General features: G+C 33.5%; 3 protein-coding genes, 1 non-coding gene and 1 pseudogene across 8 annotated transcripts; 2 read left to right on the top strand and 3 right to left on the bottom strand.

The window, feature by feature from the left end:
* Positions 1 to 30315: 30315 nt before the first annotated feature.
* On the bottom strand, positions 30316 to 30422 carry LOC128283060 (small nucleolar RNA R71). Its single transcript, XR_008273402.1, has one exon. It is a non-coding gene; the product is annotated as a small nucleolar RNA R71 (small nucleolar RNA).
* Positions 30423 to 47491: 17069 nt separating this feature from the next.
* Positions 47492 to 67749, top strand: LOC108466994 (uncharacterized; annotated as a pseudogene).
* Positions 67750 to 74545: 6796 nt separating this feature from the next.
* On the top strand, positions 74546 to 77674 carry LOC108454236 (inactive beta-amylase 9). Its single transcript, XM_017752628.2, has 3 exons — positions 74546 to 75095; positions 75906 to 76385; positions 76480 to 77674. The coding sequence occupies exons 1-3, from the start codon at positions 74850 to 74852 to the stop codon at positions 77362 to 77364; spliced, it is 1611 nt and encodes a 536-aa protein (XP_017608117.1). The 5' UTR covers positions 74546 to 74849; the 3' UTR covers positions 77365 to 77674.
* Positions 77675 to 79395: 1721 nt separating this feature from the next.
* Positions 79396 to 82121, bottom strand: LOC108455899 (tubby-like F-box protein 3). Of its 4 annotated transcripts, none has more exons than XM_017754484.2 (5): positions 81587 to 82121; positions 80746 to 80833; positions 80434 to 80563; positions 80162 to 80332; positions 79396 to 79929 (listed from the first exon to the last, which is right to left on the bottom strand). In XM_017754484.2, exons 1-5 carry the CDS (start codon positions 81872 to 81874, stop codon positions 79479 to 79481), a joined length of 1128 nt encoding a protein of 375 aa, XP_017609973.1. In that variant the 5' UTR covers positions 81875 to 82121; the 3' UTR covers positions 79396 to 79478. The 4 variants fall into 4 exon arrangements, with proteins under 4 accessions (XP_017609973.1, XP_017609964.1, XP_052875971.1 ...); XM_017754475.2 differs by having other exon boundaries at positions 80434 to 80566; positions 81587 to 82119; XM_053020011.1 differs by lacking the exon at positions 81587 to 82121 and adding an exon at positions 80929 to 81069.
* A 2084-nt stretch (positions 82122 to 84205) lies between these two features.
* LOC108455915 (vesicle-associated protein 1-2-like) lies at positions 84206 to 90839 on the bottom strand. Of its 2 annotated transcripts, none has more exons than XM_017754503.2 (9): positions 90696 to 90839; positions 90427 to 90480; positions 90269 to 90339; positions 90061 to 90142; positions 89296 to 89411; positions 89045 to 89224; positions 85189 to 85407; positions 84844 to 84921; positions 84206 to 84524 (listed from the first exon to the last, which is right to left on the bottom strand). In XM_017754503.2, the coding sequence occupies exons 2-9, from the start codon at positions 90473 to 90475 to the stop codon at positions 84408 to 84410; spliced, it is 912 nt and encodes a 303-aa protein (XP_017609992.1). In that variant the 5' UTR covers positions 90476 to 90480; positions 90696 to 90839; the 3' UTR covers positions 84206 to 84407. The 2 variants fall into 2 exon arrangements, with proteins under 2 accessions (XP_017609992.1, XP_017609984.1); XM_017754495.2 differs by having other exon boundaries at positions 90578 to 90712.
* Between the last annotated feature and the right edge of the window lie 28130 nt (positions 90840 to 118969).

Genomic DNA, 118969 nt, shown 5'->3' with positions numbered 1-118969 from the left:
TTTGTCATTAGGAGTTTGGTCGATCAGATCCTTGATGTAGCGAAAAAAATCCATAAAAAGTTCTTCAAGAATTTACTATGGCATTTCCTTTAGGGATAAGGGTTCTTTAGTCGTATGAGTTAAGTGACTTATAGGAATGAACCGTTACTAGATGATAATTGGTACTAGCTAGAGGGTTTTATTGATTCATAGGTTGGTGAGCAAGAGTAGATTTGTTGGGACTCACCATCAAGATGTTTAGAAATCTAAGTGTTACATGTTTGATCCACACTCACCACACCAAATTGTTTGAGGTAACTTGGATGGAGGAAAGGGAAGATGAAGAAGAGAAATGGGATAGAGATATAACTAATTTCCATATATGAATTAAGTTACCAAAACATTTCAAATTGCTAAAAATCATCAAAACATCTTATACTATAATGAGTATACCAAAACACTTTTATATACTTAAGTTTGTATCAAAAGACTTATATACATGCTACAAACCCAAGGTTCATAATAATCAAACATCTACCGAATTGTGTCGAGATAGTGTAAGCTTTGAATGTTGATCCGGCTTGACACGTTCCGTAAAAGATCTATAAGGGAAAAGGAAAACAAACATGATAAGCACATTGAATGCTTAGTAAGTTCATAAGTACTTAAATACATCATCGTACAATTAAACATAATAAACTAATTAGCTTGACAAAGTTTGCCTAACATGACAAATCACAATGACAATGTGAGTTTAACATATAATCAACCATAATTTCATTTAAACATATACCAATTCAATTCATTTCAAAATCGATATCTCAATATCAGGTTCTTATTTAATTCTACATTTATTCATTCAAACATCAATATCATATTACTTTATTTCAAAATTTCTTTTCATTAGCTACTTAGCCCAATGAACTCTAGTAAACGGATCCCGTTATACAGGTATCTCCAATACAATAATTTCTTGTCCGAGTTGAATACATATTCATGTCAGGTTGCCAATCTAGGCTAAACCTTTGAAACAACATCAGGTTACCAGTTCAGGTTAAACCTGTGTCACATGTATCTTCGGGTCTGCAACAAAATGTTGTATGTCGATAATCATTAGTGAACAATCCGTACAAGTGTGTACAAAACTTTTACTAAGTTCATCCGAGTATTTTCAGCCCATATATATATCATTTTCTTACAATTTAGTCCAAATCCCACATTTTGTACCAAATCATAAACAATCTAAATGTCAACCAAACATACGCATATTCATAATCCAAATACATACCAATGTAATACAATCATACCATATGAACTTATCTAGTCAAAACAAAAAACAACCAAATCTTCATGGACTAATAAACAAATTTATCTTCTTCTTGATTTTTTCGATTTGATCTAATTCTCGATCTATACAATAATTTGGTTCAATATATCAATACCAAACATTTTATAACATCATATTATATGCATAAATCAGTTCATTTTATTTTTTGAATATCCCTAAAGTTTTTCATTTTATTCAATTTAGTCCCTAAAATTGAAATTGCTATAACTTTCAATTTTGAGCTTCGATTTCAAAACTGATCTCAATCATATCCTTCTGTGACCCTCTATTATCTATTATTATAAAAATTTCGCATCAATTTAACAATTTATATGTAATGCCCTAAACTTCTATTTAAATTGTTCAAGTATGTCTAATAATTTTATTTGTTGTGGTGGTTGAGTACCTTGTATGTCTACTTAAGGTCTAATGTTCAAATCCATGTGATTGCAAGATGGAAATATTTTTTCTATTACTCTTTTTGTGCTATCCTTAGTAGCAGAGTATTGATAGAATTTGGACTCCTGGTAGTTGGTTGTGATATTAATGATCAGATAGGTTGTTAAAATATTAATTTATTATTTTTTTATTTTAAAAAATATATTAGATAATTCCTTAAACTTTTCCCCTTTTTCATCCAATATTTCCACTCATTTGTTTACACTTCTTACTTTCCCACTACCCTCCAAACTTTTCCTTATTGCTATCACTACTCCATTGTTTTTATTCTTTTCTTTGCCTTCTCAATTGGCTTTTAGAATTGGTTTTGTTCTTGTTGCATTTTTTAAACTTATTTTTCCATTTTGTTTGTTCCTTAGTTTCATGGGCAATTTCTTGTTTGTTGCTTAAAGGCCATTCAGACTCTGATCTTTTAGGGTGACGTTAGCAAGTTTTGTTCTTTCATTGGTTGTGGCTATTTCGAGATCTTGATTTAGTTTGTTAGTTATTGGTTATGGTATTTTATGATTAAAGATCATTTTTTTAAAGGCTTTGGGGATTGATTTGGATTATTCTTGTGGTGAAGTTTTATTAATTGTGATATCTTTTAACAACTTAGGTTGCTGTTAATTGGGAGGTGAGCGCTCGTACATTGAATTTTGGGACTATTTTTAGTTAAGAAAGAACTATGTTTAAGGATGATTTTGAGATTTAAATTGAGTTTGTAATCGATGTGTTTTGGTTCCAAATGTAGGATTCAGAGTGTGCAATTGTGTGTTTTGTCGGAACTCTCTCTAGGTGTGTGAACTAACTCGAAAAACTTGATTAAATCGTGAAGAAATAAAAAAACATGGGTTGTTTTGGAAACTACCCAGTGTCACACGGTCGAGTGGCAAGCTATGTGACAGATCGTGTGCACCACATGGCTGTATGGTTGACTGTGTGCCAAGTCGTGTGTGACTACACAACCTGAGTAGGTAGGTCATGTAGGCCCTTTTTGGCCAATTTGAAGGCCCGATTAGAGGTCAATTAATGGACTCAAAAATTTGGTCTGTGGGCATTTTGTAGGCCGCATAAGATTCATTATGTTTCACATGGGTAAGCTTAAAAAGTATGCTAAGTAAGTTTTGTTTTGTATAAGTTATGTGATATGTTATGTTCTAATATATATATATGTTAGGTATGCATGCCATATAACTTATGAGATATGTAAGTTATCATGATTATGCATATGCATTGGGGTGAAATTTGATATGATGGAGGAAGTGTATTCTAGCAGTTCTACTGCAATTTTGGCGGTTAAATCATAATTTCTGTCTGGCAGCTCAGTTGCATATTTATGAGTGGCATATCGCCACCTTTTGGTGTGATTGGATAGATGGACTCAAGTAGTCCTAATTGGTGTGATTGGTTGGATGAAGATGGTGTGTAGCAGATGAGGGTAGGATTTGTTTTGATATGCTATAAATCCTGAAATATGAAAAAAATATGTTTTGAAATTTTGACTTGCTAGTTGTATTTGTGTATGTTATGAGTAAGAAAATTCTACATGTGGTCCAAGTCACACATGCAACAGCTCGTTTTCAGGGATGTCAGAAGCAGTGGTTTTGGGACCACAATTTTGATGAGTAAATTATTATTTTATTATTTATTTAGTTTCTACAAAATTAAATTAAGGTCATATTAAAATTTTGTTGTGAAATTTTGAAGTTTACAAATTTAATTAAGTGAAAAGGACTAAATAGTAAAAAATGTAAAAGTTGAGTTCTATTAGTTAAATGGGTAAAATGGATATGGAAATGAAAGTAAATGAACTTGAATGGTAAATATACCATTTAAGGTGACAGTGGATGTGCATGGACATGGTTTAAATGAAGTTATGATAGATTTTAAAGGTTAAAATAGTAAATTAGTAAATAAAACTAAAATAAACAAAGAAAAAGGGTATCATCTTCCCATTCTTCTTCTTGCTTGGCCGAATACACCATTGAAGGGTGAAGAGATCTTTGTTTTGAACTCTTCCTTAAATGGTAAGATTTTGAGCCCTGTTTTTAATGATTTTTATGTTTTTAAGTCAGTTTTAACTTAATCTAGCTAGTTCGAGGGTTAATGTGCAAAACCGTTAAAGGTTGAGGGACTTTCATGAATAATTTTGAATGATTTTTGGTGTTAATTTTTAGATTATGAATCCCTGTTGAAAAATAAACAACTTTTGTTAAGCAATTTTTGATGAATTTTAGAGCTAGGAATTAAATTGTTAAAGGTGTAAAATTATAGGTTTTATTGTGAAATAGTGGTAAATATAAGTTGTTTCAAGGTCCCTTGCAACATGGGTTAGATTGGATTTAAATTAAAATGGTTAGATTTTAAGTTATAAGCTTAATGACTAGATTGTGAAAAGTTAAAAGGTTAGAAGCAAATTGATAATTTTGCATAAATATGAAATATTGATCAAATCGAACACTAAAAGTATTTAATTGATTGAAATTTTCTATTTAGATCAAGATAAACCACATGCAGGCTTAGATCAAGGAAAAGCAAAGGCTTCGGATTAGCTCGATTAAACTACAACGCCCCTAATTATCGAGGTAAGTTCGTATGAGCTATAATCGTTTTATTTATATCTAAATTGAATTGTTGATTATGTTGTTTTAATGTAAATGAATCCAAAATATAAATGTATCAACGCTATGATGAAGTGACGGATATCGAGTCCTAGTTGAATCTTAAGAATTCTTAGGATACGAATGACATGTCATTAGGGATCTCATGTTTTGGGTGCTGTTTTGAATGTCTTACCGATGGTTAAGGTCCTGCATTTGTTGCGAATTCTCCACAGCTCGTGTGAGCAGCATTGTGTAGCTTACATTCCACCCATAACTCGTGTGAGCAGGCCTATTTCACAGCTTGTGTGAGCATTGATGCAAAGGAAATGTTACGGTTATATGTAAAGGCACACTTCATGTGAGCTTTCCTGAGTATCTGATGTAATTCTAGATGGTTCAATGAGTAAGAAAAGGAAAAGGAAATGGTAAGTGTGCATATGGAATGAATCATAATCTTATGGTAATGTTGATGAATGAAATGTTATGTTTATATATGGCAAACTTTATATATTATGGTTGATCTCATATGTATCATGAACAAGTACACTAACTTATGAGTTTGATGATGTTGTTTCATAAGCTTTTGGCATTGGTAATGGATTATAATTGTTCTATGAATTGTATTATTGAAATGGTAAGTTACACTTTAAGTTTATACGAGCTTACTAAGCACTCGTTGCTTATGTAGTTGTTTTTTTTTTGCTTTATATATCATCGGAAGCTTGATTTGGTTGAAAGCTCGTCGGAGATCTATCACACTATCCAACAATCAATTCGGTAGCTTTTGAGCATTTTAGCCATGGTTTATAATGACATGTACAGGGTTATTTGTAATGGTATTTTGGTGAACGTGTTAATGGTGCTTTGGCATGTATAAGCTTTTGAAAGTTATGTTAGTTTGGTATACTTTGATACCTTACCAAGTCATGTTATTTTGGTTACTTTAATGTACTTGATCATAAGGTTATTTTGGTATGTTGATGTAGTCTTGAAAATAGCCTATTGTGACATGTTTTAGTACCTATTTAGATTAGGTTTGTATGCATAAAATGTGGCAATATTGACATGTTTAGGTAAGTGTTGTTTGGATGCAATTGTGATGCCTTTGAATGGCATATTGGTTAGGTGACTTAGGTTGTTTGAATTGGCATGATTTTGTGTGTTTGATTGATGCTTTAGTCCCTTGAATGGGTGCTTAAATGGTTTGTATAGTTATGCATGAATTAGGTATGAAATGGTTTATTTTTAGGTGAATTTTAGGTTCACACGGGTTCAGACATGGGATGTCACACGGTCGTGTGTCATTTGAGAGTTTCTTAAGGTCCCATGTCAGTGAGTTACACGACCTAGCATATGTGCATGTAAACCTACTCAGTGAGTCACATGGGTAAGGACACTGGCTGGGACACGGCCGTGTGTCCCTTGTTCGAAAGTTACACGGCCTGGCCACACAGCCGTGTGACCCCTGTTTTTCAATTTTTATAACTTTTTCTTAACCTTTCTGTTTTGTTTCAAATTAGTCCCGAATTGCTTCTAAGCTATTTCTAGGGCCTCAAAGGCTCGATTTAAGGATAGAATGTATGTGAATGAATGGTTTATGATATTTAAATTATTGAATGCTATGATGTTTAAATATTTTTGATTGTACGATAATGCTCCGTAACCCTAATCTGGCGACGGAGACAGGTTAGGGGTGTTACAACACAATGGGCTCTAGCTCGCTCTTTTTTTTTTTGTTCCATTTTAGGTGACCCTCAAGCTTAATGATGTGAGCATGGTCACATCATGTGACTCGACAAGAAGGACTCGGGATTGGCCTAAGCTCAAAGAGCCTAAAAGCAAGAAGAAATCGTTCAAAACCTATGCCACGTTTCCATGTGGGCTTTTTTAGGCCAAACCGTCTATATCATTTTATTTATAATTCTACAACTTTTATTAATTTTTATTTAATATGAGACATTAATATGTGTCTTAAGTGTTTTAATGCAACTAGCTTTTAGTTCACTTAATTGTTAGTTTTAATTATGTGTTAAATGCATCTTGAGAACTAATTATTAAATATGTCTTGTTTTATTATATGTTTAATATGTGTGAAGTGTGTCATTAATTAAGTATTATTTCAGTTTAATAAGTTTGCATTTAATTAAGTCATGCATTAAAGTATCTCATTTGTTCATTTAGTTTAAGCATAAGTGTAACACCCCTAACCCGTAACCGTCACCGGTATAGGTTAAGAGGCATTACTAAACCCATAACACAAACCAGAATAATTGAATATCAAATATTGTCTCATTGCATTAAATCTCATTCATTCACATTCATTAAGATCGTAAAAGCGAGTATACAATACTTAAAAATGCGTCCGGGACCAAATCGACAACATATGAAAGTTTTAGAACTTATAAAAATTTTCAACTTTTAAAAGGTCACACGCCGTGTGAACAGGCCGTGTGCCTCACATGGTCTAGACACGCCCGTATGTCAAAGCCGTGGCAAAATATAGGGTATGCCCTGTTTCATATTATCATCACATACCATGAACCATTATCAACCATGAGTTCAAGTGCAAATTAGCCAAGTCACATGGCCCAGCATATACATCACAAAACATACTTCTCACACTACTAGCCTATACATGCCATACTTCATAAATATGCATTTTCAAAAGTACTAAAATGGGGCTCGATAATGTGGTGATGATACTGTGTAACACCCCAAAATAGGGCCTAGCTAAAATAGTGGTTTTGGGACCACAAATTTTACATCAAATATTTATTTTATGATTATTATAGGGTTTAGAGTATGAGAATATGCATGTGTTAAAATTTCATGAAGAAATTCTTTGAGTAAGGAGTCCAATTGGAAATTAGGGACTAAATTGAATAAATTGCAAAACTTGGATTCTAGAAGAAACTTATATGAAATTGATTTAGATTATAAATTAGAAGGCCTTGGAGAGAAATTTTCCCAATTTCTAAGTTTTTGGACAAAAATAGGCTTACATGGATGAAATTTTAAAGAAATGGCTTAAGGGTATTTTGGTCATTTGGCATTTTAATGAAATAAAATGGGAATAATGAACCAAAAATCAGCCATCTTCTCCCTTGTACTAGCCAAAATTCTCAATCCCTCCATAGTTAGGGTTTTCAAGCTTTTCAAGCTTATTAGTAAGTACTCCCAAGCCCCGTTTTTAATGTTCTTTGCATTTTTGAGATCCCGATAGCTTGCTCTCTCCATTTCTACCCATATTTCATGATAAGATTTATGTTTAAAAATTTACCCATGCATGAGTTACTTGTTTTTTGATGGTTTATGGAGGAATATGAAAGTTGCATGTGTGTTAAACATCTTTTCCTAGGTGATTTTCATGAAAAACTCCTAAAGGGACCTTTTTGCAAAAGTTGTTAAATGTGTGGTAGAACTATGAAAATAATGGAAAATGTGGGCTTCCATAAGAGGGAAAAAAGTGTTCGGCTAGGCTTGGGTAAGATAGAAATTTCATGTGTTTCATTATACGAACTTAGGGACTAAATCGTAAAAATGTGAAAGGTTAGAGGCACAACAGTCATTTAGACCGGGGGTGGAATTTAGACTTGAAAAGTATAATGTAGAGTATTAATGATTTAATTCTATTGTTATATACCCCAAGAAACAAATTCTGGAGGTTGATCGAGGAAAACGAAAGGTTTCGGAATAACCAAAACATGACACTGAAACGAATACCAGGTAAGTTTGGATAACTTAAAGTAAACTCCTAATATGCCTAATTATATGATTTGTGTATGAATGATGTTTTCATTTATTGATGACATAAAAATTTCATAAAATGCATTTTTGATAATGATATGTTGAAAAATGTCTCGGTTGAAGTTTAAAAAAGGAATTCGATGGATAAACCATGATTTACAAGCGAATTGAGATCTTGCATGTGTTGTAAAAAGGATTTAGCCCGGACGGGTAATCCATTGATCTCAACTATAAAAAGGATCCAGCTCGAATGGGTGTTCCTTTGGATGATCGAGCCTCCCGAAGAATACATATGCATTATGGATTTATCCCGGATGGGTAATCTAATTAGGGTCTGAATTTAGCCTAGACTAGTAATTTAGATCCGAGCTCAATAAAGGTGTTTGTTGTCATAAGGGGATTTAGCTTGGACTGGCAATCCCGACATCACCTTATGAGTTTTGTAAATGGGGGATTTAGCCTAGACTGGTAATCCCGCCATAAAATGTGAGGTTCACGGGAGTGCACACTTGAAATGATTATCCTCATGAATTGACGGTTAATGGATATTCCATCGAGATTTCTTAGAAACTCAACGGGGTTAACATGAGAATGATGTATATCAATGAAACGATGGATGATGAGTTCATCTAGGATAAACTACATGGTGCTTTGTTATGTGACTAACTCATTGATTGAGTGCATGTATAGGAAACCATTTCATACTTGTTGGTTTCATTATCTATTATGGATGTATGCTAATTACTTAGTAAGTTTACTTTCCGGTTATTCGAGCTTACTAAGCATGTAAATGCTTACCCTTCTCATTTCCCCTATTTTACAGAGCTCGTGGACTTGTAAGGATTGGAAGACAGTTGGAGAGTCAGCACACTATCAACTAGACCTGCTTTGGTATAAAGACATTTCTATTTTGTTCAATGGCATGTGTAGGACTCTTGAGTATTTTGTTATATGTGTCAATTGATTTGCCAAATAAAAGCATGTAGAGATATATCTATATATATTTTTTTGTATATGGCTATAGGAATTGGCTTATTTTGAATTAGGCTATGACCTACAAAATTTCCATGCATGTTTATATTCATATATGATGGTTTGTTTCCAATTGGCAATGAGTCATAAGAACGAGCCAATCTTTAATGTGTTAAAGTGACATGGAAACCCATAAATACAAGATGGGAAATAACCTGGCCTATGTGAAACCAATGATATGAGGTTTCTATGCAATAAGTTTTGCCACGAACATTTATAAGAATAAAATCATGTTTTACTGTGCATTTGATAATCATTAAGTATAAGTGTTGAAAATGGTGACCAAAGGCTTGGAAAATAGCCTATTAAGGTCCACACGGTTGGGCACACGGGCATCTGTCTAGGCCGTGTGTGACACATGAACCACTCCCATATGTGTGTGGTATGGCCGTGCATCCCCTGCACTTAAAAGTTTAAGTCAGTGTTGTACACGGGCAGGCCACACGGGCGTGTCTTGGCCGTGTGCCCCTAATTGTATGATAAGGTTAAAGTCAATGTTTCACACGGACTGAGGGCATGGGCGTGTCCCAAGCCACACGGGCGTGTGTGATCACACGGTCCCACCCACACGGACGTGTGACACTTCAAGGTAAAGGAAATTTTTCCAAGGTACCCAAAGTTTATCGAATATCCTCGGTTTTGTCCCGAACTGCCCCTAGGTATGTTTTAGGCCTCGAAGGCTTGTTTAAGGGATGAGGCGTACATGTTTGAAAAGTTTTAAATTTGAGTGAAACTCGATGACCTGATTTAATATGTTTGTGAATGTGAAACCCCGGTAATGCCTTGAGCCCTATCCCGGCGTTGGATAAGGGTGAAGGGTGTTACATTTAGTGGTATCAGAGCTACGATTTAGTCAGTTCTAGGACTACCATAGAGGGTATTGAGGTTTGCTATACATGTCATTTCTGGAGTATTGATAGTGTGACATCTCCTAACTGTTTAAATTGTTTTGAATATAGTAAATGTCTTCCAATCAAGCACAAGATGAGTCCGAGGGAGCTGAGAGCCATGCTCCAGCTTCTGTACAACGAGCTGTGTCTAGTAGTAGTAGAAGGCTTATGCCGAAAGGCCGGGAAGAGGCCCGAGCTGCCTTCTTTGATATGATGGATGAATGGTTTGGGGATTACTTAAGGAATCGCCCCAACATACCACGACCTCCCCTGCCCCCTAACCAACCTGATGAGGAGTTGCCACGAGGTATGACACCGGTAAGAATTGGTAAGGCACCTGTGGATAAGCTTAGAAAGTATGGGGTTGAGGAATTTAGAGCTAAAATCGAGGACGATCCTGAAAGAGCCGAGTTCTTGCTCGAGAATACTATGCAAGTTCTAGATGAATTGTCGTGCACACCCGAAGAGTGTTTAAAGTGTGACGTGTCCCTCCTGAAAGATACTGCATACCACTGGTGCAAGACTGTATCCTCAATAGTGCCAAAGGAAAATATCACTTGGGATTTCTTCCAAGCAGAGTTTAGGAAGAAATACGTTAGCCAAAGGTTTTTAGACTCGAAGCGAAAGGAGTTCCTAGAACTCAAGCAAGGGAATAAAACTGTAGCAGAATACGAAAGAGAGTTCGTAAGGTTAAATCAGTATGAAACTGAATGGTCCAAACTGAGTCAGAAATGTGTAAACGCTTCGAGGAAGGTTTGAATGAGGAAATCAAATTGTTGATTGGGATCCTTGAAATATAGGAGTTTGCCATATTGGCTGATCGGGCCAAGAAGGCCGAGGAGCTTAATAATGAAAGAAAGCAAGCTAAGAGAGAAGCTCGAGTTGCACGCAAGAGGTCCAGCGGTAAAACTCTCTCGTTTCCCACAAAGAAATCAATGAGCCAAAATGAACGCTCCACTTTATCGGTAGGATATTCGAGTAGAGCAAGAGGCTCTAAACAATGAAGCTAGAAGTCTTCCTCCCCGATGGTGACTAGTGTGGGGAGTATAGATAATCAAAAGCTGAAGTGTAAAAGTTGCAACAAATTTCACTTTGGAGAGTGCCGAATGAAGAGTGGTGCATGTTTCAGATGTGGTTCTCTTGACCACTTTCTCAGAGATTGCCCAGAACGAGTCGAAAAAGAAGTGGAAGTAGCCCTGAAGTCGAGTACTCACATTTCATGGGGTAGACCTCCAAGATATCCTGGAAGTGCTAGTGGTAGTCGAGTTACGGCTAAAAATGCTGTAAAACCAGAGGCTCGAGCCCCAGCAAGAACGTATGTGATATGCGCTCGAGAGGAAGCCTCTTCTCTTGACGTTATCACGGGTACTTTTTCTCTTTTCAATATATGTGTTATTGCATTAATTAACCTGGGGTCGACGCATTCATATATTTGCATGAGATTGGTATCTAGTATGAATATACCCATTGAACCTATAGAATTTATTTTTAGAGTGTCGAACCCACTAGGAAAATCAGTCATGGTTGATAAAGTCTGTAAGAATTGTCCTTTGACGATTCAGGGTCATTATTTTCCGGCTAACCTTATGTTGTTACCATTTGATGAATTTGATGTAATACTTGGTATGGATTGGTTAGTCCTGCATGATGTAACTGTAAATTGTGGTAGCAAGTATATTAAATTGAAATGCCCAGATGGTGAGATTTTATGGGTTGATTCAAGAGAATTGGGTACGTTGTCGGTTGTAATCACGGCAATGGTTGCTCAGAGATATATGAGAAAAGGGTATAAAGCCTACCTTGCATTTGTATTGAACACTAAGGATACAAAGTTAAAGATTGAGTCTGTGCTGATAGTATGTGAGTACCTAGATGTATTCCCAGAAGAATTACTCGGATTACCTTCTGAAAGGGAGATAGAGTTTGCTATTGAATTGGTGCCAGGAACAACTCCCATTTCAATTGCTCTGTACAGAATGGCACCAATCGAGCTGAAAGAGTTAAAACCCAGTTGTAAGAGTTGATGGATAATGGTTTTGTAAGGCCAAGTTTTTCACCTTGGGGTGCCCTCGTACTGTTTGTAAAGAAGAAAGATGGCTCGATGAGGTTATGTATAGATTACCGCCAACTGAACAAGGTAACTATCAAAAATAAGTATCCTTTGCCAAGGAGCAATCATTTGTTCGACCAGTTGAGAGGAGCCACCGTGTTCTCTACGATAGACTTGAGGTCTGGCTATTATCAACTACGAGTTAAAGAATCGGATGTACCTAAAACATCTTTTGGAATGACGTACGGTCATTGTGAATTTCTCGTCATGCCATTTGGGTTAATGAATGCACCGGACATATTTAGAGACATAATGAATAGGATCTTTCGGCCATACTTGGATAAGTTTGTCGTTGTGTTCATTGACGATATCTTGATTCATTCTAAAGATGGGACAGAACATGCGAAGCACCTGAGAACTGTGCTGCAGACCTTGAGGGAAAAGAACTTTATGCTAAATTTAGCAAGAGTGAATTTTGGCTCCAAGAATTCAAATTTTTGGGTCATATTATCTCTAGTGAAGGCATCTGAGTTGATCCAAGTAAAATCTCTACTATCGTCGAGTGGAAACCACCTAAAAATATAACCGAGATTAGAAGCTTTTTGGGCTTAGCCAGTTACTATCGAGGTTTGTGAAAGGATTCTCCATGATACCGACTCCGATGACGTGATTGCTACAGAAAGACGTTAAATTTGAATGGACGAAAAAGTGTCAGCAAAGTTTTGAGAAGTGCAAGACACTGCTGATTGAAGCTATTGTTTTGGTATTGCTTGAGTCGGGAAAAGAGTTTGTGGTCTACAGTGATGCATCCTTAAATGGATTGGGTTGTGTATTTATGCAAGATGGCAAAGTAATAGCCTATGCTTCACGGCAGTTGAAACCGCACGAGAAGAACTATCCGACGCACGACCTAGAACTTGCCGCCATCGTTTTTGCTTTAAAAATTTAGAGGCATTATTTATATGGTGAGACTTGCCGTATATTCACAGACCACAAGAGTTTGAAGTACTTAATGACTTAAAAAGAATTAAATTTGAGACAACGGAGATGGTTAGAATTAGTTAAGGATTACGATCTAATCATTGACTATCACTCGGGAAAGGCGAATGTGGTCGCAACGCGTTAAGTAGAAAATCCTTGTTTACATTGAGGGCCATGGATGCTCGATTGGCATTGTTTAATGATGGTTCAGTCTTGGAAGAGCTAGGGGCTAGGCCGACATTTCTTCAAGAAATCTATAATGCTCAAACTAATGATGAAGACTTGCAAGCTAAAAGAACTCAATGTGAGTCAGGCATTGAATCAGATTTTCAGATTGGTTCTGATGGATGTTTGATGTTCAGATATAGGGTTTGAGTACCTAAAGACAATGAACTTATACAAAAAATCTTGTAAGAAGCACATAATAGTCGTTTGTCAATTCACCAGGGAAGTACCAAGATGTACAGTAATTTGAAGAAAATGTACTGATGGAACGGTATGAAAAGAGATATTTCTGAATTTGTATCAAAATGCCTGGTATGTCAACAAATTAAAGCTGAACATCAAGTACCTTTAGGTTTGTTGTAGCCTGTGATGGTCCCTAAATGGAAGTGGGATAGAGTTACTATCGATTTCGTGACAGGATTACCATTAACTCCGAAAAAGAAAGATGCCATATGGGTTGTAGTGGACAAGTTGACAAAGTCGGCTCATTTTATTCCTGTAAGGACATATTACCCTCTTGATAAGTTGGCCGACTTACACATCTCTAAGATCGTGAGATTACATGGGGTACCACTGTCGATTATTTCAAACAGAGATCTGAGGTTCACTTCAAGATTCTGGAAGAAATTACAAGAAGCCTTGGGTACGAAGTTGAGCTTTAGTACAACTTTTCACCCGCAGACTGATGGTCAGTCTAAGTGAATGATTCAGATCCTTGAGGATATGTTGCGATGTTGCATCCTCGAATTTCAGGGCAGCTGGGAAAAATTCTTGTCGTTGGTAGAATTTGCCTATAACAACAGTTTTCAAACAAGTTTAAAGATGGCACCTTATGAAGCCTTATATGGAAGGAAGTGCCGAACTCCATTGTACTGGACAGAACTCAAGGAAAGTCAAATTCATAGAGTTGATCTCATTAAGGAAACTGAGGAGAAAGTTAAAGTGATACGAGATTGTTTAAAAGCGGCATCAGATAGGCAAAATCGTATGCTGACCTGAAAAGAATGGAAATTGAGTTCCAAGTTGGAGATAAAGTATTCTTGAAAGTATCTCCATGGAACAAAGTGTTGAGATTTGGTCGGAAAGGCAAGCTGAGTCCGTGGTTTATCGGACCGTACGAAATTACCGAAAGAGTTGGACCATTAGCCTATCGTTTGGCATTGCCACTCGAATTGGAAAAGATTCACAATGTGTTTCATGTAACTATGTTAAGGTGATATCGATCAGACCCCTCTCATGTGATTTCGCCGGCAGAGATTGAAATTCGACCAGACATGACCTATGGAGAGGAACCGATTAAGATTTTGGCCCGTGAGATTAAACAGCTGAGGAATAAAGATGTGGCTTAAGTAAAAGTTTTATGGCATCGACATGGTGTAGAAGAGGCTACATGGGAGCCGGAAGAAATCATAAGAAGCCAATATCCGAACCTGTTTACTGGTAAGACTTTCGAGGACGAAAGTCCCTAAAGGGGGAGAAATGTAACATCCCAAAATAGAGCCTGTCAAAATAGTGGTTTTGGGACCACAAATCCGACATCGACTATTTATTTTATTATTAGTATGAGGTTTAGAGTTTGAGAATATGCATGTGTTAAAATTTCATGAAGAAATTCTTTGAGTAAGGTGTCCAATTGGAAATTAGGGACTATATTGAATAAATTGCAAAACTTGGATTCTAGAAGTAATTTGTATGAAATTGCTTTAGATTATAAATTAGAAGGCCTTGGAGAGAAATTTTCCCAATTTCTAAGTTATTGGACAAAAATGGGCTTGCATGGATGAAATTTTAAAGAAAGGGCTTAAGGGCATTTTGGTTGTTTGGCATTTTAATGAAATAAAATGGAAAAAATGAACCAAAATTCAGCCATCTTCTCCCTTGTACCAGCTGAAATTCTCAAGCCCTCCATATCTAAGGTTTTCAAGCTTTTCAAGCTCATTTGTAAGTACTCCCAAGCCCTGTTTTTAATGTTCTTTGCATTTTTTAGATCTCGGTAGCTTGCTATCTCCATTTCTACCCATATTTCATGCTAGGGTTTATGTTTAAAAATTTACCCATGCATGAGTTACTTTTATTTTGATGGTTTATGGAGGAATATATAAGTTGCATGTGTGTTAAACACCTTTTCCTATGTGATTTTCATGAAAAACCCCTGAAGGGACCTTTTTGCAAAAGTTGTTAAATGTGTGGTAGAAATGTGAAAATAATGGAAAATGTGGGCTGCCATAAGAGGGAAAAAAGTGTTCGGCTAGGCTTGGGTAAGATAGAAATTTCATGTGTTTCATTATACAAGCCTAGGGACTAAATCGTAAAAATGAGAAAGGTTAGGGCCATAACGGTCATTTAGATCGGAGGTGGAATTTAGACTTGAGAAGTATAATTTAGAGTATTATTGATTTAATTCCGTTGTTATAGACCTTGAGGAACAAATTCTAGAGGTCGATCGAGGAAAACGAAAGGTTTCGGAATAACCGAAACACGACACCGAAACAAATACCAGGTAAGTTCTGATAACTTAAAGTAAACTCCTAATATGCCTAATTATATGATTTGTGAATGAATGATGTTTGCATTTATTGATGACATAAAAATTTATGAAATGCATCTTTGATAATGATATGTTGAAAAATGTCTCGGTTGAGGTTTAAAAAGGGATTTCGATGGATAAACCATGATTTACAAGCGAATTGAGATCTTGCATGTGTTGTAGAAAGGATTTAGCCCGGACGGGTAATCCATTGATCTCAACTATAAAAAGGATCCAGCTCGGATGGGTGTTCCTTTGGATGATCGAGCCTCCCGAAGAATACATGTGCATTATGGATTTATCCCAGATGGGTAATCTAATTAGGGTCTGAATTTAGCCTAGACTAGTAATTTAGATCCGAGCTCAATAAAGGTGTTTGTTGTCATAAGGGGATTTAGCTTGGACTGGCAATCCCGACATCACCTTATGAGTTTTGTAAATAGGGGATTTAGCCTGGACTGGTAATCCCGCCATAAAATGTGAGGTTCACGGGAGTGCACACTTGAAATGATTATCCTTATGAATTGACGGTTAATGGATATTCCATCGAGATTTCTTAAAAACTCAACTAGGTTAGCATGAGAAGGATGTATATCAATGAAACGATGGATGATGAGTTCATCTAGGATAAATTACGTGGTGCTTTGTTATGTGACTAACTCATTGATAGATTGCATGTGATAGGGAACCACTTCATACTTGTTGGTTTCATTATCTATTATGGATGTATGCTAATTACTTGGTAAGTTTACTTTCCGGTTATTCGAGCTTACAAAGCATGTAAATGCTTACCCTTCCCGTTTCCCCTATTTTACAGAGCTCGAGGACTTGTAAAGATTAGAAGACAGTTGGAGAGTCATCACACTATCAACTAGACCAGCTTTGGTATAAAGACATTTCTATTTTGTTCAATGGCATGTATAGGACTCTTGAGTATTTTGTTATATATGTCAATTTATTTGCCAAATAAAGGCATGTAGAGATGTATCTATCTTTTTTTCTTTTTTCTTTTTTTGTATATGGCCATAGGAATTGGCTTATTTTGAAGTAGGCTATGACTTACAAAATTTCCATGCATGTTTATATTCATACATAATGGTTTGTTTCCAATTGGCAATGAGTCACAAGAATGAGCCAATCTTTAATGTGTTAAAGTGACATGGAAACCCATAAATACAAGATGGAAAATAACCTGGCCTGTGTGAAACCAATGATATGAGGTTTCTATGCAATAAGTTTTGCCAAGAATATTTATAAGAATATAATCATGTTTTGTTTTGCATTTGATAATCATTAAGTATAAGTGTTGAAAAGGGTGACCAAAGGCTTGGAAAATAGCCTATTAGGGTCCACAGGTTACGCACACGGGCGTGTGTCTAGGTCGTGTGTGACACACGGACCACTCCCATATGTGTGTGGTATGGTCGTACGTCCCCTACACCTAAAAGTTTAAGTCACTGTTGTACACGGGCAGGCTACATGGGTGTGTGTCTTGGCTGTGTGCCCCTAATTGTATGATAAGGATAAAGTCAGTGTTGCATACGGGCTGAGGGCATGGGCGTTCCCAAGCCACACGGGAGTGTGTGATCACACGGCCCTACCCACACGGGAGTGTGACACTTCAAGGTAAAGGAAATTTTTCCAAGGTACCCAAAGTTTATCTAATGTCCCCGGTTTTGTCCCGAACTGCCCCTAGGTATGTTTTAGGCCTTGAAGGCCTGTTTAAGGGACGAGGCGTACATGTTTGAAAAGTTTTAAATTTGAGTGAAACTCGATGACATGATTTAATATGTGTGTGAATGTGAAACCCCGGTAACGCCTTGAAACCTATCCCGGCGTTAGATAAGGGTAAGGGGTGTTACATCCTGGACGATCCTCGAGCTTGCAGTAGCTTCGATATCTATAAAACAATGTAAACACACACAAAGTAAGCTTTCAAAAGCTTAGTAAGCTCGTACCAAAACATCAACAATATAAAATATGAAACATCAATACATAAGTAATTATAATTTCTCAATTCATCCATCAAGTCCATGCTAACAGCAACTATATGTTTATACAAATTCAATAAACTTTTACACATTTTACCACCTACCACATAGGTATTATACTTACCGGAACATTTTCATGTTCATTTGTTTACAATCTCACCTCTTGTTCTAATACTTTAAGACTTTCTGATGATCACCAATGATTTAATTATCCGCACACTTAGTGCGTAAAGATTAGCCGAAGCTAGAACGATTCCGCACATTTAGTGCCATCTCAACTAACCGAAGCTAAGTCGGTATCGCACACTTAGTGCCTTAAGTAGCCAAAGCTAATTTAAATCGCACACTTAGTGCCAAATAATTTCGATTCATCATCATATTCATCCATTTCAATAATATACAATCCATGTATAATAAAGGCATCAAAACCCACTTAACATCATATTTTAAGTGCGAACTTACCTTGTACTCGAAATTTGTTGACTTGGACTGTTTATTCTACAATCTTCGATTTCCCTCGGTCTAAGTCAGAATTCCTCTTTTCTTGATCTATATGTATTCAAAATTAACCCTTTTATTCACCAAATCATTCAAAACAATGCATTTACACACAATTAGGGTACTTGCAAAATAGCCCTCACATTTTCACGTTTCGACACTTTAGTCTTTAATTCACAAAATCACAAAATAAACAAAATTTCCTTGTACACAAGCTTAGCCAAATTTTCATGACTCTCATACAAGTCCATACATTTCATTTATTTCACATTTTAGTCCCTCAAAATAATATTTTTACAATTTAGCTCAAATTATTCAATTTCATCAAAAATTCAAAGACAACCCATTTAAACCTAACATCAAGCTTCCGTAATTCATCAACTAACATCACAAAACTCATATTTCATCAATGGCACATTTCAAAATCATCACCAAAATTAGAAATTGAAGCATGGGTTCGATAGTATACGAAGCAACGATTACAAAAAAGTAGAAATTATCAAAAAACCAAACAAAACTCATGCCTTAATCAAGCTTCAACCTAGCCGAACCCTAAAACTCTTTTTCTTTTCTTTTTATTTCCAATTTCGGTTGATGAACATAAAAAAATAAAATGAATTTGATTGTTTTTCTTTTAATTAATATGACTTTAATACCAATTTCCTATTTTTTTCCTTTTATAAACAATTATAAAACCATTTAATGGATGGTTATTTTAGTCCATTAACATTCTCAATGGAAAAATAACAACATAAGGACCCTTTCTTTACAAAGCCAACTCAAATAGGCATTTTAACATCTAGCACGTAGCTTTTACATTTTACGCAATTAGGTCCTTTTTGCAAATTAAGCACACAAACAGTTAAATTTTCACACGAGATTTTCACACATGTCAATTCACTCATAATAGGCACAGAAAATAATATTAAAATATTTTTTTGACTCGGATATGTGGTCTCGAAACCACTATTTTGACTAGGGTCAAAACTGGACTGTTATAATAAGTTAGTGTCATAAATGTGTGGAATATGTTATTTATTTTGGCTGTTACCTTTTATGCATAATTTATAGTATGTTAATTTTCATTATAAATAGGGTGTTTTATGTTGAATAAGAATAAGAAAAGTTGCCAATGATTAATGTTTATTTACTTATGATGCAGGTGAATGTTCATTTCATTTCAGCTTATTAGCATGATTCAATTGTCTTAATGCATGTTTAAGGTGTCTTAGGGATGATTTAAGGCTGATAAGAAGATATAGAGACGTTCATACACAAATGTTGTTCATTTTTGGCACGAAAGAGTGTGCATTTAGTCACTTAAATTACTGGTACATGAAGAGGACGTTTTTTATGGATATTGAAGCACTTAAAGCTCATTATGGTGACTGTTCAAATGGACCAAGAGTGACTCTTCAAGTCTGATCGGTTTCATGCACTCAAAGCTAGTTACAGTGCCAATTAAAGAGATGAATAAACAAGTATTAAGGCATTTGGTTAAGGGGAAAATGAAGGGACATCAAACAACACATTTAATGGACCATTAAGCCTTCATCAAGTGAAGAGGCATGACTTTTCAGCTATGCATGACTCAAGTGAAAATACATGACTCTTTGGCTACCCATCAAGAGTTATAACTGAATTTTAATGTTTTGTTAATAGTTGGTAGGAATGTCAAATTTGAATAGTCATATTAATGCCTATAAATAGCTTGTAAAAGGAGAATGTTAAGGTTAGACTATGATGAATGAATATACATTTTCTGAGAATTTTCTCTTGAGTTTTTTATAACATAAAAATTGAACTTATCAAAGCTTGTTGCTTTGTGGTGTTCTTCCTTCTTTTCTATACCTTCAGTTCTTGTTTCTTTTTAAAAAACGGGTCAAGTTCCATTAAAATTTCTTCTTATTTTCAATTATTTGTCATATAGAAAACAGGCCACGTTCCAATAACGCTGGTTTGTTTCTCATACAAATCGTTGATTCAAGATTCCTATCGTATTTCTTTAGTTATTAAGTACATTTTTAGAAATGGTCGGGCAATCGAGTGACTTGTAATTTTAAATCAATTACGAGCTCACATCATTTGGTGTCAGAGCCATTATCATTCACAGGTATTATTTTAATTCTATTTCCTGATTTCGAAAAAAACTTCGCCAAAAGATTTCAAAAAAAATCTGTAGCAAAAAGAGAAGTGTGAAAGAAAACAAAACAAGATTGAGATTCAAAGAAATAAAAATAAAAAAGAAAGAAAAGAAAGAGTCTGGAAACCCTTCTAGAAAAATTGTGTCAAAAATTACAATTTATTCAAAACACTCGAAAGACATTTCATTTCTCATTTTGAGTCAATTGAGTCCATTTTGTCATAGTTGTACAAGCCTTTCATAAATTTTTTTATTTTTTTGTATTTGAGTCATTCGTGTCATTTTCATCTATTTTGTTTCTATTTCCTTCCATCTATTTCCTTCCAAAGAGAAAAAAAAATGAGAAAAAAGAGGGAGAAGAATTTTTTATGAAAGAACATGAAAGAAAAGTAAAGATGATTGAGAGAAGAAAAAAAAGAGAGAAAAAGAAAAGGAAATAAAAAGAGAGTGTGTAAGAAAAGAAGTTCTGAGAAAAGAGAATGAAAAAGAAAAAGAGAATGTGAGCCTGCAAAGAAAATTGAAAAAAGAGTGCAAGAGAGAAGAAAAAGAAAGTAGAATTGAAAAAGAAGAAAGTGATCAAGCAAAAGTGAGGAATGTCCTAACTCACCCACATGCGAGTTTGACTTGTGATTTTTCTTCTTTTCAGGTCTCTAAAGATTCATTTGACAAGTTCGAACTTCAATAACTTCGCGATGAAAGACAATTCCTTTTGTGTGAAAGAGGCAAGTGGGAAACTGAAGTTTCTCCACAAGAACAAAAAGGTAAGGAATGTAAGAAAACTGTGGAATTTGATTTAAGAATACATTTTTTGAAATTTGATAATAAGTTTGTTTCTGATTTTGTTTTAAAAGAATTTCTTATGGCAAACTGTTTTCGTGCTCTAATATTTTCAAAAATGAATCATCACATACAAATTTTCATTTATTTGATTTTAATTGTTATGAGACACCTTTGATTCATTGTGAAAAGTTTTTATGGTTGATCTAACTTTTCAAGAAAAGTTCGTGAGTGATTCTTATGTGAAAATTTGTCCACCCAAATTTTATTTGGTTGATATTGGTGATATATTTTTAAAAAGAAGACATTTGCTTCATGGTGAACCGGTAGATCAAAATCGCATTTTTAAACCCAGAACTTGTTTTTCTAAGTTATTGTTGAGAGAAGTCAAGCATCATGGATTTATTTTGAGTAATTCTGTGAACAACTTTCGTTTGCTCAAAGTTTCACCTTTGTTTCCGAAAATGAAGTATATGAACTGTGATGGATTGCAAAGACAAGACCAAGTTTTTTATCCCGGAGTTTTGTATGTTCAATTTTTTAAAGGGGATTTGGGAAAATTTATTGTGTTCATAATCTGTAATGTCTTTGATCTATTTCATTTCTGTGTAGGTGACAACTTGAAGACACCTTTTTAAAGAGGGAGGGTTTGAAAAGGCTCTAATAATAAATCACCCTATAATTATACATTCGTACAATGGCGGGTGTTCAATTAACTATTCATCTTTTCAAATTATGTTTGGTTTTCAGGTCTGCAAAAGTAATTTCCTCAATTCATCTTTTGAGGAGTGTCCTTTAAGAGGTCGTGGTTGGATTAAATTTTTTTCAAGTAAATGGCTCGATTTGAGGACAAATCAATTTTAAAAGGGAGGGTATGATGTGAGCATGGTCACATCATGTGACTCAACAAGAAGGACTCGAAATTGGCCTAAGTTCAAAGGGTCTAAATGCAAGATGAAATCATTCAAAACCCATGCAACATTTGCATGTGGACTTTTTGAGGCCAAACCATCCATCTCATTTTATTTATAATTCTACAGCTTTTATTAATTTTTATTTAGTATGAGTCATTAATATGTGTCTTAAGTGTTTTTAATGTTGTTAGCTTTTAGTTCACTTAGTTGTTAGTTTTAATTATGTGTTAAATGCATCTTGAGAACAAGTTATTAAATATGTCTTGTTTTATTATATGTTTAATATGTGTGAAGTGTGTCATTAATTAAGTGCTATTTTAGTTTAATAAGTTTGCATTTAATTGAGTCATGCATTAAAGCATCTCATTTGTTCATTTAGTTTAAGCATGAGTTAGTGTCATAAGTGTGTGAAATGTGTTAGTTATTTTGGCTGTTACCTTTTATACATAAGTTATAGTATGTTAATTTTTATTATAAATAGGGTGTTTTATGTTGAATAAGAATAAGAAAAGTTTACAATGATTAATGTCTATTTACTTATAATGCAGGTGACTGTTCATTTCATTTTAGCTTATTAGCATGATTAAATTGTCTTAATGCATGTTTAATGTGTCTTAAGGATGATTTAAGGCAAATAAGAAGATCTAGGGACACTCACACACAAAGGCTGTTCGGTTTTGGCAAGAAAAAGTGTGAACTTAGTCACTTAAATTGCTAGTACATGAAGAGGACATTTTTGTGGATGTTGAAGCACTCAAAGCTTATTGTGGTGACTGTTCAAATAGACCAAGAGTGACTCTTAAAGTCTGATTGATTTCATGCACTCAAAGTTAGTTATGGTGCCAATTAAATAGATGAATACACAAACATTAAGGCATTTAGTTAAGGGAAAATAAAAGGACATCAAGCAACACATTTAAAGGACCATGAAGCATTTATCAAGTGAAGAAGCATGACTTTTCAGTTATGTATGACTCAAGTGAAAAGATATGACACTTTGGCTGCCCATCAAGAGTTATAATCAAATTTTAATGTTTTGTTAATAGCAGGTATGAATGTCGAATTTGAATAGTCATATTAGTGCCTATAAATAGCTTGTAAAAATACAATGTTAAAGTTAGACTATGATGAATGATTGTACATTTTGTGAGAATTTTCTCTTAAGTTCTTTAGAACATAAAAATTGAACTTATCAAGGCTTGTTGCTTTGTGGTATCCTTCCTTCTTTTCTATAACTTTGGTTCTTGTTTCTTTTTAAACAACTGGTCGGGTTCCATTAAAATATATTCTTGTTATCAATTATTTGTCTTATAGAAAATGGGTCACATTCCAATAACGCTGGCTCATTTCTAGTACAAGTCATTGATTCAAGATTCCTATCATATTTCTTTAGTTATAAAGTACCTATTTAGAAATGGTCGGTCAATCGAGTGACTTGTAATTTTAAATCGATTACAAGCTAACTTTATTTAAACTCGCACATTCACATTTGTTACCTCAAAAAGTTTCAATCTCGCAAGTCTCATTATTTCTACTTAAATTCCTTAGAGAATAGGAATCAAAACATGATTCTCTCCTAGATGAATCTTTTCGCTCTTTTTTGCAGTAAGGACTCCTTCGATGATATTCCTTCCACACGATTGATTCTTTTATGCAATTGTTCAAATTTAGATCGTATGATTCTATGCATTTCTTTCATCAAATCTTGAAGTTCTGAATCTGAAAGCTCTTCTTGAAACATGATTTATTGAAAAATATTGGAAAACGAAAGAATTTAAAATAGAAGATGAATACCTTACCAATACAAACCTCATGATTTTCGTTCAGAAAGAAAAATCACTCCTCTCGTGTTTGCACATAATTCAGGGTTTTACCACTCGATTGATCTCACTCACTCTTGCTTTTTTCTACTCAAAATTCCTCTGAAGCTCTTCAAGAACTCTGGAAATGAACTTCGCAAAACCCTTAACGTCTTGAACGTTGATAGGATGTGACAATGGAAGGAAATGGAAACAAAACAGATGAAAATGACATGAATGAATCAAATACGAAAAAATAAAAATTTTAAAAAAAATATTAAAGGCTTGTACAACTTTAACAAAATGGACTTAATTGACTCAAAATGAGAAATTAAATGTCTTTCGGGTGTTTCTAATAAACTTTAATTTTTTACACAATTTTTTTTACTATCATCAAATCTTACCAGAATGTATAAGAAAAGCTTAAAAACATGAATCAAATGAAGTTTTTCTAAAAGGATTTTCAAACTCTTTCTTTTCTTTTCTTTTTTTAATCTCAAACTTGTTTTTTTTTCTTTCTTTTGTTTTTTTTCTTCCGCACTTCTTCTATTTTTGCTATGGATTTTTTTTGAAATTTTTTTTGAAGTTTTTTGTTCAAAATAGAGAAATAGAATTAAAATAATACCTGTAAAGAATAGCGGCTCTGATACCAAATAATGTGAGCTCGTAATCAATTTAAAATTATAAGTCACTTGATTGCCTGATCGTTTCTAAACAGGTACTTAATAACTAAAGAAAAGTGATAGTTATCTTGAATCAATGACTTGTATGAGTAAAGAACCTGTGTTATTGGGACGTGACCTGTTTTCTATATTAGAAATAATCAAAATAAGAATAGATTTTAATGGACCCCGACTTGTTGTTTAAAAAGAAATAAGAACCGAGTGTATAGAAAAGAAAGAAGAATGCCACAAAGCAACATGCCTTGATAAGTTCAATTTTTATGTTCTAAAGAACTCAAGAGAAAATTCTCACAATATGTATTTTCATTCATCATAGTCTAACTGTAACATCCCGAAATAGGGCTTAGTCGGACCAGTGGTTTTGGAGCCACAAATCCGAGGTTAAAAAATTATTTTAATATTATTTTATGTGTTATAGCATGATTATATAAGTGCATGAGAATTTTGGTGAATTAATTTTGGCGTTTGAGTGCTTAATTACGACAAATGACTAAATCGCATAAAGGGCAAAAGTTTTGTTTTAATAGTCAAAGGTGTCAAATTGCTAGAGTACCATAATTGGGGGTGTTTAAAGTGCAAATAGACCCCTTTCACAAGCTTGGCTGGTCATAGAGACAAATAGGAGTTGAAAAGCCAAAGTTAGGTGACATTTTTTGGTAATAAATAATACAAAAAGAAAAAGTTTGTCATCCTTTCATCTTTTTTTTCTTCTTCAAGCGAAAATGGTAGCAAGGAGGGGGTTTGGGAAGCTTAAAATATCAGCCACTTATATTCTTTGCAAGCAAGTGATTTAGATGCTTATTTTTTATAATTTTGTACTTTTGGAACCCTTGTAGCTTAATCTAGCTAATGAGAGGACTATTTTGCAAAATGGTTGAAAGTATAAGGTTTTACCATGAGAATATTCATGTTTTTACTGCATTTTTATGGAAGAAAATGAATCTTAGTTGTGTAATAAACAACTTTTGTAAAAGGTGTTAGCATGAAAACACCTAAAAGTATCATTTTATAAAGTTTGTAAAATAGAGAGTAAATGTGTGTAATAATTGAAATCTTGAGTTGTTATAGTTATAAAAATGGTTCGTCTAGGCTTAAAGAGTAAGAAAATTGAATAAAAATCATTTTAAGAGCCTAGGGGCAAAAGCGTAATTTTGGCAAAGTTTAGGGGCAAAATTGTAAAATTTTCAAAATATGATTTTTGGGTTAATTTGAATAATGTGAGTCCTTAATAGGCTATATTTGAAATGGTAGATCAAGGAAACCGAGATTCAGGATTAAATCGAGAAAATACAAGGTTATGGACTAATGGTAAGATTGGCGTTTTTGCATTCGAGGTAAGTCCGTGTGATTTAATAAGCATGTTATTAATGTTATTATTTTTATACTTGAAAATCTCCTTGTTATTATTGTATTGAATTATGTGTTAGTGCTAAGGGGTATGAGAAAATATTATACCTTATGAAATAAGTGAAAGCTTAATATGTCGATTTCACTTTGTGTATTTATGAAATATTAGAAATTTATGAAATATGATATCTTGTTGAGATGAGAAAATTATAGAATGATGAAATGAAGTGAAAGTTCTTATGGTGATGAACTTTGTGAATTGTATGATCAATTCTTCGAACGAGCTTGGCTACGATGTGACCCTTGAGAAATCTCGGTTGGACATTTGGAAATACCTAGGATACGGGCATCGAGACATTGCTGTTATGTGAGCCAGTGTAAGACATGTCTGGGACATGCATCGACCATATTATGAAAGCCAGTGTAAGACCATGTCTGGGACATGGCATCGGCATTGAGACGAGTGCTAGTGTAAGACATGTCTGGGACATGCATCGACCTCAAGATGTAAGCCAGTGTAAGACATGTTTGAGACATGCATCGGCTATGAGATGTGCTAGTGTAAGACATGTTTGGGACATGCATCTACACAGGTGTGTGAGAGCCAGTGTAAGACCATATCTGGGATATGGCATTGGCATCGTTATATGTAAGATTTCCCGATTATCCTCTGGTATTCCAAGTGGTTCAAAGGATAGTTCAAAGCTTGCGATAAAAGCGAGAAGGTAAATATTTGAGCATGCTGAAAAGGTACAAGCATGTATTCGAAGCTTAAATGCTATTGCGAACATGAAGCAATGCACCTTTGGTAAGGATAAAAATAAGTAAGTTATGCCTATGAAAATGAAATTGTGGTGACCTTGTGATTATGGTTTTATGTTTATGATGTACATATATGTATTCTTACCATGATGGTTGAAATGTTATTGATGATTACGTGTGAGGCTTTGAGGCCACATTAAATTGAGACATGAAATGCATATTCCTTTACTTGGTGGCCTAATGAATATGAAAGGAGAAATGGATTAACATAAATTCTCATTTAAAAATAATCATGAAAGAGTGAAATATAGTAATAAAACAGTTTCAGACAGAAGCAGTAGTCTGACTTTGAAAATAAACAAAAATAGTAGAAAGTGAATTAGAGACAGAAAAAAAATTAAATTGAAGCTTATTGAGTGTAGTTACACATAGAAGAAATGGTGTGAGCAAAAGAATTTTATATTATGAGATATTTGAAATTGTGTGAGACATAGTCAGAACGATTTCGAAATCTCCTATTCTGATTTGAGAAAATCATTGAAAATTGTAAAAAAATATTTATGAGTTATAATTTATATTATTAGAATTCTTGATGAGTCTATTTTCAAGAGAAATAGATAGGAACATCATCCGAGTCTCGTATTATGAGATAATTAATTTTTAGTGAAGAGGGGTTAGAACTATTAGACAGCAAAAAAGGGTAACTTTAAGGAATAAACTGTACTAATTGGCTAAACCAAAAATTCTGAAAATTTTATGGTAAGAATATATGTAAGTCTAGTTTCAGGTAAAATTATCAGAACTTAATTTGGAGTTCTATAGCTCTAGATATAAATAATTTAGTGACTCTGACTCGAGAAAATAACTTGACTGGAACATGAATAAAAATGCAAATATGGTTGTATTACCATGAGAAGCAAGTTGATAAATTGCTTATTATTTTCATACGGTCTTACTAAGCTATAAATCTTACTCCCTTCCTTTCCTTTCCTTTAGTGTTTTCAGGTTAGCTTGGGGTTGGAGATTATCGGAGGCAGTATCACACTATCAAGTTGCTACCTTTGGAATAATGAAGCATATATTAGAAATTTCAAGTGAGTGGCATGTATAGGGATCTAGTTGATTGACATGTATTATTTTGCTTTGGCCAAATATGTTGGTTTATATTGAGTTATATGTATATGGTCATGAGATGTGGCTCATATTGATGTTTGGCTTGTATGCCTAGCTATTCATGTCATGTCTAATGCTTATAATGTGATTATGTTTGTTTGCCATGCATGGTTAGTGATATGACATGTGTGTTGAATGTATGCTCTATGACCAACTGAGGTGGTCATAGCCATATAATAATTACACGTTATAAACACAACGTGATAATGATTGAACATGAGTGCTTGATGAATAAGTTGGTAACCATAGTATAATAATAAAAGTGGTCATCAAAATGACAAGTCTTATGAATGTGAAATAAGGAGTCTAGACTTGGTATTGCATGAGTAGATTAATAAACCGTCATTTATACATATTTTTATCCCATGCTTAACATATTTATGGATGATTTCTCCTTATATTTGGTGAATTTGATGCTCCTAATTATTTAATTTCATGTTTTATACTTAGGTGAGCATAGGAGAGTAAAAAGAGCGAGAAACGGACCGAAAACAGAGAAAATGGACCCACCTGGGAAATCAACACGGCCTGGACTTCCTCACATGGGCGTGTCACACGACCATGTCTCTTTGGCAGGATCGAAGCATGACTTTCATGGTAGACTACACCCCCGTGCCTATTCAACAGCCTTGACCACGGGTTGGAGTAATCTCACACGGGTGTGTCACATAGGCATGTCCCTACTGAGCCCAAGTATAACCCTATTCAAAAAAGGTCAATTTTGAGGGCTCTTAGGCATTCTATAGCCTATTTAAACACCTAAAGAGGCACTTAGGAGGGGGTATGTAGAGTAGGAGGCAAGGAATTACTTAAGGGAAGCCAATTGGTCCATCTCAGAAGCCGGATTCATCATCAAGACTGAAGATTTCCCTTCAATTTCCATTCAGGGGTTTTGGGTTTTCTTTATGTTTTGTATTCATTATTCTTCTGAAATGTTTTCTTCTATAATTATGAACTAAACCCCCTAAATACCTAAAGGGAATGAAACCTAAGACGGATCTTGTTATTATTATCTGAATTGTATGATAAATATTTGACTTGTTCTTAATTATGTATTCTTAATTCTTGTTTTAATATTCTAGGATATTGATCCGAGTTAATGCTCTTATTCAAAGGAGGAATAGACCTTGTCTAAGAGTAAATTTGTCATGATTAAGCGAAGTTGATTGCACACCTAGAGATAGGGTGATAAGATTTTGCCAGATTAGGGTGAAACCTAATAAGGGGATCCATAGATCGAGTTAATGCAACACTAGGTGTTAATTAGAAAGAGATTTCAATTAATCAACCTAGGGTTAAACGTTATTAGTCTCGAGAGAGATAATAATATAACTTAGGGATTTCTACAGATCAAGTCAAATGAATAAATCGTCTGATTCATAGTTAAATAACAAGTGAAGTCTAGGTGGATTTTTCCTTGGGTATTGTCTTAATCAATCGAATTTTCCCAAAAGCTTTTCCCCAATTTCTCTCTGAACACTCTGAGTTTATTTAATTAATTTATATAAACAAATCCCTTAATTTTTAGGCTAGATAATAAAAAGAAAGTAATTACTAGTACTCTTGGTTCCTTTGGGTTCGACAATTCGGTCTTGCTAAAGCTATACTACTGTTCGATAAGTGGTACACTTGCCTTTATCGTGATAATAGCTAGTTTGAAGAATGCTTAATTATAAATTTTTAAAACCTGTCACGAATATCACGTATCAAGTTTTTGGCACCGTTGCCGGGGAACTAGGATATTAGGAACCCTCGATTTTTATTACTTTAGCCATTTTACTTTTATTGCAATTTAAATTTTTATTTTCTTTTCTAATTCTTCATTTATTTTCTTCTGACAGGTTTTTCTAGTTTATGACCAGAAGAAACCCACCAGGACAATTACTGTTTGATAGTGATATCAATCACACAGTTCGCAGAAACCGAAGAGAATTAAGGTGAAGCTTAAGATAGACAGAGGAAGAGCAAGAGGACAATATTTCAACCACAACCGAGGAGATGGCTGAAAACCAAGAAAATCCACTACCTCCTGCGATTGCTGCTAATCAGAATCCTGCTCCGCGTACTATGTATGATTATGCTAAACCTTCTTTAACAGGAGCTGAATCGAGCATAGTTAGGCCTGCTGTTGCTGTAAATAATTTTGAACTGAAACCTAACACCATTCAAATGATCCAACAGTTTGTTCAGTTTGATTGTTTGCAGGACAAGATCCCAAAGCTCACTTAACAAATTTCTTAGAGTTTTGCGACACTTTTAAAATCAATGGCGTTTCTGATGATGCTATTCGCCTTCGGTTGTTTCCCTTTTCATTAAGGAATAAGGCTAAACAATGGTTGAACTCGTCACCACAAGGGTCAATCACTACATAGGAATAAATGACCAAAAATTTTTTATTAAAATATTTTTCGCTGGCTAAAATAGCCAAATTACGTAATGATATCTCTTCTTTTATGCAGATGGATTTAGAAACACTCTACGATGCATGGGAGAGATACAAGGACCTTTTGAGCAGGTGCCCTCACCATAGGTTACCACTTTGGCTACAGGTTCATACGTTTCATAATGGTCTTAATCCTTCGACTCGACAGATGATTGACACAGTCGCTGGTGGAACCATCAATAATAAGACACCTGAAGATGCTTATGAATTTATAGAAGAGATGTCACTGAATAATTATCAGTGGAAAGTCATGAGGACAAAGCCAACGAAAATAGCTGGAGTTTTTAACATCGATTCGGTCACCATGCTCTCTAATCAGGTAGAACTTTTGAACAAAAAAATTGACGGTTTTCTTGGTTCTTCACAAGTTCACCCAGTAATGCAGTGCGAAGCAAGTGGAGGTGGATCAAGCAATTCAAAATACCCATCCTATGGCCATAACATGGAGAACGAGTAGTTAAATTACATGGCTAATAATCCTCAATCTCAAAATAATCCTTATAGTAATACTTACAATGCAGGTTGGAGGAACCACCCAAATTTCTCATGGGGTGGCCAAGGAAATCAATAACCACCACCACCTCCAGGCTTCCAACAACCACCCTACCAATAAGAGAAAAAGCCGAACCTTGAGGAGATGCTAACAAAATTCATCTCGGTGTCAGAAACTCATTTTTAGAATACCGAGACAGCACTTAAAAATCAATAAGCGTCGATCCAAGGGCTTGAAACTCAGATAGGTCAGCTCGCTAAATTGATATCTGAACGACCACAAGGTAGCCTGCCGAGTAACATTGAATCTAACCCAAGGGAGCAAATCAATGCAATTACCATTCAAGATTATGAAGGGTTAGTTGCACCTGAACCAGAACAGAGGCAAGGAACTATGGTAAGTAAAGGTAAGGGTGAGGTGGACCACAATGACCAGAAACTGGTACGGAAAGAGTACAAACCTCGTGTGTCATACCCAAACTCGACAAGGAAAGACTGCACAGAAGAACAATTCGGTAAATTTCTTAAATTATTAAAGAAGTTACATATTATCTCACCGTTTATTGAAACTCCTTCGCAAATGCCAAACGCAGTCAAATTCTTAAAGGAGCTTTTAACAAATAAGCGGAAGCTGGATGAGGCGTCACATGTGGAACTAAATGCGGTTTGCTCAGCCATACTACAGAATAAGCTGGCCAACAAATTAAAAGATCTAGGGAGTTTTACGATTCCCTGTTTAATTGGTAGCCTAGATGTTAATAATACTTTGGCTAATTTAGGGGATAGTATCAATGTGATGCCTTACAAAATGTTTAAACAACTAGGTCTTGGGAAACCCAAACAAACTAGGATGAGTATTCAATTAGCCGATAAAACAATCAGATTCCCTAGGGGGATTATTGAAGATGCACTCATTAAAATTGACAAATTTATATTCCCAGTTGATTTCGTTGTTCTAGACATAGAAGAGGATAGTAACGTTCCTTTAATTTTAGGGAGGCCCTTTTTAGCAACCACTGGAACAATAATTGATGTTGGCACAGGTGAACTCACACTTCGTGTGGGAGATGAAACAATCACCTTTCAAGCTCGTAATTCGAGCAACACATCGAAAATTGGAAGTGGTTGTTTAAATCATTCTACTAAAACTGACCATGTGGTGCAACCTACTTTGTAGAAAATAAGTTTGAAGAACCTATACGAGCCATGTTCAAGCAACAACAAAGGACTTATCTATGAAGAACATTTGATAAACCGAAACCGAGCCAGGACGAGCTCAATACATCACCAAATCAACTTAAGGTTGGAAACAAAGTACTACTAGATGCAGCAAATCCTCGCATTACCACTTCTGAACCTAATGAAGAAATTCCACTTACGGTACTCAATATTTTCCCATATGGTACAGTCGAGGTAATTCACCTCAAATTTGAAACTTTTAAGGTAAACAATACTCGTCTTAAACCTTATATTGATAAAGTTGATAGCAAGAATGAGTAGTGTAAACTCCTCGAGCCACCATGATCACACACCAGAGAGGTAAGTCAAGCTTAGACTGCAAATAAGCACTTCTCGGGAGGCAACCCGAGAACTAACAATAATGATTTATTTAAATTCTAGTTTTTCACATCTAACCTACTAACTGAGTCTTGAAACACAGGGTTTTCACATCCACACAGCCAGGCACACGGGGGTGCCTTAGGCCGTGCACACACCACAGGAGGAGACACGGTCGTGCGACACGACCGTGTGAAAATAGGGCAAAATTTTTTCCCCAACACGGGATGCGATAAGTCAACACGGCCGTGTGATAAGGGCATGGGTAAAACTACTAAACCAACACGGGCGTGCGACATACCCATGTTTTTAAACCATGGGCGAACCTATCAATTTAGCACGGGCATTCGACACGTCCGTGCCTAGCTCTCATGGTCGACACTGTCAAACTAAAACGGGTGTGGGCTATCATACACGGGCATGGGAGAAGTGAAAAAAGTAAGACACGACCGTGCGACACGGCTATGTGCACCTATACGCCTAAGGAACACGGGCGTGGGGCGAATGTCAGACGCGCCTAAATTTAAAAATAGCGAAACACACGGGCAAAAATTAGGGCACACGGGTGTGCCCTACGTCTGTGTGCCCCAAAATCTATATAAACCCCTCACTATTCATCATCTCCCTCCCCAAAAATCCCTAACCCTAGCCGCTGCAACTCCACACGCCCTACCTGCCACGCCCGTGCGCCACCTATAAAGCTGTTTCCGATGACCCAAGCTTCTCCCTTTTGCATTTGTTTACTCTTTTCTCTTTATTTTCTTTATATATTTTTCCTATTTCATGTTTTGTCTGATCCATTTGACTATTTTAAGTGAACATTCATAGTAGAATAATAGAAATACTCATGCTTATTATTAAAGAATTTTGTCATTTTTCATATTACATTCATCCATCTTTCTTGTTTCCATGGGTTTTATGCTTACCCACATGCATTCATACATTAGATATTTCCGTCGTATTATTCTCATAGTCCTATCTTAGTAACTTGATATATTTGCTTTAGTTGTTTTAGTTCTGTTCTCTTCATCTAATACGCGAGTCTCATGAAATATTCCTATTTAGTTTTGTGCTTCCATGCTATTTTTTGGGCGTATTGGTTGAACTTTGACTTTTCAATGCAGGTATACAATGTTAACCTCACGTGGTAAGAAAATCACTGTACCTGCCTTGAAGAAAAGGAAAGGAGCAGCGTCATCCTCGGGTCCTACCGCGAAGATTAGGCAACTTTTCCTTGAGTTCCCCTTGGGACCCCAAGAGGAGTTATTTCAAATATTACGGGCCCGACCCCTCGGTGTGGGCCGTTGCATTGACAGGGCCACACTTGAACAAATTCAAATGGCTGATGCGGTCTGAGCCCTCCTGACGATTGAACCGTGAGGGCTCTTCTTTAAGATCATCGAGCCGACATACCTCGAGCTCACGATGGAACTATGCTCGACCTTCCATCTCCAAGTCGTCATGACAAACTTCGACGATCTTGGAATGGTCCAATTCCACCTTGGTGTCTTATTACACCAGTTGAGCGTACCCGAGTTCGAGATTGCACTAGGGCTGTACACGAAGGAGTTCATAGACGACAATGAACTCAACACCCTCCACTGCCACATTCACTACTCTCCCTCAAAGTGTTGGAAGGACCTCGTCCCTGCCTCGGCCTTCTATGATCCTAGCCGCTCTAAGGCATCGACCCTCGCCCCATCCCTACGATACCTACACACCATCTTGGCCCACACTCTGACGAGACGACGAGAGAGCACCGGCATTGTCAACACTCACGACGCCTGTTTCCTATGTAGCATGGCAAATGGGCACGTATTTGACCTTCCCTACTTCATCGTCCTCGCCATCCACCATCAGACGGAGCAACATAGGAGAGGGGTCATCTCTATCGATCCCTATGTGACTCGATTGGCACGACACTTTGGGCTCCTCAACACAGCGGCACAATCATCCTCCCTCACTCTCATCGGCCAGATGTCCCCACAAGGCATCTCAAGTATGCTAAACATGAGGATGATCAAGAAACGACATGGCACCTACCCTCCTCAGTACTGCCTCATCCAGTCCACTGAGGAGGAGGACCCAGAAGACATTACTGATGATGTCCTTCCACGTCATGAGGACCCACCATCTTAGCCACTACCCATCCATCGTCCAGTTCATGCGGTGGCTTCATACTCTGACATTTCTGAGCACCTTACTCGATTTGAGCAGCAGTGTTTTCAGCGTTTTGATCACATTGATGCTACACTTCATCAGATTTGTCAGCATCTTCACATCTCATTGCCACCACCACCTCGCGAACCATCCAGCAATGACGATGTTTAAAAACTTTTTACTTATTATTTTTATTTTCATTTGTATCTTTATTTATCTTATTTAAGTACTTTTTAATTCATTTTCCTTTATTATTATTTTAATTTTAGTTTTTATAATTTTTATTGAATAATTTATAATTTCGGCTATTTTATTATGAGTAATTATGCTTCCTTATATTTCCTAAAAAGTTCATGATTTTATCACAGTTATAAAGAGCTCCAAAGCTCATCATCGCATAGGAACTAAAAACTCCACTGGCAAAGGTTCTCCACGACTGCCATGTCTTGCTCGACTACGACCATAGCTACCACCAGATATAATATTCTTTTGGCGTAGGACTTATGGACTAATGAACCTCTACCACCACCGAAGTATCCTCCTCCACTCCTATCATTGCCTTGGCCGATTATTCTCCATAACTCCAAATCAAGGAGTTCATTCATCATTCAGGAAGTTTCACTTTTCTCCCTATCTTATGATTATTTATCTCTATCTTTGTACATTGAGGGCAATGTACATCTTAAGTGTGAGGGGTCTTTTATATCATCATTAGAAATCCCTAAATTTTGTCTTATTCTCACATGAATTACTCCCATCACTATTAGAATGAAGTCTAATTAATTTATGGTTTTTATTGATATGACTTGAATTAAAACATAGGCATTTATGTATTGATTGTTTAAACTGCAAGACGTTAGAATATCAAGCATGATAAGTTGATTTTTGAAGAATTAAAAACTGTTAGGTTGTTTCCCTAAGTTTAGGTATTATCTTGAGTTGAAATTCACAAGTTTGAACATCAAAAAGCCATAATTTTTGTGAGATCTTGAGCCTTTAGAGCATATTTTATTTCTTTCATGCTCACTTTTATTATGAATGCGTCAATATTGATTTGTTATTCTAGAACTTGCTTGATTATGCATGTCAAGACCACACCATTTGATTTGATATGTCAAGATGATAAAGGCACTTAGGTTTAACCCACTCACTCCACAAAAGCCTACCTTCATGATTAACCCTTAGTGAACCCCTTTGAGCCTAACAAACCATCAATGGATTTACCCTCAATATTAATCCATAACACATTATTGTTGAAATCCCCTAATTTGATCCCTATTTTTGTCGAGATTTGATTTGAACTAATTGCTTAGCTATGTTTTGCTCTTCTATGTATTTGACTTGTTCTTAAAATATATATATACTTCAACACATATTAGTAGTAATTCGTCATTTTTGAGCTTGAGTGTTAATTCCATATTCTGAGAAGAAGCTCACTTGTATTCAACTGATGATTGGTTATTTTTCTAGCTAGGTAATTTTTCAATTCAATCTCAATTCTAACATTTTCTTTCAGCTTGTGACCACACCCCTTAACCAAAGCCACCTTACAACCCTCTAAAAGACCTTTTTGATTGATGTATCAGCTCAATTTATAATGGTGGAGATTTGATTTTCAAGCAAGCCTATGGCAATAGCTTTTCATATTGACTAATGAATGCTTTAATTGATGTCCTTAAACACCTTGAGTGATTTGAGTGAATTTTTAGTGAGGATGTTAAACTCTGTGATATTTTGATCAAGGGTAATCACTTAGATAAGGGGAGACGCCTATGTTTTCGTGATAAAATACTCAACTGGGAATGTTTGAAACTTTGATGTACTTTTAGTTGAATTTTCAATGTATGAATACTTATGGATTATTTTGAGATATTATTGATAGGGATTACAAATTAAGAAGAATTTATTTTGATTGTGAGTTGAGGATTTTGCTTGAGGACAAGCAAATGCTTAAGTGTGGGGGTATTTGATAAACCGTAATTTATAAATATTTTTATCCCATGCTTAACACATTTATGGATGATTTCTTCTTAGATTTGGTGAATTCGATGCTCCTAATTCTTTAATATCATGTTTTATACTTAGGTGAACCTAGGAGAGTAAAAAGAGCGAGAAACGGGCTGAAAACGGAGAAAATGGACCCACATGAGAAATCAACACAGTCTGGACTTCCTCACACGGGTGTGTTACACGGCCGTGTCTCTTTGGTAGGATCGAAGCATGACTTACACGGGTAGACTACACGCCCATGCCTATTCAACAGCCTTAACCACGGGTTGGAGTAATCGCACACGGGCGTGTCCCTGCTGAGCCCAAGTATAACCCTATTCAGAAAAGGCCAATTTTGAGGGCTCTTGGGCATTCTAAAGACTATTTTAACACCTAATGAGGCACTTAGGAGGGGGGACGCAAAGTAGGAGGCAAGGAATTACTAAAGGGAAGCCGATTGGTCTATCTCAGAAGCTGGATTCATCATCAAGACTGAAGATCTCCCTTCAATTTTCATTCAGGGGTTTTGGGTTTTCTTTATGTTTTGTATTCATTATTCTTCTGAAATGTTTTCTTCCATAATTATGAACTAAACCCTCTAAATACCTAAGGGGAATGAAACCAAAGATGGATCTTGTTGTTATTATCTGAATTGTATGATAAATATTTGACTTGTTCTTAATTATGTGTTCTTAATTCTTGTTTTAATATTCCAGGATATTGATTCGAGTTAATGCTCTTATTCAGAGGAGGAATAGACCTTGTCTAAGAGTAAATTTGTCATGATTAAGCGGAGTTGATTACACGCCTAGAGATAGGGTGATAAGATTTTGCCGGATTAGGGTGAAACCTAATAAGGGGATCCATAGATCGAGTTAATGCAACACTAGGTGTTAATTAGAAAGAGATTTCAATTAATCAACCTAAGGTTAGACGTTATTAGTCTCGAGAGAGATAATAATATAATTTAGGAATTTCTACGATCAAGTCAAATGAATAAACCGTCTGGTTCAGAGTCAAATAACAAGTGAAGTCTAGGTGGATTTTTCCTTGGGTATTGTCTTAATCAATCGAATTTTCTCAAAAACTTTTCCCAATTTCTCTCTGAGCACTCTTAGTTTAGTTAATTAATTTAGATAAACAAATCCCTTAATTTTTAGGCTAGATAATAAAAAGAAAGTAATTACTGGTACTCTTGGTTCCTTTAGGTTCGACAATCCAGTCTTGCTAAAGCTATACTACTGTTCGATAGCTACACTTGCCTTCATCGTGATAATAGTTAGTTTCAAGAACGCTTAATTATAAATTTTTAAAACTTGTCGCGAATATCACGTATCATAGATGCATTACTTGTAAGAGGACATGTTAATGTTAAGGATGTGTCATAATAAAGAGTGTTTAGTCACTAAAATGATGCCATGACTTGCGATTTTGATGTGCATAAGGTTGTAAGAGATTATGGGTAACACGAAGGCTTGGAAAATAGCCTAAATATTGGTTACACGGGCTGAGACATGGTAGTGTGTCTCAACCGTGTAAGGTACACAGCCTAGAGACACGGGTGTGTGGCCCGGCCGTATGGTTCAATGTACATGTTGATGTCATAAACAGAAAGTTACACGGCCTGAGGAAACAGGCGTGTCCCTATGTCCACACAGGCGTGTGACCCTATTTCATGGGAAAATTTTCTAAATTTTCCTGAAACTTCTTAAAGTTTTCAGTTTAGTCCTGAATTGATTCCGATGAATGTTTTGGACTTCGTAGACCCAGATAAGGGACGACATGCATGTGTTTGAAAGGTTTTGAATTAAAAGAGATTTTATGGCCCGATTTTTGCATGAATGTGTATGTTTAAGTCCGGTAATGCCTCGTACCTTGTTCCGGCGTTGGACATGGGTAAGGGGTGTTACACTAACCTTAACATTATCCTTTTACAAGCTATTTATAGGCACTAAAATGACTATTCAAAACATTCATACCTGCTATTAACAAAACATTAAAATTCAGTTATAACACTTGATGGGCAGCCAAAGTGTCATGTTTTTTTCACTTGAGTCATGCATAGCTGAAAAGTCATGCCTCTTCACTTGATGAAGGCTTAATGGTCCTTTAAATGTGTTGTTTGATGTCCCTTCATTTTCCCCTTAACCAAATGCCTTAATGATTGTGTATTCATCACTTTAATTGGCACCATAACTAGCTTTGATTGCAAGAAACCGATCAAACTTGAAGAGTCACTCTTGGTCCATTTGAACAGCCACCATAATAAGCTTTAAGTGCTTCAATATCCATCAAAAACATCCTTTTCATGTATCAGTAATTTAAGTGACTAAATGTACACTCTTTCATGCCAAAACCGAACAACATTTGTGTGTAAATGCCCCTAGATCTTCTTATCAACCTTCAATCATCCCTAAGACATATTAAAGATGCATTAAGACAATTTAATCATGCTAATAAGATGAAATGAAATGAACAATCACCTACATCATAAGTAAATAGACATTAATCATTGGAAACTTTTCTTATTCTTATTCAACATAAAACACCCTATTTATAATGAAAATTAACATACTATAACTTATGCATAAAAGGAACTAGCCAATATAAATAACACATTTCACATACTTATGACACTAACTCATGCTTAAACTAAATGAACAAATGAGATGCTTTAATGCATGACTTAATTAAATGAAAACTTATTAAATTGAAATAACACTTAATTAATGACACACTTCACACATATTAAACATATAATAAAACAAGACATATTTAATAACTAGTTCTCAAGATGCATTTAACACATAATTAAAGCTAACAACTAAGTGAACTAAAAGTTAGCAGCATTAAATACACTTAAGACACATATTAATGACTCATAATAAATAAAAATTAATAAAAGCAGTAGAATTATAAATAAAATGAGATAGATGGTTTGGCCTCAAAAAGCCCACATGCAAATGTTGCATGGGTTTTGAACGATCTCATCCTACATTTAGGCCCTTCGAGCTTAGGTCAATCCCGAGTCCTTCTTGTCGAGTCACATGATGTGACTATGCTTACATCACTTAGAGTTGGTCGGCGACTCTAGAGCTTGGTTTACATATTTTTGTTTAAGTATGTTTTGGACTAATTTATGGAGTTTACAGGCTTTTGTACTGTTAAGTTTTGTTTGGGACATTAACATTGATTTTGGTATTTATTGTACAAAAATTCTACTTATAATTAGTATTTTAATCAAGACAACATAACTAACAATATATTTTAGTTTTATAAAACCAAATTGCTAAAATGTTTTCTGCTGCAAGGTTTTTTCAATTCTTTACTAGGTTTTTACTACGCAAGTAATTAAGCAAATTGGGTTTGTTTTAATAAAGTTAATATAACACGGATTTCTTCAAAGTAATCACGTGATTTTTGGAATGTCTAGTTTTTGAAGATTTAATCTAATATGTTTTCCTTTAAGTTAAAAATGAGTTTTTTTTAAAAAAAAATAAGCAACAATGTTTTCACTTGCGATGTAACCTTCATAATCCGACCATAACGTTTAGGTCGTGGTTGGGGTGTTACTTTTGGTGATACAAAGCTAGGTTTCAAAACTCGGGCTACGTATTTTGTGTCCAAAATGTTTTTAAAAATAAATTTTTGTTTTTATAAAAAATCCCATTAAAAAAATTACTTTTGGTTTTCTAAAAGTGAAATTAAGACTCCAACGCCGATTCAAGTAAGAAATCTGAACTTTAGTTATACTTTAGATATTTTTGCATGTGATACTTTATACAATTATTTTTCGCTAGAGACTATAGTGCAATAACATTTTCTCTATCTAAACACTGATACGTACTTTCGATAAAATTTTAGATTTAGGGTTTTAAAAACTTAAACTAATGCATAAAACTTTGAAATTGTAGATGAGATAAGAAGTACACGTGGATCTCGAGAATGTCATACCCATGGGCACGGTGGGCACCATTAAAGGGCTTGAGTTGAGTTATCTTCAATGAGCAGTATGCCCTAATTAAATACAAGTGAAACTGTAGGAACTTCGACTGATAAGATTTAGTCTAGGACTCAGACTACTGGGGATGACGCACTGTCCTAGGCTATGTTGAGGGTTTTGGAGAGGGTGGTTGGGACCCAAATGGGATCTGGGAGCTTAGGGTCAGTAACTGAATGACTCTAGTCCAATGGAGCTGAATTTTTCAGAGGTGTCGCTGGGGTCACCCCAACTGTGGTTGAGTATTGGTTGGTGGCCACAAAAAGAATTATGAATGATCTAGATGACACACCCGAGCAAAAACTAAAGGGTGCAGTATCATTGCTTCGTGACGAGGTTTATCAATGATGGTTAACTGTGGAGAAGAGCACTTAGCCTGAGAAGGTGACTTGGGCTTATTTTCGAACTGTCTTCTAGAATAAGTATATGAGGGTAAGCTATGTTGAGGCCCATAGATGCGAGTTTATGGGGTTGACTTTGGGTGATAGTGTTGAAAAAACGGGTTTGAAAATCGCAACGGAAAATAAATTTAGGGATAATAGTGATTTAAATTTTTTTTTCAAAACAAGATCTTGGTTGTGATATCTAAAGTAATAAACACTTAATCAAGATTATACCTTTTCCATTTGTCTAGGATGAGTGCTTCGACCGAGTAGTCTTCTCCGCTATCCTCAAGTTCATGTCTGCCGAGTGTGGGCTCACTTCGAATCACAAAAATTACCAGTGGGGTAATTTCACTATTTCTCTAAACTTTTAGTTTGAGTTGTAAATTAAAAAAATATCTCTAGAAATTTTCTAAAATTATCTCTTCAGAGAATTTTCTCTCTACAACTTTCTCTTGAATTTAAGCGTGTGTAAAATAATGACCCAAGACTCTCTTTATATAAGGAGAGTTTAGAAGGTTCGATTATTATTAAACTTAATCACTTTAATATTAAATTTAATCTAATATTTACATAAATATTAGATTAAATTTATTATTAAATCTTATTTAAATAATAGAATGTTTATCTACAAGATAAATGTTAAATTAAATTGAATATTAAGATAATCACATTAATATTAAATTAATAAAATACTATTAAGATAAATATTAAATTACATTTAATATTAAAATATTAAAATAATATTATTTTTGGAATAGTTAATCTGAAATCAAATTCCTTGGTAAAGTCCCAGTAGAAGTATAACTCTTTCACTACTTAACCACCGAAGACCAACCACTGCCAGCCACCGAGACATCGCAGTCACAACCGCCGGCACCGCCTTGCCCGATGGTGCAAGTGCGACAGCCTTACGACACCCCGAGTCGATTTGGTTACTGCCCGTTCGGTCTAGGTTAGTGACAACCCGACCTGTCCGATCTAGCCATTGGTTGAACCGTCAGTCCGATTTTACATACCGGGCCTAGTTCGACTAGTTTTTGGGTCTTAGTCTCGGTTTTGGGCTCTTGGACCCAATTCACGATCTCAGGTCCAATTTTCAAGTTCTATTACCCATTGGGCTAATTGTTTGACTTGAAAATTAATTTCCAAAAATATCATATTAATTCTCTAGTTGAACAATTCTCACGACCACCTAATTTAATTCCACATCGAATAAATTGACTCAATTAAATTATTTCGAAAGTTGTAAAATTTTCTTCTGATTCAAATGCAGTCCAATCAAGCTTTTATTGAGCTAGCGGAGGGACCAATCAGACATATACAATTACGCTTTAGTAATTGCAATTATGTCCAGAAACATCGTTCCAATATTTTGCAATTAATTAATCATGGAGGTAGTCCACAAGAAGTACCATGATTGAAAACTCCTTATTTTATACTCTTTACGAAAGTAATTCATGCAATTGCTTTGTCCAATGACCTCTTTATGTGTGTGTTACCCTCATATGATATCCTTGATTTCTTTAAGTTAAATTTGTTCACTCAATACAATCCTATTTTATCTCATTGTCACAATTGTGTCTTATTAATAATTAATATGATCATTGTCAACAAATGGTAGTGATAAATTACTCGTTCAAGAACTAGCAACCTGTAGCCACGTTCCATATTTATCTGTCCACACAATGCTAATGAGAGGATATCATTAACTCTTTAATTGAGCTATGAATTCCACTGTTGCTAGTAAAGCCATGCCATATATAAGTCATGTACCCAACATACCGACTATAGCCTCGATCATCTTTAGAGCACAAGCTTCCACTTTTATCAAAGCACATGAGTTGCATATGCATAGTCAGTGACTAACTCAGGATTTAGGTAAATCACACCACGAATGTCACAAGTGAATTAATTCACAAACGGATTCAGAATTAATTCATCTTTGGTCCAGTCCAGTTTATCATTCTACCAATGAATACATCTATGTCTCTACCCGTAAAGTCAACTACTCCGATAGCCAAGGCTAGTCATCTCCCCAATTAGAATTGTAGACGATATAATAATCCTTCTCAATATTTGAATCAAATGCTCACTTTGATTCTTTTACAGGATTACAAACTCATTTTATTATCTACTGAAGTAAGTTGTCTTTCTCGCAATGTAAATGTTCTTATAATGCCACTTATATTTAGTTTGAACTTAGACAATCAATGAGCTAATATTTCATTGTCACAATTTCGCTATGCATGCAAAATATAAAAGACTCAAATACAAAAAACATAATAGTGAAATGTGAAATTAAATTTATTCATCGTTAAAATAAATAGAAAATAGTTACATATTTACTACAAATGGGAAAATTTCTTAATAGATTGGATAGTGGCCGAGTATGAGGCTAAATTTCTAAGGCTAAGCATGTAACAGCCCGATTTTGGGCTTAGTCAGAATAGTGGTTTTGGGATCACAAATCCGAAGTCAACAAATTATTTTAATATTATTTTGGGTATTATAACATGATTATATGAGTGCATGAAAATTTTGGTGAATTAATTTTAGTGTTTGTGAGCTTAATTAAGAAAAAGGACTAAATCGCATAAAGGGAAAAGTTGTGATTTGCTAGCCAAATATGTTAAATAGCTAGAGAAAAAAATTTTGGGGTCTTTAAAGAGCAAGTAAACCCTTAAGAAAGGCTTGGCCGGCCATAGAGACAAAGAAAGTAGAAAAGTCAAAATTAGATAAAGTTGGTAACTTAATTTTGACTATAAATAAAATAAAATAAGACAAAAGGTATCATCTTTTCATCTTTCTTCGTCCCCACTGAAAATACCAGAAAAGAGGGGGTTTTGAAAGCTCAAAAATATCAGCCACTCTTCGTCCTTGCAAGTAAGTAAATTCGATGGCCTTTCTTGATAATTTTTGTACTCTTAAGACCCTTATAGCATAATCTAGCTAATGAGGGGACTATTTTGCAAAATGGTTGAATGAATAGGGTTTTTTCATGTGAATAATCATATTGTTTACTGAATTTTTATGGAAGAAAATGAGTCATGGTTGTGTAATAAACAACTTTTGTGAAAGAAGTTTGCATGAAAACACCTAAAAAGGGCTATTTTATAAAGTTATAACATAAGTTGTAAATGTGTGAAATAATTGAAATTGTGAGTTTCTATAGTTATAAAAAGAATTCAGCTAGGCTTGGTAAATGAGGAAATTTGATAAAAATTGATTTATGAGCCTAAGGGTAAAATCGTAATTTTTGTAAAGTTTAAGTGCAAAACAGTCATTTTTCCAAATTATGAATTATAGAATTTTTTAATTAATGTAATGATTAAATGAGTGAATTTCATTATTTTTGACCAAGAAAATAGAGATTTGAGCTTAAATCGAAAAGTACGAGGTTATAGACTAAAATGGAGTAATTAGTCGAAATTGCATTCAAGGTAAGTTCGTATGACGAAATAAACATGTTGTTAATGTTATAAATATGTCTTAATAAAGAGGGTTTAATCGCTAAAATGATGTCGTGATTTATGGTTTTAATTTGTATAAGGTTGTAAGGGTTTATGGGTAATATAAAGGTTTGGAAAATAGCCTAAGTGTTGACTACACAGGCCGAAACATGACCGTATGTCTCAACCGTGTAGGGAACATGGCCTTAGCACAAGGGCGTGTGGCTTGGCCATGTGGTCAAAATTATTCGCTGACGTCATAGTCAAAGAGTTACACGGCCTGAGGACACGGGCGTGTCCTTATGTCCACACTGGCGTGTGACCTTATATCATGGAAAAGTTTTCTAAGTTTTCCCAAAACTTTCTAAGGTTCTTAGTTTAGTCCCTAACTACTTTCAATGCATCTTTAGGGCTTCGTAGGTCCATGTGTGGGACATTATGCATGTGTATGAAAAGTTTTGAATTAAAAAAAATTTATATCCCGGTTTTTGCATGTTTGTGAACGATTAAGTCCGGTAATGCCATGTACCTATTCCGGCGTCGGACACGGGTAAGGGGTGTTACTATGCTCGCAGATTGGTAGAGACCAATTATGATAAAACATCTGGTTTAAGGAGGGATTGAGGTATAACACTAAAGTCTTGGTGGCTCCCCCGCGGGAATGCATCTTTGAAACTTTAGTGGATAAGGTAAAGCTTACTTGGGAGATTAAGCGCCCTGAGCGCGAGAAAAGAGAGAAGGAAAAAGTTAGAATAAGAGCAAGAGGGATTCGGGTCCTTCTAGTTCTTCTCAGCGGCCTATGAAAAGGGCTAGGTTTGAGAGACCTCAGTTATTAGAGTCAATTGTTGAAGTGGAGCCCGTTTCTTAGGTTGAGTGGGTTCCAATTTATAGGCCTTGTAGTAGATGTTATCCGAGTGAGTGTTAGAAGAGGATTGGGGCCTGCTATAGATGAGGGTCTAGCGAGCATAAGATTGACGAGTGTCCTTGTATGTTTGAGTTAGTACAGGCTCTAGTTTAGGGTAAGGTGTAGCCTTAGAGGGTAGTTCTGTAGCTCACTAGGGGTCGTGGTTAGATTAAGGGTGGAAATGGTGGTAGCCGTGGATAGAGAGCATAAGGCAGAGGTACAGTTCAAGCTGAGGCTAGATAGATAGGTTTGGTGTATACGACGAGGCACCATGAGGACAAAGGTGCAATCGATGTGATAACTGGTACGTTTGTTATGCATTCACTTCCTTATTTTGTATTAATTGATTGTGGTTCTATCAATTCGTACATATCTAGTAGTATATTGGGTAATTTGGGGATTTTGGCTGATGACATTAGTTGTGTGCTTTCTGTGATTAGTCCTTTAGGATACTCTGTTCGAGTTAGTAAAATGTTTAGAAGGTGTCCACTTGAGGATCAAGGGTTTGTATTCCCCGCTGATTTAATAGAGTTGCCTTTTCGAGAGTTCAATCTGATACTGGGTGTGGATTGGTTGGTAGAGCAACGGGCTAGATTAGACTGTGAATCTAAGATGGTATCTTTTAAGGTTGGGGATGGAGAAGAGGCTGTGATGGTTAGCGAGCATCGAGATTACCTCTTTAATTTAATTTTTGCTCTGGTAACCGAAAAGTCAGTTCGTAATGTGTCTAATGTGTATTTGGCTTATATGCATGACACTAGTGTGATGAGTTTGGCTATGGAAAGAATTCACAATGTTAAGGATTTTTTAGATATTTTTCCTGAGGAATTACTGAGATGACCTCTGGATAGGGAAGTTGAGTTCAGAATTTAGGTTATGCTAGGGACAGCTCTAGTGTCCATTGTTGCATACCGTATGGCACCAAAAGAGCTGAAGGAATTAAAGTTGCAACTTCAGGAACTTCTTAATTAGGGTTTATTCGGCCTAATGTGTCCTTGTGGAGACCACTGATTATCTTTGTCAAATGTGTGTGGATTATCGTTAGTTGAACTAATTCATGGATCTCATGAACTGGGTTTTTTAGCCATACCTATATCAGCTCGTCGTAGTGTTTATCGATGACATTTTGGCATACTCTAAGATTGAGGGTGAGCATAATAAACATCTTAGTGTAGTTCTTCAGATTCTTCATCAGAAGGAATTCTATGTCAAGTTGAGTAAATGTAAATTCTGGTTGAGTGAGGTTATGTTTCTGAGGTATGTGGTTTTTGTTGAGGGTATTCGAGTAGACCCTAGAAAGATAGAGGCTATTCTAGACTGGAAGCAACCTAGGAATGTAACAGAGCTTCGGGATACTATCGGAGATTCGTCGATGGGTTCTCATTGATAGAAACCAAGCTTTGAGAAGCTCAAATTTATTTTGACTCAAGCACCTGTTCTGATTCAGCCCGAATCTAAGAAAGAGTTTATTTTTTATAGCGATGCGTCTCATACCAGTTTGGGTTGTGTTATGATACAGAAGGGTAAGGTGGTAGTGTATGCATCTAGACAACTTAAACAGCATGAGGTTAATTATCCAACGCATTATATGTATGGTGAGAGGTGCATTATCTACACTGATCATCAAAGCCTTAAGTATCCCATCATGCAGCAAGAGTTGAATCTTAGGCAGCATCATTGAATCGAGTTGCTTAAAGAATATGATTGTACAATTAAGTATCATCCTAATAAGGTTAATGTGGTGGCCAATACTCTTGGTCATAATTCTATGTTCGAGTTAAGGACGATGTTTTCTCTCCTAAATTTGTTTAATAATGGTGGGAATCTAGTTGAGTTGCTAATTAAGTCTATTTTTTTGGATGAGATTAAGAGTAAGTAGATTCTAGATAGGTCTCTGATCAGTCGGGTTCATCAGATTGATGAGGGTAAGACTTCAGACTTCAAGTTTAATAGTGGAGGTATTTTGTGCTTTTGTGGTCGGATTTGTATGCTAATGAGGTGGATTTAAGGCAATCTATTCTTCCAAAAGCGCATAGTAGCTCTTATACTATGCATTCCAATAGTAATAAGATGTACCATGATCTTCGAGAGTTTTATTGTTGGCCTGGGTTGAAACGTGAGGTAACCGACTTTGTGTCCCATTGTTTAATGTGTCAACAAGTTAAGGTTAAGCACCAACTTCCCTCTGATTTGCTTCAACTTGTTAGGGTTCCATAATAGAAATGGAATGGGTAACTATTGACTTCATTAGTAGGTTGCCCTTAACACATACTAAGAAGGACTCTGCTTGGGTTATTGTGGATTGGTTGACTAAATCTTCTCACTTCATTCCAGTCAAGTCCGATTACTCCTTACGGAAGTTGGCAAAGCTATATGTCTCCAAGATTTTTAGGCTTAATGGGGTTCCAGTACAGATTATTTTAGATCGAGATCACCAGTTTACTTCTTGCTTCTAGAAAAAGTTACATAAGGCTGTGGGTACTCAACTGGATTTCAATACGGCATTTCACCCGCAGATTGATGGTTAGTCTGAGAGAGTGGTTTTGATTTTAGAGGATATGCTTTAGGGTTGTGTTATTTATTATCGAGGTAGTTGGGAAGAGTTTCTGCTACTAACTGAATTCTCTTATAATAATAGTTTTTAGTCTAGCATTCAAATGGCGCCTTATGGTGTTTTGTATGGTCGGAAATGTCGCACTCCGCTTTGTTGGACTGAGTTGGGTGAGAGGAAGGTTTTGGGTCCTGAGTTAGTGGTTGAGACTAAGGATAATGTTTGTTTGATTCGAGATCAACTTAAGGTCGCTTGTGATAGATAGAAGTCTTATACGGACCTTAAGGGGAAAGAGATTGAGTTAGAGGTAGGGCATCGTGTGTTCCTTAGGTTATCTCCATGGAAGAAAGTTCTCAGATTTGATCGTAAGGGTAAGTTAAGCCCTTGGTTCATTAGTCCGTATCAAATTTTGAGGGGTGTTGGACCTGTTGCCTATCAGTTAGAGCTACCTCTAGAGTTTGCTCATATCCATGACAATTTTTACATGTCCATGTTGAGGCGTTATCGATCTGATCCTTCTCATGTGGTGCCAATGGAGAAAATTAAGTTAAGGTCAGACTTGTCTTTCAAGGAAAAGCTTGTACAGATTCTGGATCGTGAAGTTAAGGTCTTGATGAGAAAGGTCATTCTATTAGTTAAGGTGTAGTAGCGGAATCATGGTTCACAGGAGGCCACTTGGGAGTCTGAGGACTCAAATCATAAGCAAATCCTCATATCTTTGAGTCAGGTAAATTTTAAGGCTGAAATTTCTTTAAGGAGTGGAGAGTTGTAACACCCCAAACTTCTTAGATTTAAATTGTTCAAGTATGTCAAGTAATTTCATTTGTTGTGGCGGTTGAATGCCTTGTATGTCTACTTAAGATCTCGTATTCGAATCCCTGTGATTGTAAGATATATTTTTGTTATTACTCCTATTGTGCCGTCCTTAGTAGCAGAGTATTGATGGAATTTGGGCTCTTGATAGTTGGTTGTGATATTAGTGATAAGATAGGTTCTTAAAATCTTATTTTTTATTTTTTATTTAAAAAAATATATTAGATAATCCCTTAAACTCCTCTTCCTTTTTCATCCAATACTTCCACTCCCTTGTTCACGTTTTTTACTTTTCCACTACCATCCAAACTTTTATTTTTTGCTATCACTGCTCCATTATTTTCATTCTTTTCTTTGCCCTCTCAATTGGTTATTAGAATTGGTTTTGTTCTTGCCGAATCTTTTAAAGTTATTTTCTTCTTTTTCCATTTTGTTTGTTCCTTAATTTCGTGGGCAATTTCTTGTTCGTTGTTTAATGGTAATTTCTTGCTGAATCTTTTAGGGTGACGTTGGTAAGTTTTGTTCTTTCACTGGTTGTAGGTATTTCAAGGTTTTTATTTAGTTATTTAGTTGTTGGTCATGGTATTTCATGATTAAAGATCGTTTGTTATTAAAAGCTTTGGGATTTATTTGGATTCTTATTGTGGTGAGGTTTTATTAATTGTGAGATCTTTTGTTTTAGGAGCGGAACCTATGGCGTTAGACGAACCTCTAGCGAATTAAGTTCTTTTAACGGCTTAGGTTGTTGTTAATAGCATGGTGAGTGCTCGTACGTTGAATTTTAGGGACTTTTTTTCGTTAAGAAAGAAGCATGTTTAAGGATAATTTTGGGATTTAAATTGAATTTGTAATCAATGTGTTTTGGTTCTACATGTAAGATTTAAAGTGTACGATTGTGTGTTTTCTCAAAATTCTTACCAAATGTGTGAACTAACCTAAAAAAATCTATTAAATCGCGGAAAAATCATAAAATAAGGGTTGTTTTCAAAACTGCCCAGCATCACAAGATCGTGTGGCAAGTCATGTGACAAATTGTGTGCACTATACGACCGTGTGGTTGACTATGTGTCAGACTGTGTGTGATTACACAACTTGAACAAGTAATCGTGTGGACCACACGAACTAGCTTATCAGGCCACGTAGGCCCTTTTTGGCCAATTTGAAGGCTCGATTAGGGGCCGATTAAAAGACTAAAAAATAGGGTCTGTGGGCATTTTGTAGCCCTAAAAAGGCGTAAGATTCGGTATGGTTCACATGGGTAAACTTAAAAAGCATGCTGAGTTTCATTTTGTATAAGTTATATGATATGTTATGCTCTAGAAAATATATATGTTAGGCATGCATACCATACAACTTTTGAGATATGTATGTATGTTATCATGATTATGCATATGCATTAGGGTAGGTTTTGATACGATGGAGAAAGTGTATTCTAACAGTTCTATTGAAATTTTGGCTGTTAAATCGCAATTTCTATCTGGCATCTTAGCTGCATAATTACAAGTGGCATATCCCCATATTTTGGTGTGATTGGTTGAACGAAAATGGTATATAGCGGATGGGGGTAGGATCTGTTTTGATATGCTATAAGTCCTGAAATATGAAAAAATAAATGTTCTGAAAATTTTGATTTGGCATTTGTATATATGTATATTATGAGTAAGAAAATTCTGTATATAGGCCAAGTCACATACCAAGCTTCTAACTCACTCGTTTGTTTTGTTCCGTTTCAGGTGACCCTCAAACTTAGGATTGGATGACGACTTTGGAGCTCAGTTTGCATATTTTGGTTTAAAAATGTTTTGGACTAATTTATGGACTTGACGGACTTTTGGACTGTTAATTTTTGTTTTGGACTTTAACATTGATTTTGGTATTAATTTTGCAAAAGTTCTATTTATAATTGGTATTCTAATCAAAACAACATAACTAACAATATACTATAGTTTTATAAGACCAAATTGCTAAAATATTTTTCGTTGCAAGGTTTTTGAAATATGTTACTAGGTTTTTACTACGCAAGTAATTAAGCAAATTGGGTTTGTTTTAATAAAATTAATATAACGCGGATTTCGTCAATGTAATCACGTGATTTTCGGAACGTCTAGTTTTTGACGATTTTAATTTGATTTGTTTTCCTTTAAGTTAAAAATGAGTTTTTTTTAAAAAAATAAGTAACAATGTTTTCACGTGTGATGTAACCTTCACAATCCGACAATAACGTTTAGGCCGGGTTTGGGGTGTTACATTATACACTTTAGTCCTCATGTCCAAAAACTAGCAATTAAACATTACAATTTAGTTCTTTTTCACATCTAATATTAAAATCTAACAATTTAACAAAAATTTCTTCAATAAATCATCAATGACAACTTTCAAAAACTTTAACAATTTTATAATTTGGTGTATGGGCTAGCTAAATCAAGCTCCACAATCTAAAAACATAAAAATTACAAGAAAAGGACTTAATTGAACTCACAAATTTGTTTTTGAAAGTTTTTGAATCTCAGACCCTAATTCTTTCTTTTACAACCGGTGGAGAAGAAGATAAATATGAAATGTTTCTTTTATTTCTTTAATTTTTAGCTTTTATACTATACTTAAACTTAATTAACTTAACCTTAAGCCAAATTAACATAAGTTAGTGGATTCCATCATCATCGACCACTGATTGACTATTTAAAATGGTCAAATAGTTCAATTGGTCCTTTAATAAATTAAAAATCTATAGCGATAAACTTTTATAATTTAGACCCTGAACCTTAATTAACTATTAATTCAACAAAATTATTGGACCAAACTTTAATATATTTTTATAATAGTCTAAAAATATTAAATATTAATATTTACAGACTTGATTTACAAAAATAGAATTCTGAAATGTCATTTTTCATGCAATTGAAAATCGAATTGTTATAATATGATAATAAGTTGGTGAGCCCTATAAGTGGCGTACAAAGTGTGATGTGATTATTACTCTTGATAGGACAACAAGCCTTGACAAGATAGATACTTACTTTATAAGAATTTTACTTAAGTGAGATAAAGGAGTAAAAGTGTATAACATATATGATTACCAAATATGTCCTTCAAGTGTTTCTTCAATCAAAATGAAAATAAAATCAATAGGTCTACAACAATACCTAAAAAGAAAAGTCTAACAATCCCTCATACTATTTGTCAAAAAAAAATCCCTAAGATCAGGTCATTACTTTTGTTTGAAAAAAAACACACCATAAGTTTTCAAAATTGTATGTCCCGTGGTCGTCAAAGTCACAAGCAAAAAACACAAAGAATGAGAGCATAGTCGTGGGTAGCAAAATGTTGAATATATATGGATTAATATATTGTCTATTGTAAAATGAAATTTTAATTTTAATAAGCAAGATTGAAATACTATTATATATTTTTCTATTATTTTTTTAAAAAATAATTATATCTTTAAAATCTTGATGATAGAATTTAAAAATTCCATCAACAGTGCATTGGATAATTTTCATGTATATACATGCATACTTTTGATTCAAATATTTATTGATGCATTATTATCTACATACTCTTTTTATTTTTTAAAATTTAGAAAAAAAAATTATTATATAATGTCTAATCTTTCTCCAGCCTTTAAATAGGAAGATAAATGCATTTTAAGACATTCGAACTCATATACTACTACACTAGAACAATTTTTATGCCAATCAAACTAATACTCACAGTAAAAAAAAATTACATATTAACAACTAAAATAAATAAATAAAATTGGAATCTCAGTTGAAAGTTGACATTAAAGTTTTAATTTGAAGATTTAAGTGTTTGTTTTTAAAATGAAAAAAAAAATCTAACAATACAAGTTTCTTTATATATAGCAGAAAATGTATAAAAAAAAAAGAAATGTTGAAGAATGCTTGGTTGTTGAATGAATGAAGAGACTATATCTTAACACAAAAGATATGGCAGGTTTGTGTCATATCAATGAAATAATTTTTTTGAGAACTTTATTTTTGTCTTCATTCAAGTTATTTGCGTTTTTGGTTACGCATAAATAATAACATAATTTATCCAAAGGGGAGAAAGATAGATGGATGAATGGTAATGAGAAAAAGTAGAAAGAAGACCAAGCAAAAACCTAGAATACGAAGAGGCAAAAGTAGGGTCCATTGATAGCTCCATTTTGGCATCAAACATGTGGTCTGATTGAACCATGAAAACCCACCACACACTAAATATTGAAACAAAACAATTGTGATGTTTTTTGTTGGCCATGTTGAAATATGTATGCAATGGACAACCAAACAACCTAAGTTCTTTGTCTTCAATATGTGAACTTTCCTATCCATTACTTTTTCTTTTTAATCAATAAACTTGGGGTTATGATTTTTTTTAATGAAGGAAAAGGGAATTAGGCAAATCAACTGAAAAATAATTTGAATTGTAGAGGTTATGATTGAATTCAATTGTAGTGTTTTTTTTTAAGTGTTCACTTTTTTTCACTGTGAGATAGTTTTTTTATATTTTCCTAGTTAAATTTTAAAAAATAATTTTATTCATCATCTAATAAATTTTTTTATTTTTTATTGCATTCAGATTAAATTATTGTTTTTAAATTTGCACCTTTAACTAGTTTAGATACCAATGCGATATAAGGGCTGATTATATGTATAACTCAAAATAATATTTAATCATTTTATAATTTTTATAATGATGTTTTAAATAGATATTAATTAATTTTTATATAAATAATATATAAACTGTTTGTTGTAAATACATTAAATGGATGCCTACAACCTTTAAACATTTATAAAAGTAATGAGTTAAAACCTCCCCATTCATTATTAAAGATGGTTAATGTTCGTGTTAATGAAGTCATTAAATAAGTTTCATTCATTTATGTTGCATTAAATGTCAATGGCTTATATATAGCTCTTTTATAAATGAAAAGAGGAGACGAGAAAATTCTCTATTTACTTTAATTGTTTTTTTTATTTAATTATTTTATAACACGTTATTAGCACAAGCTTCTATGAGTTCATAGTGAAGTTCACGTCATTTCGACTTTATATAATTTTCCCATATAACTCTCGTTAAACTATATGTGGTATACATATTTTCATAATTATTTTATTTTTTCTAGATGAAATATTTGCTTTGGGTAACATTTGCACATTTATTTTTACAACTCAAATTCAATAATAATAATTATATATACATGCTTTTTTTATTAAAAGAAATTTCAGTTAATGTTATTTGTGTTAAGTTCTTATTATGACTATTCCTCTTTATGCCAATATTTGATGAATATTATTATTTAGCAAATTTGGTATATATAATTGAATTATTTTACGATTGAGAATGCTTATTATTTTACTAATATTTTTTTTTTATTTTGGTTCAAGTGATTATAATGTTAAATGTTGTCAAACTTGAATTTGCGGCCTTAGACATCTCAGGCAAGAATTATTTGTCATGGCTGTTAGATGAAGAAATTCACCTAGATGCTAAAGGTCTAGGAAATAAAGAAGCATCTAATCAAGACAAGGCAAAAGCAATGATTTTCATCCGTCATCATCTACATGAAGGATTAAAAGTGGAATATCTCACTGTGAAAGACCCTATTGAGTTGTGAAAAAATTTGAAAGAACGATTTGACCATCAGAAAAATGTGATACTCCTTAAAGCTTGTTATGATTGGATGCACTTACGGTTGCAAGATTTTAATACTATAAGTGAATACAATTCAGAACTTTTCAAAATTAGTTCTCAACTAAAATTATATGGAGAAAGCATAACTGATGAGGACTTGTTAGAGAAAACATTTTCAATCATTCATGCTACTAATATGCTCCTGTAGCAGCAATACCATGGAAAAAGTTTTAAAAGGTATTCTGAATTGATTTCATGCCTTTTGGTGGCTGAACAAAATAATGAGCTAATGATGAAAACCATGGAATTCGTCCCACTGGTTTTGCACCATTCCTTGAAGTGACTGTAGCTGTACACAATAATTATGAAAATAGAAAATATAGAAGTCGCGGCCGTGGTCGTGGACGTAGTGAGGGACGTGGTCGAGGATGTATTAGTAATCGTTATCACGGTGGTCATAACAATGATACTTATAACCACCAGAAAAAGAATAACAGTGAAAGATAGGAAAGAAGTGATCAAAATTATCCTTCAAAGATTATTGAGGATATATGCTACCGATGTGGTATAAAGGGGCATTAGTCACGTACTTGTCGTACGTCTAAGCATTTAGTAAAACTTTATCAAGCATCCATTAAAAAGAAGGAAAAGCATATGGAGACAAATTTTATATCCCAAAATGATGAAATAAAGGCAAAAAATAAAGATATTCACTATAATACTAAAATTGACCATCCCTATGAGGTTGATAAATTTAATGACCTTAATAATATAGCTCACCTAGATGTGACAAATTTCTTTGAGAATCATTAGAAAAATAGATGTTATCTTGACATTTTGATGTTGTTTTAAGTATGTTTTATTTTCTTGCATAAAGAATAATTTATATATTTAATAAATATTTGCAATGTTTCTCATATTATATTTTGTTTTTTATGAAGAATATGAATATTCAACAAATTTTCGATGGACTTAAAATCAATTGAGACATGTGTCTTATAGATAGTGCTACAACACATACGATACTCAAAGATAAAAAAAAATATTTTTTCTCATTTGACAATGAGTATGCCTATGTTAATATAATATCGGGTAGTTCAAAACTTATTGAAGGCTCTGGAAGAGCTATTATATTATTACCTAAAGGTACAAAATTTGTCATTGATGATGCTTTATATTCCACTAAGTCTCAAAGAAATTTATTGAGTTTTAAATATATTCGTCTTAATGGATGTCATAGAGACTATGAATGAGAAAAAATTTGAATATCTATATATTGCAAATGTTGAATATGGAAAGAAATATGTTTTGGAAAGGCTACCTACTTTTTCATCAAGTTTATATTATACATATATTAGTGCAATTGAGTCACATGTTACTACAAACTAGAAGTTAGTAGAACCACTTACTTTTACTATTTGGCATGACCGATTAGGCTATTCCGAATCTATTATGATGCGAAGAATCATCGAGAATTCAATTGGACACCCATTAAATAACCAAAAGATTCTTGAATTTAAGGATTTATCTTATGTTGCTTGTTCTCAAGGAAAATTGATTATTAGACCATCACCAGCTAAAGTTGAGATTGAATCTCCCTCACTTCTTGTAACACCCTAAAATTTGGGGTTGAAATTTTTGAGATTGGTAGGTAGGGTCAATAGCTAGATTGGACGATTGGGTTTGTTGCTGTGTTTTATGTCAATATGGGTCTGCCAGTCTAATGGTTGGTTGTGTGTTAGTTTGCCTCTAGGGTTTTGGGTTCAAATCCTCTTGTGTGTTTGAGGAATTAATTTTATTTGAGTTTTTTTTATGTTATATATATATATATATATATATATGTTATTTATTTTATGGTATTTTTATCATTGAAAAAAAAAAGATTGTTTCTAAAAAATCTCTTATCACATTCTTCTCTTCTTCTTCACATTTTTTTCTTTTTCTTTTAATCTTTGTTTTTTTCTACTGCTTCATTTCAGTGGTTTGTTTTCGTCTCGATTGGAGTTCGGCTCTTTTGCTTCTACTCTATTTCTTTTACTGTGTTTTACAATTTCGTCAATAGGATTTTTCGAAATTGGTAGATTTGAGGCGTCGATCATTTTTAGGTGTTTTAATCGCGAATTCAGATGAGAGTTTCGTAAATTTTTAATTTAATCGTGAATTATTGAATCAATTTTGTGAAATTTGGTAATTTCGGGTGTTCCGGTACTTGCGTAATTGTAATGTTGTTCGCTGTTAAATTGCATAAAATTTGACTAGTTAGGGTATGTTTCTACACTATTAGAGGTTAAGGATCTTTTGACGTCGAATTCGTGTTTTGGGGGCTATTTCGAGTGGTTTCATGACTACACGGGTGTGTACCACACACGAGCAATCCAAACAACCGTGTACAATTGGGAATTTAGGGTTTTCGATGATTTTGATACCACACGGCCTGGCGACACAGACATGTGTCCCCACACGGGCGTTTCAGATCCCCACACTGTCGTGCCTCCTCTACTCTTAATTTTTAGTGCTTTTGAACAATGAGTTACGTGGGCTATTCACACGGGCGTGTGTGGCCTTCACATGAGCGTGTAGACCCTCACACGGCCTGGGCATTTTCCACACAGCCGTGTGGCCCTATTTCGCCAATTTTGTGCTGTGTCTGTTTTTGTTCTGATTATGATTATATGTGTTTCGACCCTTGGCTAGGTCTTAGTAAGGGTGGTCGGGACTTTGTTTCGGCCTAGATTTGTGCATTATTCACGATCATAGTGCTAATTAAGCGATTCGTTTGAGTGTTAATTGATGTTATGTTATTTTTATTCTAATTTTGGGCATTTAAATGTGTGCATTTCTGATTTCATATTCTGTTTCTGTAAGGTTGACTTCAAATGGTGTGCATTTTGTATTTGCATTAGTCTTTTTGGGTTGGGTTGTGAAGAGAAGGAAGACTCTTTCTGATCTGGCAGTTTAACTGCAATTTATTGGTACAACAGTTTACCGTAATGCACTGTACTGCATATACGCAAGCCTTGATGCGTATTATTATCTGAGTGGCTTAGTCCACATACATGATGTGTAGGGTTGTATGGGTCTTTCGAGGTCCTATGTAGTGTGTTTGGTTGGATGAGCTTAAATAGCTCTTTTGAGGTGTGATCGGAGGATGGAGAGGTGTTTTGGCTGGATGGTTGGGTTTTTTTTCTACTTGACTGCATTCATGCACATATGGTTAAGTGACTGGGTGTAAGTTCATTTGTCGGTATTCTGTCTAGTTAACTCAATATGTGTGACTGATTTTGCGTGTATTGAGGTGTTAGCATAATAACGTTTTGGAACACTGTGTTTGTAATGATAAGTGTTTTGGTACCATCCCATTGACGGGTTATTGGTTGAGTTTCTGTCTATGATGAGGTGTGCTTATTTGTTACGTTCTGTTGGGACGTTGATCCCGAATTTACCTTCTGTTTCTGTATATCTCTGTAAGTTTGTTTTGCTATTGAACTGCTATCTAGAATTCTCTTCTGTAAACCTGATGTTAATCGATTTGAACTCACACTGAGCTTGAGTAGCTCACCCCCTCAGTTTTTCTTTTTCAGGTGCTTTCGTATGTTGTTGCAGGATCCGGCACATCGGAGGTCTCCGACAGCCACGTTTTAGAATTAACTTTAAAAGTATTTTCATAAATTCTGCATTTATAAATAAACAGTTTGAATTGTAAATTTTATTTTGAATATTGTGTTATGAATTTTGGGTTTTACGCACATATGTATCATTTGGACTAAAATTTTTGTAATATTGAGATTTTACAAATGAGAGTTTTGCGTAACTTAAATACCATTTGTTTTCTAGCTGGTTAAACTAAAATTTTACCTACGATCACATTGGTGATCAATGTGACCTCCGAGATTCGGTCTAAACTTCTAGGCCGAGTTATGGGGCGTTACATTTCTTGAATATATTCAATGTGATATATGTTGGCTCATTCATCCACCATGTGGACCATTCAAATGTTTTATGCTATTAATAGATGCATCTAGTAGGTGGTCACATGTGTGTTTTTTATCGACTCGCAACCTAGCGTTTGCGAGACTACTTGCTCAAATAATTCTATTAAGAGCACAATTTCTAGATTATGCAATCAAAACTATTCATCTTGATAATGCTGGTGATTTATATCCCAAGCTTTTAATGATTATTGTATGTCAATTGGGATAAAAGTTGAACATCCTGCAGCTCATGTTCACACACAAAACGGTTTAGCTAAATCGTTTATTAAACACCTCCAACTAATAGCTCGGCCATTACTTATGAGAACAAAACTCCTTGTTATAGCTTGGGGATATGCTATTTTTCATTCAGCAGCACTTGTGCGCTTAAGGCCAACAAGTTATAATAAGTACTCCTCATTACAATTGGCTTTTGGTCAAGAGCCAAATATTTCCTATCTTAGAATTTTTGGATGTGCAGTATGAGTTCCAATTGCTGCACCACAATGCACAAAGATGGGTCCTCAAAAGAGGTTGGGAATATATGTTGGTTATGAATTTTCTTCTATAATTAAATATGTTGAACCATTAATTGAAGATTTATTTACTGCACAATTTATTGATTTCCATTTTGATGAAACAGCATTCCCAACATTAGGGGGAGAGAAAATACAACTAGTAAAAGAAATTACATGGAATGGATCATCATTATCTCAATTAGATCCTCGTACAAGTCAATGTGAACAAGAAGTTTAAATAATCAGACATTTGCAAAACATCGCCAATCAACTGTTATATTCATTTACTGACCTAAAGAGAATTACAAAATCTCACAGACCAGCTGAAAATGCTCCAATATGAATTGATATCCCAATAGGGCAAATTATTAATGCAAAAGAAAGTAATCCACGCCTAAAGTGTGGAAGGCCAATCGGTTCCAAAGACAAAAATCCTTGTAAAAGGAAAAGAGAAATTATTCAAGATGGTAATATTGTGGAGGCAAGTGCCCCATAAGAGGCCAAAGATATAACTAATCAAAAAACCTAGAAGAGGTTCAGGTACCTGAAAATGGTGATAACGAAGAAATCTCAATAAGTTATGTTACTTCAAGTAAAAAATAGAACCGAAAAAATATAGTTGTCGACAATAATTTTGCTTATAATGTTGCTATTGAAACAGCAAAAGAAAATGAGGATCCTGAGCCTAAATCTATTAAGGAATGTAGAAATAGAAAAAATTGGCCAAAATAAAAAGATGTAATTCAAGCAAAATTAAATTCACTTTCTAAACGTGAGGTTTTTGGACCTATAGTCCAAACACCTAAATATGTAAAGATGGTAGGATATAAATAGACATTTGTGCTAAAACGAAATGAAAAAAATAAAGTCATAACATATAAAGCACGACTTGTAGCACAAGGATTTTCGCAAATGCCCAGCATTGATTATGAAAAGACATTCTCGTGTGGTGGATGCAATCACGTTTAGATACCTTATTAGTCTAGCAGTACGTGAAAAATTTGACATGCGTCTAATGGATGTTGTTACAGCCTATTTGTATGGTACACTTAATAGTGAAATTTATATGAAAATCCAAGAAGGATTTAAAATCCCTGAAAGATATAAAGTTTTCCAGAAAAATGGCTCAATCAAATTAAAGAAAATTTTATATGGATTAAAATAATCTGGACGTATGTGGTACAATCGTCTTAGTGAATATTTGTTAAAAGAAGGTTATAAAAATGATCCAATCTACCCATGTGTTTTTATAAAAGGTATGGATCAAACTTTGTGATAATTACTATTTATGTTGATGATCAAAATATTATTAGAACTCTTGAAGAGCTTTAAAATGCAGTAAATTATTTAAAGAAAGAATTTGAGATGAAAGATCTTGGAAAAACAAAGTTTTGTCTTTGCCTGCAAATCGAGCATTTAAAAGATAAAATTCATATCATCGTCAACTTATACGAAAAAGATCTTAAAGAAATTTTATATGGATAAAACACATCTATTAAATACCCCGATAGTTGTACAATTATTAGACGTGAATAAAAATCAATTTCGTCCTTGTGAGAATGATGAAGAGTTTCTTGGTCTTGAAGTACCATATCTAAGTGTCATAGGAGCATTGATGTATCTTGCAAACAACACAAGACCTGATATAGCTTTTGTTGTAAACTTGTTAGCAATATTTAGTTCTTCTCCAACACATAAACATTGGAATGTAATTAAACAAGTATTTAGATATCTCAAAGGGACTATTGATATGAGGTTATTTTATTCAAATGATTCAAAATCCCTATTAGTTGGTTATGCTGATGTTGGATATTTATTGGATCCATATAAAGGTCGATCTCAAATGGGATATTTATTTACATGTAGAGGTACTGTCATATCATGGCGTTCGACAAAACAGACATTAGCTGCTGCCTCTTCAAATCATGTTGAAATAATTGCAATGCATGAGGCAAGCCGAGAGTATGTTTGGCTAAGGTTATTAACCCAACATATCCAGAAGATATGTAATTTTCCTTTACAAGAAAATATGCCAACTATCTTATACGAAAATAATGCAGCATGTATAGCTCAATTAAAGGGTGGTTATATCAAAGGTGACAGAACGAAACATATTTCACCAAAATTATTCTCTACTCATAATCTTGAGAAGTGACATAAAAGTTCAACAAATTTGTTCTAGTGATAATTTAGCAGATCTTTTTATAAAGGCATTGCCAACTTCAACATTTGAAAGACTATGAAACAAGATTGGAATGCGTCGACTCAAAGACATAATGTGATATTGCCATTAGGGGGAGTTTGAAACACGTTAAACTCTTTTCCTTTAACCAAGGTTTTGTCCCACTGGATTTTCCTGGTAAAGGTTTTTAACGAGGCAACTTGTAATAGGAGATTGTGTAGTCTTTTTCCTTCATTAAGTTTTTATCTCATAGAGTTTTTCCTAGTAAAGATTTTAATGAGGAGCATTTTTATTTAAAAGACATCCAAGGGGTAGTGTTGTAAATACATTACATGGATATCTATAATCTTTAAACATTTATGAAAGTAATGAGTTAAACCCCCTCATTCATTATTAAAGATGCTTAATGTACATGTTAATGAAGCTGTTAAATAAGTTTCATTCATTTATGTTGCATTGAATGTCAATGGCTTATATATAGCTCTTTTATAAATGAAAAGAGGAGACGGGAAAATTCTCTATTTACTTTAAGTGTTTTTTTATTTAATTATTTTATAACACTGCTTAAATTTTATTCCAAATATAATTATTTGTATAATATTTTAAATACATTGTATATAGAATTTTAAATTTAAACTAATTTAAGTAAAATTTCTAATAATTTCAAAAAGTTTTAAAGTTGGTTTAAATATGTTTGTTAAAATTTATATATTTTTAAATTCTGTTAAAAATTGTAATGTACAAAACATTCTTCAAAATAATTTAATTTAAAATTTTAAACATATTAATTTAAAATATTTTCAAAATATTGACAATGTTAAAATATTTTTTAAACGGTTTTAACTTTCAAAAGTGTCTACATGTGAAAAATGACTATACTCATAAGGCTTTTATTAATATGAATTTCATCATAAGTATGTGAAAAGATTTAAAGTACCCTTATGTGATATGCATACATGTATGTGTTAATGACATTGATGAATACATATTGTATATGTGCCATAAAAAAAATTTAAATTTAAATTCATAATTCCGTTGCTAATGTTATATAATACTTGACTTAAAAAAATAGGGATAGGCTAAGGGCTTATATGTGTTAGTTTAAATATTTCGTGAGTACTCATTTAAGAGTCATGTATTTTAACTTCCAAATGTGATCACTAATAAACCAATTATTTGTAAGTTAAGTCCTTGTAATTTGATTATAAGAGTTAATTTCGTTGGCATCATTAAGATGTCATTTGAATTGAATAATTTTAAAGTGCTCAACATTAATAACAAGATAGGATAAGTAGGTTTATCTTTGTGTATATATTGAGTTCATTGAGCTCACGCATTAGTTGTTTAAATGCATAGGTTGTACTTGTCGAGAAGCTTGTAATTTTGGTTTGGGAGCATCGCATCACCATCCGAGATTTTGAGGTTGTAATTGTTACTTGTATTTTGACATGTACATAAAGACTTAAACTGTCATAAGTATCTATAAGTAATTAGATTTGTAAAATCAAGCGTTGTTTGTAACCTCCTTGAAAGGCCATGTCAAGTTTTAAGTTATCAAATGATTTGATCATGTTTATGACTTGGTTTTACTTCAATGAATGATAAGTTTTAGCTTGATTTTTGAAAATGCGGTGTATGTATTTAGAGATGAAAATGAATTTAAAGGTAATTTAAATGTGATAAAATCGATTTGGAACTTATTGATACAATATGGTGATGTGTGGGGGTGTTTTGAAGTGTCACCAAGTTTTAGTGAATCCTGCCGCAACTTTAGTGTCACCATGTCATGAATTTGCCTTCAAACGTCGCAACCACGAATTCCCCAACATCATGACTTCTTAAGTCAGGGAGTTATATCGCGACGTCCCCTGCTTCAACTTCACAACCACTTAGCCTTGTATCAACACTGCACCATTTTGATCCATTTTAGCTTCCAAGGTCTTGTTTTCAACTCTGAACATTTTCGATCACCCACAAAAAAATTCTAAATAGTTTTAAAATAATTTTTGAGCCTTCAAAATATTTTTATACTATTTTGAATATTTTTATTTAAATTGTTAAGAATTCTAATTTATTCTCAAATTCTTTAACCTAAATGACCTTGTTTTAGTCGACAAGCTTCAAACACCTGTTTTACAAATTAGCATTGTCCACATATGTTTACAAAGACTTGAAATGATTTATAATGGTAATTAATATTTTTCTAAACTCTTTTGACTTGATGAAAAGAATATTAACATGTTGCAAAATGAACATTTTATAAAAGAAAATTTTACTAAAACTAATAAATTATTTTTACTAAAAACCTAATAATTTATTAAAATAATATTTATACAGCTGAGGTAAATTTTAATAAATCACAGATTTTGTTGCATTTATCAATTAAATTTTATAGCATTTTAACAAACTAATATTTAGATAATAAAACAAACTAATATAAATATTTAATTTTAAAATTATAATTTTTATTATGATAAATATATAAATTAAAAATTATTATTTAAAATAAAGGTGAATTAATATAAATTCATTTGAATTCGTTTAATTCAATGACATTAATAACGTATTGAATATTTAATATTTAAAATTCTATTCATTTAGGCAACTTTATATCCACATGTGCAGTTTTAATTTAATATATCAAATAATATCACAGGTCTAGAATTAATATCACGCTATTAACATTAATGGCAATTTGTGTATAAAAGAATTGGCGAGAAAGCGAAAAATCGAATAGGAAAGTTTACAACACAATTTCTTGAGCTATAGTGTGATCATCCCTATCCTCCTTCATCACAATTAGTAGCTACTCCAGTGGATATCGAATTGAAGCACTTAGAACTCAGCACAATGACTGGAGGGCAACTCAAAATGGATAAAGCTTTCTCCCACTTGAAGGATTGCTCTTGCCTACTCTGGCTCTAGACCTTTACCTAGGCCTTTAGATAGTTAGCTCTTTAAGCGGGAAAAAACCCTTAGATCGTTACGTTCCTTATTAACGCGATTATGGGTACGTAGTCCCTATGTACGGGATATGTACTAATATTATCGATTAAAATAATTAAATTTAATTATAATATTAGGTTTTAGAGTTTAGAATTTAGATATAATTATTTTTGTGTTTTTCCTACATTAAATTAAAATTATTGATGTAATGAATAAAATAAAATTTTAAAATAAAATTGATGTAAAAAACAATAATATTAAAAAAATTATTTAAAATAAAAAGAATTAGAGCATGATTGGTTGAAGGTAATAGCTAAACCATTACATGCCTATTACTAACCTATACTTCAGGCCAACTTAAACTGGCGTTTGGTTCAACGTAATACCTTATTACGGGTGGATTCCATTCCGGGCTTAAACAGAGATTTTTGGGGATTTCTATTCCGTGCCTTCTTCACCGTTTACCTATTCGTTGCTTGAAGAAACCGATTCTATCCTTACCAAAATTTCACGTCAAAAATACTCTCAATCAGCAGCCATTTCACATGGCATTCCTCCCCTTCATCTAAGGTCAGGTAAACATTTTTGCTTCTTCTTCCTTCACATCATCTTCTTTCATTATTTCATCATCTATCTCCTTTCTGCAGTTTCAACTACAGGGCAGCAAATTGACTTGGCACGAGCGCTTCTTGGTACTTTTCTTTTCCAATTTCTCTTCCGCAGAGTTTTGTTTGCTTATTAATTTCTGGGCTCCAAAGAAAGGTACCAAGAAGCGGAGATTGGGTCATTCAATCAGTCACAGAGGACAAAGAATTGGCTTCAAAGAAGAACAGTCATTCCCATGAACCTAAGGAGCTTTTGTTCCCAAATGGCTCCAAAACTTTGAAGGCTTCTTCTTCAGGGGTTGGAGGTGGTCACGGTGATGATGGTGATGGCCATGATGATGTCGAGAAGTTGAGTAGTAGAGTAATCAATGCCTCTATCGTTCTTGGATTTGACACATTTGTTGTATCCAAGTTGCTTACAATTGATCATGATTATTGGCATGTAAGTTATCTCTTAGGTTTTTCAATTTTTTTTTTTTGCATTTTAATTCTATTTCCTGTTTTACTTAGAGTTGAATAATGATTCGTTTCAAAAGAGCTTTTTTTTTGTATGCTCTTGTTTTGAGAAGGGTATTTTTGCTTGGTAGTAGTTTTCCTTGGTTTCACTTCTCTCTATGCTAGAGTTGGTTAATCTCTTTCGTTCGTCATTTTATGATTTTAATCTTGAAAATTGTTGAGGTGTTTATAACTTTCTAAACTAACCATGAAATCTGAAACATTGCTTGTAAAAGAAAAAGGGGGTCTTTATTTATGATTTGTGCTTTCCTGGAAATTTAAGGTTTATGCAGATTAGCTTTCAAAAACCAAGTGAAAGCTGGAGTCCTCAAAATAAAATGAAGTGAAATCTAAATGCTACAATATTGTTTTTTTTTCCTATCTCAGTGTTTATTTGATTCTTATGAATGATTAACAGGGATGGACACTTTATGAGGTACTCCAATATGTTCCAGAACATAATTGGATTGCATACGAACAAGCTTGTAAAGCCAAACTAGTGATAGCCAAAATGGCAATAAGTGGGATAGTCTATTCAATAGGAAATTAGATTGCACAAGTAGTTTCTCTCTCTTCTCCACTCTCTCTATTAATCCTTTAAACGTAAACATATATTGCATTCAGCTCATATTGTATAGCCTGTGTGTAGTGTTATGAAGGAAAGCCTTCAGATCGGGCCTTGTTGGATTTACTCTTCATGGATCCCTTTCTCATTATTATTACCAGTTTTGAGAGGTAATACTTGTGGTTCATAGTTTATATGTTTTGCTGCTTTGAGTCATTTTTTTTCCATGGAGCACTGAAACACTTTGAGTTCCAGGCTTTGTTTCCTTTCAATGATTGGTGGATGGTTCCAGCAAAAGTTATCTTTGATCAAACAGTTTGGGCTGCAATTTAGAACAGTATATATTATGTAGTTTTGGGGTTCTTGCGTTTTGAATCCTCGGCTAATATCTATAAAGAACCGAAGGCAACATTTTGGCCTATGCTGACTGTAAGAAGCTTTTCTTCTGTTTCTTTTGATGCATATTTTGGGTGTCAATGGTTGTGGTATGAATTGCAAACGATGTAGTCTACTCTACCCATGATTTTTGATATACTGGAATTCTATTTCATGCTTTATTTGTTAGAGCAGGATTTATCATATATGCTCATTTTTCTTTTACATTAATCACTATCAATGTAAAATGTCTACCTCTTTTCCATGATGTATTGGAGGATTCAACCTTTCTTAATAGGTGTACCTTAAAATTGACTTAGAAAAATATTGTGCGGAGAAAGTGAAATCTGTATATTTTAATTTAGTACTATAGATCATTGGGATATTGAAATGATCAAATGACTTTTATGTACTGTTCTTACTTGATGGTTAACTTAACCACTTGATGTCAAATAATGCTCAAGAGCCTATTATTTGCCTATGCATTAGGGAATAAGAGACATTTATTTTTAGTATATAATTAGTAAAAAACCTGTCATCCTTCTTTAGGTCTTGAAGGAGGCCTCTAAGCTTTATACTGCAAGTTGGGTAAGGGATATTGGTCCTGATCTTAGACCAAACGATTCTAAGAAGGATGATGGGATTAAAGGTAAATCCAATGGAGATAAGAGTAAGAGTACAGAGATAGAACCTTCGACCTTGGAGGATATTGGTGAGGAACTTTACTTTGTGGTTTCTTATCTTGAAATGTTCAAATGTATAAGTTGTCTGTAATGAATCAAGAAGTATATAGCATGACTTGCAAAATATATGGCATATTATATGTGCAATAAACCGTTAGATTCGTGCTTGAGACATCTTATGGAGGTCAAGGAACAAAGTCCCATAATGCTTGAGTTCAGTTAGGTTTTCATTTAAATTTCCCTTTTTAGTAGAACTTTTCTAGAGGTAGCTTGGAATTTATTCTTTGATTTCTTTTTCCCCTGGCTGCTCAAAGTCATCTGTGACTGCATTTTGTTTTATTTTGTTGTTGGCACCTGTGTTCAAGTCTTATATTTTACACTTCTATTGGCATATTTTTGGTGAATCCCTTCTTCACCAGGCCAAAGTTCAGTTGTTGAAGAAATATTAAATTTTCAACTAAAATTTTTTAGGCCAAATTTCTCTCTTCTCACCCTTTTCTCTCTCTCTTATTTTCCTAGTATTATAGTTTATCTTGTTGAATTTTACATTGTTTTGATGTTGTCTATGGAAATGATTTAATAGTGATTGCTGCAAGAGGAGGGATGGAGACTTTGAGGCCTGCTTTACAGAGGTTATACATGACAAGGGCTTCTGCATATAGAGATGCTCTTAAGAGTTTCATAGAAGGATATCAAGAGGTTATCCAGCAGATCATGGAGAAAGAGGAAGATTCTTCTAAAGCACAGCAAGAAGGCAATACTGATACAACTTGATGGCTGATAAGTGCATAATCGGAGATGCATGTGAGTACTTCTCCAGCATACCTATTGTAGATACAAGTTTGGAGATTTGGTGGAGCTAGGTTGGCATGAAATCACAAGAATGATACATGTCCTGAGAATTTTCCTGTATTGAGAAAGTGACCTTTAGAAACTACAAGTATAATGGAAATCTCCATTGACAATGGTGATGCTCTTTCCTTCTGTCACAATTTAAATGAAATGAGAATGTGAAGTGTAACATTATATTGTTTGTTATATGTAACAAAGTATCGATTAAAATTATTACTTAACTCATAAATTAACATTTAAATTATATCATTAATTCTATTTTAGTGTCTAAATATTTTTAATCACAAGCTATTTATTACTTTTAATACTTTGTTTTTTATTGTAGAATAATTAAATTATTTGTTTCACTAATGATATTTTAGCACATTAAATATGTATTGCAATTTAAAATAATAAGGTAAGTTTTATATTATTTTTATAATATTATATATTATCATTTTTAATTCATATAATAATTATTTTATTAAGAATGTTATTAAATTATATAATATTTTATTAAATTGAATTTAATAATTATTATATTAAAAATGATTAAATTATTTATTTTATTTTATTAAAATATATTTAATAATAATTTTATTAAAATTTAATAATAATAACAATAATTATCTATCTAAAAAAATTTAAAGCATTTTCAACGGTTGTTTTGGTTGCTTATTACAATGCTTTTTTTTGTCTTGGCAGCCCTTTTTTTATTCATCTTTTGGATGCTATTAAAATGTTTTATTGATCAGAGTGATGAGGGGCGGATCTGGGTAGAATCACATTTTGGGGCAAACCGATGATTTTATTTCGTAATCTTTTCAATGTAAATACCAGGTCCTACCATACACTCATTTGTTGTCTTATTCATGTACAGTTTCTCTTTTCTTCCCCTTTTTTTTTTGGTGGTTGAATTAAATATGAGAACTATGGGAAACTGAATAGAATATTTAAGGATATCAAGTTATTTCATTAACGCATTACTTTAACCTAGGGATAGATTGCAAAACCTCTGCACATTCAATCATGTCCTTCTACAATGGTGATTTTTAGAGAAAAAATATTGTAGTATTCCAATCTTATAGTGAATGATTTTAGAGAAAAATATTGTATTATCTCATTAACGATTTCTAGAGAAAAAATATTGTAGTATTCCAATCTTGAAAATTATTCGAGGAACATTCCTGTGAACATATGAATATTATGTTTAAATGTGAAATATAATTCTCAAGTTATTTATTACTTTATATTTTATTTTTATTGTAGAATAATCAAATTATTTGTTTCACTAATGATATCTTAGCATATTATGTAGTGCAGTTTAAAAATAATAAAGTAGATTATATATTATTTTTATAGTATTATATATTATGATTTTTAATTCATATAATAATAATTATATTAAGAATTTTATTAAATTATATTTAGTAATAATTATGGTAAAATATGATTAAATTATTTATTATTTTTATTAAATTATTTTTAATAATAATCTTATTAAAATTTAATAATAATAACAATAATCATCTACTTAAAAAATTCAACTAAGGGTATTCGGTCATTTTAGTTTTTTTCTTATTCTATTACAACATCATTCCATTCAACCAAACACAAGAATTCTATTACGTTTATTCCATTCCATCCAACCGCATAGTTGAATTACTTATTACGCTTCTATTCCATTACAGCTCTATTCTATTACAGCTCTATTCCATTACATTGAACCAAGCCCACTATATGGGTTTCATACTTCTTGTGGCAGATTTACGCCATAAAGACAATTACGTTGTCATCTTCAATGCAGGAAAGCTATATAAAAACAAATTTTATATTAAAGTTATATTTAAATTTAAAAATGATCAACTATTATAAGATTAAAGTATGGTGTTCCTTTCTTAAATAATATTATATTAGGCATGCTTCTTTTTATTTTTTTTACAAAAATGAAGTTGAATTGTAGGGTTGAACAAAAAAAATTAAAAATGGACTTACTTAGCACTAATCTTGTATGATAATATCTTGCATCGCTAGAGGTGGGTGAGCAAAGAAAAGAAATCCCATTGTGCTCCTCCTAATCTCCTTAGCTATAGCGTCAGCTGCCATATTTGTTGTTCTTGACACAAAATTGAAGCTTAACATATCAATCATTCGCCATCCAATTACAAATCTCTAACTCCAGTCAAGAGCTTCCCCTTTTTTTATTCCCAAGTATTAAATCCATTACCGTTTTACTATCGCTCTCAATAACCAAATGACGCACCTCTTGCTCCCATGCCAATTGGAGTCCATCCACAATCGTATGAAGTTCAACTTCTAACACCGAGTTAACTCCCAAATTTCGACCATACCCAAACATCCAATCTCCCTTATGATTCCTCACTAAACCCTTGGTAATAGCGATTCCAAATCCTACGTTAACTCTACCATTCGTATTGAGCTTTAACCACCCCAACTGTGGAAACTCCAACCTTGAGGCTGTCGAATCACACGAATCAAAACATGATTACATAGCCACTCTTGCCCATGATAAACTCATCATAACCATTACATCTATACTAAAATTTTGCTCATTAAAAACAATCATATTTCTACCTTTCCACAATCTCCCTACAATATTAGCAAAAACTAGCTTCGGATGAATTCTTTTCACCAAAATTTTTTTCTCATTTAAGACATTATGCAACAACCAGTTCTCAAAATTCATAGTAAATAAATCATTATCTACAGTCTCCATACCATATTAGGCATGCTTTGAAATTACTTATATCAGGCATAATTTAAAAAATATATATATGAATCTTCAACTTTTAAAATAAAATGTAAGCCATAATTAAAATATCCTTTTAAATTATAATATAGGCCATAATTAATATGGGAAATTAATTTTCCTTTTAATACTTTTTAAGATATAATTTTCATAAATTTTTGATAGAAAAAGAAAAGAAATTATAACATTATTAAAAGATATGTCTATTAGATAATTAATGCATGATGGAGATTCTATATTTTAAATTAATTATTTCCAAATCCTTAATTAGTTTTAGTTAATTAATAATTACATATGATAATTTTATATGATGATAAATGGCACATTATTAAATATGTCACATTGGAATATTTTATAATATTAAAACATCAGATTGCTATAGTATTAGTGTATATATGTGTGGGTATATATATATATATAAAAGATGTGTATCCAAGTAAGCTTTTATCTAAGTAACAATGGTTCATGAAATTAAATTAAAATGATGGTGTAATTTATTATTTTGTACGATAACCTAAATGAGTATATATATATTGGGCAGACTAAATGAGTATAATTTACTTGGAACACAAATAATAAAATTTTGAAAATTCATTTTTCTTTAAATATTGCAACCTTAAACGCATTTATTAAGTTGAATGGCCATGAATGCACTACTTATGAATTAATACATGGGCCCATTAATGAAACATTTATAATATTTGTCACTAACTTTTTTAAAAAAAATTCTAAATTATTGTATTTAAATAGTAGTTGATTATAGGTTTTAATCGGATATGCTCTTTTTAACATAATATCTAGAATTATTCATAGTCCTTCACCAACCTATAAATAAGAAAATAATGCGTTTTAGTACATTTGAACCCACATCCTTCTATATTGGTGGTAAAACTCATACAAATCGAGTTAAGACTCAATCAATAACAGATTGAATAATATATATAATTATTATAATTCTCGTTACAGTAATTTAAATATTATGAATTAAAATATGTTTAAATAAATAATATCTTTTAATTTTATTAGCTAATATTAAGTTTAAATTTAAATTCAATTTTGAATTCAACCCAAAACAATTCACCTATTATTTTTTAAAAAAAAACGTTTCAAAATTTTCATCCATGGGAGGGGCTATAGCTGTTTTGAATGATTGAAAATGGTGGGCAGTATTGCATGGAAATGAGTCAGCACTTCGATCACCGACCACCTATTGTCTTCCACGTGTCATCCCAATCCATATCTCACTATCATTGAATTTGGAGAATAAAACAAGGGTTACAATGTGTCGGAAGTCCCTATACATTTTAAAAATTACAAATTTAGTCATTATAATTTATTTTATTAAATTTGATCTCTTTATTTTTAAATTTTAAAATTTAGGTCTAACTATCAACATCGCTATATTATTTTTGTTAAATTCATTTTCAAAACTTTTTTAAAATAAAAATACTTATTTAATAGTCATGTAATTAAAATATAATTTTATAATTAATTTGAATTTAATAAAATAATTTAATAATTTTAATAGTTAAATTTAAATTTAAAATTTTAAAATAAAAATATAAAGACAAAATTCTCAATTCTGACCAAATATAAAGACTTTTAATACATTTTAACCTTAAACAAACTATATAAATTATGTCCACTTTCCACGTCATCCTAGTTGACTCGCCCACCACAGCCACAAATATTGCACCCTCCTTGTTGAGTTGACTCACCTATTTTCCATTTTCAACTACACTAAAATTTGTTTTAAATTTTTCCTACCTTGAAAAAAGAAAACAATACTAACATATTATTTGGCTCAAAAATAAATGCATGTAGAAATTATATTTTAAATAAATAAATTACAAAAATTAAAATCTAAAACAATATAATGAAATGATGGAAAGCGAAAAGTTCAATAATTGTGGCTAAATATTATAGACAAAGCTGGATGGATTTAAAGGCTTATATCTCCTATTTTTTTTATGTAAGTAATTTGATAAATTTATTATTAGTTAATTCGTGATATCAATTAAATTATAGTATATGAAAGGAAATAATTTATGTAATAAATAAATTGATATGAAAAATAAACGAAGTTTTAGTTAAAAATTCATAGTCTTAAGTTCAAATCTTATTATATATATATTTTCTTGATTTTACATAAAAATACTAAAAGAATATAAATACTCTTATAGTAATATTTTTTTATTTTATAAAAAATTTAATAATTTCACAATTAAATTAAATTTAATAATACCATTTAAATCTATTGTAAAATATAATTTGATAATATTTAACTTATAGTCAATCAGGTATCCAGAATATTCATATAAAAGAATGAATGTGAAAATTGAAATTGTTGTGTAAAGTGAGAAGTGACCTTTAATAAAATTGCAAGCATTGGGGGAAACAAAGTATACTTATTTATAGATTTGTGCTCCCACTTGAAAATTCATTCTTATCCTAAATCTCAATTTCTTTTTATCATTTTCTTATAAAAAGGTATGGGTTTTTTTTTTTTCAGAACTGAGCAGATTGACATTTTTTTAAAAAAGATAGATCAAATGAGCAAATAAATTAATATTCAAAAAAAATCTTTATTTAATGTTTGATAAGTAATTGGTGTAAATAAAGAAGGATATAAGATTGAAAAACACCAAAGTTGAATGTTGTTTGAAATTAAAAATAGGATCATCAGATGAAACAGACAGTTGGGATATATGGGCACATGGATTTGCTAACTTCCACCATGGTAGTTGGATATTTTTTATTATAAATTAACACTAAATCAATTAAAAAGGTATGAAAAAAAATAGGTATTCTATTGAACAAGGATAATTGAGCAACTTTCTATGAATTTGAGAACCTAATCATACATGCATACATACCAATTTTATTAAAATTTGATCAAATAAACAAATGGTTAATTAAAATAACTCTATTAATAAATATATTTAAATAATTTTTAACATTAATTTTATTATAAATTCTTATCAAGAATTAACTAGTAATATAATACAGTTCAAAGATACTCGAACTTATGTCTTCTTACACTGAGAACAATGTTAATGCTAATCGAGTTAAAGCTCAATCGAGAAATAATTTTTTTAATGTTTCACTTAATTGCATATGATATATTTATCAAATTTAAAATACTCAAAAATAATTCGTTAACAAATTCTTACTCTTCTATTTTCTTTTTAATTTTGTTAATTTATTAATAATCTGTAGCAAAACACCAAAACCCATAAAGAATTACCAGATTTTCAATTGTGACATTAATGACACACAGCAATTACACTCATGATTAAGTTGAAAAATTAAAAATATTGCATTAAAACAAACAAAATTTTAATTTAAATAGTAAAATTGAAGCTTTAGAGATAATAGAATCTTTAAGTTCTTAGACATTATATAAATATTATATAATAATATAAAGAATAAAATATCATCAAATTAATATTTATTATTTTATAGAAGTATGATTTTTAATAATTTTTAATTAATTTAATGCTGGTCACTTCGTGTGACTAAGTATAAAAATTATATTAAAAAGCAAAGATTTTGATCCAGAAAATGAGCCAAATTACTTTTATTCTTTTTAAAGATTACAAATATAAATAAGTAAAATTAAATCGATACAAAATATAAACAAATTAAAATTGAAATAATTTGGACCAAAGTTGATCTATTAGACTAAAGTTTACATATAATAACACCACGTAATAAGAGTCAAAGTTGAGTCCTCTCTTTAACAACAACTTCGGTCCTTTATTGGCCGAGTTATTTTTTTTCTTAATTAAATATTAGTAATAGTAATACAATAAAAATATTATAGAAGTTCTTATATTAGGAGTTAGACTGCATTTATTTTTATTTAGTTAAAAATGGACAATTAGTTTCTTTATATTAGATCAAAGAGTAAACTAGTTTTTTTTATTAAAATTTACATATATTTTTACTCTTAAAAATTAGCGTGGTTGATGAGAATAATTACATGACTCATCACGTATATCTTATGTTGACGCACAAATATCAAATTTTAACAATAAACTAATTTACTTTTACATTTAACATACATAGATATCATTTTTTTAATAAAAGAAATACACTATAATTTAACTTCGAGAGCTTTCATTATACTTCTATCTAATAGTACTTTTCTGTTGATATTTAATATTATAAGTTGGATAAAATGAATAAACGGTATTTTTTTAATACTACTTTTAGGACAAAAAGATAATTATAAAAATAATAATTAAATAAATTACGCGGCTGAAAATTTGGCAAAGGGTAAGGTTAACACGTGCCAGACACCCACCACTTTTGTTGTTATCTGCAAACGGAGTTTATATAAGGGAATCAAGCAATGCATAATGCTCTCAAACTTCAATCCAAAATTACCCAAAGAAATTAGAAACCCTTCTTTTCAATTTATACCGAAATTAGAAAAACACTTTTTCATTGTTATTATTATTCCTCTTTTATCCCAAATTTATTTTCGAAATTTTGCTTTACGGCTTTAGATCTTAGAGCAAGAACGGGGTTCTTTTTTGTTCCAAGATTTCTTGGTGTAAATCTTTTTGTCTGGGTTCATAAAAGGTTTGATCTTTAGGTATTATTGATTTTAGTTTGAGTTCTCTGTTGGAAATGGAGGTCTCGGTAATTAGGAGTTCTTCACAGGCAAAGATCTCTAAAACAGAATTAGGATGCAGGGATTTAAGGTTTTGTTTTGGGAAAAGTAATGATAAAAACAAAATATTTTCTCGGAAACCAAACAGTGTTTGCTTTGAAAGCCAAATTTCGAGGTTTAGAAAAGCTGGGCTCAGATTTACGTTGAAAGCTGTCCACTCTGATCCCGTTCTTGAATCCAAGTCTCCTGCAACTTTCAAATCTGTAAGTTCCATTTTTTCCCCTTCTTTTTGGCTTTTTTCCCCCTCAATTTTGTGTATTTTCTGTTCTTTTTATTCTTAAAAATAGATTATCAGTTTGGTGTTATTTGTTTTAAATTGATAAAGTTGGAACCTTTTTTAAGCTAAGTTGGGACGATTTGAGCTCTATTTTGGGTAGATCTTAGATAATAAAAATTAGGTGTAATTCCGCTGCAGTCCCTTTATTCTTCAATCTTTTGAAATTTAGTCCCTCTGTTTTTACTTCCAAGGAGTTTAGCCTTCTACTTGTCTGGTTTTTAAATTGGACTTTGATATTTAAATATTAAAATGTAGCATGTTCAAATTTAACGGAAATTTATTAAGAGTGCTGTCTATTCGATTTTAATTTTCAAAAACAAACAAGTAGTGGGACTAAATTTATGGTATTGAAGCAGAAGGATTAAATTAAAAATTATATATTTTAAAAGCAAATTGTTTCATGTTTATTCTTTTTGACAAGTGTGAAGAAATTTAGTATTTCCATATCAATACTTGTAGAGGAATTAAAGTGAATATAGCCATCTATTTATAGTTACTTCGTAGTTTTCTAAGCTGGTTTTAGTGATGAATTTAAGGTATTTTTATTTATATCTACATTTGCATTTGATGCTTGAATCTTTGGAATTGATATGCAGTCATTCTTTATTGAAAGCCATGCCTTAAAAACTTTTGTTTTAATGCAGATTCTGGCTGAAAAACATATCATAAAATTGAATTGATAAACAACTGTATTTGGTTATGCTGATTGTTGCAAATTCTGGTTTTTCTTTTTCAGCTTGATAGGCTAAGATTATTTGTTGGTCTGCCTCTAGATGCGGTTTCCGATGGCAATTCGGTAAACCATGCCCGGGCAATTGGGGCGGGACTGAAAGCTTTGAAACTTTTGGGTGTGGAAGGTGTTGAATTGCCTGTCTGGTGGGGAGTGGTGGAAAATGAGATGGGGAAGTATGACTGGTCAGGCTATCTTGCTGTTGCTGAGATGGTTCAGAAAGCAGGTCTGAAGCTTCACGTATCGCTCTGCTTCCACGCTTCGAGTCAACCGAGAATTCCGCTTCCCAAGTGGGTAACGAAGATTGGCGAATCCCAATCAAGTATCTTCTTTGCGGATCGTTCAGGACAGCATTATCAGCAATGTCTATCACTGGCTGTTGATAATCTTGCTGTTCTTGATGGAAAGACTCCGATTCAAGTCTACCAGGGCTTTTGCGAGAGCTTTAAGACCACATTCTCACCTTTCATGGGTTCTACCATCACCGTAAGGGGTTGTCTGTTGAACAACTTGGTTAAATAAGCCATAGACCCTATGTTGGTGTGCTGATGTTAATGGCTTCTGTGTTGTGGTTTTTCAGGGCATTTCAATGGGTCTCGGACCAGATGGTGAGCTCCGGTATCCCTCACACCACAAGCCTGCCAAGAGTGGCACGATTACTGGAGGCGGGGAGTTCCAATGTTATGACACAAACATGCTTAACCTTCTTAAGCAATATGCTGAAGCGAATGGAAACCCATTATGGGGTCTAGGTGGTCCACATGATGCCCCTACTTATGATCAGGCACCGAACTCAAATAGTTTCTTCAAGGATCACGGTGGGTCGTGGGAAAGTCCTTATGGTGACTTCTTCCTTTCCTGGTACTCAAGCGAGCTTGTATCTCACGGCAATCGTCTCCTCTCTCTTGCCTCATCCATTTTTGGTGATACTGAAGTCAATGTTTATGGGAAAGTCCCGTTGATGCACTCGTGGTACAAAACCCGGGCACACCCTTCTGAACTGACTGCCGGCTTCTATAACACGGCCTCAAGAAATGGCTATGAAGCAGTTGCAGAGATGTTTGCAAGGAATTCATGCAAAATCATCTTGCCTGGAATGGACCTGTCAGATGAGCACCAGCCACACGATGCTCTTTCTAGCCCTGAATCATTACTTGCACAAATCCGAACAACGTGCAACAAGCACCGGGTTGAGGTTGCCGGGCAGAACCTGGCCCCTGGAGCTCCTGGTGGTATAGAGCAGATTAAGAAAAATATGTTGGGTGAGAATAAAATAGACTTGTTCACTTATCAGAGGATGGGAGCTCATTTCTTCTCGCCGGAGCATTTTCCTTCATTCACTGAGTTTGTCCGAAGCCTGAGTCAACCTGAATTACATCCAGACGATTTACCCTCGGATGAGGCAGAAGCTACTGAATCTGTACAAACGAGTTCGGATCCAAACATCCACTTGCAGACAGCTTAGCAAGAGGTAAGAGAACATAGTTACGCGTATATTGTATTCTTGTAAGTACTAAATTATTGAATGGGGAGAAGATTGTACTATTGGACTTTCTGTATACATCTAAGCAGATATTTCCTTTTGCTAAAGGACCTTGGAATAGTTTCGTGTTCATCTTTTATACTTGTAATGGGGTTTTTGACCCCAATAATTAGGGGTCTCTTTCTAGGGATTTGCTCATGTTTTTCTGGGCCCTTTTCTCGCGTATATTGCCTGTAAGAGGTTCTTAGAACTTGGAAGTTTTTCCAGGATTGATACAAATTAGTTAAATAAACAGTACTCTCTCTCTCTCTCTTTTTTCTTTTTTCTTTTTTTTCTTCTCATGATTTGAGAAAATCCAAAATGATTAGCAATTCTGTACCTTTAATTTCATTGCACCATTCTTTATACATATACCTAGGGGTGAGCATTCGATCGAATCGAATCGAATCGAATCAAAAATTTTCGAGTTAATCGAGTTTTCGAATATTATTTTATCATCCTAACTTAATTTGAAATTTTCTCGAATCGAGTCGAGTGAGATGGAATTCGAATCGAATCAAATCGAATATATTTGTTCAATTAAATTTTATAAAATAATTTTGGGTCCTTGTAACCATCGTCACCCATCGTAATAAAATTTTTCCACCTTAATCAAAATTTTATTAACTTTCATCACCTCATAATTTATTTATTAATCTTTTATATACGGGTTAGCTTTTTGTTTACTTAGTTGTTTCAATTATCTTCAAATTCTTGTCACTATGTATTTTAGAATTAAAAATATATTAAATGTAAAAATGTGATTTTTAATAAAAGTTATTTTAAAGATAAAATGTGAAATTGATACTAATATAAAATTTTAACATGAATATTTAATGGCATAATTAATAATTCAATTTTAATATAAATATTCAATAGGACTAAACAATTCAATCATATAAATAATATAAAATGTGAAATTTAATTTAATAATATAAATAATAGATATAAATAAAATTATTACTATTTATTTTAGTGATTTTTTGGATAATTTTGATTTTTATTTGAGAGTGAAAGGTGAGAAGTAAAAGTTTAGGAGAATATAAAAGTTTTGGGGAATAAAAGTTTGAGGGAAGTAAATTGGGGGAGTAAAATTTTGGAGGAAAATATTAAAAAAATTGGGGGTGGATTTGGGGTAAATGGGAGGTGGGATGGGAAGGAAGTAAAAATTTTAGGGGAAAGTGGAGGAATAAAATTTTAGGGAAAATAAAAGTTTTGAGGGTTTTGGGAGTAAAATTTTGAAAAAAGTAAATGAGAGAGTAAAATTTTGGTAGGAAATGGATTTTGGGTAGATTGGGGGGTTGGGATGGAAGGGGAGTAAAAGTTTTGGGGGGAAAGTGGGAAGGAGTAAAAGTTTTGAGGGAAAAGTAAAAAGGTTTTGGAGTTTGGGGTAAAAATATAAAATATTATAGTTTGATATTCGAATTATTCGAATTATTCGAGTTATTCGAGTTATTCGAATTTGAAAACTCAACTCGATTCGAACTCGAAATTCGAAAAAAAAATTCGAGTTGACTCGAATAACTCGAATAACTCGAATAACTCGATTCGTTTAACTCGAAATTCGAATTTTTTTTCGATTTTTTCGAGTCGAATCGAGTTTTGCTCACCCCTACATATACCTGCTCCTGAAGAAAAGGGAGAACATGCTAATACTACCATTTTTATTTTTTTTAATGCTTTTTCATATATTTTGAAGGGTATTTTGAGGGTCATACCTTCATAAAATACATTGGACACAAATATCTAATATGGATATTTCAAGATGGATATTTAAAATATATATATATAAATAAAAAGTGGAGCAATAATGTGGATGATGATTTGCATGTGTATTATTCCTTGATAGGTAGATTGACACATCAGAGCTCAACATCACAAGTTGGATGCCATTGCTGATATTTAAGGTATCAGTTTCATTGTTTCAGGGATTAAAATGTGATAATAAGAGCAGTGGGTAGAGCAGATGAAAAGTTATGCTGGGAATGGAAAACGGGTTTACTCATTTTTTTCTAAAGTAATTAAATACAATCCCTGTTCATGATCCTACATAATTTTTATTCACAAGCAATTCTAGTCTCAAAGCTGCTGAGGCAGATAGCAAAGGCTTGGAATACCGAGATCGGATACCGATAATCCATGGTAAATAAATCCTTCCCCACTTTACCAAATTGGAGGATGATCTTCTCATGTTCTGGCCCTGCCGGTCCGTTCTCTGGTGAAGCCACCAATTGAAAGTTTTTCACTGAAGCAATCGTGACTCGTCCATGGAAGTTCAAGCACCAACACTGGAGTTGCTCATGCCACCTTGGAGCCTTATTTATCAACACTAGTCCACCATTCTTTTGATCAGATACAGAATTCTCCATGCTAGCAGATTTCGAAAGAAAGCTAGTTGGGGTTGATTGATATGGGTTCAACTCAGCTTGGGTGGTGGGGTCTAATCCTCCTGGTGCTATTGAAGTTGCTGGGATGGTGTTCATATTACACTGCATTCTCCTTGGGCCCCTAGAAGTCATTAAAATACATTAATGTTGGTCTTTATGTTGTTTGGATTCTTCATTTTTCTTAATGCACACGTATTCAGATATGGGTCATACTGGCTTTAGGAACATAGACTTGTATGAAAAAGTGAACAGAAAAGGGATTTAATGCATGAGCTAATCAATAATGATGGATCAATTATTGGCTTGCTTATGAAATTACCAAAACCTTACGCAAAATAATGGCAAACTCTTACCTTGAACCTAACATATTCAATTCATATGAAATGTGAGCCATGGGGTAGTTGCTAGAAGGTGAAACTTGTCTCAAATTTGCTAGCCTAGAGGACCTACTTTTACCCATCTTTGCACCAGCTTGAGGAGACTGTCCATCAAAGACAGTGAACTTGGTCCCTAAAAAATTTGATCTTCCCAAAAGGAAAAGACATAAGAGTTGAGAATTGCAAGACAAGGCAAACGGAACAACCAAATCTATACAATTTTGTTGGTTATACATCTCACTGCTCACCTTAATCTCCCAGCATAAGTATTTGTCCCCTTCGAGAAATCCTCGGCCAGTAAAGAGATGATATAATCTGTGCAGGTCGGACGTCTACACTTGCGAGCAGCAAGAAGGAACTTCCCGCCATCGGATAGCGCTGCTGTAATGAAATGAAAAATCCCAAAGTGTTACAACTTGAGAAGGAAAATTTATGAAGATACCAGTCCGTTATCCGATCTAGTGATCGAATGGAATGAATTGCACTGGAAGACATTCATAACTAAGATGGAACAGGCAGAATAACCATAAAAACAATGTAAAAGAAGAAGAAAAACTCACAATTAGTTAAACCAAGGTAAAGGTAATATGTTTGGGTAGATCGGTTTCTCTTTATGAAGCACTGTAGGAGAGAATCCTTTGGACCAGGCTGCAAATTAGATTCGTAAGTTAATGAAATTCGAAATAAATCGATAAATAGAAACACAAACTAAAGCTACTTAGCTTCTATATACAACACATAACTTGACACGGTTTCGGGGGCATACACTTAACACTCGCACCTCAATCCGAGCAATATAATTCCATAGCTTTTAACCGAATGTAAAGAGTATAATAGTAGTTGAAGAAAGGAGCTTGCTTGCAGACATGGGGATAGTGGTGGCAGCTAGCTAATGATTAGTGTTAGCTCAACACTAGTTGAAAAAGCTAAAAGTGGTCCCAAAACTTGAACCACTCTTCAAGTGGAAGTCTATCTATTAAGCTATTGCATAAAGGAAACAATGATTAGAGAGAACCATGATGGTCCCAAAACACTTTACTGATAATGTGAACTTGCCTTGTCTAGTGGTCGAATACATGGTAGACACAAATGGTTCAAAACACATGCTAGATCCAAATCTCACCCCCCCCTCCCCCCCCAAAAAAAGAAAAAAAAACTCACCAAAACTTACATCTCTATAAGCAAATGGACAAGATCCTTAGTCAAGTTTCCTAATCTATGGAACTCAAAGGCATATCCATTGGGACCTTCGTATCTCCAAAAATCAGATCAACAGGCACACAATTTTCAATTCAAGATTCCCAAGAAGATAAAATCCTCAGAAAACATGGGAAGAGACCACCTTTCCAACCCTTGAATGAAAATAAAAATACCCAGAAAATAAGAAACTAGGAACCGAACCTGTTTAACAGAGATGGGGAAAGTCAATTTCCCAGAAAGTTGAGGAAGTTTAACAATCTGTTGAATAATAAACCTCCAACTCCTGCAAACACCAGCACAAGCCACCACATGTTTCCTTTGAGGCCAAATACTTTCGGATTCTTCAATCCTTAAAAGAACTTCCCATAATAATTCTTGAGGCAGGTTAGCCCAACAGCAACCACCCTCAGCCTCCACTTCATTGGGAGTTTGCAGTTGGTCTTGAACCACCCGGCGTGACCTTAACCTGGCAATGCACTTTATCGCCATCAATAAGCACTTAACTGGAGATTTTTTCTTTTAGTGGGAATTTGGTTTACTGTGTTTTTGCATGAAAATTGGTTGGTTTTTTGGAGGAATATATTGAGGAAAGAGATGGAGATTTGGATAGGGAAATGGAAATGGAAATTTCCAACTTTTTCAAGTGTTCAGCGTTTTGAGCAAAATTAAAGAAGACTTATTTGGTGTAAACTTTAGACGGTTTTTATGGGGAAAAGTTTGCACCTTTCCCACTTTCAACTTTTTCTAATATTAAAAACATGTCCCTTTTATCTTCTTTTTTGTTATTATTTTTTTAAGAAAAGTTGTTTATAATGCATAAATTTATTTTTGTTGAGTAAAGACTTAATTATAATAAATTGCATGATTTATTTACAAATATTAAATTAATTTTTTATTGGTTCATAAATCTTAATTTGTAATTAAAATTATTTATTGGTTCATAAAAAATTTGTATTAGTAGATGCATTGTTTTCTTATTAGAATTGGTATGTATAAATAGTATGGGTAGGTTTGGATGGTTGATTGGGTGTGGTATGGTATGGTGTATTTAGCTTACTTTTTGTCTCATGCTATAGTATCGTTATAGTATCTAATCTCACAGTCACTGCTATTTTTACATTAATCGCAGGTAAACATATTGTCTATCCAAACTCACCCTAATTAATTTGTTATATCATTTTGAATTTATCGATAATTTTTAAAATAATAGTAAAAAGTTAGAAATTTTACATTTTTAATATTGTTCATATACTAATCGGTGCATGTTTTGGTTGGGTGTAATAGGTTAGTGCAATTAAATCTATCTATCTATCTATACTATTATTTAATAATTGAATTGGTGATACGAGTTAATTGGCACCAACTCGTTAGAGAAATTATAGAAATGTCTATCCTTAATTATTTATAATTTGAGGGTATTTTAATCTTTTTATTTTAACAAAAATCAATAAAAATTGCATATATTGGGATTAGAACCTACACCAATTGAATTAGTCAAATATTAAATTTACCATTTAACCAAATTTTATTTTAATATGTACAATTTATTTTTTTCGTCAATTGTATATCTATATTTCTATTTAAACTTTTTAATGAGTTAGTATCATGAGTCAACTGGCACCAACTCGATTAGGAAAATTACAAAATGTTTTTCTATGATTAAATTAAGTTATATTATTCGTTGATAAAAATATATTATTCGAGGGTATTTTAGTCTTTTTATTTTTAACAAAAATCAATAAAATATGTATATGGTGGGATTTGAACCCATACCGAATTAATAAAATCTTAAATTTACTACTCAAATCAAAGTTTATTTTAATTTATTTTATACATTTTTATTTTTAACATGCAAAATTTATTTATAGAAAATAAAAATTATCCATAATGAGGTTTAAACCAAATGATTATACATATAAAACTTTGATTTTTACCATTTGAACTAAAACAATTTTTAATTTTTAACTTGATGTATTTTTGTCTTTAAATTTTATTTTACTCACAATTTAATCTAACTTTTTATTTTAATGTTATACATATTTCATGTGCTATTATTAATTAGTTTCAATTTACAAACCATACATTGAAGTTTTTTCAAGTTTTATTTATGCTCGTTTTAGTCCTTCCATTGCTAAAACTTTTGCCATTAGAGAGGCCTGTCAAGGTTAAAATCTTTGGCCTTCGATAGTTTTATAGTTAAGTCGGATTATCTACTTGTAATTTTGATTTTTTCACCCCAATCATTTGATTTTTCTAAACTAGATGTGTTGTTACGTGATTATTTACTGATAAAGAATCAGTTTCAACACCTGTCCTTCTGCTGGACTCGTCAGTGTGCCAACAAGGCGGCTCATTCCTTAGCTTAAGTGGTTTTGTTATATGCAAATCATATGGAATGGAATGGCTTTCCCATTATTTTTTTTAATGAGAATGTTTCATCTGTAACTAAAAATAGTGTGATTGGGGAGTGCAAATGATAGGTTCAAGTATATGGGGTGAGCCTGTTGCCTCGAGTTTTAGTTTGTTCGTATACTGAATCTATTTGTTAACTTAATGCTTTTTCTCATTTATGGGTTTCGTTTTTTTCTCAAAAAAAAAAAAAAAAACTTTCAAACCATACATTTCATTATTTATAGTATGTTGTTTTAAACAATTATAAGTGTTTTAAATTCGTGATTTCTAGACGTATACGCGTAATTTAAAACAAGTTTAAAACACATATTTAACACAAGTTTAAAACAAGTGATCCAATTCTCATCCCTGATATTGTATAAAATAAAATTAAAAAAACACATAAGCATCTAATAATAGGCTGTAATCTTTACAGGTATTTGTTATCTTCATATTCACTTTAAAAAATGTGCAATTTACTTACAATAACAATAAGAAGTTCCAATTATATATAAAAAAGCAATAAGAGGTTCCAACATTATATATAGGAAAAGACTTTTTTTTTTTTTTTTTAATGTTGGAACTTAGAACTTCATAGTAAGATAACAAAAGATTCACTTGTTCTCGCTCCCTAGAGATTGCTCAAGTATCCGATCACCAGACCGACAACGGCCACCATGCATACGTAGAGGAGCGGAAAACCTACCTGAGTTATTCTTATGGCATTGGACTTCGTCTTCGAAAACTCCTATAAACAGGGAAGCAAAAGTTCTTATTTACAGTTGAAAAAGAAAATGGTCAGCGGCTAACTACTGAAATATAGCAGTTCTCCTTGTACTGTAATAAATAAGCATCTTACACTTATGTCAGACACCCTCATTCAACAAATATTCCAAAATCCAAGTAACATAAGTGTCAAACACGAATATCTTTTTCAGAGTTTGATTTTATGGGTTATTTATGCTGGTTAATTAGATAAATTTTCTGTTGTTAGGAAGTTTCTAATCTTTTCAGTGTGTCAATTTGAAAGACTAATTATGACAAAAATGAATGAAAATGTGACTCACTAATTCACTTTGAAGCTTGTCCGTCTCTCGAGCAACCATGCTTCTCTCTTGTGTCAGCTTCATGATGGTAACTTCAGCCTAGTGATGAACAATATATAAGGAAAAAAATTAAGAATAAGAGCATGCTTATGGTTTTTTTCTGACTTTAATTTTTTTTGAAATATTTATGTCTGATATCTATTTCCATTGCATATCCAGACATACGAATGAATATAATAGAATCCTCTAATTATACGAAAAATTTAGAAAAAATATTGAACGTAAACATGTTGGAAACATGTACCTATATCATGCACTATAGCCTCCATACACTTAAATCAAAGAAATAAAATAAACAACACTAACCTCTTTAAGTTTTGAATCCATAAAACTTATCTTTGACTTCAAGTTCTCAAAATCGTCAGCTTTTGATGATTTCAATTGCTGCACATCCTTGGCAACACTTGACTGCAAATCGCTAGCAGTAGTTAGCTCTTCTGTTTCATCTCCGGAAGTTTTAAACCGTTGAGTGCCCATAGTTGCTGCATCCTTTGCAGTCTCAAACCCCATAAAATCCTCAGCAACCTAGCACAAGAGAAAATAATTACTACACTAACATCCTTATATCGATCTATGTTACAAGAATTTGAGCACGACTGTCAAATAAAGATATGTATTTCACATGAGTATGTTAATTTTTTTCAATATTTCCATATATTTGGACAATCCTGGAGGTATACCTCTCCATAAGACAAGCTAGGCTCAATTTATTAATGGCTTTTGTGCTTACCTAGGCCCGGTTCGGCCAAAAATATGAATTCCACTTTGTGATTGAGCCCGAACTGAATTATAAAAGAAATATTTGAATCTGAACAGTTCAAGCTGCCTATATATTTTTCAATTGAAAAAAAAAAATTTCATTGTGCTTTTTTGTTCTTTTAAGAATTTGGTTGGGTATTCCTTTATTCTTTTTAGGTATTCTTCTTGTTGAGGTCAGATCCTCAACAAGTCCAATATTAACCCTAGTTGGGGTTTTTGTCTCTTTACTCTTCTGAGAGCCTTGGTGAGTTCATAGAGTGGGAGTGTCTCTTATTGCCCGAACAAGTAGAACCACGACAAACCAAAGAGTTTGTGCATGGTCTGACTTGACCCCGTGACTGGGGCATATAGGTCATTGATACGGGAGCATGCTACCGCTTGAGCTAGCTGGGGACAATAACGGACTGGTTAGGGGTCTGACCTCTCACACTTCTAATATTCAAAGGCTCTAATAACATAAATACATATAGAGCTTTTGGTAAAAGCTACTGTGTTGCAAAATACCAATATTACTTACTGCCATGAATGCCAATCCTGTTCTTGACAAGTTAAATTGTTTTAACTACCCGAAAGCTGAAAAGAGAACTCTCAAGATACTACAGTAAGTAGCAATGACTTCAGGACTAAATCTATTGGATGATGATGATCTTGAATCAATATTTCCACTAGATGATGAATGTGGACCAGAGACACTAATTCGTTGTTCAAACTATGACTCAATAAAGAAGATCAACACTAGGTCAAGGATAAGTCATAGAGAGTAGTACTTAAGAAAGTTGAGCTATAGACACACAGCCATGGTACTAGGACATAGGATAAAGGTATTTTAACCAACTATGAGACTCGCAACTCGCAAGTACTCTTTTGGCGACACAAGGTAGTTGAGATCGAACTTTTATGATGCTATGCTGTCGTTAAATGGAGTAAACTACAACTAACCTTATTATAGTAATATTCTACAGATTATCTTGCTACAGTGCTATCTGTAATATTGGATCCATGGTCTGTAATCAATTTCATGAGATTCTTGATGTGGAGAATCCACCAGAGTGGCAAATGTAGAGCATACAACTCATGTCATACCATAAGTGAATAATGAATTTCATGCTAGCCAAAGATTGAGAAAGAGAGTAATCGAAGAGAGAGAGAGAGAGAGTTAGAAACACATACTTTTGTTAAGGAAGTTTCTTACAAAGGTTTTCTTACACAAAAACTTGGTGTAGGCAAACCCAAGGACTAGTGGACAAACTTGCCACTATTAATGAATAGTGACACCATAAATAAAGAAAATATAAAGATAAAGATAAAGATAGCTAGTGAGAATCCCCATGCTAGCTTTTACAAAAGTGAAAATAAAATTACAACAAAAATAAAAACAAACAAAATTACAAAATAGGAAATGACCTAGGATTGGGTTATGTCACATCTCGTGTTTTAATCATCCCATGGGAAATTAAGATGGGAGTTGTCTGCTTTTGGAAAGATGTAGTAACCAAGGATTTTAAGCCATCTTTGGTGAGATATTTTCATTTCTTCTTCTAAACATGTTTCTTGATCAAATAAGAATGGATAAGAGGCTCGTGGGATTGACAAAAGGGGGCACGGATGGCTATATTTCTAGGAGTGAACTCCAGGCAAATATGAAGCACATGGATACAAGTTATGCCTTGGAATGAAAGACAATTCTGAACCAGTTTTGTCTACAAACAAAGAAGGTATAACTGATTCAACTATGAATCTCATGGAGAGTTCAATCCTGGCTCAAGATGAATCCTGACGATATGCTTAACATGTGCAAATCGAACGGGAAGTGATGTTTCTAGCGGTGGATGGGTGATAGCACATAAGAACCTACCCTTGGCAGGGGAACAACAGCTGGAAACAGCTATCAATGTTCATATCTGTGGCCTTTCCTTGATTTGCTTGAGAACTTTATAGCCTCGTGTGACCGAGCTGAACACTGACAGTTTCATTTATGAAGAAAGATTCTAGAATCCCACAATAGAACCTCTTCAACAAGAATTTGAGTTCAGTTTGATAAAACTCCATCAACCTAAGAATCAAAGCTGGAACTGCCTATCTATTAGGATTATTCCTAGGATCCCTATGAACTTGGCAGAGATTTTGATTTTATCCCGCTTTATTATCTCACCAATGAACTCATCCAGAAGATGCCAAGAAGAAAGATTCCATGAGACCATAAAGTTCCCAAGAAATAAAGGAAAGGCCATGAACATAGACATTGACAGAGAAATGTGACCAAAAGAATTAATGGAAATATCTCACCAATGATGGCTTGAAAGTCTTGGCTATGACTTCTCCTCAAATGCAAACAAAGAGTATCTTAATCTCTTGTGGGATGATTGAAAACATGAATCGTAATCAAATCTCAAGAGATGCAACATGATCTATTTAAATGTTAGCCTTATGTCTTTTCCTATTTTGTAATTTTGTGTGTTTTTATTTTAGTGTTCTAATTTTATTTCAACTTTTGTAAAAACTGGCATGGAGATTCCCACAAGCTTGTCTTTATATTTATGTATGGTGTCACTATTTATTTATAGTGACAAGTTTGTCCTTTAGCCCCTAGGTTTACCTATAAAAGGCACCTTTGTTCATGGGAGGACAGACCAAGTTCTTTCATAAGAAAACCTTTGTAAGAATTTTTTAAACAAAGCTATGTGCTTCTAAACACTCTCTTTGGTTGCTATTTCCCTCAATCCTTAGCTAGCATGAAATCCATTGTTCATCATAGTAAGTAACGGCATGAGTCATATGCTCTACAGTTGTCACTCTAATGGATCCTCTACATAAAAAATCTCATAACATTAATTATAAACCATGATCCAACATAAAGAGGATTGGGATTGGATCAAGGATAAGCCATAAAGAGTAGTTTGTAGGAAAGTTAAACACTAGCTACACAACCGCCGAACTAAGACATAAGATCAAGGAGTTTTGGCCAACTACGAGACCCTCAAGTGCTCTTTTGATGACACAGTCTAGTCAAGGTCTGACTTTTATGATGCAATGCCATCATGACACAGTGGAGTAAACTACAACTAACCTTATTAAGGTAACTCTCTATAGATTATCTTGCTACAACGCTATCTACATTGTTAGATCCATGAGTTGGGTCGGGTTTAGGCCTGAAATTCTTTATTCGAGGCCCGACCCAGTTAGAAAACATGATTATACATTTGTCTATGCCATTTTTTGGGGTTTATATTTTTTTCCAAAACCTTCCAAGCATCTGGTAGGTCTTTGGGCCTAGGTAGATAACTTGATCCTTGGATAACTCTACTTGGAGGATCAAACCTTTATACAGTCAAAGCAACAGATAAGGGAATTTCAAACTCTGATAAACAACTGCTGCCATATAACATGAAAAATGCACACTTACCTTCTGAGATGGTGGTATGTTTTCAACTCCATGCCGCGCTTTATCCCTTGGAGATGAAGTCTCATGACCTATGTCTTGTTTCAGGTCTCCATTAATTGCAGTCAAAACAGGTGAATTTGGTGGGCTAAGGTATACTTTCAGCTTCTTTTCTTCAATGTGTTTGCCACTTTCCTTAGAGAACTACAAACAAAAACAATCATGAAATTGTAGGAACAAAAAAGGGAACAACGATTGCATTGGCAAATTCTTACTATGTCGGATGTAATGTTTTCCTCAGCTGTTCCAAATGGAATTACTGTACTTTGAATCAGGAACTTGTCCTTGCAAATCAAGTCAGGTGGAGCAACACGCTGAGCTTGCATGGTAACTGAATCAATCCAAAAAAAAAAAGAAAATACCAAAAGCAATGCATTTGATATTAATAGTTGTAAGCTATATCACTTCAACTCTTTATTTTGCTTGAAATATTTGTGTTAGACTCCCGTATATAACATATATCATGGTTATAAACATATAATCCTCTCGAACCCTCTAAAGACAAGGAGAAAACACTTAGAAAAAATGAATATACCCATATCAAATATATACTCATATCTGAAATTCACAGACAAATCCCAGTAACTTATTATGTTATCTAGATTAAGAGGTGAGTGTCATTTATATATGGTTATTTTTTAAAAAAGTTTTATTATATGTTTAGAGAATTATACTATGCCGTGCACAAGAATAATCATCTAGAATGGAGAGCCCCAATTACAGATGCATTCCATAATAGTCCCATAAATTCCACAAGTACACTTCATTTCAAACACATCTTAGGTAAAAAAAATCTCAACAAACCCTGTAGTTTCAAACTAATTTAGTGTTAAAAATGCCAATCAAACTAAAACCATAAACAACCAAGCAACACCCATCAATGACTAACAAACCAGCTTTCAATTTGACTAGAACTGAAATCTTATCAAATAAATATAGCAGAATCCAAACATTAAACAGCTGAGTCAAGTTATATGTACCTGTAAAATCATATGTTGATTTGGGTTTAACAATGCCAGTGTTGGGTCTCACACAGTATTTCTTGGGAGAAGTAGTCTTCACCTGAAAATCGTTATTGTTGAATCTAAGTCTTAGAATTCAATTAAAAATGATCAGAAAATGAGAAAAAAAAAAAGACCCAGAAATTAAAACTGGATTTTTTTTTTGTTTATAAAGAAAAATACATACCTTAAAGGCTACATATTGATCAGTCTTGTTGGTCAATTGGATTAAGCATGAACTCTGTTTCTTCAACTCAACTTCAGTAAGACACAAGGCAAAGAATAAATCTTAATCAACATTTATAGAAGTACATTAAAAACATGAAAAGGGGGAGGGGGAATTACAAGTAAATTTGAGTTCTAGAGGGTGAATTTCCAATAGCTCAGAAGTCATGATCACTGCAAAGATACCCAAGAAAAAAAAAAAAAAAATGTTAAAAAAAAAGAGCATTAATATTTGTAAAGCAAAGAAAACAAGAAATATTGTTTAGTTTACATTATAATAATGGCGAAACTAAAAAAAAAAAAAAAAGAGAGGAAGAAATGAAGTTTGGAGCTGGTGAAAGCACTGCACTGCTTTGCACTCTCTGCCTTTAATTATATGTTTCGTCTACCTTAATGGTTCAGTTCCTTTGCATCGGAGAATGTGGGCGTTCGTTGCGGTGGGTGAGTGTGGGCCTTTCCTTTTTCTTCAACTAACGGCTCCAGCTTTACCCATTAGCCGCTTGATTTCACCCCTACTTATTGGAATATGATGCATCCGTGGGGTTTAAAATATAAATATAAATATAAATTATTTATTATTTATTATTTATTTTTGATTTGACGAATAATTATTTTATGTATAATATTTTTTTGAAAGAATTATATGTATAAAATGATTATTATTATTTTGCTTATTTTGAATTTGTTTAATAGTAAATCATATTTGTAAATTTTATTGAAGGAAATTTTATATTTAAAATTTATTTAATTTCATTATTTGAGTTTATAAAATTTTTACATAAATATATTAATTATTTTTAAAATAACAATAAACTCGAAATAATATATCAAAAGGATCAATAATCGTATATACCAAAAAAAATACCTGTATGAAAACGGTACTGGTTCCTTAAATATGGTTTGATTTAAATGAAATAAATTATATTTATTTAAATGTGTAATTTACAGTAAGGTTGATTTTGGTATGAATGGTGGGCCTTAAGGGCATAACCATGACCCGAGCCATTTCCCCGACCGGCTGGCTAATGGAGCCGACTATGGGCCATCGCGTCACGTGCACCAGCTTTTTAAATTTGATTAAAATATAATTTTAGTCCTATATTCTTTGTATATTATGAATTTAATTTTTTTATTTTTAATTTTAAAATTTTGTTTCTTTACTCTTTTTGGAATTGAGGTTAATCTATTAATCCTATTAATTTTTTATTAAATTTATTAGTGCGACATTTGTTAAAGTTAAAAATAATTAACTAATAATTATGTGATAAAAATACTATAATAAACTTTAATTGATTGAAAATGTTTAACTGTATTAACAATTAAATTTATATTTTAAATTCAAAAATATAGAGAGGACTAAATCTCAAAAGTTTCAAGATTACAACAACCTATAGCAGATGTTAATCTTTACATTTTTAACCGCCTTTACCCACTAAACTTGGAGCAGAGGAAAAGGATAACTCTTCCGCACGTGTGTTTTTAAAATAATTTAAATATAAATATGATATAAGTATATTTTAAATAAAATAAGAAAATATTTTTCAATGGGCAGTTGTTTTTGTATTGAATAAATTTTCACAATTAAAAAATTAAATATTCTTAATTTACTTTTATTAAATAATTTTAGTTTTTACTTAATTTTATTGATTATCACGTTTAAACATATTTATGTTAATTATATTAATCACATTTAAGCCTATTTATAATATTTTAATAAATATATAAATTAGGGATAAAACATAAAATTAAGAGTTAATATTTAATATACTGTTTGCAGGAAATTTTAATTTTGCAATTAGAAATCAAATTATACTCATATGTTTTAATTTTAAAATTCATTAATAGTAACATTTTAATAATATTAAATAGTTAACATTTGCTCATCAATTTATTCATCATGTTTGACGATTGTGTCATTAAAGAAGCCCAATTAAGGGAAGATGATTCTCCAGATGAGGGTGAGGAGGATGTTACGATGGAAGAGGCATTTGGAAGATCGATGTCTTTCAAGGAATGCCTAGTAGGATCAACGGGAAGAAAGCACAATGGGAGGATGGTTCAGGAGGATGAGGATATTGTTTTGATTAAAGGGGATGTGCAAAAGGATTGGTTTCATGGAATTCCATCGATATGCTTTTCGGAGAGGGTATACACCTTGATTGAAAAAAGCATGGCGAAGATAGTCGTTTTGAAACTGCTAGGAAGATAGGGTATATTGTACTGTGGAATAAGATTTGTACGCTTTGGAAGCTGTCTCAAGACTTTTAGCTAATGGAAAATGATATTGAGTACTTCTTAGCAAAGTTCAAGTCTGAAACTGACTTTACTGAGGTCTTGACTTAGGGATTGTGGGTCATTTTTTGCTAATATTTGACAATTGCCATGGTCAAAGTAGTTTTCCACTACTCATCCGTACCTGTTGCAAGTAGCGACATGGATCGGGTTATTGGGGTTACCTAGTTCAATGTATAAGAAAACCCTATTACAAGAGATATGTGGAATGATCGAGAAGGTAATATGAATTGACTATAATATGGATAGTGGCTCTCGCAGGTGATTTGCAAGAATGGTGGTTATAGTGGATCTGAGTAGACCACTTGTCTCCAATGTGAGAATCAATGGGAGTCTTCAAAGGGTGGAATATGAGAGCCTTCCCCTCATTTGTTTTACTTGTGGCTATTATAGCCATCTAAAAGAAGTCTGCCTGATAAAGGAGAATAGGGATACAACATAGAATGGTAAGGAAACAAACATGAGTTCTAAGTCGATGGAGGATGGGGTGGAGAAGGAACACTTTGGCCCATGATGGTTGTTACACGTCCACAATATAGGCCAGTGAGGAAACGAACCCAGGATGAACTAGGAAGAGTTACAAAAAATTTTAATGGTTCATATTATCGTGTTCTTTTAATATGGATACAAGCGAAAATAATGGGGATAAGGATAATGATGGAGGGATGATAGGGTCAAGTAATACTTCTTATGATTATCCTTTGGCGACACATAATGAGGCTGGGAAGGGTTTACAAAATAAGGATAAATAGAAGGTTGTGTTGATGGAAAATGTTCCTTATACCAGGCCACAATGGGGCCCAAGGTTGTTGGTGGATTTGGATCCAAACCCACATAGGATTGAGGATCAAGTAGGCCTAAGTAGGGTACTAATGGAGTCAGTGGGATTGGGTAAAGTTATAGCAGTCCAAGTTACCAAGCCTGTTGAGGAGGGTAATGTAGTAGGCTCTAGGACCATTTTACCAAGTGAATCGACCCACATGGTGTAAACTACCATTGACCCACAGAACCATTCGACAATGGTAGTAAGGAATAGTGCGGGAACAATTTCTAGGAGCATGAATGCCAGTGATACTAGGGGTGATGGTATCCTTCTTAATCAATGAGTTTTATAATCTTCGATGTCAGTAGGATTTAAAGTTGGGTGAAGAAGGGGGAGCCAATGTTGGGTGATGAGTTGATGTCATCGTGAAGGTCGTTTTAGTGTCTCTCTGGTTCCTACAACAATGGTTGTTCAAAGTATTATTGAAAGTATAAAAGCTTAGCTAAAAGCTTGGGAAATTGTGCCAACTCTGGATTCTAGTAAAGGGGATGCAGTGTAGGTAGCTTTAGAGTTGAATAAGTCTATGATCAATAATGGATCGAGAACGACGGAAGCACCGAATGTGACAATAGAAGTAGATGGTAGGATGCCTGCTTGTTGAGAGGCCTTTCATGAACTTATCTTTTACATGAAGAGTAAATTTTTAGTTTGGAACTTCCAAGGGACAAGTTATCCCCATTTTCATTGTATATTGCAGGAGTACATGTGTGAGTATCACCTTATTTTGGTTACTTTATTAGAAACAATAATTAGTGGGGAAAGGGAGGACCAGGTTATCTAAAAGATTGGTTTGCCATTTTCACATCAAATAGAGGCTAGAAGATTTTCGATAAGGATTTGGGTCTTGTGGCATAACTCGTTAACGGTTGAGGTTCTTCACAATGCTATATAGTTTTTGCACATGAGGGTCGAGGATATTGATGACCAATTCTTAGCTTTTATGGCTATTGTTTATGGGTCACCACATCAAATAAATCATGAAGCATTATGGGATGAGTTGACAGTTGTAACTTAATGTGGCAAGCATCCTTAGATGTTGATCAAAGATTTCAATTCTTTACTGTTGGAAGAAGACAAGATGAGAGGGTCAACTAGAACACCAATTGGTCATTGCCTCTTCCAACAATTTGTTTTTTATGCTTAGTTGAAGGACTTTGGATACAAGGGGCTGAAGTTTATATGGAATCGGGGCTGAAGTTTAACATTGTCAAAGCCCGAAAATTGAAGATACCAAGGTTGTTTTGTTTCTTCTTTAATTGGCTAACCAATGACACTTTTCCATATTTGGTTAAAGTGAGTTGGGTAGATGGCTGGAGTTTAACGAACATGGCAAAAAGGTTTAGTGAAGTGGCCAAAAGTGGAATAAATATCTCTTTGGTAATATTTTAGGACAAAAAGAGAAGTTGTTATGACGTCGTACTAATGTTCAGTTGGCTTTGGAGGAAAAGCAGATAGAGAGATTATGGGAATTTGAGCGACAACTGATGAGTGAATTGGAAATAATCTTGGATCAGGAGGAGCTATTTTGCCACTAAAAATTGAGGTGTAACAGGATCATTAGGGGGGATTAAAACATGAAGTATTTTCACAATCAAGACTTTGTACAACATCAACACAACCAGATTAAGAATCTGCGGTTGTAGGATGATAATTGATGTTATGATAAGGAGTTGTTGTAGGACCACATTTCTCGATTCTTTCATCAATTATCTTCAATTGGCAATGCTTGTGTGGGTAGTATCTGATCAAAAGTTATTTCCCTTTATTATCTGAAGCAAAATTTGAAGGCTTGCCGTAGAGGGTTGTTGGAAAAAATCTGGTTCGAAAATGGTTTTCTTGTACAACGGAAAAATAAAATTTTAAAAATCGAGCCAATTTATGATATTTATAGCAATAAACCCTTTACTGAAATCGCAGTTGTGTTTTTGGCTAGACAGATCCTTGTCATTCTTGGCTTTCAATAGAATGACTTTTTTGGCTATTCTCGTACCACGAACTGCTTCGAGTGTGGCTTGAACAAATTCGAATCAAACACAACCAAAAATCTTTACATTACTTTTAATGAGAAAACAAAATTTTCTCTCAATAGAAATTGATAGAATTGTTGTTCTAGAAAATAGAATTTATACTTAGAAAATAAATTCTCACTATTTTTGGACAGAATAGATATATCTCAAAGTTGTGTGTTTAGCCCTATCAGTGCCATCTATTTATAGGGAGAAGAGGTAAAACCCTTGTTGAATTGTAGAAGTCTATTTCAATAGAAAAATGGAACTCCTACTCTAACTAGGATTAGAGGGGCGACAACCCTAGTTAATTATACTAGAATTTGTCTTCCCTAACATCAATATGAGGGGTTTTTGGGTCTCTCTCGTATCGGGTCCAATTACAAATACTTCTTGAACTTTTAACCTAATACTTTATAATTCAATCCAACCTGATACTTGTTTTTCTATTTCCAAAAATAAACATCATAAAATAATTTAAATAAATAAACTAATTTCCCAATTAAATAATTTTCTCAACCCAATTCTAATTCCATTAAAATCATGATGACTTTACCATAACAGAATCTACAAAAATATATTTAATATTTCTAAATTCAACAGATTTATTATAACCAATTAATTTATTTCCATTTTCGAACTTCAATTATTTAACCAATTAATTAAATAATAATTCAAAAACCCATAAATTAATTTTTTAGGTCATTTTCATTTAGAGAAAACCACATTTATTTCTAAATGTTTCTCATTTCTATAAGTTTATCATTTCCATCCATTATTGTTAATTTGATTCAACATGCAATTCATTTCTAGTTTCAACAGCTAGATGAGGGATTAATTGAACATATATGATTAGAGCTCAAATGATTTATAATTAAGTTCCAACTTTTCGCCTATTAATTATAAACTCATTTAGTTACAAAGCTATGATCCACTATATTATCGTGACTGATCCCTCCTTAATGACATACTATTATGGAAGCAACTCGATCAATGTTCGTCTAATGACTTTGTCATAATTGTATTACCCTCATAGGATATCCTTAATCTCTTTGGGATAAACTCGTACTCCCAATATGATCTTATTTTATCGCATGGTAACCATTACATCTTTTTTTTTTTCTTATGAAAAGTTAATTACTATCAAATAGTAATCAGGTCATTCATCACAAAGACGAATGACCCATAGTTATATTTACTTTGCATCTACCATGTAATGGCAATGGGAGGATATCATTCACCCATATCATGGGATATGAATTCCACTATTTTGAATGAAGTTACATACTATAGAATTCGTACATCCAACGCATTAGCTTTCAGTTCCTTATCTATTTGAACTTACGCTTTTACTTCCATAAAAGTATAAGAGTCATAGATACATAGTTCGTCATCCACTCAAGATTAAAGTATGCCACATTTTGAATGTCGCAAGTGAATAAATCCATAAATGGATTCAGGATCTATTCTTCTTGGCCCAGTCTGATGTATTGTCAATCTAATCAATCACATCTACGTCTCTATCTTCTAAGAGTCATCCGTTCCAATACCCAAGATAAGAAATCTCCCTAATTGGACTTGATAGATAACATGTTAGTCATTTAATTGGTTTGCTCATTTTTTATTAGACTAAGGATATGTTTAGGTTCATTTACTAAATAAGTTGTCTTTCCGTATTATGATCTGACAATGTAGTACTGTTTAGTATTAGTTAAACATTAGACTACCAATGAGCTAATATTTGCTTCCACTTTGCTTTACATGAAAAAACCATGTGAGGAAAATATAAAAATGATATTAATGTAATTCATGAATAATTTTATTAACCAATCTATTTGAAAAAATTACAAGTGTACATAGACGCAAATACTACACTTAGAACACTAGATCCAACAAGAGTTGTAATGGAGGAAGTAAAATAGCCTTTGTTTTAAATGGCTCCCTTAAAGAAACATGAGGATGGCCTCCATACTCAATTTTATCAAAGCCAGTAGGATGTGGTAAGGGAGTCTTTGTTCTCCATTATTTAAGGGGTGTTTGAAAGAGGCAATCTGAAAGATTTTTTTAATAAAGCACTTCTAGTTTTGATTTCAAAGGTGGAGAGTCTGGAGTTTGTGAGTTAGCTATGTCCTATTAGCCTCTGTATGGTTCTATATAATATCTTAATAAAGTTAATTGTGAATAGATTAATACCTTTAATGTCTAAGTTAATAGGACCTGAACAAATAAGTTTTGTGGCTAAGAGATGCATTATGGACAACTTCATAATTGCCTAAGAGGTTATTCACTCAATGTGACATCAAAAAGGAAAGACTAATTGGATGCCAATTAAGGTTAACTTCGAAAAGATGTAAGACTGAATTTGGTGGGATTACATAGAGGACTCATTATTGGATGCGAGTTTACTGCTTGAGTTGGCAAAAATAACTATGCATTGTGTTACCAAAACTTCGATGCAGATCCTTTAGAATGGTACACCTATACGAGAGTTTAAACTATCGAGGCAAGGGCGACAAGCGGACCTACTTTCCCTATATTTGTTTGTCTTAGGCATGGAATGTTTGAGCCATAGGATAAAGTGTGTGATCTCACAAGGTTTGTGGAAACCCATCCACTTTGGAAGAACGGGCCCCGACTCTCTCAATTATTCTTGCTGATGATTTAATCCTCTTTTGTAAGGAAAATATGGGGTAGATAACTATTGTGTGAAAGAGTTTTTCCACTTTTTTCCATTTCTTTAGGCATAAGGTTAATACGCAAAGGACAAAGATTTATTTTTCGACGAATGTCGAGAAGTTGTTTAGTGAGTAACCCAATTATGTATTTGGTTCTAATCTAGTTAATAAATTGGGAGTGTATTTAGGAATGTCGCTTCTCCACAAAAGTATAACCAATGGTACACTTATGCTTCTACTGGATAAAATATGAGGTAAACTAAATGGCTTTGATGCGAAATCGTTGTCAATGGTGGGACGGGTGACCCTTTCTAAGTTTGTGCTTCTTATAGTGCCTAGTTATTTTATGCTGACTATCTTACTTCCTATGGGTATTGTTAAAGAGATGCAGGGCCTTATTTGGGGATCAACCATTGAGAACCGAAAAATTCCACTTGTTAGACGGGATACCTATTGTTGAATTGTTATTGATAAGGGGTTAGGGTTGTGAAATCTAAGGTTACAAAATGAGTCTTTTTTGTTAAACTTGGCAATGGGTCTTTTAAATTGGGAAGAGGATTTGTGGGTTCGAGTCTTGTGAAGGAAGTATAACATGCATGATTATTGTCCGATAAGTATAGAATAAGCTAACTATTTGTATGTGTAGCGATCATTAGCAAGTGTATGGAGCACATTTCAATTGAATGTAATGTGGAAAATTAGAGATAAGAGGCGTGAAATTTTGGCATGATGCATGGATGACTGTGCCACAATGTACGAACGTCGACTAGAGAATTAGCACAAAATCTTAAAAATTAAAACGGTTCGACTGCAAGTATGACAAGTCAGTTGTAATATTTATAAATGTTACAATGGAACACTCTAAGTATTCCAAGGATCGAACCCAAGGGATTGCCAAGTTGGTAAATGTGTTTGTCAAATTAATTATAAAATAACAATCACTAATCTAATTAAGTTGAAAATTATTAGTGCCAACCAAATATGAAAATATAATAAGGCTAAATTCTAAATTAACAAATGAGAATACCAAACTAATTTTCTTTATTTTTTTTACTAGAAACAATGTGAATGGATTGAAATGATGGTTGAATCATTCATGAATTACCAACTAACTCAATAAACCTATTATAATTATATTATTTGCCACTTTTAGCTAGAAATCTTCTCTCGGTCTCATCCTAAACTAAAGGGTACCACCTAAGCTCTCCTTTCGGTCTCACTTAGGTGTATAGATCTCTTAGTCTCACTATTTGACACATGTATCAAAGTCCTACATGGTAGAGTCTCTTCTCAGTCTCATCTATCTAGATCTTCTACTAGAGGCGTTAATTCTAGTGTAATATGCAATTTAATAAACTTGAACAAAAATAACTAATCAAGGCATAGATAATAACTTAGTTAAGTAATCCACTCATCAATCAAACAATAAAATAATTCAACATATAATTAAACTTAAATTACACACAAGCATTTTAACAAACACATGGTAGGCAAAAAATATAAAAGATAAAGGTTGAGAAAATGCTAATTGATAGATAAAAATCCAATGAAGCACGAAAGTTTAGTCCATCTTCGTCCACAAGGTTCCAGCAAAAATGAAGAAACAAAAATGCTATAACAAAGAGAAAAGAAAAGAAAAATGGAAACCTAAGCTAAGAAAAGAAGAGTAAAAGTTACCTAATGTCTAACTAATTTTCTATATTAGCCTAGCCACCCAAATAGTTAAATATAATGTGGTATTTATAGACAAAAATATTTAACCTAATATTGATAATTATTGCCTTAAATGAAAAGCGAATTAAGCTTGTTTGGACACAGAATTGCCCTTTAGAATTTTCGCCCTGTCAGAGTTGATGTCGCGACATTAGCAGGAAATTACTCTAGAGATGCTTTTGGGTTTCAGTGTCGTGACATCATTCTCAGGTAACTTAACTTCTTCAACTGCAGGGGCTTTGGCTAGTGTTACTACCTTGCTAGGCCATAGTTGCAACTTTAGGAGTCGGTATTATGACAAAAACACCTTGGTGTTGCGACTTTAGAGATAGTCCGCTCAGATGTACAATTTGGTGAAATCCAACTCCTCAGTTAATAGAAAAGGCATTGGTGTCATGACTTTGGCTCTACTTTAGGCTCTGTTCCACATTTTTGCGTCAACCAAGTGTCTAAAATAAGCTTAACTCAAAGATTAAGTTCTTAATGGCATAAACTTGCCATTTTATTCCAAAAAGCATAAAAACTAAATTAAGCATAAAATCTCGTAATTATGGAAAAGTACTAAAATACGATATAAAATACTCTAGAATAAGCTCTTTAATCTTTTAAAGAGCTTAATTTAACGTATATAAATATGACAGATCAGTGGATTGGTAAATTAGGCCTCTAAAGTTGTACCTCAGTGAGACATAGGGCGGGTTGAATAACGTTTTGTAACACTCCGTACCTGAGACCGCTGCCGGAGTCGGACACGAGGGGTTAACGGCTTAAACCATTCATTTTCACAGTCCATTTTAATATTTTCCAGACGACTGTCTAACTGCGTCACTGTCACCTTAAAAGTCATAACTTGAGTTCCACAACTCGAAAATCAGATTCGTAATTTTTCCCCGAAACTAGACTCATATATCCATCTACAGATTTTTTTCTAAAATTTTTGGTCGAGCCAATTAGTACAGTTTATTAGTTAAAGTCTCCCCTATTCCAGGGTTCGACTACACTGACCTTCATGCATTACGAATTGGATATCTCCCTGTACAGGGCTTCAATATTGATGCCATTTGTTTCTATAGAAACTAGACTCAAGGAGGAATCTATACATATATGGCATGGCACCTAATTATCTCTGGTTAATTTACAATGAATTTCCAAAGTCGGAACAGGGACTCCAGAAACCGTTCTGGCCCTGTCTCACTAAAACTTAAATATCTCTTAACATACTGTTCATATGATCTTTTCGTTACTCTCCTATGAAAATAGACTCGTCAAGGTTCACTTACATAATTTATTCACTATTTAATTCCATTCCTACTATTTTTAGTGAGTTTTCATATCCACATCACGGCAGCTAACAGCATCCGCCTTTGAGGTAGACTTTACCTATTTCATAGTTTCCATGATTCCATTAGTCCTTTTTGCATACACAGCACAAATCATGATCATGATTAACCATTCCAATGGCTAATCGTTTCCAAACACTTCCATACTTCTTAATAATCAACATACAACACGATTATAGTACTATGCTAAAAACGTATATAAGCCATTTTCGCATGGCTATCCAAATTTACACAAAATCCATGGGTACATGACCAAATATCCTCTCACTACTAGTCTATTCTATACATGCCATAAGATATTCCAAAACATAGCAGTACCAAACAGTGGATAGTGATAGTGTGACTAGTTGCTGACGATCCCCGAGCCTGTAGCTTCCAAATGAGATCTATAAAACAGAGAAAACAAAGTAAACGGAGTAAGCATTTCAATGCTTAGTAAGTTTCAAGCAAGGTCAACAGATAACAATCAAATTATAACATAGTTATTCGTATTTTTATCTCACTCTTCCTTCGGGCATACCATCCCTTTACCAAATATGCACATCTCATCATATACAATAGGCAGATAAACTTTCACATAAAAGTGAGCTCATGGGACATAGATATATTGTATGATTTCACATAACCTCTCACACCGATCCGATGTCACATACTCATAGGAATAGTCTTATGGATTGCTCTCGTATGCATCACATAACTACCTTATGATTTAGTTCAAATCAAGCTCACATATAAACTTGGAGTACATACTGTTAACCTTTCGCATTATGTATATTTATAAGCAATTCTTATTGCAAGTCTTACCCGGACATAATCTCCACACGTAGTCATCGGGTCGTACCCGGACATAATCTCCACACGTAGTCATCGGGTCTCACCCGGAACATATTTCCAAGTTTCATGTACATTTAATCACATGTTTCAACATTCACATTAGCCATTCGGCTTTGCCACATATATATATACACTTTCGCATTCATCACGTCGGCCATTAGGCCTTATCACATATATACACACTTTCACATTCATCACATCGGCCATTAGGCCTTATCACATATATACACACTTTCACATTCATCACATCGGCCATTAGGCCTTATCTCACATCGGCCATTAGGCCTTATCACACATATACACACTTTCACATTCATCACATCGGCCATTAGGCCTTATCACACATATACACACTTTCACATTCATCACATCGGCCATTAGGCCTTATCACATATATACATCTCATACATATTTCATATTTTTCTTGTATATCAATTTCAGCAATAGCTTATAAGCAACTCAAATAGTTTCATCAAAGTTTACAACAAAATCACATATTCACTACATGCAGTTTTCCTGAGCAACAGTCACTAAATTGTTTATAACTGGAGCTACAAAACTCAAAATCAATTGCCGTTAATTTTCCCTGAATATATACTCACATATCTTCCATCCATAAAATTTTCAGAATTTTTGGTTTGACCAATCAATACCAGATTTTTCTTAAAGTTTCCCCTGTTTCACTGTTGACTAATCTGACCACTCTTCACTACGAATCAAATTTTTCATTGTACAGAATTCATAATGTGTTCTATTTGATTCCATTTGAAACTAGACTCGTTAAGGAGTCTAAGCATATAAATCTTATCTTATAAGCATTTTTGTACAAATTATAATGATTTTCAAAAAACAAATCAGGGAATTTCGGAGTCAATCCGACATTGTCTCACAAAACTTTAAATATACCTTTATAGGAAATTCCTTTGCTTACATAGTTTCTTTTATAAGACACTAGATTCAATAAGCTTCATTTTCATATTTTATTCAACTTCGAACTCGCCTTCTACAATTTTTGGTGTATTTTCAAAGTTACAACACTGCAGTAACTCAAATCTGTCAAGACTAGTTCGGCACTTAAACTATATAAATTCATCCTTCTCGCTACTAAGTTTATACAATCTTTAAGTATACTAAAGTAAAGTTCAAACACTTGAGAACTTACCTCGGATACTGTTGATCAATTTCAAAACGGCTATTCAATTATATTCGCCTTCCGCTATGCAAGATTGATTCCTTGAGCTCGTGAACTAAATCAACCAATTTAACAACTCAATTTACATTCGCAATGTCATCACATACATAACAAAATTAGATTCATTTCTTAAACCATCCCCGCAATTCACCTTCCAAGAACCTTGATTCACGTTAAGCTAAACCACTTCATGGTATACATTTACACATTCGCTAATATAAACAAGGTTAGCACTTAGCGAAATAATTTCTTTAACATTTTAAATTTCATTCGGTCTAATCTCCATATCAACTACTAATTCACAATAAGAATCAAATCCAAAATCAGCTACTATAATATATATCTAAATGCCATGTAGCTACTTAGTTGATTATCAATTATCACTTAATTCACATATTAATACATAACATCTCACATTAGCAATTCATTTGTATTATTCAATACAAGCTCAACATGTAACCTCATCCCTTTAGTTTTCCATTCAATAATCGAACACAAAGATCACATGCCTAACTCACTATCCAATCTTGATTTCTAACACAAATACTCTCCCTTAACCGAATGTCCATAACCAATTTGCAAAACATTTTCACTTCAACATAGCCGATTGTCATTAAGCAATTAAGCCACATCTATTCAATTTTTTTACCAAGCTCAACTTATCTATAATCAACCTTCAATACACTAAAGCATCAAAAACAACAAAAAAAGTACAACCATCCATGACCGAATGTCATCTTCATAAATTTACAAAAACATTTGCCATGAGCTAGCTTCTATACTTGATGACCACTCCAAATATACAAAGATTTTCAATGAAAGAGCATTAACATACCTTAATCCCAAGAATCACCTTGGCCGAACTTCCCCTCTTCTTCCTCCTTCAATTCACGGCCAAGAAGAACCAACTTCTTCTTTTCTTTCTTTCTCAAGTCACGGCTAAAGGGGGAAAGAACATGGATGAGACAACTTTTTTTTCTCATCACCCTTCCCATTCATTTCTTTATTACAAACCCTTTATTCTTTTCTTTCTCCCATAACCCACTAACACAACATGTTTCCAACATGTTTCACCCCATAACATTTTGTCCATCCTCATGCTCATGGCCGGCCACTACTAGTTAGGGGGGGAAAATTGACATGCAAGTCCTCCCTTTTGACTACATGCACTATTAGATCCTTGTAGATTAGCCTATCACATTTCAAAAGTGTCACACAAGTCCTTTTGACTAAATTCACATGCAATTTACTAAATCGAAGCTTAAAATTTTTGCACATTCATATTCACATATTTTAGACCATAAATATCACATCCAAATAATTTGGTGACTCGGTTTAGCGGTCCCGAAACCGCTTTCCGACTAGGGTCACTTTAGGGCTGCCACACGTTTGGTTATGTGAAATGGTGGACATGCATGGTAGTTAGGATTGGGAAAGGCTCGAACAATAATTTTCGTCGAAAATATTAGTCCAAATTGGAAGAATTCCAGGTCTTGCCAAGATTCTTAGGTCGGATGTATGCTATTGGAAAAATAGGGTCTCAGATGAGCTTACAATTCATAATGCATATCGGAAATTAGTTGGTGAAGAGAATAGCAGTCTAGGTCTGTAATGGATCTGATATGGATGATGCCATTGTTGCAACGAATTAGGTTCTTTCTATGGTTGGTAATGCATGAAAGGATCCTGTGTAAAGCCAAATTATTTTGAAGAAGTTTGAGCAAAATAAGTGGTTTCAACGTTTGCGGGGCAACAATTGAATCGATCTTGCAAGTCCTACGTGATTGTGCTATGCTAATAGTCTTATGGGGAAGCTTGTTCCAACCGAGCATAAGGTTGTTCTCTTTTCAGCTTCCTCAACTAACTAGATTATAAGGAATTTGGAAGAACACAATAGTCGAATTTATAAGGGGATTGAATGGAGATTGTTATTTGGGATAGTCTACTAACAATTATTGAAGAATAGAAACCTTATTACCTTCCAATTCAAAGGCTTGCACTTGGCAGTTGTTATCGTGCATTATCTGAGTTGGGCTGTGAGTATCCAACACGTTGCTCACCGGTGATGTTTGCATGGAGGTTGTGAATAATGATTGGTTAAATGGGATGCACCACTAATAGGCTGGGTCAAGGTAAATGTGGATAGGGCACAACATAGCCAACAAAGTTGGCCGTCTATTGGAAGTGTGATACAAAATGAACAAGGTGATACGATCGCGACTTGGAGTGCATCAAGTTCGAGCAAGGACTCAATGGTGCTGCCTCAAGGACCAATTACGCGAGCTCGAGCTAAGCAATTCAAGGAGGCCATTTCGGCCTTAGTTAATCAAGTGTGGGGCGAGGCTTTGGTTAGAGAAATAGATCGAGTTGGGACCAGCTTAATAAAGTGTCCTTGCAACATTTTGCAAACTAATTTCAGCTCAATTTCCGCTCCTTGAACCCGTTCCAACTAAATTGAACTTTTATTTATTTCTTTTAGCTTTGCATTTAGTTTGCATTTTAATACTTGCATTTAAGCCTCTTAGTTTAATAAATGAGTTGCTGGTCATTAATACAACTCATCTTAGTTTAATTAAATGAGTTTATTTGATGAATTTAATTTAATGAGTTGCTTCTTTAATTAATCTAGTTACTAGGTTAATTTATTGGTGCATGAGTTAAAGTTCATTAAATACTTCTTTTAATTAACTAGTTGTTGGAATAAATGATGCATAAGTGTGTGTTCATTTATTTACGTAGTTGTTAATTTGTTTAAAGCTTAATAATTGAATAAATGTGACGGTTACATATGTTTTAATTGCAGTGACTTTTCAATTCACAAAGGTCATTACGCATTCAATAAAGGAGACTTTTCAAGTTATTTTGGTTACAAAAGAGGGGCTGTTATAAAGGAAGCATTAAGCATCATTAAAGAGAGTTTAAAGGAGCATTTCATGTCCTTTAAAATCTGTAGCACTTGTTCAAATACCCCAACGTTTTTTTGCTACTTAATGGACAATTTATGCATTGCAAATTTCATTAAAGTGGTTGGAGTCTATTCAACTAGCCAAAGGGAAAATCAAGAGTCATTTTTCAAGCCTTTAAGGACATTAATTCACTAGTTGAAGAGAGGAGTTATTGACTCTAGAATTTCAAAAGTCTTTAATTTATAATTAGCCCTTTAATAGCACTTTACTATGTGACCATTCGGCTAGCTCATTTTAGCCTTATAAATTCTTGTAACCAAGCCTTTTGGAACACACTTTTGGAATATTTTTGTTAATGATATTCGCCAAATTTGTGAGGCAAACTTTTCTCTGTTTTCGCTCAAAGATTTGTTGGCTACCTAGTGTTCTAGTTGTGTCATCCATTTTCTTTGTTGAAAACCGAACTTATCACTACTCGTAGTGTGGCGTTCAAACATACCAAGGTTCCTACTTTTCTAAGTAGCGGGTCGAGGTTCTCATATTCTCCATCCGACCACCTTGAAAACTTATAAACATTTGGGTCAATATTTTCTAATATTGGTTCGTGTTTGTTTTTGAGATCATTTTCATTTCCATTCCATTCCATCTTTTCGTTTCATTATAACCAAACCTACAAAAACTTTATATCCATAAACCCATCTACATAAACTTCATATCCATAAACCCATCTTTGAATCCTTTTACATAGCTTCCGCCATTATTTACGTTAAAACATCCTTTTGAACAAATCGAACGCTACTTCTTCGTAGACGGTCGGGCAAACTCACATACGACTCGACTCACCCCGAGGCGGATCGTATCACGAGGGAAGTGGTTGCTGGGATTTCGATGACACAGAGGGCTAGCTGATATATTAGAGTTGAGTTGTGGGCGATACTTACAGGACTAGAACTAGCATGGAATGGTGAATTTAGGAAGGTGGTGGTCGAAAGCGATTGTTTGCAGGCAATGTAGTTGGTTCAAAGTGATACCATAGGCTTAGGGTTAACAATACTCGTGCGTCGAATAAAAGACCTATGCCGACAAGAAAAGTAAATACAAATAAATCATGTCTTATGAAAAACAAACACTATAGCAAATTACTTTGCAAAATCATGTCTAACTGAAGAAACCATCACTCGACGATTTGATATGGCACTTAAAAGTGTTCACCTTTGGCTTGAGCAAAATGAACAAGGACCACAATATGTGAGGGAGGAGCTAGGTAGTGTTTGTTTATGTTTTATTCTCTTTCTATTTAAAAAAAATCATCTATAGTGCACGAATAACTTTTAGTATTAAAATAGTATTTTTTAATCATATCTAAAATGATTTCATCTAAGTAAATTAATAAAAAGTAATACTCGCCGAAAGTAAAAAGAGAAAAAAGGCCAAGTAAAGGAAATTTCTTTTCAAGTACTTTCCCGTCATGTTTTTCATAAAATAAATAAATATAAAAATAGCCTACAAAAGCATTAAATATACCAATTAAACAAAAAACAAACCATTTATATTTAGGTAAACTATAAAATAGGCATCTAATTATATATATTTTTATTTTAGACATCTAAAATAAAAGATTATAATTTAAGTAGTCACGTTACATTATTTGATTATTTTAGTCACTCGTTAAAATTACAAAGGACAAACAGATATAATAACAAATTTAACCTTCAACTTCTACATATTATATTAATTTAGTCTTAATTTAAAAAAATATTAACCCTCAAAATTTATAAATAATCTCAATTTGATCTTAATTTTAAAAATTTAAAAATATATTAAAATACATAAATATTTCTAAAAAGTAAAATAATAAAATTAAAAATATATCAAAATAAAAAATTTATTACAAAAATAATAATGTATAAAATTTAAAATATATAAAATAAATAAATAATTTTAAAAATATAATAATTTAAAATTTATATTAATATTAAAATAAAATAAAAATCCCTGAACCGTATCCCCTCTCCCTCTCCCTCTCCCCTCCTCCACCCCCACGGCACTCTCTCCACCCAATCCCTCTGAATAGAAACCAGTTGAAGCGGAATATTTGTGGATAATCACGTGTAATTTCACAAAGTAGAATCCATAGGTACAAAAAAAGAAAAAATGAAAAAAGAAAGAAGAAAGAATCATTGTAAGATGACTAGAGCTAATTAAAAGTTGTTTTCTTTATAAGTTCACTAAATCTACTTAACGATGCCTTCTTTTTTCACGTGATGTTATTTTTTTTCTTCATCGAAATTGTCGGTATCGATATGATAAAACTCCTCCCCATTATTCATTGCTTCATCATCCGCCGCAAAAGATGGCTTCTTCAGGTGCTGGGTTGCAACCGATGCAGCTTTGGGAGTCTCAGTTTTATCAAATATGGATCCTCCTTGGTGGATCAAAGAATTCAGATTTTAATTCTCCATCAGTCTTTGATTAGGTTTTTAGAGGGAGAGGGAGGATGGGATTTTTATTTTATTTAATATTATATAAATTATATTTATTTTATATTAATATAATTATTAATTTCTTATTATATTTTTTTCAGATATTTAATTTTAAATTTATTTTTTAAATATTTCTATTATTTTAAGTGCCTAAAATAAAAAGGTTTTATAATTTGAGTGGCTATTTGTGGAATTTACCCTTTATGTTTATTGATGGAATTTCTGCCGTTAAAGTTGAATAATGATAAGGAAAAGGGTTTTGCGATCAAAAAGAGAAATTAAAAGAAAATATAGTTATGCATTGTACAAGTTAAGAAATGATGATGGGCCAGACACACCTAATACTCAACAAGCTTGAAAAGCACTATTATTCCCTATTTTCTTTTTAGATTTTATCATTTCTTTAATGGGAAAAAGAAAACAAAAACTTTCCAACACTACTATATCTTTCTTTATAAAATATGGTAAATTTATGTAAAAACCCACCCTCAAATTTTTTTTATGCAAAAACCCATTTTGCTTAATGTTATAAGTTTTTCTAATTAAATAAAAATGATTAGCTTTGCTATTAAATTTGGGTTAGCTTTGCTATTAAATAAAAGGTGAAGCCTTTTTATTAAAAAAATTTAGTCTCAATTAATTGTAAGTATGTTATAGTTATATTAATTAAATGTAAATATTAGATATAACATATTTTTCTAAGTAGGATAAGTTAGGTTATCTAACAAAAAAAGAATGGAAAATTTGCTGAGCAATCTAATCAATGTAGCTACCTCTGATTAAGAAGAGGCTTATTATGTGGGAGTTTGGGACATAAACAAGGACTTGAATATTGTATGATAAGATTTAAACATTCAAAAATCGGTGACCCAAACGATTTTTTCAGCCCAATTATTAAAAAAATTTATTAAAGAAAACTTATAAAATTTTTAATGGTTTACCACGTTATTTAGTGGCAAGGATCTTGGGCATTGCCCATTGCTACCAATTTGTGGAAGTGTTGTTTAAGCATGCAAACATGAAAACTTGCAATGATGGAATTCATGTTTTAGGTTTAACAATTATCGGTTTTTGTTGGAAATTAATGAACCATGAGGCCTGCCGCCTAACCATTTGAATATTTCGGGTTTTTTTAAATAATATTTATAACTTTTTATAATTATAAAAATATTAGGACTATAAAAAAAAACATGAATTAGCTTGGGAAAATAAAGTTCAAGTCCTAACGAGAAAACAATTGTCAAGTTCAAAGGTTAATTTAGACAAAAAGAATTTAAGTATCAACATGAAAAAAATTGTCAAGTTTAAACCCAAAAAATATATTAATATTTTATTTTTTTCAATATCTAAATAAAAAAAATTAGGTGGCAATTTGGGTTGGTGGCTTAATTTGTTAGAGTTTAGTGACACGAATCAACTTCTAAAAGGACGTGAATGTTGTTGGGTCCAAATTGGTATTATGACAAACAACTCAAGCAGTGTTAGAAGTAGTGCTGAAACCAGTTCTAACTACTTTAGGCCCGATAAATTTTAAATGCTAAAAAATAGATAACATAAGAGATATTTACACAGTTTGATTTTCTTACATTTGCGAGGCCTTACCCAAAGAGAATATTCACTATCTTAGTACCATGTGCAACAAGTGAATCCAAGCTCTAGCATTAGTAATACCCTATACTCGACTCGATTTACCGGATCCGAATATAGGATGTCACCAAAGCTTAAAATACTTGACAAAAATTTTAAAATAGGTAAAAAATTTACAGAACGTGCTTCCTACTTATTTATTTTTATTACAAGTCAAAGATTCAGAAGGTAAACATTTATTTGAATACAACTGATTTTTAATGATAGTATAAGACAATACCCTTAAAACTTTATTAAAATAGACCCAATCGTGGCGTAAAATGCTATTCATCATTTGAAAACATTTTCTTAAAAGTGTCCATTTGGATGCATAACATCGCCTGGTCCTTTCTGGCGGTCTACTTCAACTCAAAGACCTGATAGACATCTATAAGTTCAACAGAACTTAGTGAATCTTAACCACTATTACCTTTAATCGATGTCATTGAGTTTCCCCTAAATTAGGAATTCTAGTATTCCTTCTAAACTTTTGAGGATACTTTTCTGATTCCTGACAGATAATTATGAGCCAACCTCCAACTTGACCACCTTGTACACACTTCACTAGATTGGTGGATCACATACTACACAATTTATATTTGATTTTATTCCACACCTATTTTGAAGATAAAAATTGGATGAAATTCTTAATATGATATGCATACTGACACTACTCTAGGCAGATTCTTATACTAACCCTGACGACCATTAGAATACCAAGTACAATGTATCTTTGGGTATATTCAAAAGATGATCTCATTTTAGGGAATGTAGTATTCTTGATCATCCAAAAGAAATCCCAAATGACTTCAATACATACAAGAGAATACCTAGTTTTGGCGAACACTTACACCACTCATGGTTCCAGGTACACGAAGCTTTCTGTCCTGATGGATCACAATAGCAGGTTTATCAATCGACATACCGTAGAGAATTCTTTCAGAAAAGGCCTCAAGGGCATATCCAGGTCTCACCACAAAGGCAGACTAATAATTAGTCGATTAGGCGTTACATGATTCATAATACAAACCTTCTAGAGAACTTGCCACAAGTAATGTAACGACCCAAAAGTTAGTGGTGTCGAAAAGTGTGGTTTCAGGATCTCGTTTCTGTAAACTGGACCTGTAAATATTTTTATTAAATATTTACGAATTTATTTTAGAAGTGAATTGAACTTTGTTTTAGTAATTTCATTGAATTAGAGCTTATTTAGCATACAGAGAGTAAATCGAATAAGTAATAAAAGTGTGAATTATTTTTAAATTACAAGGTAGAATTATGCTAAGGGGCTTTGTAAGGTAATTAAACCACTTGTTTAATAAGAGATGGACGGTCATGAGACAATTATATTATATATGTAAGCTATAAAGGTTAAATAATAATAAATGTTATAAAACCATATTATAATAAAACTAAAGTAATGAAATAAAAAAACAAAACATATTTTTCTCATTTCATTTCCCAAAATTTCAAAACAAAGAACAGGGGAGAAGACAAAACGACCAAGGGGCTTTTAAGTTCAAGCTTTAATCAGTTAATCAATTTAGTCCATTTTCTTATAACTTTTATGTTTTCGGAATCCCCGTAGTTCAATATAGCTAACTCATATTGTATTTTTTGTTATTGTTAAAATTTGATGATGTTAATTTAGTTGAATAGTCAAAGTTTTAGGGACTAATTTGATAGATTTTTAGGTTAGAAGTAAAAAAAAAGATTAAATTGTAAAGTCAATGGTTGATTTTGTACAATAGGGACTAAATTGCTTAAATTTCAAAATTTTGGGATAGAAATGAGAAATAGGGAGTTAAATTTAGCTTAGAATAAAATTTATATAAAAATTGAGGTTAAATGAGGAAGTTATGTTAGTTTCAGTTTTAAGGACTAAATTGAATAAAATGCAAAAGTTGATTTAATTAGCAATTGAATGTGAAATTGTTTGTGTATTAATGAAATGTGCTGTTTGTTTTAATTTGTAGCTTACATTGACCCGGATTCATCAAAAAGGAAAGGAAAAGAGAAAGTCGTCGACTAATAGCTCGAAGTTTATGGTTTGTGTTTCTATAGGCCGAACTAATTATAAATTGATGTATATTGATTTGTTCATTCATGGTAAGAATATGAGGTGAGAATTCTTATTCACTTGGGATGTTTTGAATTGAATAACGATTATGAGGACTGTTGGATAAATGTGTGTAATTTTGTTAATTATGAAAATTAAGACATTAGTTGGTATTGGATTATGAAATGAAAACCCTATTAATTGTTTAGGTAGAGTCGGATATATTTGACATGCTATAGGATAGGAAGAGTTCAAGGCTTTCTTCGACTACGAGTCGATGAGGCACTAGGTGCAATTTGCTTCGGTTTAACCGATGAGACACTTAGTGTCAATCTATTTGATGGTGCTGAGCGCAACTATTTGCTTCAAATTTATCCGATGAGGCACTGAGTGCCAAATTGGTGTGTTGGTTGGATCTGTGTATCCGTCCGAGTCTGAGTCGTGTTAATAGGGATATAAAGAAAGAAATGGTTTATATGTGATTTTGATATGACAAAAAGATTAATAAATGAAATTAGAAATGGAAAATGAAATGTGAATTGTGGATTGAATTGGGAACATTAATATGTTATGTTCCATGAAATCATGAAATTGGATTTTGAGATGAAATATATCTTACATGAGTTATATGATTCTTAACTTGCAAATGTGATAGGCTTAAGTTGATATAAGAGAAATAAGATGCTTTTGAGTACATGATTATGAGAAATAACATATTTGGCTTGATGATTTGCATGTTATTTGCATTTTTAAGTTTATGATACTTTATGTTTTATATTATACTTATTGTTCAGATTATAGAAATAGCACTGAGTTATACTCAACGTACAATTTTGTTTTCTTGAGCAGGTTAGGTACTATTCAGTTCGTACATCAACTCAGTATCCAAAAACAATCTCGAACTCAAGTGTTGGTGATGCTTTTAATTTGGTTTTGGCATCTGTAACACTCCTTACCAGTACCTGAGACCTGGACAAGGTACGAGGCATTACCGTACACAACCATGAGCATTCTGGAAAGAACGGGTTATAAATTTCATTCAAATTTAAAACCAATTGAACAAAATCATATTGTCCCTATCATGGGCCTATGAGGTCCAAAACATGCGTTAAAAGCGGTCCGGGATTAAACCAAGAACTTAAGAAAATTTTAGAAAAATTTTCATGTTTAAGCCTCACACGCCCGTGTGGAGGCAATGCACACGCGTGTCCTGTACCCGTGTGGAATTATTTTTCATTTCAAACCTACATGGGTTTTCAAATGGCTGAGCACACACAATTGTCCCTGGCTCGTGTCCCTCACATGGCCACGATACGCCCGTGTGCAAAAACCTGGAGATTCTGTTTATGATGTCATCATTCATTTAGGACCACACGACCAAAGCATACGCCCATGGCTAGAGGCCGTGTCCTCTACACGGCCGAGACACACAGCCGTGTCTCTGCCCGTGTGTTTACTACCATGTATACTGCCCTAAAATTTTAGGTGCAGGGGACATACGGCCATACAACACGTCCATGGGGACTGACCGTGTGTCACACATGGCCTAGACATATGCCCATGTGTCTACCCGTGTGGACCTTTTTGGAGGCTATTTTCCAAGCCTTTGGTCACCCTCAAACATTCATACATACTAATATACTTATTGGACATTTATCATGGTATAAATGTATACTTTAAACCTTCTTGGCCAAGGTTATACATATAACTTCATGTCCCTCTTTAACCTATATTAATATTACCTCTTTGTGTTAGGGTTAACATTTCAAAAATCCCATTTTATACTTGGCCCATTTATAACCCATGCTAATTATGGCATAAACCATTTCCAAATGATTTGGCCACATTACACACGTCCATTCATAGTATATTGCATTAACCATCACATGAAACATTCGAGCATAAACATGCACAATTAGTAGGTTTACAACCTACATCAATATGAGCCATATCTCATGGCCATATACAAAATAAATAAGCATATCATTTAAGCCTTTACTTTAGCTAGCCAAATGACACATATAACAAAAATGACCAATAATCCTATACATGCCATTATAACAAAATAAAAGTTTCTATATACCAAAGCAAGACAAGATGTTAGTGTGATCGGAGCTCCAACTGTTTTCCAATCTTTACGAGTCCGTGAGCTCTGTAAGACAAGGGAAAAGAGAGGGGGTAAGCATTAACATGCTTAGTAAGTTCGGATAACTGGAAGGTAAACTTACCAGTTGTTTAGCATACTACCATATTAGATATTCACTCCAACAAGTATAATACAATTTCCCTTTCACATACACTCGATCATCAAGTTAGTCTCATGTCAATACATATAGTATTAATCTTAAAAGAGCTCATAAAGAAATTCCATTCTCATTCTCATTTTAACCCGTTGAATTTCTCAGAATCTCGATGGATATCCCATTTACCGTAATTTCATGCAAGTGATAATTTAGGTACACACTCCTGCGAACCTCGCTCTTACGGCGGGATTAACAGTCCAGGCTAAATCCCTCGTAATGTAAACTCATTGAGTAATGTCAGGATTACCAATCCAGGCTAAATCCCCTACAATGTCATATACTCCTATGAGCTCGGATCTGAATTACCAGTCCAGGCTAAATTTAGATCCTAATCGGATTACCCGTCCGAACTAAATCCATTTCAACACACATATTCTTCAGGAGGCTAGATCACTTTAGGATCACCCGTCCAGGCTAGAACCGTCAATTCATTTCCGGAAAAATCAATCAGATATCCTTGTTATTCAACCGGGACAGTTTATCAACTTTTCATTAACACAATATTTTCCATACATTATCTCAAAATGAATAGCAATATTATAATTCATACATGAATATACATTTTTAATGCATTTAAATAGTCTACATGCGAGTTACACGAACTTACCTGGTAATCGTTTCAAATTTGAATTTTGGTTACTCTGAAACCTTTTATTTTCCTCGGTTGACCTTCGGGATTGGTCTCTCGAGGTCTATATAAGCAACAATAAATTATTAATACCTCACCTTATTCATTTTCAACATAAAACTCAACCCTGGACAAAATGACCATTTTGGCCCTAACCTTTTACAACTTTTACAAATTAGTCCCTAGGCTCGTATAATGAAATGCATGTAATTTTCTTGGTTACCTAAGCCTAGCCGAATATTTTTCATACTTATAGCAACCAATATTTTCCTTCATTTCACATTTTTCTACCCATGTTTATGACTTTTACAAAATGGTCCTTTAATCCATTACCATGAAAATCTACTTAGTAAAAGTTGTATACTATCCTTTAAGCTCTCCTATTCCTTCATAAATCATCAAAAAAATTATCTCATGCATGGGTACATTTCTAACCATGAACTCTAGCTTAAAATATGGGTAGAAATATATAGAGCATGTTATGAGGATCTAAAAAATACGAAGAACATTAAAAACGGGGACAGGAATCTTGCTGTTGAGCTTGAAAATGTTGAAACCCTAGCTATGGAGAACATACAAATTTCGAAAGCTATGGGGAAGAAGATGGCTGATATTAGCTTTCAATTTCCCTTTTTATTAATTTTATTACCAAATGACCAAAACGCCCCTCCATACTAAACTTTCAATTTTTTCCATGCATGCCCATTTTTGTCCAAAAACTTAGAAATTGGACAAATTGCTATTTAAGACCTCCTAATTAATAATCCAAAGCAATTTCATACAAATTGCTTCTAGAACCCAAGTTTTACAATTTATTCAATTTGGTCCCTAATTTCCAATTGGACATCTTATACTTGGAATTTCTTCATGAAACTTTAACATATGCTTATTTTTATATCCTAGGCCTCATAATAATCATAAAAAAAATATTTTAATGTCAGATTTGTGGTCCCAAAACCACTATTCTGACTAGGCCTAATTTCAGGATGTTACATTTATCCCCCCTTAGGGACTTTTGTCCTCGAAAGTCTTACCAGTAAACAGGTTCGGATATTGCCTCTTTATGGTTTCTTTAGATTCTCATGTAGCCTCTTCCACTCCATGTCTATGCCATAATACTTTTACCAAGGCAATATTCTTATTCCTCAACTGTTTAACTTCTTGAGCCAAAATCTTAACCGGTTCTTCACCATAGGTCATATCCGGCCTAATCTCAACTTTCGTTAGTAAAATCACATGAGAGGGGTCTAATTTATATTTACGCAACATGGATACATGGAATACATCATGAATCTTTTCCAATTCAGATGGCAACGCCAACCGGTAGGCTAATGGTCCAACTCTTTCAGTAATTTTATATGGTCCAATAAATCATGGACTCAATTTGCCCTTTCGACCAAATCTCAAGACCTTTTTCCATGGTGACACTTTCAAGAATACTTTATCTCTGACTTGAAACTCAATCTCTTTTCTTTTCAAATCAGCATATGACTTCTGCCTATCCGACGCTGCTTTCAAGCAATCACGTATCACTTTAACCTTTTCTTTAGTTTCCTTCATTAAATCAACTCTATGAATTTGAATTTCCTTGAGTTCCGTCCAATACAGTAGAGTTCGACACTTTCGGCCATACAATGCCTCATAAGGCGCCATTTTCAAACTCGTCTGGAAACTATTATTGTAGGCGAACTCCACCAATGGTAAGTATTTTTCCCAACTACCCTGAAACTTAAGAACGCAACACCGTAACATGTCCTCCAGAATCTGAATGTTTGTTCAGACTGACCATCAGCCTACAGGTGGAATGCCGTACTAAAACTCAACTTTGTACCCAAGGCTTCTTGTAGTTTTTTCCAAAATCTCAAAGTGAATCTAGGGTCCCTATCTGAAATGATGGACAATGGTACCCTGCGTAATCTCACAATCTTGGATATGTACAAGTCAGCCAATCTATCAAGAGAGAAATCTATCCTTACTGGAATAAAGTGAGCTGACTTCGTTAGTCTATCAACCACAACCCAAACAACATTTTTCTTTTTTGGGGTCAATGGTAATCATGTCACGAAATCCATGGTAATCCTGTCCCACTTCCATTCGGGGAAAATCACAAGCTGTAACAAACCCGAAGGTACTTGGTGTTCAGCATTGACCTGTTGGCATATCAAGCATTTTGATACAAATTTAGATATATCTCTTTTCATACCATTCCACCAATACATTGTCTTTAATTCATTGTACATCTTGGTACTTCCTGGATGAATAAACAAACGGTTATCATGTGCCTCTTGCAAAATTTTCTGAATAAGTTCATTATTTTTGGGTACACAAACCCTATCTCGAAACATCAAGCAACCATTGGGACCAATCCAAAAATCTGATTCCATGCCCGTCTCACATTGTGTTCTCCTGACTTGCAAGTCACTATCATTGATCTGAGCTGCACAAATTTCTTGGAGAAGTGTTAGTCTGGCTCTTAACTCTGCCAAAACTGAACCATCATCAGAAAATGCCAATCGTGTGTTCATATCCCTCAATACAAACAAGGACTTCCTACTCAAGGCATCGGCGACTACGTTTGCCTTTCCTGGGCGATAATCAATTATCAGCTCATAATCTTTAATCAACTCTAACCATCTCCATTGTTTCAAATTTAATTCCTTTCGAGTCATCAAGTACTTCAAACTTTTGTGATCAGTGAATACACAGCAAGTTTCACCATACAAATGGTATCTCCAAATCTTTAAGGCAAATACAATGGCAGCTAGCTCCAAGTCGTGTGTTGGATATTTTTCTCATGTGGCTTTAGTTGCCTCGAAGCATAGGCTATCACTTTGCCCTCTTGCATCAGTACGTACCCCAGTCCATTCAAGGACACATCGCTATAGACCACAAATTCTTTTCTCGGCTAGTGTTGCACTAAAACTGGAGCTTCTGTCAGTAATGTCTTTAATTTCTTAAAACTCTGCTGACACTTTTCCGACCATTCAAACCTAACATCTTTTTGCAGAAACCTCGTTAAGGGAGTTGTAATCGTAGAAAATCCTTTTACAAAGCATCAGTAGTAACCGACTAAGCCCAAGAACCTTCTAACCTCAGTTACATTCTTTGGCAGCTTCCACTCGACAATAGCAGAAATCTTATTTGGATCGACTCGGATACGATCACCTAACACAATGTGACTGAGGAATCCGACCTCTCGAAGCCAAAATTCACTTTTTCTAAACTTAGCATATAGTTTCTTGTCTCGTAAATTCTGTAAAATAGTCCTCAAATGTTCAGCATGCTCGGAATCATTACGGGAATAGATCAAAATATCGTCGATGAATACCACAACAAACTTGCCCAAGTATGGTCAAAAAACATGATTCATTAAGTCTATAAACATAGCTGGAGCGTTTTTTAGACCAAACGGCATGACAAGGAACTCATAGTGACCATTCCTCATTCTGAAGGCAGTCTTAGGCACGTTCGACTCTTTAAATCACAACTGGTAGTAACCGGATCTTAGATCTATCTTTGAAAACACGGTGGCTCCTCTCAGTTGATCAAATAAATCATCGATCCTTGGTAAATGATACTTGTTCTTAATAGTCACCTTGTTGAGTTGTCGGTAGTCTATACATAACCTTATCGAACCATCTTTTTTTTTTCACGAATAATACAGGGGCACCCCAAGGTGAAGAACTCAGTCTTGCGAAACCTTTGTCAGTCAATTCTTGCAACTGTGATTTTAACTCCTTCAACTCAGTTGGGGCCATTGTAACACCCCTACCCATACCCGAG

The sequence above is a fragment of the Gossypium arboreum genome, chromosome 10 (assembly GCF_025698485.1).
Source record: "Gossypium arboreum isolate Shixiya-1 chromosome 10, ASM2569848v2, whole genome shotgun sequence".
In the NCBI taxonomy this organism is placed as follows: domain Eukaryota; kingdom Viridiplantae; phylum Streptophyta; class Magnoliopsida; order Malvales; family Malvaceae; genus Gossypium; species Gossypium arboreum.
This window is presented reverse-complemented; position numbering and strand designations above follow the sequence as displayed.

What these genes read in the sequence shown, in the direction of transcription:
- LOC108454236 (XM_017752628.2), top strand. Translation starts at nt 74,850, where the DNA reads ATGGAGGTCTCGGTAATTAGGAGTTCTTCACAGGCAAAGATCTCTAAA. An exon ending in CTCCTGCAACTTTCAAATCT is followed by an intron (nt 75,096 to 75,905) that starts GTAAGTTCCATT and finishes TTTCTTTTTCAG; the next exon opens with CTTGATAGGCTAAGATTATT. An exon ending in TCATGGGTTCTACCATCACC is followed by an intron (nt 76,386 to 76,479) that starts GTAAGGGGTTGT and finishes GTGGTTTTTCAG; the next exon opens with GGCATTTCAATGGGTCTCGG.
- LOC108455899 (XM_017754475.2), bottom strand. Translation starts at nt 81,874, where the DNA reads ATGGCGATAAAGTGCATTGCCAGGTTAAGGTCACGCCGGGTGGTTCAA. An exon ending in TCCCCATCTCTGTTAAACAG is followed by an intron (nt 80,834 to 81,586) that starts GTTCGGTTCCTA and finishes TCTAATTTGCAG; the next exon opens with CCTGGTCCAAAGGATTCTCT. An exon ending in TTGAATATGTTAGGTTCAAG is followed by an intron (nt 79,930 to 80,161) that starts GTAAGAGTTTGC and finishes AATGACTTCTAG; the next exon opens with GGGCCCAAGGAGAATGCAGT.
- LOC108455915 (XM_017754503.2), bottom strand. Translation starts at nt 90,475, where the DNA reads ATGACTTCTGAGCTATTGGAAATTCACCCTCTAGAACTCAAATTTACT. An exon ending in TCTAGAACTCAAATTTACTT is followed by an intron (nt 90,340 to 90,426) that starts GTAATTCCCCCT and finishes GTCTTACTGAAG; the next exon opens with TTGAGTTGAAGAAACAGAGT. An exon ending in ACAAGCTTCAAAGTGAATTA is followed by an intron (nt 84,525 to 84,843) that starts GTGAGTCACATT and finishes CCCTGTTTATAG; the next exon opens with GAGTTTTCGAAGACGAAGTC.